The sequence below is a fragment of the Ovis aries genome, chromosome 6 (assembly GCF_016772045.2).
Source record: "Ovis aries strain OAR_USU_Benz2616 breed Rambouillet chromosome 6, ARS-UI_Ramb_v3.0, whole genome shotgun sequence".
Taxonomy (NCBI): Eukaryota; Metazoa; Chordata; class Mammalia; order Artiodactyla; family Bovidae; genus Ovis; species Ovis aries.
The window spans coordinates 51,874,363-52,018,541 of NC_056059.1; positions in this window are offsets into that span (position 1 = coordinate 51,874,363).

Here is a 144,179-nt window from a genome sequence, read left to right on the forward strand (position 1 = left end):
GTACAAATGGACATTGTTCAGAAGATTTACGAAAATACTACTCTGACTACAACCTCCACAGCAACCAGTTGGGGAAACCAAATTACCACGTTGGTAGAAACAGGCCCAGAATAGTCAGAATGCAGTCAATATTTGTCAGCTTTCTTATTGCCTGACACCGCTTGCAACTCAGGACCCAATCAGAGAAAGACAAATCTATTTCTCAAACCTGTTGTAGAAGATTCCCCAGTTCTAATTAGTCCAAATCTAGCTTCCCCTTGCCAATGGTTTACAAGCAGAACCCACCTGAAGCCGTCCTTTTTGTTCCCTATAAAGCTTTCCACTCTCCTGACAGTATTTAAGTCTCATCCGAATGCAAATAACAGGGGTTGACTCCCTTGCTATAGCCTGGTTTGAATAGCCTGTTCTAGTCCTGGTGATCTCAATATATTCCCACAGAAGGAACTAAAAGTAAGACATCTAGGGACTTCGTGCAAACCTCATCCTTGTTCTGTAACACACTCCATTATGTTTTATATTCCTGTTGCTCCAAATTTTAGTAAAATGGCACCAAATTTGAGGGGAAATGATATCACACTCTTCAAACTTTTAGAAATATAATCCTCACCATTACTAAAAATTCTTCATACGAGAAAAAATAAGGAAAAAAAATGACCAGATAAAAGTCAGGTGGCTACTCTACCTTAGACTTTACATCAGACTTTGAGATTCTCCATTATATATGAGTATAATCCATGATCATATGCTTCATCACCTTTCCAGAAATGCTTTTGTAATCCACAAGAAAGGGAACTTTTGTAATATGAAGGAAACCAATAATACACCTTTGAAAATAATTTCAATTTGACATTGTTACTACAATGGAACTGCTATTACTCATAGAACAGAGGTTGGCAATCTTTTTGTGCAAAGGGACAGCTAGTGGATTTTTTAGACTATGTATGCCATATGGTCTATGTGGCAACTACTAAATTGTTGAAAGCTGTCTCTCTAAGTATTACCAACACAATCTGTTGATAAGGCAAAGCTGAGTTTATTGCTTACCACAGTGAGAGAGAACACCACCTCCGCAAAGCTTTGGCAGCATTTCAGATGGTCTGAATTTGTTGATAAATGGAAATTTGAGTATGGATAGGTCTTTCACTGTGAGACCTTGATTACAACAGAACTGGGCAAGGATAAAGGTCGCTGATTAGGGAAAACAAGCAGGGTGAGGAAGTTAAAGAACTCAAAGACTCTCAGGGTGCACACTTTGCTGATGCTTTCTCTTGAAAAGTAGATGGATTTTTTTAGATTCCACAATGGCCAACTCATTTGCCTGGGCAGAAGTATTTTGGAAAAAGCAAAATTATGCTAATGAAAAAAGTGGATGAGAAAACTCACGTCAATGTAGAAATAAAGTTTCATTTACATTCACCTGTGTAGGCTAGGTGTGGGGTAGACAGTTTTGATTCTCAGACTTTGGTGTTGTAGCACAAAAACAGTCACAAGCAATAAATACACCAGCAAATGAGAGGAGATGCATGCTAATAAAACATTATACATAAATACTTGAATGAATTTCATATAATTTTCAAGTCACAAAATATTATTCTTCCTTTGATCATTTTAAAACATTTAAAAAACATAAAGACTTATTAGCTTGCAGACTGTACAGCAGGAAACAAGGATGCAAGGCTTCAGTTTGCCAAAATCTAATTTAGCGGGCCAAAGGGAGTAGCATATATATGCAGTAGAACATTAAGAAGTAATTATTTGTTAAGTTTAATCTTACTTTTGGAAACTATAACATAAAATTCTTCTGATTTGAGAGGAGAATTTGCTCATCTTTTGATTAGTGGGGAGGAGGGAGTCGTATTTTTCCAGAGATTACTTTTGCTTTGTTTACTCATTTCCAGTCACCATAAACGTGAGACCACTTAAAGATTATTGCTCATTTGGGTGTTTCTTAGACCACTCATGGAGTGTAAATTTGCATCTGTGAGAAGAGGCTTCTGATGATAAATTTCTAAAAGGGTTATTTGTTTTACAAACTGGAATAACTCCTGAGACCAGGTGCCTCTCCCACATTTATGTCAAGAGTTAGAGAAAAAAATGTTAACTCTATGGCCTGCAGTTTAATTTTCTCTTCCACCCCACAGCTGTGTTCTATACAAACAAGGGACCTGCACACCATCAAATAGTTAACAAAACTTTGTAGCACATATGTCTCCAGCCCATAAACTCCATGCCGCTTCCAAGGCTGGCAAACAGCTTGCATCTCCTTGGCTAAGCCTGAAGCCTACATAGTATGTTCTGACTTGAGAGGATGGGACTTGAGAAGAGGCTCATGGAAAGCCCTGAATGCGACCTTATAGCTGGTGGGCAGGGAATTCCAGGCTCCTGATACCCAGAATCTGATCTTTTGACCATATGATCAGTTTACAGGGTTGTCTCATTTTGCTGTCAGGCAGCTTTCGTGTAGCCTGCCTACACACCAAGGGTATAAACTTTGAGGGTACTGTTTCTTTGTAGTAGCACAATTCTCCTCCTTAATGGAACCTATGCATTTCTCCTCTCTTCAACATCTACATTTAACCTCAGGTATCAAGATTTCTGATATTGGCAAATGTACTTGGATTGTGAATACTCAGTTAACACTAGTTTCAAACACTTCTAAATTTTTGCATTCTGGGAATTTCCTCACACTTTTTCTTTTTTTAGTTTAGCTATACATACATTTAGTACAACATTGGTCACAATGTATTCAGAATATATTTCAGACAAATTTTAAAATTTATTTTTTTTTTCAAAATAGCAAGTCCATTTGAAATCTTAAAGTGAAATTCCCAGTTTCCTGATCAAACCACTTTTTTATTTTATTTTTAAATTTATGACAAGATATTCTTGTCATAAAATGTATAGAATCTTTCCTTTGTTGCATGCTTACTTTACTTTTCTCTTTCCCATCTGACTTTCAGCCCTGGAGATATATTTTGGAGGCAAGTAATAACAGCTTCTAACTCAACATTTTCATCTTTATTTGGCAGGAGATTATTTTTAATGTTGATTATGTTTCTAAATAATTAAATACAATGTTATTTTCAAAACTTCCATGTCTGGTTTTAGTTTAATAATATTTATCTTCGGTGTCTTTACCCTAGTTATGTCTTCCTACTAGAATAAATTAGATTATAGTATATTTTTATGAGTAAAATTGGCTTTATTATTTACAAATATTCATGTTTCATTTTACTTCTCTCATAAAGATTAAAATTCTAAGTTTGTCTGGTTAATGTAGCAAAGGTAATTATGCCAAGAATATATTGCTTAGAAGAAAAGAGCTTTTTGATAACTCTTGGTTAACAGATTTTTGTGTCTCTATTTCACAGCAAGTAATTCTTTTTATTTTAGGGTTTGTAGTGGCTATGTGAAAACCCGTGAATAACAGTGGCATAAAGAATTAATTCCTATGTGTATTGAAAAATAGACATACTTTATAAACAGCTGGAAATATACAGCTATATATAGACACAGGAACTGTTTGCAGGGACCTATATTCTTAAAGTGGACACATATTTTAAGAATTGAACAAAAGACAAAGAAATTTTAAATCCAAATGAAAATATAGAGAATTTTTATCTTGAAAATTAGTTTGAAATTGTGGATATGAAATTTAAAATAAAGTGAACCATGGTATTTTAGAAGTGAATATTTATATTATTGAATCATTGGTTACACTGACATCTAAATAAAAGACTTGGTAGCAAGAAAAAGGGAGACCTTTTAGTTTTAAAAAGACTTGTGCTCTCATTTATTTTATGACCTTACATTACTTAAAAAATAAATTAGTACTTAAAAATTAAGATACTGCAAGAAAATCCTAAGCAGGATACCTTATTATGGAACTGCCTTTCTATGACTCACAGTTAGGTGAATTCCCATAAATAACTGTGGTTTGTCATTTAATTTATTTGAATCTCTGTTTGTGGAATCTATTTTGATGTTGCTCTAATAATATAGTAATTGAGTGATATTTGTTCAATCAATAGGGATATACTTATAAACTCTTCTTATTTTTAGAACCATCAATGATGCAGTTTTGTTCTACTTCTGCCTCATCATCTCTGGCTCAGTTTAGGATCTAATCATACAAAAATTTGCACATTCTGTTTGGTTTCTTGCATATGTACTGTTGCTCTTATCGTCTTATTTGCCCATATTACAAGCCCTGTATCCTTCTGATTCCCCATTTTCACATCATTTTCTCTGCTGTCAATGAGACATTTTAATTGTACCACTTAATATATTAAAATCAGCTACCACTTCAGGGAGAGATGACATTTATTTCAATGATTTTTGGTTGTGGATGGAGGGACAGTGGTCGCATGAGTTTTGGTGATTGTGATAATGGAAATGTGCCTTCCTCTTCCTGATCTCCCAAGCTTCCAAATATGTCAGCTAATCACTGGACTCAGAGTACAGGAGTAAGGCAGGAAAAAAAAATAGAGAAAAACAGCAAGAATTCAGATGTAACTTTCTAAAATAGCATGAAAGGGCTGTGATTTATTGGAGCTATTTTCCCTATTCAAGAGGTTATTTGACAACTAAAACTTGCAATCATTATTTGCCACTGTAATGTAATTTTAGTATATGATAATGAATTATAGCCTTTAATAGAATAAATTACGTATAATACATTCATGTGCTGTGCTTAATCACTCAGTCATGTCCAACTCCGTGATCCCTCGGTTTTTAGCCCACTAGGCTCCTCTATCTATGGGGATTCTCCAGCCAAGAGTACTGGAATGGATCGCCATGCCCTCCTACAGGGGATCTTCCAATCCCAGGGATCACACCCAGATCTCCTGCACTGGGGCCAGAATCTTTACCTTCTGAGCCACTAGGGAATCTAAGAGAATACTGGAGTGGGTAGCCCTTCTCCAGAGGATCTTCTCCAGATCCCTTCTCCAGAGGCTCTTCCCAACCCGGGAATTGAATGGGGGTCTCCTGCATTGCAGGTGGATTCTTAACTAACTGAGCTGCCAAGGAAGCCCATAATACATTCATACTTACCCAGGAGAGGATGTATCAAGATGATTCCAAGTTATAATTGTTATTTCATTATTCAGTAGCCTAGGAATTTAAAAATAGCCATTTTAAATGTATTTCAAGCCATTTTAAAAGCAACACCATAAGGAAGAAAGAGGCAGAGAAAAGTATCAGCACTAACAATTTTCTGAAACTTCTGTCTCAAATAATAGTTATTCTGTCACCTACTTCTGATCTCATTTCCAAAATTCTTTTTGATCACTGAGAAGAATGGAGTAATGGGAAAAGAACCTAGTGTACAAAGCAGGAAAACACTGGAATATGATGCAGTCTCTAAAAGTACAAAGTGTACTCATTACCTTGCTTTTGTTGGCTTTAGCCTTTTTTATTTTGCTAGTTTAGTGGTACCAGGTAAATGCATTATAATTTTGAAATAATTCTTTTTAAAGTTTCTGTTTAGTGGATGATGATTGGTGAGGATTCAGATTATGAGCACAAGTATAATCAGATTTTCTGGTAAATACTTTTTTAATCAAATTAATAAATAGTTTGTATTAATTCTATCAAATTTGTATATGTGGATATATATATTGAACCTTATATATATATGTGCATAAATCTAAATATATACACATTAAAAAGTTTAATGATTCAATTATTAATATGATTACTAACATGAAATATTAAATATTTATCAATACATGAATATCACTATGTCTAATATTAATAGATGTTCAAACTGGTTTTAGAAAAGGCAGAGGAACCAGAGATCAAATTGCCAACATCCACTGGATCATGGAAAAAGCAAGAGAGTTCCAGAAAAACATCTATTTCTGCTTTACTGACTATGCCAAAGCCTTTGACTCTGTGGATCACAATCAGCTGTGGAAAATTCTGAAAGAGATGGGAATACCAGACCGCCTGACCTGCCTCTTGAGAAATCTGTATGCAGGTCAGGAAGCAACAGTTAGAACTGGACATGGAACAAGAGACTGGTTCCAAATAGGAAAAGGAGTACATCAAGGCTATATATTGTCACCCTGCTTATTTAGCTTATATGCAGAGTACATCATGAGAAACGCTGGAAACACAAGCTGGAATCAAGATTGCCGGGAGAAATATCAATAACCTCAGATATGCAGATGACACCACCCTTATGGCAGAAAGTGAAGAGGAGCTAAAAAGCCTCTTGATGAAAGTGAAAGAGGAGAGAGAAAAAGTTGGCTTAAAGCTCAACATTCAGAAAACGAAGATCATGGCATCCGGTCCCATCACTTCATGGGAAATAGATGGGGAAACAGTGGAAACAGTGTCAGATTTTATTTCGGGGGGGGGGCTCCAAAATCACTGCAGATGGTGACTGCAGCCATGAAATTAAGAGATGCTTACTCCTTGGAAGAAAAGTTATGACCAACCTAGAGAATATATTCAAAAGCAGAGACATTACTTTGCCGACTAAGGTCCGTCTAGTCAAGTCTATGGTTTTTCCCGTGGTCATGTATGGATGTGAGAGTTGGACTGTGAAGAAGGCTGAGTGCCGAAGAACTGATGCTTTTGAACTGTGGTGTTGGAGAAGACTCTTGAGAGTCCCTTGGACTGCAAGGAGATCCAACCAGTCCATTCTAAAGGGGATCAACTCTGGGATTTCTTTGGAAGGAATGATGCTAAAGCTGAAGCTCCAGTACTTTGGCCACCTCATGCGAAGAGGTGACTCATTGGAAAAGACTCTGATGCTGGGAGGCATTGGGGGCAGGAGGAGAAGGGGATGATCGAGGATGAGATGTCTGGATGGCATTACTGACTCAATGGACGTGAGTCTGAACGAACTCTGGGAGATGGTGATGGACAGGGAGGCCTGGCGTGCTGCGATTCATGGGGTCGCAAAGAGTGGGACACGAATGAGCGACTGAACTGAACTGAATAATAATAGAGATGAAGCAATGACATAGAAAAATATTTTATGGAATAATTTTAGCAATCTAGCTTTTTGCAATAATCATTGTAACTATACGGATTTCATCATAAAGTTAATAACAAGAATTTAGGAATTATTTCATACTAGATTAGTAATTTCAGACGTTCTTTCAATTTAAATTTTTACGGCAGAAAATGGAAACTTATAATTTCAAATGCAATGGTATTTTAAATGAAACTTCAAATTTAATAAATGTCTTTACATAAAATAAAACAACTACAAGAATACACTACACTCAGGCACATAAGTATTTTTTAACAGAATTACTGTTCAACAAACATTTTCATGATACAAGTTAATTAACTATATATATCCATTATCTTAATATATTTCAGCACATTTTACCTGTACCAACTTTTTAAACATAGATTATTTTTCAAAAACTTCTGTAGAGGAAAATGAACTAGAGAAGCATAAAGAAATTAATGTGACAAAAGCTTTCTTTGAATAAAAAAAAATCATATTTGAGGTAAACATACAAATAATAATAAGCCTCTACACATTAAAAGGGAACTTATAACATTGCTAGTATTAGAAGGCAAAAATTTAATAATAACTAGAAAAGTTGAAATGATATTCATTTTATGATCTCGTTTACATATACAAGAGAAGTAAATATTTGGGTCTTCCACTGGAAAATATTTTTTAGCTTAATTCTGTTTTTTTTTCTTGGATCTTGAAAATACAGTTTAAACTTTGCAGTAGGTTATGTTTCCTTGGTATATTAACTTGCTTATTTATGTTTCACATTTCTTTCCGAATACTTTTGGCACAATTTTTTACTCTAAGTTACCTTATTCCTATGGGGAAGTTTATGCTCATGGAATCTTGCTTCAGGAAAAAAAAAAATAAATAAAAGATTACCATTTTATTTTTTTAATGCTCTGCTGCTGCTGCTAAGTCGCTTCAGTCATGTTCGACTCTGTGCGACCCCGTAGATGGCAGCCCACCAGGCTCCCCCTGTCCCTGAGATTCTCCAGGCGAGAACACTACAGTGGGTTGCCATTTCCTTCTCCAATGTATGAAAAGTGAAAAGCGAAAGTGAAGTCTCTCAGTCGTGTCTGACTCTTTGCCACTCCATGGACTGTAACCCGCCAGGCTCCCCTATACATGGGATTCTCTAGGCAAGAATACTGGACTGAGTTGTCATTTCTACCTCCAGGAGATCTTCTGGACACAGGGATCAAATCTCCACAACTCCTGCATTGACAAGTGGATCGTTTACCACTAGCACCGTATGCTAGTGGTATATGGCAGCTCAGTATAGACTAAAATAGTTTACAGAAGATTATACTGGGTGATAAACCAGAGTCAATACTTCTTCATTAAATCACTTTATCTATCTATATCTATCTATGTATCTTTTTATACTTATCATTTATTATTTCAACAGATAATTCCATATATGCATGGAATGTATTGATACTATAAAATTTTAACTGATATGAGTGGTAGAAGTGTATCTAATAGGAATTTTAGGGATAACAAGATGGCATCGTTGTTGTTACTTGAGAAATTATTTACATAAATGAAATGCTCTGTGATTTTTGCCAATTGTATTATACTCATTTGTGTTTCCCTGGTGGTTCAGGTGCAAAGAATCCACCTGCAATGCAGGAGACACGGATTTGATCCCTGAGTTGGGAGGAACCCTTTGAGAAGGAAATGGCAAACCACTCCAGTATTCTTGCCTGGAAAATCCCATGAACAGAGGAGCCTGGCAGACTACAGTTCACAGGGTCACAGGAGACGAGAGTTGGACACAGTTAACAACTAATCCATCACCTCCACCACCATACACCCATATGTTTCTCAACTCAGTTAAGATAAAGAACAATTTCATTAGACGTCAAAAATGATAATTCAAGAGACTTGCCAAAAAATTATACTCACTTTCCCAGCTCCCTCAAAAGAGCCACCACTGCTTTAATTTCTTTAAGCATGGGATTTTCTCTATTATTATTATTATTCTAGAACTTCAAATGAGTGAAATCAAACAGTGTGTACTCCTGTGGTGTTCTGAAACTAGTTCAGTGTGTGTGGAGGTGTGTCCACATGCCAGTGATAAATAATTTGGGGGATATCAACAGAACGTCCTACAATTTAATTCAATTTGGACACAATCTACTCAAAAATGGGACCAGATTCCACAGATCGAGAACTAAGTCCTACAAGGCTGTCCAGCCTAACCATTTCCAGCTCTAGCTACAAGCCTGTGTTGTAATCTGTGCTTCTGAGTCAACAACTGGATATAGATCAGAGGTTCCCGTGACTCCCTCCTCGGGTTTGATGAATTTGCTGGGTGGATCATTGAACTCAGGAAATGCATCACTAGATCACTGGTTTATTATGAAAATATATAACTCAGGAACAGCCAGATGGAAGAGATGCAAAGGTCAAGGTATGGGGAAAGGATTCTCTCCAGTCAAATCACATGCCCTGTATCTCCATTTGTTCATCAACCTGGAAGCACTCTGAGCTCCTTCTTTTGTGTTTATTTATTTATTTTTTATGGAGCTTTTATTCATAGGCATGGATGATTAAATCATTGCCCACTGAGATTGAACTCAATCTGTAGCTCCTCCCTCCTCCTTAGCAGGTCAGTGGGTCGAACTGGAAGCTCAAACCCTTGACCCAGAGGGTTGGCTCTCACTGAAACCTGCCCTCATCCTTAGGTGCTTTCTAAATGCTATGTCATTAACATAAAAAAATAAGCTTTCATAGTTTTCATCACTCAAGAAATTCCAAGAATTCTAGAAGTTTTGTGCCAGAAGCAAGGAAAAGACCAAATACATATTTCTCATTATAAATCACAATATCACATATTATTTTTTGTCTAATTACTTTCACTCAGCAAGTTTTTGATACATGCTGTGTAGATAAATAAATTTTTACTGTTGAATTATCCACACTCTCTCTCTCTCTCTCTCTCTCTCTCTCTCTCTCTCTATATATATATATATATATATATATATATATATATATATATACACACACACACACACACACACATACATTTTTTTCTCCATTCTCATTTTGGTAGACATTTGTGTTGTCTCCAGTGCTAGCTATTATGAATAAAGTTGATATGCTCATCCTTGTGCAAGAATTTTTTTGTGTGAAAATATGTGTTTTCATTTCTTGTGGGTAAAATTCTGGAAGATAAATTGTTGTGTCATAAGGCAGGTGTATGTGCAACTTTACAGAAAAATTGTCAGAATGATTTTGAAAGAAATTGTACATTTGTTTATTTCCACTAGAATTGCATGAGAATTCCAGTTGTGCTTTACAGGAGCCAACATGTGGTATTGTTAATCTTTTCAATTTTAACAATTTTAGCAGGTATTTCATGTAGCTTTAACATGCACTTGCTGATGATATGGGATACTGAATACTTTTTCATGTACAATGACTATTTAACTCCTTTGTCCATTTTTAAATTAGGTTGTCTGAGTAGTATTGCCTTCTAAATATTGTTCATATATTGTGAATAGAAATACCTTGTATTTCTATTCACATAGGGGCTTCCCTGATGGCTCAGTGGTAAAGAATACATCTGCCAATGCAGGAGATGCAAGTTCAATCCTTGGGTCAAAAAGATCTCCTGGAGAAGGAAATGGCAATCTGCTCCACTAGTCTTGCTTTGAGAAGTCCTTAGATAGAGGAGACTGGCAGGCTACAGTCCATGGAGATTGCAAGGAATCAGACAGGACTTATTGACTAAAGCAGCAACACATAACAACAATACAAATATTACACATATTTTCCTACGTTTATGGCTTGCTCATTTATTCCTTTATTGGAGTCTTGAGGAACAGAAAGAAAGTCCATTTTGTAAACTTAACCTCTTTGCTTTGACTTGTTTGATTGAAATTAACTAATGTTAAAATATGGTTTATTACTACCAATTGACTTTCATTGATTTGTCTTATCATTACACTAAAGGAATACTATCTTCATTAATATAATTTTAATAACTCTTGGGTTTACAATTTTATCAAATTTGGGAAATTCAGACCTTATCAATAAATATTTTTCTGCTCTAATCTTCCTCCATGCTTGGTTAAGCACTTCACCTATAATTAAGTTAATGTTTGATACTATGTACATGGAACAACAGACTGGTTCCAAATAGGAAAAGGAGTATGTCAAGGCTGCATATTGTCACCCTGCTGATTTAACTTATATGCAGAGTACATCATGAGAAACACAGGGTTGGAAGAAGCACAAGCTGGAATCAGCACAAGCTGGAATCAAGATTGCAGGGAGAAATATCAATAACCTCAGATATGCAGATGACACCACTCTTATGACAGAAAGGGAAGAGGAACTAAAAAGCCTCTTGATGAAAGTGAAAGTGGAGAGTGAAAAACTTGGCTTAAAGCTCAACATTTAGAAAATTCGTTAGCATCTGGTCCCATCACTTCATGGCAAATAGATGGGGAAACAGTGAAAACAGTGTCAGACTTTATTTTTTGGGAGCTCCAAAATCACTGTAGACGGTGATTGCAGCCATGAAATTAAAAGACACTTACTCCTTGGAAGAAAAGTTATGACCAACCTAGATAGTGTATTGAAAAGCAGAGACATTACTTTGCCAACAAATGTCCATCTAGTCAAGGCTGTGGTTTTTACAGGGGTCATGTATGGATGTGAGAGTTGGACTGTGGAGAAAGCTGAGGGCCAAAGAATTGATGCTTTTGAACTGTGATGTTGGAGAAGACTCTTGAGAGTCCCTTGGACTGCAAGGAGATCCAACCAGTCCAATCTGAAGGAGATCAGTCCTGGGTGTTCTTTGGAAGGAATGTTGCTAAAACTGAAACTCCAGTAGTTTGGCTATGTCATGCAAAGGGTTGACTCATTGGAAAAGACTCTGATGCTGGGAAGGATTGGAGGCAGGAGGAGAAGGGGACGACAGAGGATGAGATGGCTGGATGGCATCACTGACTTGATGGATGTGAGTCTGAGTGAACTCCGGGAGATGGTGATGGACAGGGAGGCCTGGCGTGCTGCGATTCATGGGGTCGCAAAGAGTCAGACAAGACTGAGCAACTGAACAGAACTGAACTGAACATTACACTGTGTTTCTCTTCATATTTCTCTGCCTTTCATTCTCTATGTTCTTTGTTTTGGGTAGAGTCTACTTTGGAGAATCTGCATGGTATAATCTACTTAGATACATTCTATCTTTAAGCTCAGTATTTTATTTTTGCAAGAGAGACAACTACTGTTGTCTTTGTTTTTTTTTTTTTTTCATTTCCAATATTGTATTTCTGAGTACTAGGTATTTCATTTTGTTACTTCCACATCTTCCATTTCTATCACTGATTTTTTAATTTCTTTTAACTATTTGAATATATATGTTATAGCTGTTTTAAACAATAATTTCATTATCTCTGCAATTTCATTATTTGTTTTAACTGACTGATTTTTTTCCCAACTATGGGTCACATTTTTTCCTTTTTTGCCTATCTAGCCATTTTTCATTAGATAGTGAATATACTGTATTATTTATTGTCATAAATAATGAGGGATATTGTCATCATTTTAATGATATTGGGCTTTGTTCAAGGAAGTACTTAATGTATACCTTTGTCAAGTTAACTCTTTTGAGATTATTTTTAAGATTTTAAGATTTTTAAGATTTTAAGTAGACCAACTTTTTCTGCATTTCTATGATCACTACTGAATGCTTGGGTTAATCAATCATCAGACAATGCAGTATGTGCGAGCTCAGTCATCTCTGACTTTTTGTGACCCTGCAGACTGTAGCCTGCCAGGCTCCTCTATTCATTGGATTTCCTGAGCAAGAATCCTGGAGTGGGCTGCCATTTCTTTCTCTAGGGGATCTTCCTGACCCAGAGATTGTATTCACTTCTCTTGCATCTTCTGCATCAGTAGGCAGATTCTTTACTACCTGGGAAGCCCAAACATATGTTCATTATAGCATAAGATGAACATTCTGCTATAATAAATAAATAAATCCTTCACAGCCCTGTGAAACTATTAGTTATTCAGATCATAGTTTCCTGTTTTTCTTTAATGGCAGCTGTCCTTTACGTATCTGTGGCTTCTTATCTTGCATATGTACAGCTTAGTATTGAAACAAGATTCAGGAAAACCATTTAAAGAGCTCCATCTCTGCACAGCTTTGTTTTCTTTATTTCACTGCTATGAAATTTTTAACCACCTTAGTAGACTACCACCACAGTTCAGCAAATCTAGGTTTTCTTGGACTTTCCCTATCTACACAGCAGTCCCAAGACAGACTCTAGTCAGAAAAGTATGTTGTTTACTTGTTCAAAAGTCCATCCTTTTGAACAAGTAAACAAAGATTTATTTATTTTGTAAGTTGTATAGTTAAAAACATGGCTGGGCTAGTCTAGTACCAGTTATGTCATCAAGATTATGATTAGATAGCTCTGTACTATTTAACGTTATTTTTGAGCTTCAATTTTCTGTTGAAGACAGCATCCCAGAAAACTGTGAAATAATAATTTTATGTGAAATGCTCATATGTTTCTTTTAAATATATATATTATATAATTTTCTCACTTATGAGTAAAATTTCTTTAAGCCAGAGTATCATACAGTTTCTTTTACTCCAGACAAACAGATGAAACATAGTGGTGAACTACTCCCTTTTCTATAAAAATGCTCTCCATGCAAGTTCAACTTATAACACTGTCTTTATAAAGCATTCAAGCTCTGCAATTTCTAGAAATTCATTGTGAGTCCTATACCCCTGTTATGTTTTACAGCTTTATGATCATAATAGCTTTCTTTTAATCTATATCTTATCTATTTCTATGTTTTGAAGGCTTTTTAAAGCAGCAATTCTGAAATATTAATATCAAAGAATAAAAATATATGTATAAATAAAAAGACATGCCACACTTTCATCTAAGACAGACTACATAATTAAAACCCTTACAAAGGTAAAAGAAGAAAAAATTGTAGCTGCAACTTGTTTAAAAATCTAGTAATTGATTAAGTCTTTCAACCAGATGCATTTTCTACATGTTTGACCAGAAGGGGGGAGGCAAGAGATGCAAGTTATACAAAAGCCATATTTAAATAAATGTATTTCCTATATTATTATTTTCAATAATAGATATGAATACAAATATCATGATGTAAATGGAGCTGAAAGGAAAGTAGAAGCCAAAACACAATTTTCTTTTTTAATTTGAGGTTTAAGTACATAATATCCATTCTCTACAGAAGAAATACTCATAACTTTTTAAACAGAAAGTTATGCTTAAGTAAGAAGCTGTGGATTGTTTTTAAAAATCCAATAAATGTCACAACTGAAGTTTGAATAAATTTGATAGTTTAGAAGAAGCAAAGGAATATAAAGTTCAGTTTACTTGTTAAGGCTAATAATTTATTCACTTCATGTGGCCCATTGGTCACTGAAAACATCATTGGAATAAATTATACTTTTCTCCATTCTACTCACCTAACCAAAAAAATAAATAAATAAAAGTTCATAGGTTGAGGCCTACCTAACCTCCAATGTGACTGTATTTGTAGATTGTGCCTTTAAGGAGGTAATTGAAGTTAAGTGGGGTCATAAGGGTGGGGCTCTAATTCAACAGGTCCAGTCTCTTTATAAGAAAACGAAGAGAGACCAAGAGTCAGTGAGATCCTATTGAGGGAAAGCCAGGTGAGGACATGAGGAGAAGGTTGCCATCTGCAAACCGTGAAAGCAGTTTCACTAGCAACCAGCCCTGCCAGTTTCTTGATTTTGGACTTCCAGGCTCCAGAACTGTGAACAAATATTTTTTCTGTTATTTAAGCCACCTTGCCTGTGCTATTCTGTTTTGGCAGCCTGAAGAAGCTTGTATACCAACTAATATTGGTTCTTCGATTTGCACAGTTGGCCCCTTGGAGAAGTAGGCAGTAGCTTCCAATGGCTCCTTGACTCTTGACATTGTTCACTTTCCTCTGACTTCATATCTAGTTTCTAGTACATGCAGCTCTACATTAAAAATAACCACCTTTTATCTGCACAAAATATATTATAACTAAGCTTTATGTTTATCAGTTAAAAGTAATCATTTTTTTCCTAGTCTTGAAATCAGTGACAGTTTTCTTAAAGTAATCCTACTCTTTAACATTGCTTTATTCAATAAATGTTTGTAAACTAAATAGATAATATTTTTTTATCTGAAAGAATTTGAAAAGACCACAGTGTATAATACCTTTATTTCTTAATTATTTAAAAATTATTGTGTTTAAATTATCTGGGTAAAAATGCTTGACTTTTGAAGGAAATTAATCTGTCTGCTTAAATGCAAATGTCTCTACAGTGGTTACAGGTAATTTTTTTTTTTTTTGTCTTTTGCAACTATCAAACTTTGCTTTTTACAAGAACAGAGAAGCAATTAAAATCATTTACCAATGATTTTCCATATGCTTTTTTCATTCATTGACAATAGCAAATTTAATAAGGTATGTTTCAGTACTATATTGCTGTCTAGAGACATCGAACCCCAAGTTTCATAACTGCTAGCAGGATTTGTTCTTAATATTACTTCCTCAACATAAGGTCATATAGTTGTTTGACTTTTGTGCCCAACTGCCTTATTCTCCAGAGCATTGAAATGAAAATGAGTCTTTCTCTTTTTAGTTCACTGGCCTCTGAATCAAAGTCACTGAATTAATCCTGCTATTTCTGGAATTCATAGCCAAGGAAGTTCTTAGAAAACATTTTCTGTAACTGAAGACAGACTGATAACTGTACATTTTTCTTCCTAAATACCCAATAAAAGCTTCTCCCAAGTGTGCAGTTTTTCCATAGGGACCATATATCAACTATGTTTTCTTAAAAACTTGGCATATCATTCACTCTTCAGTGTACCTGGACATATTATCACCACTGATCCTTTAAGAAAGTAGTAGAAGTAACTTGCACATAGACTACTAATATTCTTCTCAGTTAAAGGACCTTAAAATGGTATAGAGAAAATTAGTATGACATTTGAGTTCTAGTATTTGAAATGGTTGCATATTTTAAATTTATATACTTAGATTGCAATTGAACTAGGAAGGCATAAATCAAACTGTAACAAGATAAAATTAGGTATTTTAATTAACACTTTTAAAAAGCACATGTTTTAAAATCACAAAAGTTGAAGGTCAAATGTAATTAAATATTTACAATAAGGATACTTATTAAAAATTAAGTTGCAAATTAACCTTGCCTTCTAGTATGATTCAATCTTCTCTAATTCCTAATGTATTATAAGGAGAATATATTAAGAAAAATATGGATCTGAAATTACTGAATTAATGAATTTGGATACTAATTTGAAGGGGTAGTAACCTCTACATTCAACACTTTAGTGGATGAGGGCTATGTGAAAGCTCCCCAGTGCAACTGAATATCACCTCTTCTTTCACTTTGTTCCGTTGTTGCTCATCTGTTAAGAACGGCTGACTTGACAGTTACAGTTCCTGTTTATTCCTCATAACTGAGCTAGGAAACCTCCTTTTCCAAATAGTATTCTCAGACTCTGTGACTTCCTTTCCCTTATTTTTATATTTTTGCTGCAGTTCTACTCAAGCACTCAATATTTGTCTCTTCGCAACAAGCTTTATGTACAACAAACTTTAAAAATGCATATATATATATATATGTGTGTGTGTGTGTGTGTGTGTGTGTGTGTGTTTGATTGATACTAAAACTCATTAGATCATTATCTGGCATCTCTATACCAAGTCAGTATGAGTATTATTTTTCTAAGATTGGCAATGACCTACATTGTACAAATTTCAAATAATGCACTTTCATAATAAACTTTCTAGAACTCTTGGGAGCATATGACATAGTTAATGATCCTCAAAACATCTTGAGACACTTTTATCCTGGAGTTTCTGGGGCACTGAATATTCCAGACATTCCCTCTGGCAGGCTGAGTTTTCCTTTGTTGAATCCACTCAAGGACAGTTTTCTCTTCTTTTCTTTCTCTTATTCTCTCCTTTGGTGATCTCATCTATTTCTATTGCTTTACATATAATTTAAATATTGACTCACAAATGTATCTCATGTGCAATTGAATTTCTCCTATAGTCTACAGACACACTGATCTAACAGCCCTCTTCTCAATTCTAATCTTAATACCTTCCACTTGATTCTCTATAGAGTAATACCCTAATTGTTAAAAGTATTCATCACATATTATAATACCAGTCCTTTAAAACCTTCAGGAACTTCTCACTAAAATCCAAATAAAGCCCAATTTTAAAGATGACTTTTCTGACTCTCTTCTTGTTTTCTCTCTAAATTCATTACTTATAAGCCCCCTTCTCTCCTTCACCAGGTCCACCCAGACCACTTTTATCTCAGTTTATTGAAGATAACCAGTTCTTTCCCATGCCAAATTTTTCTTATATGCTGTCCCTAACTTTTCTATTACTCTTATTGTATAAAAGTCAATTTTTAAGATAAGTTGTTCTTTATCTCTCTAAAGTAGTTTTTTTCCTGTTCACAATCTGTCCATAGCCTTTATTTGATATATCACAACTTTTAATTGTATAAATTATATTTACATGTCCAGGTATTAATTCCTGATTTCTCCAATAGACCGCAACTGAAAGTTTAAGAAAGCAAGCACTGTGTCTAAATCTTTGTTCTCAAATGCTGTCTCAGTGCCTGAGATATAATGAGTAGACAATCAGTGTTAATACAGTGAGTGAAACCACTAAAAAGACTTGAAAATAAAAGGTTAAAACAAAATTATTTTGCTGGGCAACTATATGGAACTATACCAACTGATATTTTTAATCAATATCTTCACAGTTAGAGACCTTGGATAAGGATTAGATATTTAAGGGAAAGCTAAATACTATCATAATTCAATTATTGATTTATTCTCAGATATTTATAGAGCATCTACTCTGATGTATTGGATGGTATTACTACAAACAGAACAAAGGTCCTGCCCTCAATTTAATATAAAATGCACTAAAGTTAGCATTTATTTAAGTAGTACATTATAAAGTTGATACTGAAGATGTTTTTATAAGCCCACTGAGAATCACATACATTTGTATGATTAAAATAGATAAAAGAATTCCATAAAGGATATTTAAAAGAAACAGTAACTGTATTGCTGATGAAATAGAGAAAGACTTTTTACATGAAAAAATTAGATCTAGAAAGGCCAAGAAACGTGAAAAATCAAGGACAATGTGGAAGTGAGAAATAGATTCAAGGGCCTAGGTCTGATAGACAGAGTGCCTGATGAACTATGGAATGAGGTTTGTGACATTGTACAGGAGACAGGGATCAAGACCATCCCCAAGGAAAAGAAATGCAAAAAAGTAAAATGACTGTCTGGGGAGGCCTTACAAATAGCTGTGAAAAGAACAGAGGTGAAAAGCAAAGGAGAAAAGGAAAGATATAAGCATCTGAATGCAGAGTTCCAAAGAATAGCAAGAAGAGATAAGGAAGCCTTCTTCAGCAATCAGTGCAAAGAAATAGAGGAAAACAACAGAATGCGAAAGACAAGAGATCTCTTCAAGAAAATTAGAGAAACTAAGGGAACATTTCATGCAAAGATTGGCTCGATAAAGGACAGAAATGATATGGACCTAACAGAAGCAGAAGATACTAAGAAGAGGTGGCAAGAATACACGGAAGAACTGTACAAAAAAAGATCTTCATGACTCAGATAACCATAATGATGTGATCACTAATCTAGAGCCAGACATCTTGGAAAGTGAAGTCAAGGGGGCCTTAGAAAGCATCATTATGAACAAAGCTAGTGGAGGTGATGGAATTCCAGTGGAGCTGTTTCAAATCCTGAAAGATGATGCTGTGAAAGTGCTGCACTCAATATGCCAGTAAATTTGGAAAACTCAGCAGTGGCCACAGGACTGGAAAAGGTCAGATTTCATTCCAATCCCAAAGAAAGGAAATGCAAAAGAATGCTCAAACTACTGCACAATTGCACTCATCTCACATGCTGGTAAAGTAATGCTCAAAATTCTCCAAGCCAGGCTTCAGCAATACGTGAACCATAAACTCCCTGATGTTCGAGCTGGTTTTAGAAAAGGCAGAGGAACCAGAGATCAAATTGCCAGTATCCGCTGGATCATGGAAAAAGCAAGAGAGTTCCAGAAAAACATCTATTTCTACTTTATTGACTATGTCAAAGCTTTTGCCTGTGTGGATCACAATAAACTGTGGAAAATTCTGAAAGAGATGGGAATACCAGACCACCTAACCTGCCTCTTGAGAAATCTGTATGCAGATCAGGAAACAACAGTAGGAACTGGACATGGAACAACAGACTGGTTCCAAATAGGAAAAGGAGTACGTCAAGGCTGTACATTGCCACCCTGCTTATTTAACTTCTATGTAGAGTACATCATGACAAACGCTGGACTGAAAGAAACACAAGCTTGAATCAAGATTGCTGGGAGAAATATCAATAACCTCAGATATGCAGATGACACCAACTTTATGGCAGAAAGTGAAGAGGAGCTAAAAAGCCTCTTGACGAAATTGAAAGAGGAGAGAGAAAAAGTTGGCTTAAAGCTCAACATTCAGAAAACGAAGATCATGGCATCTGGTCCCATCACTTCATGGGAAATAGATGGGGAAACAGTGAAAACAGTGTCAGAGTTTATTTTGGGGGGCTTCAAAATCACTGCAGATGGTGACTGAAGCCATGAAATTGAAAGACGCTTACTCCTTGGAGGAAAAGTTATGACCAACCTGGATAGTATATTCAAAAGCAGAGACATTACTTTGCCGACTAAGGTCCGTTTAGTCAAGGCTATGGTTTTTCCTGTGGTCATGTATGGATGTGAGAGTTGGACTGTGAAGTAGGCTGAGCGCTGAAGAATTGATGCTTTTGAACTGTGGTGTTGGCGAAGACTCTTGAGAGTCCCTTGGACTGCAAGGAGATCCAACCAGTCCATTCTGAAGGAGATCAGCCCTGGGATTTCTTTGGAAGGAATGATGCTAAAGCTGAAGCTCCTGTACTTTGGCCACCTCATGTGAAGGGTTGTCTCATTGGAAAAGATTCTGATGCTGGGAGGGATTAGGGGCAGGAGGAGAAGGGGACGACCGAGGATGAGATGGCTGGATGGCATCACTGACTCGATGGATGTGAGTCTGAGTGAACTCTGGGAGTTGGTGATGGACAGGGAGGCCTGGCATGCTGCGATTCATGGAGTCGCAAAGAGTCAGACACGACTGAATGACTGAACTGAACTGATGCAAATATTGAGTTATTTTGTTTGACTTAGGTTTTTGTATGCATGTGTATGAGTAGAGCATGTGTGTTTGTGTGTGCGTATGTGTGTGTTGAACTGGTGGTTGATAGTGACATGAAATGTATCCTGGGGATCCTGAATGGTTTATGAGCCATAGTATAATCCTTGGACTTTGCTTCATGGACAACAGCAAGGGGTATAGTCATTATAAATCTGCTCAGCCGCAGGATACAGCATGCTTGGGGCTGGTGCATGGGGATGACTCAGAGAGATGTTATGGGGAGGGAGGTTGGAGGGGGGGTTCATGTTTGGGAACGCATGTAAGAATTAAACATTTTAAAATTTAAAAAATAAATAAATAAATAAATAAATTGGAGTTAAAAAAAAATCTGCTCAGCTTAATGTTGTGTAATCATTAAAAGCAAATAAATAAGCAAAAACTAATACTACACATAGGCTTTCATATATAAAATAACCTCCAGATAGTGTGCTAATTAAGAAAAACTTACCTGAGATTCTCCCCCAAAGAAGAGACTGAATGAAAGCCTAGTTTATTAGGAGAGCTAATTCCTGTAGTAAAAATGAGAGGCCAAACTTAAAAATAAATAAAAAGCTGAGAGGACGAAAAAAGGAAATGAGACGCCAAAGAACCAAAACACCATATGCAAGAAATTATTGAGCCGGCCACCTGCGGATGCCCACGGCTCAATTTCTCACAAAGGTCTGATAATCATTATACATCTCCAAACTGTTGTTCAGGGTTCAGTGATGGGAAGCATTTATCCACTAGCTTCTTTCCTTCATGCATCGAGGGTTAATACTGCAGCACTTTTGGCTGCAGGTGTTCAAACACTGAAGGATTTCTGTAGATGTTCCACATAGCAGCATCTGAGCAACTGCCCAGGACAGCAGACTGGAGGGACTGGGTGCAAGCCTTACAAAGAGACAGTCAAGTCTCAGCTACATGCAACAGCTCCAAGCTGTTAGAACTGGTTGCTAGAGCAATGGGTCAGTAAGAGGTCTCCTGTACTCCCATATACTGAGAGTCACCTTAAAAGATAATTTTAAAGATCATCTCTTTATTGCCATGCTAGCTGGAGGTCTGGTCCAAATTACACAGATAATACAATTCATGACCAAATGGTTCACTTTTCCATCAATTGCTGATGCACCCTCACAAACACACACATTTTGTCTTGTAAGCAAACCCTGTCACAGCAATTTGAGTACAGATTGCAACTGGCTGGCAAGGTGAATAAGATTCATGCTGTCTTTCCCCAGCTCAGGACTAACCTTGGCCGCACTGAAGGGTTTTGGCTGAAAAATCCTTGGGTCCCTGAAGCATGTTTCCGGCTTCGACTTTATCAGAACAGAGGGTGCTTCTGTTAGGACCTGAACACTTCTGTTTCTTTCGTCTCTCCTCTAATGCATTTTCATTTTAATCTTTTCTGCTCGAATCATCAACTTGTCTGCCAGTCTGTTTAAGAAAATGTTTGTCAAAATCTCTAGAGTTATCACAATTTATTTCTTTGTTTCTGCTCAGAAGAAAAACAATTATTTGGAATATGAAAACACAGAGGATTCATGTGGAAGGGTCATTCCTGTGAGGGCTGATGAGGCTAACCTTCCTTGAATGCTCTTGACTTTTTATAACAAGGATTGAAGCCATTCTCTTTTAAAATTTTTTTTTTTAATTGAAATAACCTGTTCAGTTGAATGCCAATTTAGATACCTGTAACTTTTTTGATTTTCAAGCTTCTAGCAAACACCATTTGTTCTTTGAAATATTCTTTCTTCATTGCATGTTAGAGAGAGAGAGAGAAACACTCCAACACAGATTTAGTAAAAGTAAAGTAAGTTTACTTACATTGTTTACGGATTGAAAATAAAATTGAGCAGTAAGTGGTCTAATTATATATTTTTATTTTCAGTACCAACAACAATATCTAGATATGCAATGTTGCCACAACTACAGAAAATATAATAACAGTAGTAAAAAAAATAATAACTGTCATTTGCCTGCTGTCTGGAAAGCTTACCAAATCAGAGGACAGTTGCTGGAATTTAGCTTACTTTAAGAGTACTTTACTTGTTAAAGAAATTCATAAAATTGGTTACATCCAACGCACTGAATGCTACACTGCTTATGTTATTTAGGAAATTGTGCAAAAAAATAGCAAGCACATTTCACACTTGACTACCATTTAACTACTGTCAAGCCATCAGTTGTGTGTTATTTATATCTTCTAATGCAATAGACTGAATGCAGTGCAATCCCAGTTATTTCTGGAGCTCATACCATATTTGGTAAAACACTATTTTCTTTTCTCCCTCCCTTTTTCTCTTCCTCAGAAAGGATCAAAAGCACAACAGGTATATTCAAAGAAGAGCTTTTTGAATGTCTCACCTTAAAACCTTGTTACTCCCACAGTGGATAACCTCCGATTTCACTTCACTGCCATGGTAGCAAAGATTGAGTCTTTTTACATTCTTCAAAGGAATTCTAACAGCCCTCCTTTTAGCTTTGATTCTTTGTGTTCCTACTTGGTTTTACAGTAAAGGAAGAACAGAAATCCTCTCATATTCTGCAGAAAGCCCATACTAGAGACTGTAAGAAAATTTAATAAGTTTAATGCTATATTTTGATGAGTAAAAGGGATTGCATTATTTCTTTCAAGTAGAAAACATTTTATACAAAAATATAAAAATCTCATATCTTCTTGAGAATTCATCTATAAAATTTTTAAAATTAAATATTGAGTATATTAAGTGCCATAAAATTTTTCTAAACTGCAGGTCTATGCAACCATCACCACAGGTTACACAAGCATATGATATCCAGGCAAATGACTGACTTTGCCTACTCTAAGCCATCAAGTCTATTTTTTGATGCTTCCATTTGCTAGCTCAATTTCCTTGAGAATGCTACTTAAATTCCCTGAATCTGTTCATTTGCAAAATGTAGATGTGGGAGTATATGTCTGATACTATCTTCACAGTTTAGTTTCCTAGTAGGTGAATGAATGGATTTATTGTAAAATGCTTGCTACTAAGCAAGCAGTTAATAATTGGACGCTACTGCTAATATTTCCACTCATCATTTCATTTACTTATTCACTATTTTAATATGATATAATCTTCAACTCAAAAAATGTTACCTTTTTGCTGATCTCATATTTTTAAATATAGATATATAATTGTTTAATATTTATAATTTGAGTGAAAAATCATGCACATTTTCTCAGTGGTTATTTGATGGCAGTGTTTTAATACTCTGTTTAAACAGTTTCCTGCTAGTGCATATGATATCTCCTACTATTATCTCCTGCTTTCTAGCATGTCATTCCCTTTATACACTTAGTTCTTCAATGCCTTCTAGTACTTTTTATTCCTGCTCACTGCTTGAGTTCATCACACTTAAGTTAACCATATAGTCACTTGCACAAGAAGTCATCTTATTTCTTCTGTTTATTTCTGACAACCACTTTAAGTGTAAGTGTCATTTTTATGCCAGAAGAGATTTGTATTCTAGAATTCAAGTTTGAACATTCAAACAAAAATTATAATATTGACCAGTTTTTATGTAATTGTAATAGGTGCTTCTGCAGGATGTCACTCAGTTTTGTAAGAATCACCTGAGTCTCAGAGTTTCACCATATCTTAAAATATTCAAAATATTTAAGCTTGCCAGATATTTTATTTATTAAAAAAATTAAAAAGTGAATCCTGTTAACATAGCAGGAATATTTTGAGTAAGATTGTTGTTGTAATATATTTTGGGATTGGATAAATAATTGTTTTCTCCACTAACAAAAAAGAGCTGGAGGCAGAAGAAAACATAGCTTTATAAAATTTCAGGGCTAAAAACTTCTATGGAAACTTATTTAAACTGGACTAGAGATTGGAGGCTAGCTTTTATGCAGAGATAGCACAGGTGTGTAAACCTGAGCGTTTATATGGACTCTGTCATTAATGCTGTTTCAACAACTTTAACATGGAAAAGTATCATCTACTTATTTGTTGATTGTCAAATTTCATGTACAAAATATGCATACAAGCAATAAATAGGTTTTTGCTGTTTGACATTTGAACGTTTTAAGCTGCAAATTTATAGAGTAGCACAACATTTTAGTCACTTAATTAATTAGTTTTATGTGGTAAACTACTTAATTTTCTTTCTTTTAGCTGCATTGCTATGGTTATTGCTATAAGTTATTTATTTTTTAAGCTTAACATTTCATAGATTGGTATCTTTCTTTTTCATAATTTGAATGTTTTATTTTTGTGCTAAAAGTCAAGCAAAAACAACGTTTAAGCTAAAATTCATTGCCCTTATGGATGCATCAGATTGACTTTTAGCCCTCAATCAATTTGAATGTTAGTTCAAACTGATGAATGAGCTTATGAAATCCTTAGAAAGACTCTTAAAATCTTGATATTCCATGTTTGAAAAATTTATGGTATTTCCCACAAGGAATAATTAAAACACTTCAATATTTTGCCTTATAATTTTAGGACTGTAAGTTTGAACTAAACAATTTCTCTTCTAGAAGAGTTATTCTTTGACTGCAGAAAAAGAGGTGCTAAAATAAGCTTACAATAGGAAGTGGAATGGAATAAGAATTTTTATTGATATTCTAACAAAAAATACACTGAGAATTAAGAGAAAAGAGGCGGGTTATTTTGCCAAAAGAAAATGATGTTAAGTTGAAAACAAAGATGGGAAACACTGAAAGGGTAACAATAAGAAAACAGTGAATAAGATTCCCAGTATAGTGGGAATGAAAAGTATCCAGTTGTGTTAAGAGTTTCCTAAGTCATACAGATATTCTTGGGCTTTCATTGTAGCTCAGTTGGTAAAGAATCTGCCTGCAATGTAGGAGACCCAGGTTCAATCCCTGGGTAGGCAAGATTCCCTGGAGAAGGATATGGCAACCCACTCCAGTATTCTTGCCTGGAAAATCCCATGGGCAGAGGAGCCTTGTGGGCTGTAATCCATGAGGTCGCAAGGAGTTGGACTCAACTTAGTGACTAAATCACCATTAAACCACTACAACTATTCTTACCTGTTGAAGCTGGATTGTAATAAAAACTTGTTCAGACTTTTCTTGCAGACCTGAGATTACACCAAAAAAAAAAATCAATATTTGTGTAGAAGAGCAATATTGTTGGTATTATGTTTATACATTAGATGGAACAGGTAATAAAAAATAACATGAGGAGAAACAGAAAGAAAAAGGGAACAATGAAGGTACTGTTTAATAAGTAATAATTATTTTTCAAAATAATTTAAAGTATGGAAGAAAGATGGATGCTACTAGCATTCTGAGAACAAGTTTAACTAGTAACAATCAGATTGTATCATACAGAAAGTAGTTTGCTAATTAACTTTTTTCTTTCTTTTGATTTCCTTTAAAGGTAATTCACATTTGATGTTGTGGAAGACACTTAATCCATACATATCAGTCACATCAGTGTGCCCAACTAAGATGACAACCCTTAGAAACCCGTATTTCATCTTTAGGATTCATATTTCAGTGTCTTATGTTTGTGCCCATCTGTTTCCATGGCATCCTGCCTACTCAAAGGTTGGTAGGACCTTTGGCAACAGAGGCAACAGCCCTAGGTGTCAGATAATACTAAGTTTAAGGCAGGAAATTCTGCATCTTGCAGAATTTTCCTTATGACATCTGTGAAATTGGAAGTGCAGGGAAGTCTTGTGACAGACTTGCATCTTGGCTTTACATGTCCCTGTAAATTTTGTGACACCTGTTCATGCTGGTGTGCCAAAAGATTAAAAAAAAAAAAACTGGAAAAAAAGGTAATTCTTCTTAATTTATGGTTCTGGCCTCATATCCAAATATACTCATCAGTGCTAGAATCTTCTGGTGAATCAAACAGTTCACATAAATTACATACTTTCTGTTATATATATATATATCTCATATGTGTGTGTGCATGTATATGGACAGATCTCAAAAACTTTCTATTTATCTTGCATCTTATATGAATTACATACACTAACCCATGGCAAAAAATGTAAGACAAAAAAAAATCTGAGATGCCAAAGGATTCTCAATTTCCAGAGGATATTCTCATAGAAAATTGATGAGAATGAATAAATAAGAATGAATTTCCCATAAGGAAATATTATAAAGGCCATGTAGATAATGGTTTACTTCTTTTTTTCAAGACTATCATATGCCTCTTCTTCAATCTGAATATTTTTCTATCAGCAAAAAATAAGACAGAGACTAAAAATGAAATAAGCCAATTTCTTTATCATCATCATCATCATTATTATTATATCTTATTTTGGGCAATATGGTCATAGCACTCCCTTGGAAAATATTTGCTCTTGCCTTTGTCTTTATGTTTACATTTATATATATATATATATATATATATATATATATATATATATAAACGTTTACATTACTTTAGGGGCTTCCCTCGGAGAAGGCAATGGCACCCCACCCCAGTACTCTTGCCTGGAAAATCCCATGGATGGAGGAGCCTAGTAGGCTGCAGTCCATGGGTCACTGAGGTTCGGACACGACTGAGCGACTTCACTTTCACTTTTCACTTTCATGCACTGGAGAAGGAAATGGTAACTATTCCAGTGTTCTTGCCTGGAGAATCCCAGGGATGCAGGAGCCTGGTGGGCTACCTTCTATGGGGTCGCACAGAGTCGGACACGACTGAAGTGACTTAGCAGCAGCAACAGCAGCATCAGGGGCTTCCCTGGTGATTCAGTGGTAAACAATGGAGACACAGGTGACTCTTGTTCAATCCTTAGGTCAGGAAGATCCCCTGGAGAAGAAAATAGTGATCCACCCCAGTATTCTTGTCTGTGAAATCCCATAGACAGAGGAGACTGGTGGGCTACAGTCCATGGAATCACAAAGAGTCAGGCACCACTGAGCACACACCCAAAAATTATATGGCTTTACCAAAGTTGTTACTGTTGAATGGTTCACTAAATATTTAAGAAAATAAATCAATAAATGGGCAGATGTTAGTTGTTTTTTTTTTTCCTCTTTGCAATTAAAGCAAGTTTTCTTAGAAATTTCTGACTCATTTTCTCATTAAATTTTATGTATTTTCTTGAAGTTTAGCCGTATTGTTTTATATTTTAATCCATAGGTGACAATTAAATGCAAAATGATGAATTGCATAACTTTTGATAGATATATAACATTTTTCTTTTTAAAATACAGTAGATAGATGATAAACTCAATTTAACATTTATTTTTCACCTTAATTTTAATTTGCTTGTCTAAAGATGGAAAAGAAGTTATAGGCAATAATAGTTAAATATTATTAAATTTATAAAATATATTAAAAGTCCCTTGTCACCTTGTCACTGTTCAACTTTTTAATTTAAATTACTTTATATTTTCAAAATATGTCTTGTTTAACTAAATACAAGTTTAACTTATAGTCTGTATTGAAATACTTTCAAGTCGTGCTTGAGGGTATTGCTTCAGGATATTAAACAACTGATCCGATTTGTACCAAATTTATACTTTCTTATAGATTATTCACCTCAAAAATACTTTTGTTTTGCATTACGTGTTTCATTCACAAGCATTTTTGTTATTTTATCTAGTTAATTTCATCACTGGTCTCCTTTTCTTTCATTACATATCATCATCTTAACTGGTAACCATACAAAATAGTTGAGGTTAGTGTACTTTGAGTGAAGTGTTTTGGCATAAATCAGTCTTGCTTCAACGGAAACACAAATTTTTTCATGAAATAGAAAACACTTTGTTTTATAACCAAATGCCTGCTCAATGATACCTTCCATTGAACACTTTTTAACTGTAATTTATTTTATTTGAACCATTTCCTCACAGACAAGCCTACAGACCAAAGTGCTTAAACCCCCTAATATTCATGTCATAATTCCTCAATCTGCACTTCAAACTTACTTTGCAGTATCTCTCTTCTTAAGAAAATGATAACCACAGTCTTGGTACGATGTTGACAGATACTAATTCACATCAAATTTGTAATTATCTATCTGAACTTATTTAAAACTGTCTGCTTTCGGTAAGGGATTTCTAATTTGGAGCACAGTTTGCTCTCAGTGATGAAAATGAGAACTTGTATTATCTTTGCTTGATGTCAGACTCAAGACCCATCATGGAAAATTATGGTGTCCTAATAGGGACTTGAAATTTCATGTTTTCCAATGTTGGTGCAGGAGAGTAAGCATCTTGACTGTCTAAGCAAAATCTATTTAGATTATGCACGAACATACCCTCCATTTTAGATGTTGGAGACTGAGTTTCAGACTGCCCATTTTGAAGTGGCGTGCTAGTTAAGTGCCTCCAAGAACCACACAATTATCAGAGGGCATAGTTAGCTTTATTACTTTAATACTTTTTTAACATTATTTTTGTATTAACCATTTCCACACAGTATTCAGTGAGCTTTCTAATCAGTGAGATTTCTAATTTTTTAACACATTTATGAGTTCTATTATCTATACATCTTGTTTTTCAAATAACATTTATCATTTTTGTCCTAGGGAGCCAAGCAGATACTGGAAAGAAAGAGAGACCATAAGATATTAGTTCTAAGGCATATCTTCTGTTTTAATGAAAATAAAATGTATACGACTTCAGTACACGTGTTTTAGCCATCATACTTCAGAAATATAGAACATAGGCAATCCTGTGCTCAGCTGTATTTTAGTCTAACAAACATATATAGTCTTCAGAAAAAAATTCATTTGTTTTTCATAGATTGTTAGGTAAAATAGAGAAAGGAATTAAAGATAAATCATATATAACATCTAATATGAAACGTTTGAGTACCCTTTAAAACTTAACGAAATTTAAATATATTGGCATTTTGTATTTGCTGAAAACATCCAAATGTTATCTGAGAGGTTTTTAAACTTCACAGAAAAAAGGAAACCTATACATCAAGAAACTCTTAATTGTTACATCATTTGTGTTAGTTTAAACTGCTATGTCTATGAAAAGGATAAAGTACTACAAAAAGGAAAAAAATGGGGGTAAATAGAAAAGGGGTTTTGCTAATTTCAAACTATTTTTAAAAAATATTTTAGTGTTATTCTTATAATTGAAATTCTAAACTGTAATTTAAAATATGTTACATATCAAATTAAGTAGAATTAACATCGTATTTAAACTGTATAATTTAATTTGTTTCTACATATTTTGCATTGATTTGAATATATTCTATTAAGTGATTTCCAAACCAAAATATGAAATAGTCTTTATATGTCCCTTTTCATAATGATAAGTATATGTAATTACTGATGCATAATAAGTATTCGAAAGGTGTTCTGAGGAACAGAGAGTTAAGTAAACACTAGTGAAATAAACAGAATATTCTAAATTTTCTAAAAGAATTTTACCATATCTACTCATAAAAAAAATAGTATTCTGGAAATCTTAATAGTGTCAATTAAAAGAATAAACCTACACAACATTATCTTTCCAAATATAGTGAGGAAATGCTAGATTAAGCCTTGGGGAACAAAATATATTACAGACATGAAAATGTTTCATTTCTGATGCTGTTTTCAAATGACAGCATAATATGTTATGGATCATTTGATTTTTTGTATGAAAATGCTATTCAGCACCCAAAAAGGCATATGCTGCTAACGGCATGTGTTGCAGTCCTTTTTATGACAGCTGGCAAGAAGAAAATGCCAGTCAAAACACAAAATGTCAAGCAGAAATTTTCCCAATAAAAGTAGTAGTCTGTAAAAAGCATTCTTAAATGAACTTCATTAAATAGCTTTCATTAATTCCAAACATCATTAATCAAAAGCATTCTTAAATAATTTGAAAATTATAAAAAACTAACAACAATTTCCTTTTTCTTTTTTACAGGACTAGGTTTTCTCCTCATCAGTTCTCAGAAGTTGACATATAAAAGCCCTATTTTAAATATGTTAAATGGTAAGAATTCAATCCTTTGAGAACTTTTTGGCAAACACAGATGAACATTTACAGCTATACATCTTGTTTGTTTTTTCTGTGTTCTCAAAAAAAGGTGGTTTTAAGCTTACTTTTCCAGCCGTATAGATATTTTTGAAGTAAGTATGTATTTACTTTTTTATTTTTGCTAAATTGTTTGACTTTATTAAGACAAGTTTCTATTTTACTTCACACAGTGGGCTCCCTTAATTTATGAAGATTCATGGTTGCTTTGCAGTTTTATAATTTATTAGAGCTAAAACTACAGAGAATTCCACCCAGAAGATTATTGCCACTTTTTACTTCTACTTCAGCACCAGTTTTTTTTTTTTTTTTTTTTTTCCTGCAACTCATTTAATTAAAACAAGCAGGGGAGTTGAAAAGGAAAACACTAAAATGAGCCAAGAAATAATAATACAATATTTAGCTAAACAAGAAAGCACATTTCCTAGCATCATTATCTTCTCCAGTGAGGGAAAAATATGTCTTTATAGATTTTGAGCCTCTTTTGAAAATGGAGCTAAATATAGCTTGTGGGATAAGATGACCTCATCCTGGTGGCCTTGAATTCTTTACAGAGCTTATGTGTTTGAATTGGTTAAAAATAGATTTATTTTCTCCATGTCTCTCTACTTAAATACATGTGTATGCTCTAATTTATATAGACAAATATTTTTTCATAAATTTTAAAATTTATATATTATTTATATATTTTATATATAGACATTTATATATTTTAAAATTATATCATATAGTATGTAATCATTATAATATGTTTACATTGTAAATACCATTTATATATTATTTTATATATAAATATATTTTCTTTATATATATTTAAATGATTTGGAGCAAATATCAGAGACAGCAAAGGCTAAGACAGGCAGCATCAACTGGGTTTTCTTAAAATGTACTTATGATTAAGTATGCAGTATATAAAACAGAAAATAACATTTAGATATAAATAGACCGCTGTGAAAAATGAAAAAGCAACCAAAATGACATTGAATAAAAACGTGACAGCTTTGGGTGTTAATATTTGGCCATGCTGGTGTTACTTTGTTGAAACATGGCGACTTTCACAGCATTTTAGTTTTCTCTAACAATGTGGTTCTTGATGAAGCTATGTGTCCTCTTGAGGCCTAGCTTCTGAACTGGCATGCAATTTCTTCTGACACTGTATCAACCAAGGCAACTTACAAAAGTCAGTCTAGATTCAAGAGATGGGGAAATAGACTTAGCTTTTTAAGTAAGGAAAGCATGCTGTCAGAATGCAAAGAAGATCCAAGGAGTGAAGAATTACAACCATATTTGCAATATACCACAGAAGATTAATTTTCCCTGCTATTGGCTTTTATATAATACTGCAGGATATTCTCTAAAGCCAAAACTGAATGAAAAAGAGTCAGAATACTACATAAAACATTTCTTTTTCTTTTCTTTTTTTTTTTTTTTTTGGTAGAAAAAGAGACTTTTGAAATTAATTCTATCAGTTTTTCAAACATGAAAATTTTAAGAATGTGAAACAGTTCTAAAATAAACTTTTTTTTCCCTAGCTACATAGCAGTTGTGAATGTTTTCTACCTTAATTGAAGTGGTTTTTCATATAAAAGTAAATGTTATGAAATATAGATTAAAATATTATTATGAATCTATGACAAATTAAATAAATATGCACCTAATATTTATGTGAAACATCAATTCTAAATATTTATTATATGTTAGTGGAGTACAATAAAATGCACAACAAATTGAGCATTATTTTTTTTATCTAAATTGCATCATAAATGCACATGACATTGCAATGATCAGTTCAGTTCAGTTACTCAGTCGTGTCTGACTCTGCCAAACCATGAATTGCAGCACGCCAGGCCTCCCTGTCCATCACCAACTCCCGGAGTTTCACTCCTACTCATGTCCATTGAGTAGGTGATGCCATCCAAACATCTTGTTCTCTGTCGTCCGTTTTTCCTCCTGCCCCCAGTCCCTCCCAGCATCTGAGTCTTTTCCATTGAGTCAACTCAGCATGACATAGCCAAAGTACTGAAGTTTCAGCTTTAGCATCATTCCTTCCAAGGAACACCCAGGACTGATCTTCAGAATGGAATGGTTGGATCTCCTTGCAGTCCAAGGGACTCTCAAGAGTCTTCTTCAACACCATAGTTCAAATGCATCAATTCTTCGGTGCTCAGCTTTCTTCACAGCCCAACTCTCACATCCATACATGACTACTGGAAAAACCATAGCCTTGACTAGACGGACCTTTGTTGGCAAAGTAATGTCTCTGCTTTTTAATATGCTGTCTAGGTTGGTCATAACTTTTCTTCCAAGGAATATGCATCTTTTAATTTCATGGCTGCAGTCACCATCTGCAGTGATTTTGGAGTTCCCCAAAATAAAGTCAGCCACTGTTTCCACTGTTTCCCCATCTATTTCCCATGAAGTGTGGGACCAGATGCCATGATCTTCGTTTTCTGAATGTTGAGCTTTAAGCCAACTTTTTCACTCTCCTCTTTCACTTTCAATAGGCTTTTTAGTTCCTCTTCACTTTCTGCCTTAAGGGTGGTGTCATCTGCATATCTGAGGTTACTGATATTTCTCCGGGCAATCTTGATTCCAGCTTGTGCTTCTTCCAGCCCAGCGTTTCTCATGATATACTCTGCAGATAAGCTAAATAAGCAGGGTGACAATATACAGCTTTGATGTACTCCTTTTCCTATTTGGAACCAGTCTGTTGTTCCATGTGCAGTTCTAACTGTTGCTTCTTGACCTGCATATAGGTTTCTCAAAAGTGTTACACAAATAACCACTTTCTTTTCATAAAAATTATGAGTATATAAATATCCCTGATGGTGAAGAAGAAAACATGTTTTAATAAAGGTATATGACCCTGAATTTTCATAAGACTCCTAAAGTTTGCAAAGTTGGAAATATTATGAATCACAATGAATATATTGTGCATTGCTATAAATAGATAACTTACATGTTTATGTATTTCCAGCATTTTATTATGAAAAATATAAATTCTACAGAAAATGAGAGGATAGAGTAATTTCTATGTACAATACTGTCACTTGAGATTCATTCATTGTTATCATTTGCCACATAGCTTTACCTCTTCCACCCTTCTTTTCTCCCTGCAATCCTTTATTTCCCTCTCTTTCCCCTCTATCTGATCACTTTTTTTTAATCCAAACATTTGAAAATCTTTGGTACCCAACTCCTAAGAATAAGGGCAATCTGTTACATAATGACAGTAGCATTATACACATGTACATATTCAGTCACTCAATTATGTCCCACTCTTTGTGACCTCATCTCATGGACTGCAGCCCACCAGGCTTCTCTGTCCATGGAATTATCCAGGCAAAATGCTGGAAGGATTGCCAGTTCCTCCTCCAGGGGATCTTCCTGACCCAGGGATCGACCCAGTGTCTCCAGCATTGTCAGGCAGATTCTTTATCACTGAGCTACCTGGCAAGTCCAAGCACATAAAGAAATTAATAAATGTTGACGTCATATATTAATATTAATAATACTGACCTTATAATATTATCTAACAGTTCATTTCCCAGTTGTCCCCAAAGTATCCTTATCTATTTTTTCTCACAATTCAGGGTTCTATCAAGGATCACACATTGCATTTGATCATCATTTATCTTCAGTCTTCTTTTTCTAGAAGAGTTGCATATTATTTCTTTTACAATATTGACACTAAACATTGAGGCCAGTTGGGTTATGGAGTTTCCAACAATCCAGCTGTGCTTGACTGTTGTGGTTGAACAGATTTATATTAAAATCTGATGGAAATATTACAAAGAAGATCTTAACATTTGATTCAGCATGCTCATTATCACATCAAAATTGTAGGTGGTTATTTTTTCTTATATTGATTGACAGTTTAGGTTATCACTTCTCTCTAAGAGAATCCTTTATTTCCTTTTGTTAATATTGTATATTATACACTCTAAGGTGGCACTTCAGGCGGTATGAATATCATTCTTCCAAACTTTTGCATATATTGATTTTATATGCTTAAATCTTTCAATACATTAAGGAATGTAAAATAATTATTTTTGTCTTTTTTTTTTTCATTAAAAAAGCATTTCTTCCTAGTTTGTGAACTTCTTGGTATTTTTGTTTCAATATGATTATGGTCATTATTATTCCTTTGGATGCTCAATTTGCACAGAATGCAGCCATGGTGACTTTTACATGTTGCACTTTACACGTTTACACAGACAGGCTATATCCTTCTGACATATCCTCAGTCTTGTTGTAGCACTTCCTTGTTTTCTGGTTTAGCAAAATATTTTTGGTTATATTTTTTACTATCCTCCTCTCCTGGCATATACATTAGCCATTTCTTCATCAGTCCATTTTAGGGGACTAGGGATAGTTAAATATCACGAGTCCTCTGCTTTTCACAGCTACATGTGCAAGCATACACACACACAATTGCACCTATATTGATTTTCAAGAAGACCCTATGGTGTCAAAGTACCCAGTAATCTGCTTGAGAAATTCTTCCATTGTACATCTTTTTGATAAGCTTTTTATATCCCTATTATCTGTGGAGGTGGCAAAAAAGAAGAGAGGTATTGTCACATCATACATTGTGTTAAATCTGATTAGAAAATTTGACAATTTTTCCACAAAATAATATGATATTAAGAGACATTTCAGTTCACTCAAGGTAAAAATATGCTTCTAACTTCACACTTGATCTAAAGCACATTTCTAATAATATCTTTTGAAGCATATTTTCTTTCATTGATTTTCCATGGATCTAATTTATAAATATTCAACAATTTTATTCTATTTTTTCACTTTTAAAAATGTTTCCATTTGAAATGATCTTACACTTAGAGAAAAGAGAAAACTAAAGAGTCTGTCCCTGAAAGTTTTGAAGTTGCTGATAATGTTACAATACCTCAAATAATTAAATGCATTTCCTATGAGAAAGAATGTTATTTTACACAACAACAAAACACTCTTCTTTGTCAAGAATTTAACACTGATACATTACTTCCATTGAAATTCAATTTTAGTCAGTTGTCCTAATAATGTACTTTATAAGGTATGTACACTGTCTCGAATGTGTTTCATTTAGTTGGAATCCCTATTTATTTTAATCTAGAACTAGCATTCAGTCTCTTCTTGATTGACAATTTTGAATACTAAAGGCCAATTACGTTGATGAATGACACTCAACTTTGGTCTGCCCGGTATCCATTCATATTAGCAAAAATATGTCAGATAAAAGTTCTTCTTGCATTTGAACAACTGGCTTACAATTTTAATTTCTCATAGTACCAATACTTTTAACTTAGATTCCTTGATTTAGGTGGGGTCATACAGAAGTCTTATCTGTTACAAAGCTACTCTTTCATTTGCCTTACAATTAAAAAGTAATCTATATAAATGTACTTTGAGATTCCAGGTGTGAGCTCCTCCCACCGTATTCCACACAGATGCCCTTCAACCCTGCTTTATCTCTGGCTAGCCCATAGCCACCAACCTCTCATCACATCCTGATATATTTGAACCCTGCCTTTAGGTTTTTTGTTTGCTTGTTTATTTGTTCAAGTCTACCTCCGCATTAACTCTTAGATGTTTCTCTTACTTTTACCTATTCATAAGGTTAATGTTGATAATTTTGGGGGAATAGTCAAGTTCCTTCTATTCCTAAAATACAACATATAGTAGAGCATAAAGATTTATAAGAATTTGACCCAAACTGAGTAAATAGGAGGGAGGAGTAAGCAATTCAGTCATTTTTTAATGCATATGTTATTTGTGTCAGATGTGGTTGAATGTGTCAAAAGTTAAAAGACATAGATATTCTCTTTAAGATGTATAGAATCTAATGTAGGTCGATTCATAGAGGATGCTTTGAAGGAGAGAATTTAGCCCAAACTTAAGCCCAATGTAGGACTTAAAGCAGAAATAGTTGAGGTTTATCTGAATTTTTAATATTTTAGAATCAATTTCTGGTATTATGTATTCTGTTTAGATGTAGTAGCATCTTTATTTGCTTTCACGTAACACATACCATATCACTGAAGCTCAGTCCCTTCATCCCATCCTAAGATGTAAAGCTTTCTTAGGTTCTTGGTGCTAAGATGTCAGCAGTCTGGGCATTTAAAATGTGTTAAATGTATATTCAACAATATAAAACAATAAGGAGTACATTTACTTAACAAAATAGAAAACATTTTTTAAATGATTGTGAATCACCTTTCTTTATGTGTTCTTAACTGCCTGTGGTAAAAATCCTTATATTTGGGGAGAAACAGCTCACAATAGACTAAATGTTAACTATCTCTGCTCATACACATGCAGACAAGTTACAGAATATGTAACATTTTAATGAAGTAAATTTTTAACTTTGCTGAGCCAGAATTTCATCCCTATTAAAAACCTAGATTTTTGCCTACACAAAATATATTTTGTGAACAATTTTGCTAAATATTTGAGGCTGCTGCTTACTTGCTTGCTAAGTTGCATCAGTCATGTCTGACTCCTTGCAGCCTTATGGATTGTAGCCTACCAGGCTCTTCTGTCTGTGGGATTCTCCAGGCAAGAATCCTAGAATGTGTAGCCACCCCTTCCTTCAGGGGATCTTCCTGACCCAGGGATCGAACCCAAGTCTTTTATGTCTCCTGTATTTGCCGGCAGGTTCTTTACCATTAGCACCACCTGGGCAGTCCTTTTGAGGCTGTATTGTGTTTCAAATAACCAAAAATAGTCTGTAACTCTTAAATTCTCCATATTCACAGTCAGTTTTTCAGATAGCTGTGAGGAATTTATAGCCCAATCAGTCAGAACCATTTCCAAATTCCACAAACACATATTATTTTATCTAAAGTGATGTCAACTTGTCACAGGTGAGACTCAATGGCATTCATTTATTGACCATCAATTTATATATCCGTCACTTGCATTCTTTGTACTGAAACAATTTTTTTTCCAGAAGATGTACAAAAAATTAAAACTAACATTATCATTGCAAACTGTGAATGCTGCATTACTTAATATATAAAATATGGAAGATGTTCCTTGAAAATATCAAATGTGCCTACCTGCACGTCAGCATTTATAGTATGGTCATAGTATAAGATGAACTGTACATTTATAAATAAGAACATTGAAACACTTTAGAAAATTAGGATCAGAAAATTATCAATCCTCTTGAGATGAAGAAAAAGAAAACATAACCACCAGTTCTCCAGATGAGTGAGTAGTCCATCTGCTGAAGTTGACAGAAGACTTGTTAAGAATTTCTAGTTTCTAGATATGCAATAGTCTCCTTAAATATCCTCTGATTGCATAAGTAGAGAAGACTTCCAGAAGAAATGCTTTTTCTTCACTTTTTGAGCATGTTTTCAACTTCTAAAGATAGACCAGTCAGTTCTGAGAATAAATTAACATTTACTTTTCATGATAAGCAGATAATCCATTGGCCTATAGATATCTGTTTTTTAATTAGATATGGTCATTCTTTCCACAATTTTAACAGCATTTATTACTATATAGATGAAAATATACCTGCAGGCCATATCTTTTGCCTTTAGTTCTTCATAACAGTAATCACTGAAGCCATGAAATTAAAAGACACTTGCTTCTTGGAAGAAAAGCTATGACAAACCTAGACAGTATATTAAAAAACAGAGACATCACTTTGCTGAAAACGTTTGTCAAAGCTATGGTTTTTCCAGTAGTCATGTAAAGATGTGCAAGTTGAACCATAAAGAAGGCTGGGCGTGAAGAGTTAGTTTTTGACTGTGTTGCTGGATAAGACTCTTGAGAGTTCCTTGGACAGCAAGGAGGTCAAACCAGTCAATCCTAAAGGAAATCAACCCTGAATATCCATTGGAAGGATTGATACTTAAGGTGGAGCTCTAATACTTTGGCCATCTGATGCAAAGAGCCTAAGCTGGGAAAGATTGAGGGCAGGAGGAGAAGGGGATGACAGAGGGTGAGATGGCACCACTGACTCAATGTACATAAGTTTGAGCAAACTCTGGGAGATAGTGAAGGACAGGGAAGCCTGGCATGCTACAGCTCGTGGGGTACGAACAGTTGGACATAACTTTGTGACTGAACAAAAACAGTAATAATTTTGTTTAAATATTAAATATAAAAGTACAGAAATGGAGTTGAACATGATACTTGAAAATATTCAACTAAATTCTAAAAAGAGATAAATCAGATATTCATAATTATATAATACTTGATCTCCCAAAGAGAAGTTTTCCAGAATAATTAGGCTGAACTAACTTTCACTTTGAGTTTTATTAAACCTAAGGTGAAAACGCCTTTCTTCTAAATGCTGTATAAGCAATTTCCAACTAACTTGTTCAACTAACAAGTTCAACAAATCAAAAACAAATCACCTACTAGCTTGAGCAGTGATCTGCAAAGCTAAAGCAAATGCAGACGATTCCCAGTTACAAAATTCATTTTTAACCTCAGTTTATTGACACTGTTTAGGGAATTCGTTTTAGTATTTTATCACTCTTGAAATTTCTTAAAGGGTATATTATTCATATATAAAGGCCTTGAGCAAAAAATTGTACTCATAAATGTAGAGATCATAAGCATAAGACTTATTCAACCATAAAAAAAGTATAGCTACACAGAAGCTTTGCTCAAACAGGTCTTAATTGCCTAAAATGGGGCTAAGGAACTCACTCTGGAGTCATATTTCAATAGGAAGTATCATCTGACCTACAATTGTGTCTGAAAAATAACAATCAGACCAACAAAACAACAACATTATGTCAGATAGAGTTAAACAGGCAAGGAAGATTTTATTCAAGACTATTGCAACAGTGGTCTAGGCTATGGCAATTGGGTAGAGAGATTAAATTCAATGCTTCTCAAACAAAAAGCAGGGGAGGTTTTAAACACTGAGGTGACCTCTCAGAAAAGTACTGGAGAACATCACTGAGGAGTTTGGTCAATATGATTAGATCGTCTGTGTTTACTAATGGACTCTTGTGGAAGTTAGGCTTCTACCCTCCCACAGACACTGGGAGAATAGAGCACTATCTTTCTTAATGTTTACTTTTCAAAGAGATGGTTCCCTGATCCTTGAAAGAGATCTTCCTGAGTTGTAGAACTGGCCAGAGGCTTTTAAAAGAATTAATATCTCAAAAGTGCAGAAAAAAAAAAATTTACCTTAGCAAGTTTTTCACGGTAAATTTTCCAGGAAAAGGGGAGTCAAGGGTCTATAGTTACTAAGAAACCTGTCTGAAGTTCACTTAAACTAAATAAAGCAATAAGGTCATCTTGGTTAATTATGAATATTTTTCTTTACTGCTTCCATTTTGTTTATGAATCTGAACTTCTGAATATCAACCTTACTTCCAAAGAAGATCTAGTTGTATTCTGAGAAAAAGAAAAAAAAAAGAGAGAGAGAGAGAAAAAAAAGTGTGTAACCAGTTTTTAAATGTTCTTGAAACACCGTAGTTGCAAAATCCCCACTGAAGTATAAAATAAGCTTAGCTACCAATTAAAACATTACAAGTTGGTACTAAATCTAACCAACAATTTGAAACCTTCAGTAACACAAAAGTTGTCACTGTTTTTTAAAAGGTGGTAGACAAAGCCTCACTAAAAAAGAAATTTTTAAATCTAACTACCCTAAGAGCAAAAGAATTCAAAGATAGAAACAATGAAGAAATAAAGAGTGCTGAATTAAAATGTGTTGTTAGCATCTTCATTTATTCAATAAAACATTAAAAGAAAGAGGGAGAGAGATTTTAGATGTATTAAAAATTATGATTCCTTTAAGTGTATGATAATTATCCCTTAATTATGATGACAGAAAAATGTTAAAGTAAAATAATGTTAGTTTAGAAAATTCCTATTTTGTGACAAATATTAATTACACTGTCATATAATTCAACTTAAAGTTCTTCAGATGCTCCTGATATTTATTGAATTTCAGAAGTCTAAAATAATATTTTACAAGGAAATCATATGAAGTTTCTATACTTACCTAGATGTTTTCTGTGCCGCCAGGATGTTCCCATCAGTACAATTATTAAATATCACTTCCTAACAATGCCACAGAGAAGGCAATGGCACCCCACTCCAGTCCTCTTGCCTGGAAAATCTCATGGATGGAGGAGCATGGTAGGCTTCAGTCCATGGGGTCCCTGAGGGTCAGACACGACTGAGCGACTTCACTTTTCACTTTCATGCATTGGAGAAGGAAATGGCAACCCACTCCAGTGTTCTTGCCTGGAGAATCCCAGGGACAGCGGAGCCTGGTGGGTTGCCATCTAGGGGTCTCACAGAGTCGGATACGACTGAAGTGACTTAGCAGCAGTAGCAGCAGCAACAATGCCAATGCCCAAGCTGAAAGTTGAACTTCTTCCATGGCCTTATGATTTCAGTATCAAATGTGGAGTTTTATCATCCAAGGGGTTTTGGGACTATTCCAAACTCCCAAATATAATGGATTTATTAGGGTTTTGGCAATTTTCTACTTAAAAAAATATACGCTTGTAGTTAGTGGCCTCCTAACTCCATCTTCTTTTTCATGAAATACCTTCAATAATAATTATGATCAACCAGAAAAAGCCAATAATAATTATAATTAGGGTATTTCATGATGAGAGCTTGACATGAATCTTTATCCTTAATAAATTGGGGGAAAGTTACCCTTCTTCTGTTATAAGATACATAGATATATTTTCCTCTCTTCAATTTTTACCATTTACAGAGCATTCTTATCTTTAAATGTGAAAACTTTGCTGGTACATTTTATCTGTGCTGCTTCTATATGTTGAGGATTTATCACAGTGAAAGCAGCACCTTCTTCTTAGAAATGAGTATTTCTGAGTGGTTTACACATGTTGAATAGAGGCTACTGAGTGCATGTGATTCAAATAAAGCATTTCTCTAAATAAAAATAATCTCTATTCCAGCTTTCTTAAAAACAGTGGCCTCATTTTTTTCCCAATCACTGACAGTAAAATAGATCTAAGTCTTTTAAAAGTGTCAATTTTTTTGTTTGTTTTGTGTTTATTTTTTTTCCCGTAAAACATAGTCAACGTGGTTGGTGCACAATGAGAAAGAGGACAACACATGAAATGAGAATGAAGTAAGGCAAAAACTGATTATATTAGAATTTACAGATCAAAATAAAGAGTCTTACGTATGGCAGCCCACTCCGGTGTTCTTGCCTGGAGAATCCCAGGGACAGTGGAGCGTGGTGGGCTGCTGTCTATGGGGTCACACAGAGTCGGACACAACTGAAGCGACTTAGCAGCAGCAGCAGCAGCAATGAGGACCTTTATATTACTATAAAGCTTAGAATGATATTATCTGATTTAAACCCTCAAGAATTCTTTCTGTCTTCTATGCAGTGACTGATTCAAGTTAAAACAGAATGAGCGGAGCTTGTTAGGAGACCATTTGACTAAATCACAGAAGGATGGTGTCTTAAACTATAAGAATGTCAGTGAAAGCAGAAGGACTTTTAAGCAGTCTGGACAGGATTTCTGTAAAGTTAGGATGAGAAGAGGAGAACAAGGAAAAGAGAAAAATGAAGTATACTGGTTATTGACTGGAGTAATTTGTGCATACTGGCTTTACATAGGAAAATAGGAAACTGCAAAGGTGGAGTATGAAAGAGATAGGTTAATAATCAAAATGTTATATGGATATATGAGACTGGACCTGTTATTAGAGATTCTTGCGGTGTACGTAGGAAGCCGTGGAATTTAGAAGTGTTAAAGTCTGTAATTTGAGGGGATGTCTGAATAGGAAGAATTTTCATATCACTGATCAAAGGTAAAGCTTAATACACTGAGGAGTACCTCACAAGTTAGTGCAAGAGCTTGACCTTTTTCCTGAGTAATAAAAAAAAGCATTATCAAATTTCAAACATAGGAGTAATATGAACTGAACTGTTTTTGACCCATGTCAACAACTGAAAGAAGTTGGGACAAATATGAAAGTGGGGAAATTAGTCAAGAGAAAAGGTGGCAAACTTGATGCCTGACAGATGTAACACGTGTGCTTTTAAGAGAGAGAGAAGTCAAGAGGAGGACTCTAGTTGTGAGTCTGAGCCACCTGCAAGACTAAAGGTATTTTATGAGAGGGAGAGTATCGCAGGAAGCACTCAATTCCTCACATGGTAAGTTTGAGGAGATGACTAGATATTCAAATGAAATATCAATGAGACAGTAGGATATGAGCCTTAAACACAAAAGTAGTGCCCATGGTTTATCTTTCTAGTTTGCTCCTTGACATTTTCTTACATTTTGTGACAAACATCCTGAACTATTTTGTGCTTTCCTAAATGTACCAGACTCCAATTTTTGTGCTTTTGCATATACAATCCCTGTTATATAGAATTATTTCACTGCCTACCCATTTTTCAAGATTTTTTACAATGTCAACTACATAATGAAGAGTTACTTGGAATTTATAGGCAAAGTTAGATTCTCTCCAAATACTCTATATTGCTAATGATAAGTTTTGAATGGTTATAAAATATTTTGTTTGTATCAATTTCCTTGACTCAAAATCCTCCAGGGAAAATAAAATCTTATTTTACCCTCAGATTCACCAAACATGGAATCAGGTATACAGTAAGCATTGCGTAAATCTTAAGGAAGGAAGGAAATAAGAGAAGGGGGAGCTGTGGAGGAAAAGAAAGTAACTCTCTTTGAATGTTTCTAATTCGCCTGAACTAAATCAAAATTTAAAATAAATTTGTGATCTCATATTTACTAGACTTCCATCTGCAATGAAGATTGTTATATACTATGATTCTTTTATGACTAGATATTGAATGCTAAGGGATGCTAAGTTGCTTGTAATTTCTTTTAAAATACATCAGTATGTTTTTGTGTGTGTATATCTGTGGTTATGTGTGTATATATACTGCCACAACCATCATTTGCTCTAATCAGAAATTTATACACTTTCTGGGAAGTCAGCTTGTCCTCAGAAAGACAGGTCACACTTCTGAGAGCAGTATTACACATGTTTCAACTATTTTTAGCATCAAAGCTTTGTTAATTTTTATAGTAGAGTTTAGAAATTGGTTTTTATTTCTGTTACATGAAGTTTATAAATTATTATAACAGATTTTAGAAACAGGTGTTCATGGTGTTCAGGACATGTGGATTAGGGCTTCCCTGGTGGTGCAGCGGTAAAGAATCTGCTTACAGTGCAGGAGGCATAAGAGACACAGGTTCGATTCCGGGGTTAGGAAGATCCTCTGGCGTAGGAAAAGGCAACCCACTCCAGTATTCTCGTCTGGATAATTCCATGGACAGAGGAGCCTGGTGGGCTACACTACATGCAGTTGCAAAGAGACAGATGGGACTGAGCACAGCACAGCACAGTACCATATGGATTAGTCATTTATTTATATTTATAGAGACATATTTATTTATTTATAGAGACACCCTTCAGTCTTGCATTTACAGCAAGCCTAAAGGTGCAATGCCTAGAGATGATGCAAAGGATTTATCCAAACATGAGTCTCAATCTAGCTATTGATTCACAGGATTCTAGTTTCCTCATTTTGTTAACTAAATCCTGCTACCAAAATATTATAGTGTCTGACAAAATAAACTTTTTCATTGAAAGTGTAGTGAGAGAACCTGAAAAACAAAAAGATTGAATTTCATCATCTTTATTAAACAAGCTATAATGATATTTTTCATAGTAAATATTTGTTTAATTAATATTTTATGCAAAGCAGAATTTATTTTGCAAAATTTTAGGAAAGGAATTGACTTTTACTCAGCTTTCCTTTGGTGACCACCATTATTAAGGGTTGTCAAAATTAAATTGGCTTGAGTCAGCCCAAATCACTGGGCATGTCTGAAAGTTTTTGAACAATAGCTCTGTGTAATATGGTGCAGAAAAAGCAGAAAGAGAGATGACAGAACTTGGAGACAAAGCACTAGATTGTTGCTGCCTCTGTTGATGAAGACAAGTGTGCTTGCCAAAGTTCCTTACAGATGTGCTGAGGCATTCCACAGCAGACAATCATAACTTCTGTAAGGTTAAGCAACATAGAAAACCCTTCAACATAATGAAAATGAATCTGTTCTATCTGATGAAGTTCTATACCCCCTTCTCTCTTTTAACAGACCATAAAGAAAAAGTGTTCAAATAAACACAAGCTTGAGCATAAAAAAGATGCTGCTGATGCTGCTGCTAAGTAGTGTCAGTCATGTTCGACTCTGTGCGACCCCATAGGTGGCAGCCCACCAGGCTCTCCCGTCCCTGGGATTCTCCAGGCAAGAACACTGGAGTGGGTTTCCATTTCCTTCTCCAATGCATGAAAGTGAAAAGTGAAAGTGAAGTCGCTCAGCCTACCAGGCTCCTGCGTCCATGGGATTTTCCAGGGAAGAGTACTGGAGTGGAGTGCCATTGTCTTTTCCGATAAAAAGATGAGTTATCCCTAATTTAAATCTTTCCCTTCTCTCAAATTGAAAGTAATTATTGCCTGTAATCAATAAATATTTATCTCAATTGTTTATTTGATGTGAACTTATCTCTGAAAGGCATTGAAAGTTCCTCAAATCAGGGGCTTAGGAGATGTGCTGCCAAAGTGAGCACAAGTTCAGGGGCTTAGGGAACTGAGAGAACACCTGACAGGGGGTGAAATTAGAGAATAAAATAATAAACTGAACTTTCCTCTCTCAGTGCGTACAGAAAAGGAATCTTTTGAGAAAACAAGAAATGCCATAGTCTTCTAAGAAAGTTCTGTCTCACATAGGATTTCCTCATTTGTCTATGCTGGTTTTGTGATGAAAGTTAGCCTGTTCCTTGATGTACTGGTGTCCTTAGGCTTACTGTAATTCACTGATCTTCAGGTCACAGGTCCCTTAGCATCGCTCTTTGTGCGATGGGTGTGGTCTACCATAAGAATTCTTCACTTCTTCCTACTTAGACACTATTGCTGCTGCTGCTGCTGCTAAGTTGCTTCAGTAGTGTCCAACTCTGTGCGACCCCATAGACAGCAGCCCACCAGGCTACCCTGTCCCTGGGATTCTCCAGGAAAGAATATTGGAGTGGATTGCCATTTCCTTCTATGAGTCTCTCCAAAAAGAAACCTCAAAATCTTCATTAATTATGACATAAGAGAATGACTAGTGAGATTGAATATTATGACCATCACCTAAAGCAGTTATTGATGTTCTGGTTTTCCCCACATAGATATTGATAAGTGATAGCTTCTTGTTATTAACACAGCATCACAGTCAGTTTTCACCACTTTTTGAATTATATTAATAAAACCACAAGATTAACATACAAGTGCCCATGACTTGATCACATGAATCAATGGGAATCACTATGTAGGAATATTCTCACTCATGAAAATGCAAATTCCATAGACGTAGAACAATATCTCCATTGTTATGGTAAACAGAATAAGGCACCCCTCTCTATACATTCTAATTCCTGGAATGTGGGAATATTTTACCTTAAATGGATAAACGGAATTTGCAGATTTGATTAAGGTTAATGGCATTGAGATGGGAGATTATCCAAAAGGGCTGATTCTAATCTCATGAGTCCTTAAAGGTGGAGAAACTTTGCACGCTGTATTCAGAGAAAGAGAGATGTGGCTATCAAGGAAAGGCCAGAAGTATATGCTGTTTCTGGACTTAAAGATGGAGTAAGGGGCCAAGAGCCAAGAAATGCTTCTTCAAGCTAGAAAAAAGCTAAATAAATGGATTTTTCCCTAAAGTCTCCTGTCTGAGCCACCAGGGAAGTAAAGTGTCCATAAAGAAATTCAGACTTACTGACACCTTAATTTTAATTTGGTGAGACCTCTCTTAGATTTCTGACATGCAGAACTGTCAGATAATAAATTTGCATTGTTTTCAGAGATCACTTGCAGTCATTTATCTGTTATAGCAGTAAAAAAAAAAAAGTTGCAATAGATTTGCTTAGCATAATGTGAAAAATCAGTATTTTTTATGAAATGAATGAGTGAATGAATCTATCATACAGTTATGTAAAGCACAATATAAATTCTAGTGTACTAAAAAGGCTTTATTGAAATTCTTTAATACGTTATATGTAATTGTGGTTATTTCTTATAGTTATCCAATATTTTAAGTATAATTTTATTTAATATATTTTCTATTCTTCAGTGAAAATTCTATCGTATTTTGGTTTGAATCAGAAATGAGTTCTTCCAAGCACAGAACAAGTCTTACATGGGTATTTGAAAACATTATGTTCTTATATTTCTATCAGGGCACAGTATTGAACACATCAAAAGGGATCACTAAGTGCTTCTTCAGAACTGATTAAAAATCATATTTAAATTCCATAGTCAGTCATTTCAGCCACTCCTTTCTCTATGAAATTAACTCCATGGCGTCTCTCAAACTTTACTGTATTCCTACCACCAAACTCCAGCTCTGTTTAACTGTTCATCTAAGCTCCTTGATGCATGTATACATCTGGTCTTGCTTTATACTCTTGTTCTTTTATCTCAAATGTGCTCTTACCATTGAGGAGTAAGTGTGCTCTTGTTTCTTACTGAATTCACTCCCCCCATTTCTTAGACATTTATTTCTTGATTTCTCTCCTTCCCCAACTATTTACCATCTCATTCCTTTTCTTCATCTCACTTAGTAGCTGTACTTCCTAGTTTAATGAGAAAAGTAAAATAAATAGAAAAGAATTTTTACCTACTTGCACTTGTGCTCGGCCTTGTCGTGCCTAGTCGTATCTGACTCTCTGCAAACCCCTGGGCTGTAGCCCATCAGGCTCCACTGTCCACAGAATTTTCCAGAGTTGGGGGGGAAACTGGAATGGGTTCCCATTTCCTACTCCAAGGGATCTTCCTGACCCAGGAATCAAACCTGTATATCCTGCATCTCCTACGTTGGCAAGTGAATTCTTTACCACTGCACCACTGGGAAGTCCTCTTGTTCCAACACTTGTATAAATGCTGTTCTGTTCTTATGGATGAAAATCTACCTAGGCCCAAACTTTTAATGTGAACTGTTAAAAGATAAACTAAGTCGTATTACAAATATTCCAAGTTTATTTAAATAAAAATTGATTCAGATCAGGCAGCAGCCCATCTAACAAATAGAAAGAAGCTCTGCAAAACTGTATAAAATGGAGAGTTTTTATAGGCAGATGGGAATGGAAGCAAGGAAGCTATATTAGGGAGAAGGTAGATTGGATATTGGAAGTTTACTGTCCTTTAAGGGATTCCAGGTATTATTCAGGCAGATGACCTAACTAGTGCTGATCAAGGGATTCCTGATTGACAGTGTTAGGTAGTTATAATAGGAAAAAGGAGTCCAGAATGGTGGTGGCTAAAAGATAAGGAAGGGAAAAGCCAGCAAAAATAGAACAAAGGAAGGTCCGAGGACTCGAGTGAAGACTTCAGGTAAAACAAACAGCACTCCTGGCTATCCCGACTTATATACGGTGGGCCCAGGGGAAGGAGAAAAAACATGTTAAAATAGGAGCCAAAATTGGCCCGGGGGCTCTCTTCTCTTCACTTCTTTTGGATTAGCATACCCTCACACCTTGAGAATGTATTTTCCTTTATTTCCTAAATAAAACTGAGCTGTAACACAGAGCTGAAACACTGGTCTGTCTGAGGGCTGTAATGCTGGTCCATCCATTGCCTCAAATTTTTGTTACAATGAGACAGAATCAAGGAAATTACACACTCCCCTGACAACAGGTTTAAGATTTTATTTCTGGGAGAGTCAAATGGTAAAGTCAAGTCTCTATTGGTGACCTGTGCCTATGCTAAGTTGCCTCAGTCATGTCTGCCTCTTGTGATCCAATGGACTGTAGACTGCCAGGCTCCTCTGTTCTTGGGATTATCCAGGCAAGAATGCTGGAGTGGGTTGCCATGACTTCCTCCAGGGGATCTTCCTGACCTAGAGATCAAGCCCACATCTTTTACTTCTCCTGCCTTGGCAGGTGGGTTCTTTATCACTGGAAACACCTGAAAAGCATTTGACAGTCACAACTGAGTGTTAATATTGGTGACCTGAGGTTTAGCAAAGCAACTCCACTTTGAAGGTGTGTTGTCGTATTTTTAACAGTACATTAAACCTCATCATCTCCCAGAGCCTCTAAACATTGCCCCAGAAATGTTCATCCTCTTTCCTCTGCATTACTAACTTTCCTTTCAGAAGAGTACATACGTTTACTTAGTGTGTGTGTGTGTTGGTTGCTCTGTTGTGTACAACTTTTGTGATCTCATGGACTATAGTCTGACAGGTTCCTCTATCCATCTATTTAAATGCTTGATAACATCTCACTTTTAATAATACCAAAATTGAGTTCCTGATCTTTGACCTCAATCCTGTACCCTCCTCTCAATAAATGGCAACATCATTCTTTCTGATGAGCAGTTTCGAAACCCTAAAATTGGTCTTTGCCTCCTTTTATCTCTCCCTTGATCTAAGCAATCAAAAACCTTGCTCTCATTTCATTTCCAACTATATACATAATTCAGCTCGATTCCTGTGACCATCAGTACTTATCTTAGTGCTTGCATTAACCTCCAGACTGTCTTCCTGTTTCTCTTCTCTTGCTTCCTGCTGCATGCCAACTGGACTCTATACACGAGATTGCAACTGCAATGATCTGTTTTACTTAGATTTATGCTAGAAATTTGCTTAGATTATGCTACAAATTCACTTAAAGTCTTGCATCCTTTTCAAATTTCATTTAGTAAAAATCAGAATATGACAGAATGTGGTCCACTGGAGAACGGAATGGCAAGCCATTTCAGTATTCTTGCCTTGAGAACCCCATGAACAGTATGAAAAGGCAAAATGATAGGATACCAAAAGAGGAACTCTCCAGGTCATTAGGTGCCCAATATGCTACTGGAGATCAGTGGAGAAATAACTCCAGAAAGAATGAAAGGATGGAGCCAGGGCAAAAACAATATCCAGCTGTGGATGTGACTGGTGATAGAAGTAAGGTCCGATGCTGTAAAGAGCAATATTGCATAGGAACCTGGAATGTCAGGTCCATGAATCAAGGCAAATTGGAAGTGGTCAAACAAGAGATGGCAAGGGTGAACGTTGACATTCTAGGAATCAGCGAACCAAAATGGACTGGAATGGGTGAATTTAACTCAGATGACCATTATATCTACTACTGCGGGCAGGAATCCCTCAGAAGAAGTGGAGTAGCCATCATGGTCAACAAAAGAGTCCAAAATGCAGTACTTGGACGCAATCTCAAAAATGACAGAATGATCTCTGTTCATCTCCAAGGCAAACCATTCAATATCACAGTTATCCAAGTCTATGCCCCAACCAGTAATGCTGAAGAAACTGAAGTTGAACAGTTTTATGAAGACCTACAAGACCTTTTAGAACTAACACCCTCAAAAGATGTTATTTTCATTATAGGGGACTGGAATGCAAAAGTAGGAAGTCAAGAAACACCTGGAGTAACAGGCAAATTTGGCCTTGGAATGTGGAATGAAGCAGGGCAAAGACTAATAGAATTTTTCCAAGAAAATGCACTGGTCATAGCAAACACCCTCTTCCAAAAACACAAGAGAAGACCCTACACATGGACAACACCAGATGGTCAACAGTGAAATCAAGCTTGTTATATCTTTGCAGCCAAAGATGGAGAAGCTGTATACAGTCAACAAAAACAAGACCAGGAGCAGACTGTGGCTCCAATCATGAACTCCTTATTACCAAATTCAGAATCAAATTGAAGAAAGTAAGGAAAACCGCTAGACCATTCAGGTATGGTTATATAATGGAAGTGAGAAATAGATTTAAGGGCCTAGATCTGATAGATAGAGTGCCTGATGAACTATGGAATGAGGTTCGTGACACTGTACAGGAGACAGGGATCAAGACCATCCCCATGGAAAAGAAATGCAAAAAAGCAAAATGACTGTCTGGGGAGGCCTTACAAATAGTTATGAAAAGAAGAGAGGTGAAAAGCAAAGGAGAAAAGGAAAGATATAAGCATCTGAATGCAGAGATCCAAAGAATAGCAAGAAGAGATAAGAAAGCCTTCTTCAGAGATCAGTGCAAAGAAATAGAGGAAAAGAACAGAATAGGAAGACTAGAGATCTCTTCAAGAAAATTAGAGATACCAAGGGAACATTTCATGCAAAGATGGGCTCAATAAAGGACAGAAATGGTATGGACCTAACAGAAGCAGAAGCTATTAAGAAGAGGTGGCAAGAATACACGGAAGAACTGTACAAAAAAGATCTTCACGACCCAGATAACCATGATGATGTGATCACTAATCTAGAGCCAGACATCTTGGAATGTGAAGTCAAGTGGGCCTTAGAAAGCATCACTAAGAACAAAGCTAGTGGAGGTGATGGAATTCCAGTTGAGCTATTTCAAATCCTGAAAGATGATGCTGTGAAAGTGCTGCACTCTATATGCCAGCAAGTTTGGAAAACTCAGCAGTGGCCACAGGACTGGAAAAGGTCCGTTTTCATTCCAATTCCAAAGAAAGGCAATGCCAAACAATGCCCAAACTACCACACAATTGCACTCATCTCACATGCTATTAAAGTAATGCTCAAAATTCTCCAAATCAGGCTTCAGCAATACGTGAACCATGAACTCCCTGATGTTCGAGCTGGTTTTAGAAAAGGCAGAGGAACCAGAGATCAAATTGCCAACATCTGCTGGATCATTGAAAAAGCAAGAGAGTTCCAGAAAAACATCTATTTCTGCTTTATTGACTATGCCAAAGCCTTTGACTGTGTGGATCACAATAAACTGTGGAAAATTCTGAAAGAGATGGGAATACCAGAGTCCCTGACCTGCCTCTTGGGAAATCTGTATGCAGGTCAGGAAGCAACAGTTAGAACTGGACATGGAATAACAGACTGGTTCCAAATAGGAAAATGAGTCTGTCAAGGCTGTATATTGTCACCCTGCTTATTTAACTTATATGCAGAGTACATCATGAGAAACACTGGACTGGAAGAAACATAAGCTGGAATCAAGATTGCCGGGAGAAATATCAATAACCTCAGATATGCAGATGACACCACCCTTATAGCAGAAAGTGAAGAGGATCTAAAAGCCTCTTGATGAAAGTGAAAGAGGAGAGTGAAAAAGTTGGCTTAAAGCTCAACATTCAGAAAAGGAAGACCATGGCATTTGGTCCCATCACTTCATGGGAAATAGATGGGGAAACAGTGGAAACATTGTCAGACTGTATTTTGGGGGGCTCCAAAATCGCTGCAGATGGTGACTGCAGCCATGATATTAAAAGACGCTTACTCCTTGGAAGAAAAGTTATGACCAACCTAGATAGTATATTCAAAAGCAGAGACATTACTTTGCCGTCTAAGGTCCATCTAGTCAAGGCTATGGTTTTTCCTGTGGTCATGTATGGATGTGAGAGTTGGACTGTGAAGAAGACTGAGCATTAAAGAATGGATGCTTTTGATCTGTGGTGTTGGAGAAGACTGTTGATAGTCCCTTGTACTGCAAGGAGATCCAACCATTCCATTCTGAAGGAGATCAACCCTGGGATTTCTTTGGAAGGAATGATGCTGAAGCTGAAACTCCAGTACTTTGGCCACCTCATGCGAAGTGGTGCCTAATTGGAAAAAACTCTGATGCTGGGAGGGATTGGGGGCAGGAGGAGAAGGGGACGACCGAGGATGAGATGGCTGGATGGCATCATGGACTTGATGGATGTTAGTCTGAGTGAACTCCAGGAGATGGTGATGGACAGGGAGGCCTGGCATGCTGCTATTCATGGGGTCACAAAGAGTTGGATACAACTGAGAGACTGAACTGAACTGAACTGAACTGAAAAATCAAAAACCTCCAAAGCTTAACAACATTTGTGCCCTCAATCCTCATTTGTTAACTTTCTAAAGACATCTCATTTTTTTCCCTCTTGTTCACTTTTCTTCTCTCGCAATCTGCTTAGCTGTTGCTTAAGAACATCCAGTACAGCAGGCACCTACTTCTGGGTCACTGCATTTGCAGTTACCTCTACATGCAGTATTCCTAGTCTGTCTCTCACTTCTTGTAGATCCCAAATGTTGTCATCTTGATCAGGGAATCTTATCCAAACCTTTCTTTCTTTCTTTTTCTTTTTTTGATAAGTTGCAGTCTCCCTGGACAAATTCTGCTCACTTTTTCTGCTTTAATATTTATTTTATTTTTTCTGCTTCTTAAGTATCTCTAAGCAATTAACTAAACATTTATTTGACTTTTCATCTATGCCCTCCTCTCCTCACTATTAGCTTTCAGGAGGCAGGGATTTTTGTTACTGTTGCTCTCTTTTGTTGATTTTTGATATTAAAAATTTTGGTTCTCAATAAATCTCAGAAGAAAAAAAATGAATAAATAACCCTAAATAAAAATGTCATGTTAACTTTCTTAAACATTTCCAATTATTTAGCTGAATAAATGGTCTTCCCTGATAGCTCAGTTAGTAAAGAATCTACATGCAATGCAGGAGACCCCTGTTGGATTTCTGGGTCAGGAAGATCTGATGGAGAAGGGATAGGCTACCCACTTCAACATTTTTGTGGCTCAGCTGGTAAAGGATCTGCCTGGCAAGTGGAGACCTGGATTTGATTCCTGGGTTGGGACATTCTCCTGGAGAAAGGAAAGGCTACCCACTCCGGTATTCTGGCCTGGATAATTCCATGGACTGGATTATTATTCTGGCCTGAATAATTCCATGGGGTCATAAAGAGTTGGACATGACTGAGCGACTTTCACTTCACTTCAGCTGAATAAGGCTATAGAACAAATAATATAGTCCCAATTCTCTAATGATGTCAAAAACATAAATAGATCTAATACTTCAAAGAGGAGGCTGAACGTCTCTTAGTCTTAGTAATTAAAATAGGGAATATTGTATCTCTCTTACATTCCCTTTATTTGAATACAATCCATGGAGGGGAAAATATTTTATTACCAAAAACGTATGGAAATTTAAAAGATACGACTTAATCTTCTTGATAACCCAATTAAACCATTAGGTTCGCTCTTTCTATTTGAAGCAAAAAAATAAAGCCTTACGAATTGAGACACAGAGAATAAATATGAATGTCACCATGTATGGAATATTTCTGTGAAAGATAGTAGGAAGAGCCCAGTATATTTAACATAAGAGATACGTACATTTCCAGTACTAGGTAGTAGCAGAGTGAGTTTGGAAGTCTGCTGTTCTCATGACAGCAGTGTACCTTTCGATTCCACCATGTCTACCACATGCAGAGGGGAGCTCAGAGGCAAAGATGAGATACTTCCTTTACTGTTAATCTGTGGAGAGTTTTCCTGACCCTCAGTGTTTTGTTTTAAATAAAATTCTCTTCTCCATTCAATTGTGTTCAGAAACAATCTAACGGCCAAGTGCCACTTGCAAAGTGACTATAGTTGCAAAATCAGACCTTTGTCCTGCAGAGTTTAAGCAGAGTTGGCAAAGGAAACTCAGAATCGCTTTTCACATGACCTTTGTCCCTAGCTTCTGTTCTCATCACACCTGCCTCTGCATCAGTTTCCTTCAAAATCTGTGAAAACTTCAGAACAGGTGCTGAATCCTTTTCTTTCTTGTTTTTCAGTATTTGGAAAAATGCCTGGAACAAAATAGGCATTGATTCATGCCTGCTGAATGGATGAATAAGTGTTCCCTGCACCTGAGTTACATGCATCACAATTTCAAGAGGGCAAACAGAGCTGAATATCCATATATTAATATCCCATAATTCCATATATTGCTTCAAAACTCCACAAGATTTTCAGTTTACATTCTTTTCATTCTACAAACTGCATTAACTTCTGTAACTAAAGCAAAAACTTAAAGATAAAAATGACCTTTTTAATTTAATAATGTAAACATCTTAATGTTCTCTATGAATAAACTATAATTATAATGAGTGGTACTTCATGCAAATATGATGCTTGAACCAAAGGGCATTCATTTTCCTCAATGTGATGAATATTTATTTAAATATTGTTTTGGAATATGGCTACAAATTCTACACATATTTGTATATCCAGATAACATTTATAAGTAGTAACAGAAAGAATTATACTTTGTGATAAATGTCTAGTTCCCAATAAAAGAAACTATTTTTGAGAAAGAATGAAATTAAACAAATTAAGTATCTATAAAGCATGCTGAGAGATTTGGCTCTGAGATACCTCCCATTTATTTTCTATTTTAATTATTTTAAAAATGAGCATTTTTGGCTATGCTGGGTCTTTATTGCTGCATGTGGGCTTTCTCTAGTTGAGCGAGTGGGGTTCCTGTTTGTTGTCATGCACAGGATTTTCATTGCCATGGCTTCTCTTTGTTGCAGACCCCAGGCTCTAGGGTGCACAGACTTCAGTAGGTGCAGCACACAGGCTCAGTAGTTTTGACCTTTGGGCTTGTTGCCCTATGGTATGTGGGATCTTCCCAGACCAGGGATCAAACCTGTATCCCCCTGCATTGGCAGGTAGATTCTCAACCACTGGATCATGAGGGAAGTTTCATCTCTCAACATGGAGTAATGTTGGAAAACATCAACTTTTTTGAGCCCATCTCAAAATAAGAAGCCTGTTTTAAATCCTCATAAAAACTTAATCTGCCTGCCAAAGCAGGTTCAGTCCCTCAGTCAGGAAGATGCCCTGGAGAAGGAAGTGGCAACCTGCTCCAGTATTCTAGGATGGGGAACCCCATGGAGAGAGGAGCCTGGTGGGCTACAGTCCATAGGATCACAGTCAGATATGACTTGGTGACTAAAAAACAACAAAAGTTACGTATCTGTGAACAAAAATTCGTAGATATGTAAAATAATTATGCCTATTTTTCTCACAAGAAAACAGATTCAAGGAGTTATTATTTTTTTCTCTTTAAAGTTGTGTCCTGCTCTAGTGTGATGAATACAAGATTGAAACCCTTGCTCACTCAACTGTAACCAAACTAAACCATTATAACATCGTGCCTGCTCAAACCTTAGGGAGTGCTTACCACAAAGCAATCAATTTCAGTCTGTCTTCCTTTGTCATTTGTCTCACTCTCTCTCCCTCTCTCTCTCTCACACATGCACATACACAAACATACACCAAACATATAATCTCATGAGATGGATATAACTGCCAAATAAATGATTAAATAAAAGATTAACTAGGCTAAATGATTGTTCAGCATCATTTTCATAGTAAGAGATAAGAAGTCATGATTCAAATTATCTTATTCATAATCCTGTATATTTAATCACAGTATGTTAAAATATCATGCAAGTTATTTTGATTTAAAAATTCCCTAAAAACATGCTTCTGATTACATTTTATGGCTCTGGGCTTTCTGGGAGTATTGTTTTCTTTTCAAACTTGTATTATTTGAGTGCTACATTAAATTATCTGAATGTTCAATTCCAATTTTGTCTTACAACCAGAAGAGATATTGTTTTAGGAACAAGGTGATTTGGTCATTGTAAATTGTGAGAGAAAATACATTTAGATATAGTTAATATGTATAAAAACCTTAGTTCTCATGAAAATATAGATCACCAGGTTATCAATTAGGTCATCAGAGTGAGATTAAAGGCAGTATATAATATTAGAATGTATGTTGTAAGGTTCTTAATAAATTGCATTTCAGAATTAGGGATTAGCAATGAATTAGTATAGAAAATTCTAAACTTAAAAATGATATACATTCATGTATTCATACCATATTCAAAATTTCAGCCCTGTCATTTACTAGATCTCTGAATTTTCAAGATGCATTTTTTTTCTCAAGGTTTTGTTTGTTCATTTGCTTGTTTCTATTTACCTATTTGTTTTTCATCTGTATAATGAAAGTCTAGGGTCAATGATGTCTGTTTCTTTTTCCCTACAATCCCGGGCATCACACTGTTGTACTGAAAACATTCTGCTAGGTCAATATTAGTGAAGCAGAAGGGATAAAAATATTCTGTTCATTCTCATGCACACTTTGGAAATCATAAGTAATGAATACTAAAATCACATTTCTTATTTATGTATTTCTTGATCTCATTTTGTGGATATTCCCCTTGCAGTAGCCTTGGGGCACATTTACAGGATTTAATAAGAAGAGAGACGATATCTGCAATCTTAATTGTATAGCAGAATGATAAACTCACAGATGTAAATCTTGTCTTGTAAATTTAATTTTCCCTAAGCTTGTTAGAAAAAATATAACAGAGAATATAACAGCTTTCATCTCAAGCCATTATATTACATGAACTTTTCAATTCCTATGTCAACTAGTACTAGTACACTTAAGGGCACTTTGCCTATTTTAGGAGAGATATGATATATATTTTAGTTTGATTTAAGATAATCCTGTGTGGTTTATATCCACCATAAAACTATTTGAGCTATCTGTATTAAATATATTTTAATGTTTAGCTTAGATAATGTCTCATGTCCATTACTATTCACATTCCTGAGGTCTTGATAGATAATTCAATTTCCTATTACTCTTGAGAGTCCCTTGGACTGCAAGGAGATCCAAGCAGTCCATCCTAAAAGAGATCAGTCCAAGGTGTTCATTGGAACGACTGATGCTGAAGCTGAAACTCCAATACTTTGGCCACCTCATGTGAAGAGTTGACTCATTGGAAAAGACCCTGATGCTGGGAGGGATTGAGGGCAGGAGGAGAAGGGGACAACAGAGGATGAGATGGCATCACAAACTCGATGCACATGAGTTTGAGTGAACTCCAGGAGTTGGTGATGGACAGGGAGCCTTGGCGTGCTGCAATTGATAGGGTCGCAAAGAGTCAGACATAACTGAGCAACTGAACTGAACTGAGAGACATCACCTTGTCCTTCTCCCATAACTAAGTTTACTGTAGGTAAACAAACAAACAAACAAACAAAAACCATAAAACCAACCAACCAAACAAAAAAAGACTTTAGACATTGTAATTGCTGCTTAATCTCAGTATGCAGAGTTATATTTTAATTTTATTTAAAGTTATTTTGTCCATATTTTTCACAAAATATTTCACTATTGCAATAATTTTCTGGCCACTTTCTTTACACAATAGAGTAGTATACCAACATAAGAGTAAAAACAAAGTTGTATTAACAACATCAATATTTCATGTACTTGTAGAATTCCAGGAAAGGCAAAAGAGATATGATAATAATATCGTTATAAGGACAGAATTATAAAGATTGATAAGCATTTAACATGATGAGAGCATGCTTTGCTGTATTTCAGTTCAGTTCAGTCACTCAGTCATGTCCGACTCGTTGTGACCCCACAGACAGCAGTATGCCAGGCCTCCGTGTCCATTGTCAACTCCTGAGGTTTACTCAAACTCACATCCATAGAGTCGGTGATGCCATCCAGTCATCTCATTCTCTGTCGTATCCTTCTCCTCCTGCCTTCAATCTTTCCCAGCACCAGGGTCTTTTCAAATTAGTCATTTCTTTCCATCAGGTGGCCAAAGTATTGGAGTTTCAGCTTCAGCATCAGTCCTTCCAATGAATATTCAGTACTGATTTCCTTTAGGATAGACTGGTTGGATCTCCTTGCAGTCCAAGGGACTCTCAAGAGTCTTCTCCAACACCACAGTTCAAATGCATCAATTCTTCGGTGCTCAGCTTTCTTCACAGTCCAACTCTCACATCCATACATGACTACTGGAAAAACCAAAGCTTTGACTAGACAAACCTTTGTTGGCAAAGTAGTCTCTGCTTTTTAATATGTTGGCTACGTTGGTCATAGCTTGTCAAACAAGGAACAAGTGTCTTTTAATTTCATGGCTGCTATCACCATCCACAGAGATTTTGGAGTCCAAGAAAATAAAATCTCTCACTGTTTCCAATATATTTTTTCCCCATATATTTGCCATGAAGTGATGGGACCAGACACCATGATCTTAGTTTCCTGAATGTTGAGTTTTAAGCCAACTTTTTCAGTCTTCTCTTTCACTTTCAGCAAGAGGCTCTTTAATTCTTCTTTGCTTTTTGCCATAAGAGTGGTGTCATCTGCATATCTGCGGTTATTGATATTTCTCCTGGCAATCTTGATTTTAACTTGTGCTTCATCCAGCCCAACATTTCTCATGATGTACTCTGCATATAAGTTAAGCAAGCAGAGTGACAATGTACAGCTTTGACGTACTCCTTTCCCTATTTGAAATCAGTCTGTATTTCCATGTCCAATTCTAACTGTTGCTTCCTGACCTGCATAGAGATTTCTAAAGAGCAGGTCAGGTGTTCTGGTATTCCCATCTCTTTCAGAATTTTCCACAGTTTGTTGTGGTCCACACAGTCAAAGATTTTGGCATTGTCAATAAATCAGAAATAGATGCTTTTCTGGAACTCTGGAATTCCATCACCTCTGCTAGCTTTGTTTGTAGTAATGCTTAATAAGGCCCACTTGACTTCACATTCCAGGTTGTCTGGCTCTAGGTTGGTATGATCAACCTAGAGCTAGACAAAGTATGTCATGATATACTTTCATGTAGCAAATCTATTATATTATTTTCATTAATTAAGCAACTAAAATCTGAAAAATGAAGTTTCTTTCTGCCCTTTTTGTTTTTTACGAATCAGTTTTTTTATTATTTGTACACTAATAATGAAGTGAAGTTGCTCAGTCGTGTCCGACTCTTTGCGACACCGTGGACTGTAGCCCACCAGGCTCCTCTGTCCATGGGATTCTCCAGGCAAGAATACTGGAGTGGGTTGCCATTTCCTTCTCCAGGGGAATCTTCCCAATCCAGGGATCGAACCTGGGTCTCCCACATTGCAGGCAGACGCTTTAACCTCTGAGCTACCGGGGATAGGGATAAATATTCATCTAAAACTTAACTCACTGTGCAGGCTACTTTATTTATTTACAACACCTATCCCAATATTAGCTGTTGCTAAATTTCACCTTAATAAAAGAGTAAAGACAAACGCTCATTTTCTTAGCAAGACTGAAACTAAAACTAAGACATAAATTCACAGGAGACCTTTAGTTTATTAAAAGCAGTTCTTTCAATTATCAATCCAAGAATCAATGTTAAAAGCTAGTTAGCCTATGAAGATGCTAACTGACACTGTTGTTTTTTTTTTTGTTGTTGTTGTTTTTTTTAAGCCACATATTCTTTCCTTTGTCTTCTGTGAGAGACAGAGTCCGTGTCCTTCCGCTTGAATCTGGGCTCTGCAACTTTGACTTCTTGACCAGTAAAAGAGACGCTCTGTTAGTTTCTAGGCCTAGATCTCAAGAGATTGGCCATGCTTATTTCCTGCTATTAGAGCACTTATTCTTGGATACCAGAGCCACCACTTAAACTTCCAATTGCCTTGTTGGAGAGGCCCTTTGAGAGCCCCGAGATCTAAGAGGAATAGACATCTAACTTATCCTGCCTTCCTTCTATCTCTGCAAAGAATTAAGCAAGTGTGAGCATCATAAAATCCACAGAACATCTCAGTCTTTGGCCGTGTAACACTGTTACCCCAATGCCATGTGGAACAGAAGAATCGCTTTGCTGAACTCTGCCTTAATCCCTGGCCTTCCAAAATCTGAGCTAAAATAAAGTAGTTGTTTTAAATCACTAAATAAAGGGCAGTTTGTTAAGCAGATAGAGTTGAGTAGAACTGACATCAGAACCATGTTCATTCCAGTATAAAACTGCTATCTATGAAAGAACAAAAGTGAAAATATGCTTTACTAATTGAAAAAAAGTTAATGGAAACTATTTCCCTTTACATAATTAGAAAAATATCAATAGAATATAAAATTCACAAAATTCCAAATTATAAAAGAGTGCTATTTCATGCTAAGAAAATATAAAATACATCTTAAAATGATATTACTAAACACATGGGAAACAAAAAATTGGAAATGAATACTTCCTATATTTTGTGGATCATGATTTAAAGCTGCAGATGTTCAATGGCAAGTTAAGTAATTTAAAAGCAACATAGTGGGAAGCTACTATACTATCCTAATAGATCTTAGCATAGCTCTTACATATTGCTATCTGTATTTATGTCATAAAACACAGTATATCATATTTTTAAAGTAATTGAATAATTCTCTCAGCTCTTATATTCATATTTTTCCTATTTTGCATCTATAGGATTGCATTACATCTCTTATACTATGTATAATATGAGGACAGCATACATAGATTGATATTAATAGGAAGATGAATAGATAGATAACAAATAGATGGATAGATAGAGATGACCAGAGAGAATAATGACAAATTTGGAAAGTGTAAAAATGGTAAACATATTGAAAAGGACAAGGAAACCTGGCATGCTGCAGTCCATGGGTTACAAAGAGTCAGACACGACTGAACAGCAGCAACTGAAATATTCTTCAAACTGGACATTCTAAACAAAATATTAAGTTCAGTTCAGTTCAGTCCCTCAGTCGTGACCAACTCTTTGCGATCCCATGAATCACAGCACGCCAGGCCTCCATGTCTATCACCAACTCACGGAGTTCACTCAAACTCATATGCATCGAGTTGGTGACGCCATCCAGCCATCTCATCTTCTGTTGTCCCCTTCTCACCCTGCCCCCAATCCCTCCCAGCATCAGAGCCTTTTCCAATGAGTCAACTCTTCACGTGAGGTGGCCAAAGTACTGGAGATTCAGCTTTAACATCAGTCCTTACAATAAACACCCAGGAATGATCTCCTTTAGAATGGACTGGTTGGATCTCCTTGCAGTCCAAGAGACTCTCAAGAGTCTTCTCCAACACCACAGTTCAAAAGCATCAATTCTTCAATGCTCAGCTTTCCTCACAGTCCAACTCTCACATCCGTATATGACTACTGGGAAAATCGTAGCCCTGACTAGACGGACCTTTGTTGGCAAAGTAATGTCTCTGCTTTTGAATATGCCATCAAGGGTGATCATAACTTTTCTTCCAAGGAGTAAGCGTCTTTTAATTTCATGGCTGCAGTCACCATCTGCAGTGATTTTGGAGCCCCCAAAAATAAAGTCTGACACTGTTTCCACTGTTTCCCCATCTATTTCTCATGAAGCGATGGGACCAGATGCCATGATCTTCGTTTTCTGAATGTTGAGCTTTAAGCCAACTTTTTCACTCTCCTCTTTCACTTTCATCAAGAGGTTTTTTAGTTCCTCTTCACTTTCTGCCATAAGGGTGGTGTCATCTGCATATCTGAGGTTATTGATATTTCTCCAGGCAATCTTGATTCCAGCTTGTGTTTCTTCCAGCCCAGCGTTTCTCATGATGTACTCTGCATATAAGTTAAATAAGCAGGGTAACAGTATACAGCCTTTTTCTATTTCAAATCAGTCTGTTGTTCCATGTCTAGTTCTAACTGTTGCTTCCTGACCTGCATATAGGTTTCCCAAGAGGCAGGTCAGGGACTCTGGTATTCCCATCTCTTTCAGAATTTTCCACAGTTTATTGTGATCCACACAGTCAAAGGCTTTGGCATAGTCAATAAAGCAGAAATAGATGTTTTTCTGGAACTCTCCTGCTTTTTCAACGATCCAGCAGATGTTGGCAATTTGATCTGATTCCTCTGCCTTTCCTAAAACCAGCTTGAACATCTATCTGGTTGTTTACAATTCACATATTGCTGAAGACTGCCTTGGAGAATTTTGAACATTCCTTTACTAGTGTGTGAGATGAGTGCAATTGTGCGGTAGTTTGAGCATTCTTTCGTATTGCCTTTCTTTGAGATTGGAATGTAACCTGACCTTTTTGCAGTCCTGCGGCCACTGCTGAGTTTTCCAAATTTACCAGCATATTGAGTGCAGCACTTTCACAGCATCATCTTTCAGGATTTAAAATAGCTCCACTGGAATTCCATCACCTCCACTAACTTTGTTCATAGTGATGCTTTCTAAGGCCCATTTGACTTCACATTCCAGGATATCTGGCTCTAGGTGAGTGATCACACCATCATGATTATCTTGCTGGTGGAGATCTTTTTTGTACAGTTCTTCTGTGTATTCTTGCCACTTCTTCTTAGTATCTTCTGCTTCTGTTAGGTCCATACCATTTCTGTCCTTTATCGAACCCATCTTTGCATGAAATGTTCCCTTGATATCTCTAATTTTCTTGAAGAGATCTCTAGTCTTTCCCATTCTGTTGTTTTCCTCTATTTCTTTGCATTGGTCACTGAGAAAGGGTTTCTTATCTTGCTATTCTTTGAAACTCTGCATTCAGATGTTTATATCTTTCCTTTTCTCCTTTGCTCGTTGCTTCTCTTCTTTTCACAACTATTTGTAAGTCTTCCTCAGACAGCCATTTTGCTTTTTTTGCATTTCTTTTCCATGGGGATGGTCTTGATCCCTGTCTCCTGTACAATGTCATGTACCTCCATCCATAGTTTATCAGGCACTCTATCTATCAGATCTAGTCCTTTAAATCTATTTCTCACTTCCACTGTATAATCATAAGGGATTTAATTTAGGTCATACCTGAATTATCTAGTGGTTTTCCCTACTTTCTTCAATTTAAGTCTGAATTTGGCAATACGGATTTCATGATCTGAGCCACAGTCATATTAGCCCTATGTAAATGCCTATGGAGTAGGAAATCACAACCCACTTCAGTATTTTTGCCTAGGAAATTCCATGGATAATGGAGACTGGTGGGCTCTAGTCCATGAGGTTGCAAAGAGATGGACACGACTGAGTGACTGAGCACACAGATCCTTATATGTTTAAATATTGAAATAGAAAGAAAACTTCTAGAGATGAATATATGAATATATAAGCATATACACATATATATAAATAAAATATATATATATATCTATTTTATATATAGATTTTTTTTCCCTTAATCCAAATATATACCATGATGATGTTTGTCATTCACTACCTGATGACCAGGATCAAACCATTTTATTTTGATGAGTTTCAGTTTTATCAACTGTATAATGAAGAAATGTATATAGTTAACTTCCTTTTTTCATGATCCTTAAAATTATGTCACTGGTATAGACTATCTTCTAACAGATAATTAACTAAACCAAAAGGAATTTTAACTCTTCTTGTCATAAAATTCTTGGTTGATGAGTAGTAGTTTTTCAAAACATTTCACTTAATCTCCATAAGAACACTCAATTCCCATTTTTGTGTCTCTCAAAAGAAAAACTGAACTATTTATTTTTTATGTCCTTTTAGCTATACAGGAAAAATAAATTCTGGAATGTTTTTGCTTTCTGCATAGCAGATATAAGTAGAGAAGTAAAAAACAAAAGCAAGGACTTCCCTGGTGGTCCAGTGGGTGAGACTCTGCACTCAGGGTCTCACAGGGGGCTCAGGTTCAATCCCTGATCCAGTAACTCGATCCTACATGCATACTGCAACTGAGTTCACATGCCACAACTAAGACCAGAACAATCACATTAAATAATAATAATAATTTTTTTAAAGCAAAAGCACACACATAAACTTGATAAATCTGGGGGAACTATCCCATTGGTTGTTTCACTAAATGTACAAATTTCTTTTATTGTAGCTGATTTTCTCCCCCTCCCAACCCCAGTGGGTTACTTAACTAGACTTGAAATTCCTTCCATGACTGGAAGTTGAGACACAGAACAACTCCAAGAACCTCAAGAAAATGATGTTACAATTTTCTTTGAGTTTTCTAGTCCAAACTTTTTTTCCTTGAGGTTCCTGGAGTTATTACTCGTGTTTCCACTAAACTTATATCCCCTTTTCTTTTCATGAAAGTCCATTTATATTCAAGATGATTTTATTGAATTTTGGTAACTAGTAACGAAGCATTGTGACTAACATAAGGATTAACAAACATCCTGTTCGTTTTGACAAATTTGTCTAGTTTCTATGTTTGCTCTATTATGAATTATTTACATAACATAAACTCTTAAAATCTTCAGTTTACAAAGGCATGATTCATGCGTTTGTTGATTGAAATCTTTTTGCAGATATTTTATATGGATTTATGATACAGAAGTAATAATTCACAGAATATACAGAAGAATAATATACAGAAGTTATAATTATATGTGATCGTATTCTGCACTACCAAAAATAAATAAATGTGTAATTTGCCTTTGTAGAGTTATGTACAATTCCTAGATAGCATATTCAAAAGCAGAGACATTACTTTGCCGACTAAGGTCTGCCTAGTCAAGGCTATGGTTTTTCCTGTGGTCATGTATGGATGTGAGAGTTGGACTGTGAAGAAGGCTGAGCTCCGAAGAATGGATGCTTTTGAACTGTGGTTTTGGAGAAGACTCTTGAGAGTCCCTTGGACTGCAAGGAGATCCAACCAGTCCATTCTGAAGGAGCTCAGCCTTGGGATTTCTTTGGAGGGAACGATGCTAAAGCTGAAACTCCAGTATTTTGGCCACCACATGCGAACAGTTGACTCATTGGAAAAGACTTTGATGCTGGGAGGAATTGTGGGCAGGAGGAGAAGGGGACGACCCAGGATGAGATAGCTGGATGGCATCACTGACTTAATGGACGTGAGTCTGAGTGAACCCCGGGAGTTTGGTGATGGACAGGGAGGCTTGGAGTGCTGCAATTCATGGGATCAAAAAGAGTCAGACACGACTGAACGACTGAACTGAACTGAACTGTACAATTTGTAATACAGTACAAAATCTAATGTATAATTTATCATAAAACATATAATTTTTATAACATGTTAAAGCACACTATGTTTAGATGTTGTTCACTCAATTTTTTAAAACCTCAAAGCATAATGCCAAATATGGTCAAATTTTATTAAGTTTTACCTAAAAATCCTCAATTAAAATAAACCTTCTTTTAGTTTTGTGTCATGGCTATAATGAAGATTCTAGATTTTGCATCATTACAAGTGAACATGTCATACTTGAATCTTGATGTAATCACTGTACATGGTTTTGCAGTTTCTCTGAGAGCAAACATTGTTTTCCCCTAAGTAATCAAAGTATGATTCCATTTTGGTTGCAAATATAAACAAAGTAAAATATTAAATTTATTTAGTATTCTGAAAAACTATATTTATATTAATATCATTTTTAAAATTTAAAAATTAATTCAATAAAATCACTGACAGGTGACTCAATTTATCAAATACATTTTTGTTGACTTACATTTTAGTACTGATACCAATTATACTTCACTGTGCTATTAATTATTTTACTTTCTGCTGGATGATAATATACTTGGGTCAAATGAATCAGAACAATATTATATCATTTGGCAAGTCATCAGGAACCTGATCTGTCCTTGTTCTTTGTCAAATTAGTTATTCTTAATAAAACATGATTTATGCACATATATATCACTTAGCAAAGTACCTGGTATAAACTATTTTTAATAAAGCATGATAATGTATTAAATATTAATTAAAAAATTTAGAACAACAAAAGAAAACTCAAAGAAGTCAATGTATGTTAAGGACAACAAACAACTTTCATTTAGCCTATGGTACAATACTTCTATCAGAGGCTGACTATAAAATCCTTATCTATTCATTTATTCATTTAAAATAAAATAATAATAGCTCTTCTTATACACTGCCATGATACACAGTACTGTGTCAAGTTCAGCACATAAAAATATGAATAAGGAATTCTAAAGAAGTCCTTGGTTTATCTGTTGATAGATATGCAAATTTTAAAGTACATTAGATTTTCATTTTCACAAGTAACTTGTCTCCCAAAGGAGCATTCAGTACAATTCAGTAGCTCAGTCATGTCCAACTCTTTGAAACCCCATGGACTGCAGCACGCTAGGCTTCTCTGTCTATCACCAATTCCCTGGACCAGCTCAAATTCATGTCCATGGAGTCAGTGATGCCATTCAGCCATCCCATCCTCTGTCGTCCCCTTCTCCTCCCGCCATCAATCTTTCCAGGCATCAGGGTCTTTCCAATGAGTCAGATGGCCAAAGTACTGGAGTTTTATCTTCAGCATCAGTCCTTCCAAGAAATATTCAGTACTGATTTCTTTAGGATAGATTGGATGTATCTCTTTGCTGTCCAAGGGACTCTCAAGAGTCTTCTCCAACACCACAGTTCAAAAACATCAATTCTTAGGTGCTCGGCTTTCTTTATTGTCCAGTTCTCACATCCATACATGACTACTGGAAAAGTCAAAGCTTTGACTAGATGGACATTTTTTGGAAAAGTAATGTCTCTGCTTTTTAATATGGTGTCTAGATTGGTCATAGCTTTTCTTCCAAGGAGCAAGTGTCTTTTAATTTCATGGCTGAAGTCACCATCTTCAGTGATTTTGGAGTCCAAGAAAATAAAGTCTCTCACTGTTTCCATTTTTTTTTCCCTTCAATTTGCCATGATGTGATGGAACCAGATGCCATGATCTTAATTTTCTGAAAGCTGAGATTTAAGCCAACTTTTCCACTCTCCTCTTTCACTTTCATCAAGAGGCTCTTTAGTTCTTTGCTTTCTGCCATAAGAGTGGTGTCATCTGTGTATCTGAGGTTGTTGATATTTCTCCTGGCAATCTTAATTATACCTGTGCTTCATCCACCCAGCATTTTGCATGATGCGCTCTGCATATAAGTTAAATAAGCAGGGTGACACTGTGCAGCCTTGACATACTCCTTTCCTGATTTGGAACCAGTCTGTTGTTCTATGTCCAGTTTTAACTGTTGCTTTTTGACCTGCATACAGATTTTTTCAGGAGTTATGTCAGGTGGTCTGGTATTCCCATCTCTTGAAGAATTTTCCACAGCTTGTTGTGATCCACAGAGTCAGTGTTTGGCCTAGTCAATAAAGCAGAAGTGATTTTTTTCTCAGGAACTCTCTTTCTTTTATGACAATCCAAAGGATGTTGGAAATTTCATCTTGGGTTCCTCTGTCTTCTCTAAATCCAACTTGAACATCTGGAAGATCACAGTTCACATACTGTTGAAGCCTGGCTTGGAGAATTTTGAGCATTACTTTGCTAGCGTGTGAGATTAGTGTAATTGTGCGGTAGTCATAACATTCTTTAGCATTGTCTTTTTTGGGGATTGGACTGAAAACTGGCATTTTCCAGTTCTATGGACACTGGTGAGTTTTCCAAGTTTGCTGGCATGAGTGCAGCACTTTCACAGTATTATCTTCTAAGGTTTGAAATAGCTCAACTGGAATTCCATCACTTCCACGAGCATTGTCTGTAGTGCTGTCTCTTAAAGCCCACTTGACTTCACATTTCAGGATGTCTGGCTCTAGGTGAGTGATCACACCATCATAGTTATCTGGATCATGAAGATCTTTTCTGTATAGTTCTGTTTAATCTTGCCACTTTCTGCTTCTGATAGGTCCATACCATTTCTGTCCTTTATGGAGCCCATCTTTGCATGAAATGTTCCCTTGATATCTCTAATTTTCTTGAAGAGATCTCTAGTCTTTCTCATTCCACTGTTTGTGTCTATTTCTTTGCATTGATCACTGAGGAAGTTTTTTTTTTTATCTCTCCTTGCTATTCTTTTGGAACTCTGCATTCAGATGCTTCTATCTTCCCTTTTCCCCTTTGCCTTTCACTTTTTTCTTTACTCAGCTCAGAGAAAGGCCTCCTCAGACTGGTATTTTGCCTTTTTGCATTTCTTTTTCTTGGGGCTAGTCTTGATCCCTGTCTCCTGTACAGTGTCATGAGCCGCTGTTCATAGTTTTTCAGGCACTCTGTCTATCAGATCTAAATCCTTGAATCTATTTGTAACTTCCACTGTATAATTATGAGGAATTTGATTTAGGTAATATCTGAATGATCCAGTGGTTTTCCCTACTTTAATTTAAGTCTGAATTTGGCAATAAGGGGTCATGATCTGAGCCACAGTTAGCTCCCAGTCTTGTTTTGGTGGACTGTATAGAGCTTCTCCATCTTTGGCTGCAAAGAATGTAATCAATCTGATTTTGGTATTGGCCACCGACCTAAGCCTCCTCCAGAGATTCCTGGACACTCACGGGCAAGTCTGGGGCAGTCTATTGTGGGGTCACTGATCCTTTCTCCTGGGTCCTGAGTCATACAAGTTTTTGTTTGTCCCCTACAAGAGTCTGTTCCCCCCGTCCTGTGAAAGTTCTTATGGTTCTGTGGTGGAGTGAATGGCTACCTCCTCCACGAGGGCTTATGCCATACCCAAGTCTGCTGCACCCAGAGCCACCGCGGCAGGCCACTGCTGACTTGCACCTCCACAGGAGACATTCAAACATAGTTCTGGATCAGTCTTTGTGGCGGACTATGGGTCCTGATGGTCCTCAAGGTTAGTTTGAGCCCTCCAAAGATCTTTGGCAAGTATGGAGTTTGGGTCTCAACATGATTTTGCCCCTCCTACCATCTTTCTGGGGCTCCTCCTTTGCCCTTGGATGTGAGGTATCGTTTTTGGTGGGATCCAACATTCTCCTGTCAATGGTTGTTCAGCAGCGAATTGTAATTTTGGAGTTCTTGCAGGAGCTCTGATTAAAATCTGGGATGACCAGCTGTATCTTCGCTGCAACATGGAGCAAGGTCATGCTTCAGCCACAGTCACCATCTGGACTGAGCTGACACCACCACCAGCACACCATCTATTCTCCACTGCCCCGCAGCAGTTCCCAGGAGCCATGCATGATGTTCCACCAAGAGAGGCCGGTTAGCTCTCTCTAAATGGAGCCTTAGGTTTTCTTCATTCTGTATTCACCTTGTGAAAGTAACCCTTAGCAAGTAATCTATTCTTGCTAAGATTAGATGACTAAAAAAAAATATTGGAAAAAGTCATGCTCAGAATTAGAGATTCTGTTGAAATGTCATGGGATTCATGAAAAAATATTTTGTGTATACCGTATGAAAACACAGTATTGAAGATAGGTGTTTAGATAGACACATAGACAGACAGGTAAATAATCTCTGTTCTTTTCTCAAGAGATTCTCTGGCCACCAGATACATCACTACATTACCTTTTATCTTTCCCTTTCCCTGTCCACAAATAGCATCTAAAGTTGCTCTTCCTTCCTAAATAATTCAGTGCTATCTTTCAGATTGCATATGCCTTGAAGCAAAACAAAAGTTGTCTAGTTACTTGCAAACCCAGTGTTCTAGGAATGCTTTCAATTGATTATGTATTGTTTCCTGAGTATCTCAAGGGTGGTATTACCTCCAAACATATTCTTTTATTCTGGGGGTGAAGATGAAGAGTAGTTGCAAATTTCAATGCTAAGGAAAACGAGATTTTTCTCTTTATGTATACTCAGTACATCACATTTTCTGAAGTAGTTTGAATTGGATACATTATACAATTGTATATAGGTTGTGAGGGGAGCACATCTAGCTGCTTGTGGGGTTGAGATAGTTTCCAACAAAGGATGTGACAATTGGATTGCAAGTCAGTGTTTTACCTCTTCTACTGGGTTATGTAAAGATTTTAAGGTATTTTCCATGTTTCATTCTTTTGTGTATCATATACTATCATAGCACTTGCAAAAAGAAACAATACAACATTTGTGGTAAAAGAAAGAAAATGACAGAAATAACTACTCTTCAGGGACTCTTTTCAGGTGTCTGTTTGAATTTGATAGTTTGCTATTTAATTAGGAAAGTTGTTTAATTTATAAGGAAACCCCAGTGGCTCAGATGGTAAAGAATCTTCTTGTAATGCAGGAGATCTGGGTACAATCCCAGGGTCAGGAAAATCCCCCTGGAGAAGGGAATGGCAACTCACCCCAGTATTCTTGCTTTGAGAATTCTTTGGACAAAGGAGCCTGGTGGTCTGCAGTCCATGCGGTAGCAAAGAGTTGGACGTGCCTGAGTGACTAATACTTTCACTTTCTTTAATTTGTAAGATGTACAGTTGAGAGCATCTTAGTGAAGAATTAGAAGATGACTCTTCATAGAGTCATCTGGCACTTCATCTGGTGCTTCTCCATGTCTAATGGAAAAGGTGTTGTATTAGTCATCGCTTGTTCTGTGTAATCAATTTTCATAGATTTTGCAGTTAAAAAAAATACATATATTATTGCTAATATTTTGTGGGTCAGAAGTCCAGGCACAGTCTAACTGAGTCCCCTGCTCAGAGTTTCACAAGTCTGCTATCAAGGTATCAGCCAGGTCACTTTCTTGCAGTTTCAGCTGGGGAAGAATCTATTTCAGAGCATATTCATGTTGCTGTCTGATTTCATTTTCCTATAGCTGTATAAATGAGGGCCCTGGCTTCTTTGGGGATGTAGGTTAGAAGCTCTCCTCATATCCTAGGGGACATCGAGTTATTTGTCACATGTTTTTCTCTGTCATCTGTAACATGATTATTTGTTTCTTCAAGACAGGCAGAAAAGTTTTTCTCTGGAGTATATTATCAAGATGGAGTCATAAACATAATATGTCATGTTTATAGCATAAACCATACCATAATATATAATATAATATAATATAATATAATATAATATAACATAATATAATGGGCTGGGGAAGAGGCTAGAGTAGAGAAAATTTTTTATGTTTAAATTTTCTTGTCTTTTTATAAAATATGAATTTTACTTCACAAGTTGTTTGAGTTCTTTATATATTTTGGATATTAACCACTTATCAGATATGTGATTCACAAATACTATTTCCCATTCAGTAAGTTGCCTTTTTATTTTGTTAATGGCTTCTTTGCTAGACAGAAGCATTTTAGTTTGATGTAATCCCACTTTGTTATTTTTTATTTTGTTGCTTTGTTTTTGGGAGAGATTAAAAAAAAATTGTCAAGACCAACGTCAAAGAGCTTATTGCCTATGTTTTCTTCTAGGAGCTTTATGGTTTCAATGTAAAACAACACTGAAATTCTGATAGGTATTTCATTGACTCTAGATTGTTTGGGGAGGTATGAACATTTTAAACTAACAATATAATTTAAAATATGTTTTTAAATATGACCCTTTAAAAAGATACTTGAATAGCAAGCAGCCTTGAAAGATAGACTCATATCTCTCTCAAGGACAGTGGACAGATTTATTTCCCAAACAAGATAATAAAGACAGTTCATCCCTCCATGGCAATGATTAGGCAGAATTGCTTTAACTTCTGCAAAGATTGTAATCTCTTGAAGGTAGTGCTCCTTAGCTGTGATATAGATTCACTCTATGCACAATATGATTTGGGCCACTCTACATTTTAGCCATGGGACTGCACTCATACATCAGGGTTCAAGAAGGCAATCCTTGTCCTTAGTGATTTTTTAAGACTCACAGAACTTAGAAGTTGCTATAATGATGATTATAGTTTATTGTAATTAAAGGAGGAGAAGGGGATGACAGAGGATGAGAGGGCTGGATGGCATCACCATCTCAACAGACAGGAGTTTTAGCAAACTCTGGGAGATAGCGAAGGACAGGGGAGCCTGGAGTGCTGCAGTCCATGAGGTTGCAAAGCGTTGGACATAACTTAGCGACTGAACAAAAACAAGAATTAAAGTTTGCAGACTAGAAACAACAAAAGGAAAACGCACAAAGGGCAAAGCCTAAAGGGAGCCAGGAGTAACCTTACAGACTCAAGGTCAAGAGGAAAACAGGCTTGCCCCTCCAAGAGAAGTTGCAGAGAACACCCAATTCTCCAGCAATTATGAATAAGAAAAGAGTGCATACAAAGTACAGCCAACCAGAGATGCTTACCTGAGCTTGAATGTGGAGAGTTTAAGCTAGGGGTTAGTCACTGGGTGTACAGTGCTTAGGTGACTACCTCAAGCTCCAGGCTCTTGGATAAAAAGCATGTGCTCATGTGAATCATATTGTCAAGCACGAACTATCTGGACAGACTAGTAGAGAATGGTGCTGTGGTCAAGAACTCTCCTGCCAGTGCAGGATACAAAAGAGACCTATCCTTGTTTGATCCCTGGGTTGGGAAGATCTCCTGGAGGAGAGCACGGCAACTCACTCCAAAATTCTTGCCTAGAGAATCCCATGGACAGAGAAGCCTGGAGGGTAACTGTCCATAGGGTCGCAAAGAGTCAAACACGACTCAAGTGATTCAGCATGGTACAGAATTTCTTGTTTTCAAGTGTACAAAAGTATTCATCAGATCATACCAACAGTTGAATTTTCCCTTAAGTCAGTCAAATATCCTGAAAGTAGTTCCCCCCCCCCCCCCCCATGGGAATGTACAGGATTTGAACAATCTACGACTGGTAAATTACTCCTTTCCTGCACAAGGGGCAAACGAAGCAAATACTAACATGAACCTCCCAGTGCCTGTTATGCCATGATTAAGAGAGTTCTTTGCCTCAGAGCCAGGAGTCTAACACTTACTATATTAACTGGAAATAAAAATATTTATATATGAGAATATATCAACACATGTTACTTTAATAGATATATCTTAATTAAATACCTTTTTGAATGAATACTTTTTCAGTTAACTTACATTTTTGAATGATGGTTCAATTCATGAAGGAAAACTACTTGAGTAAAAAGGTCAAATCTGTGCACCAGATGGATAGATTTGAGTCTTCCTGCTACACTGTAGCTGCTACAGTCTAATCTGTTATTTTCCAAGAAAGGAAAAAGTTAGGACCCTCTAAGGTTCTTGATGTTTAATTGCACAATCCTGAGTTCAGTGTAGCTTCTATTGCATAATGGATTGCCAGGAGAAATATCAATAACTTTAGATATGCAGATGACACCACCCTTATGGCAGAAAGTGAAGAGGAACTAAAGAGCCTGTTGATGAAAGTGAAAGAGAGTGAAAAAGTTGGCTTAAAGCTCAACATTCAGAAAACTAAGATCATGGCATCCAATCCCATCACTTCATGGCAGATAGATGGGGAAACAGTGGAAACAGTGGCTGACTTTATTTTTCTGGGTTCCAAAATTACTGCAGATGGTGATTGCAAAAATGAAATTAAGACCCTTACTCCTTGGAAGGAAAGTTATGACCAACCTAGATAGCATATTAGGAGAAGGCAATGGCACCCAACTCCATTACTCTTGCCTGGAAAATCCCATGGACAGAGGAGCCTGGAAGGCTGCAGTCCATGTGGTCGCTGAGGGTCGGACACGACTGAGCGACTTCACTTTCACGTTTCACTTTCACGCATTGGAGAAGCGAATGGCAACCCACTCCAGTGTTCTTGCCTGGAGAATCCCAGGGACGAGGGGGCCTGGTGGGCTGCTGTCAATGGGGTCGCACAGAGACAGACACTACTGAAGTGACTTAGCAGCAGCAGCAGCAGTAGACAGCATACTAAAAAACAGAGACATTACTTTGCCAACAAAGGTCTATCTAGTCAAACTATGGTTTTTCCAGTGGTCATGTATGGATGTGAGAGTTGGACTGTGAAGAAAGCTGAGCGCTGAAGAATTGATGCTTTTGAACTGTGGTGTTGGAGAAGACTCTTGAGAGTCCCTTGGATCCAACCAGTCCATCCTAAAGGAGATTAGTTCTGGGTGTCCAATGGAAGGAATAATGTTGAAGCTGAAACTCCAATACTTGGCCACCTGATGTGAACATCTAACTCATTGGAAAAGACCCTGATGCTGGGGAAGATTGAGGGCAGAAGTGGACAACAGAGGATGAAATGGTTGGATGGCATCATGGACTCGATGGACATGGGTTTGGGTGGACTCCAGGGGTTGGTGATGGACAGAGAGGCCTGGCATGCTGCAGTTCATGGGGTCACAAAGAGTCAGACACGACTAAGTGACTAAACTGAACTGAATTGTATCTAGCTATTCTGTAGCTATTTTTATAGATGTTTGTATTGTAAATAACCTACAAAAGTATAATGAGATCCTCCAGAGCACAATGCAAACACACTCATTGACCATTTGAAACATTCCAACCCCCTAAACTCAGCATCTTCTTCCTCTAAAAAACCGATGGAATGTGTGACTGTCTGCTGGTCCTCTTGTGTCACTCTGTAGAAATTAGAAATTGGTTGAGGTGAAAGTGAAAGTGAAGTTGCTCAGTCGTGTCCAACTCTTTGCGACCCCATGCGCTGTAGCCTACCAGGCTTCTCAGTCCATGGGATTTTCCAGGCAAGAGTACTAGAGTGGGTTGCCATTTCCTTCTCCAGGGGATCTTCCCGACCCTGGGATCGAACTGAGGTGTCCCACATTGTAGGCAGATGCTTTACCCTCTGAGCCACCAGGGAATTAGAAATTGGTTGAGGTACCAGTGGATAAAAATGTTCTGATGCTTGGACTGCTGCTTTTGCTTTTAAAAATAAATTTTCCTTAATCTCCAACCCAGGAATTCTGTATATTCTTCAGCATCCTTAAAACTGATTCAGGTTAACTTGTTAGATTCCATGTAGATAATATCTCATACACTTCACAGTATATAGGTGGGCTTCCAAACAAGTAGCCTATCTCAACACATGAAGAATCTCAGCAGTTAACAGTGGCATTCAAATTTCATAAAGCAGAATGACTTTTTACTTAAGCCTAACTGAATATATTTACATATTTAAAGGTGGAAAATATTAGTCTTAAGAGGTGGGGAGTGAAAGTTTATCAGAAGTAAAACATTTTAAAAAACCACTTTGGGCGATCAGTGAGCTACATCCAAACAGACATGAAGAGGAGATTAGAATAATTAAAACTGGTTTTTAGGCTATTTTATTTCATGGACTGGCTGACACAGTCTTTCCAATGGCTACCTAAAGCCTTCACAGCTATCTTCCCCTTACTTTGTTCCTGTAAAGAGCCTGCACATCTTGCAGACAGGTGTCATCCTGTCATATAATCAGAACAATGATATACACATGGACTTTTATAATAAAGGGATCCTTTATTGTAAATATATATATATATAATCTCATTAAAAAGTATTTTACTGTTAATACTTCCTTGATTTTTGTATATATAGAAAAAGAAATGAATCATATTATAATGATTTGAGGATTTACATATCTAGGGTGAGAGGGTAGGGAAACAAAGGCCTATTTTGCTGTTGCTACCTTTGAGCATCTCTTACAGAAGAAAATAAGATCCAAAGGAAACCATGCTACACACAAAAAAAAAATAAACTAAATAATGGAGACAGAAAGTTTTTCTATTTTTATTTTTCCATTTAGAAAATCTACCATAACCCATTTTTAGACAAATTCAAACTCAAGTCCACAGAAAGTACACACTAAATAAAACACCAAAACAATATTAAACAATTATTTGAGTAAACTTAGTAAGAAACTATGTTCTAAGATCTTTAAAATTTTCACTTCTCCAGAGATTATTACTAGCTTGCATTACTGGACCTCGATTTGTGAGTCCCAAACTGGGCTCTCCTGGTGTGCAAATATTAATTATTTAACCATATAACCAGCAGTCTTTTACTTGCCTTCTTACCTGTGTAAGTTTCTCTTGTGGAAAAAGTGTTGGTCAGATAATATACTATCTGGTCCATTTCACATTTTTATATATTATTTTGTAATAATTAACACATGTATTATTTTTCTAGCATTGCATAATAAAGTACCACAGATTAGGTGGCTTAAACAATGAAAATTTATTTTCTCACCATCCGAAGGCTAGAAGCTCAAGATGTCCACAGTTTTGGTTTCCTCTGCGGTCTCTTTTCTTGGCTTGCAGATGGCTACTTTCTTGCTGTTTCCTCACATGAAAATTTTCTGTGCATAAGTGCCCTGAAGTCTTTTCTCCTTATAAGAAAGCCAGTGATATTAGATTAGTTCCCATCCTAATAACCTCACTCTAACTTAATCACTTGGTTAAAGACTGTCTCTTAATACAGTCATACTCTGAGTTATGAGGAATTGGGGTTTCAAGATATGAACTTGAGGGGATAAATTTTGGGCTAAAAATTCATCTTTTACTCTAATTCAAACTCATATAGAGATAGTTGCTGTTTCATTTTCCTTAGGTCTTATCAACCCTGAATAAATGAAAAGGTGACATAATGCCCAAAAAGTTGAAGTCCAAAACACAAAGTATGATGAATTCATCAAGATGCTACTCATATTGTGAGTCTTTGGTGTTTAATCAGCAAGCCAGAATGTCCTTAAAAGCACCCAAATTGCTCTACTCCTTCTATTAAAGAAGGAGTAGATATACAGATTTTTAAAAAGCATATAAAAGTTCCAAGTTATGGTGTGCCTTTGAGCAAGAAGTCCTATTCCAATCACCCTATACAAACAAAGCAATTAACTCTCTACAATTCTGTTTCTCCTAGTTTCAAATTAGGTTCATTTACATTTTGTGTTCCACTAATGTGCATTTATTTCAGTCCTTTGCATAGTTCAGCAGCAATGGATAGAAGCAGTACAGTAATATATAAACTAGCTTATACAATCATTTTTTATTTTTGTAGGACATGGTGTGACCACTAAATGAGACATAGTTGGTAGTTAGACTTCATCAGGCAATATTTATTTCTTTTGTCTGCTTGAATACTCCATTTTATCTGACATAAATAAGCATTCTATACATAAAACCCCTTTCTCTGACAATCCTATAGGTCACATGAAATCTGAAGAGAAAAAAAAAATAAACATTCAATAAAAATTTACTGTAAAGGTAGCTCAATCCTGAAGGTATTAAAAAAAATACTGAATTTACAACTATAGATACCCAGTTTAAATTGTAGAAAACATCACAGAAGGAGGTTGCTTTTCTTAAGGTCTTAATACCAGGTAAAGGAATTTTAGATGAAAAAATGTAGAGCTATGGATTGAATTTTTGAAGTCTCTTAGTAGTTAGTCAAGATGTTAAAAAATGAGTTATGAACTTATGACTTTGTATATGGCTTCAGTTTTATTTCTAAGATTTAGGTATAAATTCAGCAACCTTGAGAATATGTTGACCCATTTGCATACAATTAAAGAAGCACACACATAAATACTATGAAAATATTGGATGTAAATCTGTTTGAAAAAGATCCCAAACAAAGTGAGTTAACCCTGAACTCCTTTTTATTACCTTCTAGTCACTTGGCATGAATACTGGATTACTACACCTACAACTGTGATTCCCTGGTGGCTCAGATGGTAAAGAACCCACCTGTATGCAGGACACCTGGGTTCAATCCCTGGGTTGGAAGCTCCCCTGAAGGAGGGCATGCAACCCACTCCAGTACTCTTTCCTGGAGAATCCCATGGACAGAGGAATCTAGTGGTCTACAGTCCATGGGGTCACAAAGAGTCATACAAGACTGAATGACTAAGTACACTCAGCCATATCTAGTGCAAGATGTTTCTGTTGTCTCATGAAGAAGCAGGAGATCCTTAAACATAAAAACATTACATACAGACCTTGAACTAAGAACCAAAAACAATAGTTTTACTCCTATTTCTGTCATTTACCTAGTCTGAGACCTTTATCAAATGAAAAAATTTATAGCAACAACAACAAAAGGGAGAAATAAATCAAAGAATCTGGATCTTAATTACCTCACTTGTGAAGTGAATAATATACTAAGATCTTATTCCAAACATCCCTTTCTAATTCAAAATCTGCAATCATAATAGAGATACAACAAGTACTCACTTATCATTTCCATATCCAATTATTATAATCCCTGTGTGACAGGAAGGGGACAGGGTACAGCCTTTAGAAGAATGATATAGCCTAAGGACAAGACATAAACTAATTAGAACCACATAGGTCTAATTTGAATCAATTCCTGTTATAACACATCAGCACACTAAATGACACAACTGGTGCCATGACAGTTCCAAGGCTGAGCATAAAGGTCAAAAAGTGGACAGTGGCCCAATTACTGGAAATTCCCATTCTTTTTTAAAAATAGCTAGAATATTCCTCACATTGATTAACCTATGAAATTCCTAGCCCTAATAGAAACTGACAACCCCTTGTGTCTCTCTTGTCTTCCAAGATGGCACATATTCTGCATATGGGGTTATTTACTCCCTGAAAAAAAACCTACTTTCACTTTACTATGGCTTACTCTTGAATACTTCCCTGCACAAAACCAAGAACCCACATTTGGCAGTTGTCCCAGGGACTTGGGAGTGACCTCTCATGCCCTGCTCTCTTTCCTGCAACATCTTCTTCAAATAAACACTAAAGAACTTTAGTTTGTCATATATATATGAAGTCCCAGTGTGCTGACAGGCTTCCACTCATATGGTTCCAGATTTTCAATGGAAGGGATATTTACAAAGTGTCAGCAGTACTAATGGAACCAGTGGTGGACGGTGAAGTGCTGGGGCCTGATAGTTGTAGAAAGGATTTGACAGTTTTCATACTGAAGCAAGAAGATCCCATGGCTCTTCCACTGAGAACTATAACAATGACAAACACTATTCCTATCAGAAAAGCCTTCCAGGGACTTGCCTGGTGGTCCAGTGGCTAAGACTCTGAGCTCCCTATGTAAGAGCTGGTTGGATCCCTGGTCAGGAAACTATATCCCACATGCCTCAACTAAAGGTCCAACATACCGCAAGGAATATTGAAGATCCTGTGTGCTACAACTAAGACCCAGCACAGCCAGAATAAAGAAATAAACAAAAATAACAAAAAACCTTCTGGAGGGGAGAAGACATAGAAAGAAATAAGCTGAATTATTTTCTTTTCCTACTCTCCAGGCTCGTCCCAGAGCATTTCATTGGTTGAACTTCAATTTGAAGTAAGTTGCAAACAGTGCCCTGGTGGTGCCATTTATAGGGATTAATCGCTCAGTGTGAAGTCAGAGTTTGAAATGTAAATAATACATCTGGGTGGGAGAAAATGAGTGAGGCAAATGAGGAACACTTGTGTGCTTGACACAATCACAGTCCTTGTAAATCCCACTCTGTCTATTTCACACCTACATCATGCATCTTAATTTGGCTGGTGGTAATCCTAAAAACCCAGAGAAGGGAATGGCACCCCACTCCAGTACTCTTGCCTGGAAAATCCCATGGATGGAGAAGCCTGGTAGGCTACAGTCCATGGGGTCGCTGAGTCAGACATGACTGAGCGACTTCACCTTCACTTTTCACTTTCATGTATTGGAGTAGGAAATGGCAACCCACTCCAGTGTTCTTGCCTGGAGAATCCCAGGGATGTGGGAGCTTAGTAGCCTGCCGTATATGGGGTCACACAGAGTCGGACACAACTGAAGCGACTTAGCAGCAGCAGCAGCGATCCTAAAAACCACAGTAAACAGAAGCATTTAAAGTATGACAACCAACTTCAAGTCAACATTTATTGCTGAAGTAAATCATACCGTATGTTTTTAATCCATCAATTCTTCTGTACTCCTAGGAGTCTTTCCATATTTTCATTCTTTTTGAATGGTCAGTACCTCATCTCTCATCCTCACTCTTATCTGATGACTTTGCTTCAAACTTCAGTGAAAAAGGTAATAGTAATCAGAACAGAATTTCTACAGACTTCTACCACATCATTCTATCTTCCAGTATTTTTATCCACATACTTCATCTTTCATCAGAACTTGAGTAAACCAACATATAGCCAGTTGGTTGTTCTTCATAGGGATCAGATCCCATCTGATTTTATATACTCAGAAACATTGCTCCTGAGTTTCTTCCCTCTTTCTTAAACATTGTCAACATTTACTTCCCAGAAAAGCATTGCCATCGAGTTACAAAATGTTGTATTTCTTCAATAATTATGTGACCTTTCAGTAACATTTGCTATACTCATTCATTCTTTGTGTAGAAAATAATTGGAACTTGTCCAAAAAGATGTCTGACTTTTGACCTTTGCTCCTGAGAAATAGATCTAAAGGATTTAAATTTCCTGAGAACAATGTCTTTGTTATTTTGATGGGCCTCTGGGACCACACCTGATAATTTATGCTAACAAGGTGATTACTGGTGGGCCCATGATATCAGCTCAATCTCCAGGGAATGGGAGTCTGGAGACTAAGATCAACCATGTGGAAAATAAAACAATCAATCATTCCTACTACAGTGATTCCCCAATAAAAAAGCCTTGGACACTGAAGATTAACATCCTTAATGAACTTCCTCAGTTGGAAATACAGATTGTCAGACATCTATGCTAGAAGAGTAATATGTCCTGAGGACCACAGACCACAGAAATTTCATATTTGGAACCCTTTTGGAAACTGTCCATTTGTTTCTTCTCTTAGCTAATTTTTATAAATGTGAGTGAAATTCAATGAGTTCTGTGAATCTTTCCAGTGAATTATCATATCTGAGGGTGCTTTTTGGAACCCCCTGAACTTACAGTTAGTGTCAGTCTTGAGGACAGTCTTTGATGACTGTTCCCTCAGGCCCTGGGTATATGTTTTTGACAATATGTTCTTTACTTTACATCCAGGACACTGTAATTTAATGATTTTCTTCCTACTTCCATTGCTAATCTTGTCACAGTCTCTTTTTCAGCTTTTTTCTCCTCTCCCTTTTACTTTGATATAGTAGTGCTCTAGGACTAAATTTTCCTCTTTCTTATATTTAATCTATAGTAACTTTATTCTGCCCTGATCTAGTTTCAAAACCTTTAATACTATCACTTTGCCAGGGTACCAAATATATGTCTGTTTTCTATCCTCTCTCCTCAACCTAGACTAATACATCCAATGCTTAGCTGACACATCCACCTAGACATCTGGTAGATATCTGAAACCTACCTTGTCCATATGAACACCAGATTTCTTCTTCCCTACCTATGCTTCAGCCCCTCAGTGAGATTGTGTGCCTCTGACTGGGACTTGAATCCACATACTAGGACTGGAACTCAGCCTAAACCCAGATTGGGACTTGAGTCCAAGGTCTTTCAATTAGAGTCAGTCTAACAAGATGTGTCTGGACTTACTGAGGCTCATGTTCTTTATGTCTCAGCGCAGAAGGGATTTAGCAAGAGGGAAAGTGCTAGGCAAGAAATAGATTTATATTAATATAGGAAGCTTGAAATGGACACAAGCAGGCAGACAAGGGTGCTTTGCCACAAGAAATAAGTAGGCTAAATTTTTATAATCAAAGGAAAGTTGGAAAGGGAGGAAAGATGGATTTTTTCCTCATTCTTTGAGTAGACATCAGGTTTACATCACAAGGTCCTCCTTCATATTGGGCAAGAGAGTATTTGACCCTGTGATGTCAAACTAGGACTGTTCTGGTCATTATGCAAATTAGCAGAAATGTAGTAATGAATACTAGAATATGTTGAATCATCTCAGGTTTCCATATAATGAGGGTCTCCTACTTTAGAATGTCACCTTTCCCTTACATTTCTGTCCTTTGTTCTAAGGATCATTATCTTGCTGAACTCAATCAGCAGAATGCAGATGTCATTCTTTTTCTTTCACATAATGACCTGGGTATATCTCATGTTTTTGTTTATGGCTTTGAAGTTAAGTAAGCCTGCTTTGTTCCATGATGTTCCAATATCTTTCTTGAGCTATCATTAATTTACAGTGGTCTCCTAAAGTTCCAGAGATTTTCCTCTCTATCTGTAATTCCCTACTGGAACTTCTACAACTACCTGTAGAGCTACCCTTTTCTATCCCTATCATCAAAATATTTACCTGTAATCTTCATCTAAGTGAATGGTAAGTCAACTTTTGAGTTACTCCAGGCAAATATATGGGGTATGGACTTATACTCAAATTTTCTCATTATTTCCTGTGAAAACTATCAGGGAAGACTTTAGCTTCAAATTATATTAAGGATTGAGGTGGTTTTATTTGTTAGTTTGTTTGTTTAACTACTTTCTATACTACAAATTCACCATTTATCTCCTTCGGTAAAGTTCAGTTCAGTTCAGTCGCTCAGTCGTGTCTGACTCTTTGCGACCCCATGAATCGCAGCATGCCAGGCCTCCCTGTCCATCACCAACTCCCGGAGTTCACTCAGACTCACGTCCATCAAGTCTGTGATGCCATCCAGCCATCTCATCCTCTGTCATCCCCTTCTCCTCCTGCCCACAATCCCTCCCAGCATCAAAGTCTTTTCCAATGAGTAAACTCTTCACTTGAGGTGGCCAAAGTATTGGAGTTTCAGCTTTAGTATCATTCCTTCCAAAGAAATCCCAGGGTTGACCTCCTTTAGAATGGACTGGTTAGATCTCCTTGCAGTCCAAGGGACTCTCAAGGGTCTTCTCCAACGCCACAGTCCAAAAGCATCAGTTGTTCAGCGCTCAGCTTTCTTCACAGTCCAACTCTCACATCCATACATGACCACTGGAAAAACCATAGCCTCGACTAAATGGACTTTTGTTGGCAAAGTAATGTCTCTGCTTTTCAATATGCTATTTAGGTTGGCCATAACTTGCCTTCCAAGGAGTAAGCATCTTTCATTTTCATGGCTGCAGTCACCATCTGCAGTGATTTTGGAGCCCAGAAAAATAAAGTCTGACACTGTTTCCACTGTTTCCCCATCTATTTCCCATGAAGTGACGGGACCAGATGCCATGATCTTCGTTTTCTGAATGTTGAGCTTTAAGCCAACTTTTTTGCTCTCCTCTTTCACTTTCATCATGAGGCTTTTTAGTTCCTCTTCACTTTCTGCCATAAGGGTGGTGTCAACTGCATATCTGAGGTTATTGATGTTTCTCCTGGCAATCTTGATTCCAGCTTGTGCTTTTTCCAGCCCAGTCTTTCTCATGATGTACTCTGCATATAAGTTAAATAAGCAGGGTGACAATATACAGCCTTGACACACTCCTTTTCCTATTTGGAACGAGTCTGTTGTTCCAGGTCCAGTTCTAACTGTTGCTTCCTGACCTGCATATAGATTTCTCAAGAGGCAAATTACTGTAAAAATATTCTATTTCCCCTGATACTTTCCTTGAATACATATAGTCTAAGCTCATGACTAGAGCCACATTCTCTTAAAGGACAAATCAGACCATGTCCCTCCTTTGCTCAAAACTCACCAATACCCTCCCATTTTATCTAGGGAAAAATTGAAGTCCTTTCAAAGACCAACAAGCTGCTGCAAGGTGTGCTTCAATATTTGCTCTCGGATCTCATAAGCAAGTAACACTTTCAGCCATGCTGTCCACCATGTTGTAGTACATATTGAACACAGTGGGTATACTTTTGCTTTAGCTGCTACACATTGCCAAGACATCCTTCACCCTGATGTTTAGAAGTTTTACTCATTGTTTGCTTTTAGTTTTTTCCTCAAATGTCAACTTTTTTTTGTAAATGTTTAAACTTTACAATCTATTTTAAAATTTGCCTTACCTCAATGCTACTAATATTCCCTTATCATTGGCCACATTTTCAGCTTTTTCTTTCATAAAGTACTTATCTTTGAAAATATTATAAAATTTATTTATATTTATAGTTTATTCTATGTACTGATGGCTCAGATGAAAAGAATCTGACTACATGTAGGTAAAGAATCTGACTACATGTAGGAGATCGAAAAGTGGTCATGTATGGATGTGAGAGTTGGACTACAAAGAAATCTGAGCACAGAAGAAATGATGCTTTTGAACTGTGGTGTTGGAAAAGACTCTTGAGAGTCCCTTGGACTGCAAGGAGATCCAACCAGTCCATCCTAAAGGAGATCAGTCCTGGGTGTTCACTGGAGGGACTGATACTGAAGCTGAAACTCCAATACTTTGGCCACCTGATGCGAAGAGCTGACTCATTGGAAAAGACCCTGATGCTGGGAAAGATTGAGGGCAGGAAGAGAAGGAGATGACAGAGGATGAGATGGTTGGATGGCATCATCGACTCAATGGACATGGATGTGGGTGGACTCCAGGAGTTGGTGATGGACAGAGAGGCCTGGCATGCTGCAGTTCATGGGGTCGCAGAGTTGGACACGACTGAGCGACTGAACTGAACTGAAATGAAGGAGACCCAGGTTCAATTCTTGGGTTGGGAAGACCTCTTGGAGAAGGGAATAGCAACTCACTCCAATATTCTTGCCTGGGAATTTCCATGGAAAAAGGGGCCTTTACAGTCCATGGTGTAGCTAAGTGTCAGATACGACTGAACAACTAATACACATATAGTTTATTCTGTGTATCTCCCATTAGAATTCTACCTCAAGAAGTCAGTAACCTTCTCTAGTTAGCTTTTGCTCAATTCCATGTATAAATATGGCTTTCCAAGGTGGCACTAGAGGTAAAGAACCCAACTGTGAATGCAGAAGACTTAAGAGATGCAGGTTTGATCCCTGGCATGGGAAGATACCCTGGAGGATGTAATGGCAACCTTCTCCAGTGTTCTTCCCTGAGATAATCCCACTGGACAGAAGAGCCTGGCAAGCAACAGTCCATAGGGTCGCAAAAAGTTGGACACCACTGAAGAAACTTAGCATGTATAAATATAACTAAAGTCAATGTTCTACTTTTTCATGGCCACAGGCATGGAAATTCAAGACTATTACTCACTGGCCTCTATCTTAGAATATCTGCTTGCCCCAACTCAATGCAAGGTTTAGTGTGAAGGTTAATGTATCATAACTATTCAATTTCTGACCTCAGGTTTTTGGCTTTTTTCTTTCCTTTCTCTTTCTTTCTTCTTCTTTTTTAACATCCCGTTGAAGTTCCAAATTATGAGAATAAATCTGTACTCCAAAATGGAAGAATACCTTTTTTAGAAAGTCTAAATTTGTTTCCATTTATTTCTGCTCACAGATATATTTTAGCCTAATTTTATCACTCTCTCTTGAGAATTTACTTTTAAAAAGCAAGAAGAAAATAGAAAATTCCAACATGCTGAATTTTTCCTAACATTTGCCTAACTTTGTATGCTAGTAGATATGGCACAATTCACAGGTGTTTACCAATATTTATGCTATCTTTCCTTCCCAGTTTATATAGAATGATTGCATATCCCATCTGTAGATATTAAACATAGTCATGTGATTCTCCATTTTAATGAAAACTAAGTGGATTTTATTTAAGTCACCTAATGGTATGAGAGCCATTGAATAATATTCTTGTCTCCTCTCCTACACTGAGTTAAGATGACATTACCCCCAATTTATGCAGTATGAAATGTGAATAAAGCTGCTTAGAACCACATGTGAAATTTGCTACAGTGATAAATGTTTATTCTGTTGAGCCACTAAGATTTTGACTTTTTTATTTATTTATTTATTTTTTTTGTAGCATAATTTAGCTTAACCTTATTTAAACAGTTGGGAACAATTTAATGATATATTTTTGCCAAGACTTAAAAAACTTTCCCAGCTCTCCAGACTACAGTAGCTATGTCTTCACTCACATAATTTTAGACAAAAGACAATGAAAATATTTTAGATTCTTTCTTAAGTAGCACAGAGTATTTACTTCAGATGCTGTCCTACCTAAGAATACGGTCTGTCACATGTAACAGAAACTTCAAAAAATAGTTTTAAAAGATTGCAAAGTATGATGCTTTCATAGAAGATATGCTTACAAGATAATTGAAATCTTGTATCAGGGCTTCCTGATACCCTGAATAGAAGTTTTAACAACATTGTGTGCCTCCACACTCCTCCTTAACAGGATTCTTCTTAAAAGCCCAAGTTTAGAGTATCATTATATATTGGTTTTCCCAGTGCCTTTATATTTACAACTTTTGTTTTGTATTAATTAATAAAAATGCCTCCTTTTATTGCTAATATTCCAGGTTGAACAATAAATTGTATGACTGCTTGCCCATTTGTTGTTCAGTCACTCAGTCATGTCTGACTCTTGGCAATTGCATGGCCTGTGACATGCCAAGATTCCCTGTCCTTTACCATCTCCTGGAATTTTTTCAAACTCATGTCCAGTGAGTTGATGATGCCATCCAACCATCTCACCCTCTGTTGCTCCCTTTGCTCCTGCCCTCAATCTTTACCAGCATCATGGTCTTTTCCAATGAACCAGCTCTTTCCATCAGCTGGCCAAAGAATTGGAGCTTCACCTTTAACATCATTCTTTCCAATAAATATTAAGGATTGGTTTCCTTTAGGATTGACCGGTTTGATCTCCTTGCAGTCCAAGGAACTCTCAAGAGTCTTCTCCAGCACCACTCTTCAAAAGCATCAGTTCTTCAGCACTCAGGCTTCTTTATTGTCCAATTCTCACATCTGTACATGGCTGCTGGAAAAACCATAAATTTGACTATATGGATGGATCTTTGTTGGCAAGGTAATGGCTCTGCTTTTTAATATGCTGTCTAGGTTTGTCATAGCCTTTCTTCCAATAAGCAAGCATCTTTTAATTTCATGGCTGCAGTCACCAGTAATTTTGGAGTCCAAGAAGATAAAGTCTCTCACTGTTTCCATTGTTTCCCCACCTATATGCCATGAAGTGACGGGACTGAATGCCATAATATTAGCTTTTTGAATGCTGTTTTAAGCCAGCTTTTTCATTCTCTTTTTCAACTTTATCAAGAAGCTCTTTAGTTCCTTCACTTTTTGCAATTAAGGTCATGTTATCTGCATATCTGAGGTTATTGATATTGATCCCAGCAATCTTGACTCTAGCTTGAGCTTCATCCAGCCCATAATAGCAGATAAAAATGTTGCCACTTTGAATTCCACCCAAAGGGAATAAGAAAAACAGAAGGAAGAAAAAAAAAAATGCCCCAACTCCCTTAAAGCTATTTTCTGAAAGTTAAACAGTAGACCTTGGATGATATCCTATTGCCAAAATCTGTCACATTAGCCTAGCAAGATTCAAAATGAGCTAGGAAACATACTGTTTTATTCCTATTGAATACATGCTTAGGTCTAAATCATTAGGGTTCTATTGATAGATAATAATGAGAGAAGAGAGGGAATTCCTTGGTTGTCCAGTGCTTAGAATTATTACTTTCATTGCAGTAGCTTGGGGGTCAATCCTTTTTTGGGGAACTAAAATCCCACAAGTTGTGAAGCCAAAAATAAATAAATAAGAATGGGAGAAGAGAAATTGACAGTAACCAATATGCTTCTCAACTTCAGAAATCAATAGACCAAATTTGTTGACCAGTTTTAAAATCTGATTTATAGATGTATTACTTATGTCTCAAACTCACTGGAATATGGTTGTTGTCTTTAAGCATGTAATACAGAAGATGCCTTTGCTTAGACTTAGTGTTCCTTCAGGGCAGGGAACACATTCTTTACTCCTGTATGTTTGTACATGTCTTAGAACAAGTTTGGGTAGATTTGTTGATTAAGATAAAAATATGAATGTAGGCATTGTACCAAGACATTAACCATAAAATTTAAATTCAGTGCAACAAATATTTTTGAGAATCGAATCTAACTGCAAAATATCTTTGTAAAACTGGGAAATATAACAGAAAAACTGTTATGCCTTGTTTATGCTTTCTATTTCCCCCTTTTTATAAAAGCTTTTAATATGTGGAAATGTAAATGTATGGGAAAGGCCAAAATCTGTACAGTGTAAAAATGCTATTATAATGAGTTGTAGCCAACATTTTCCCTCCCAATATATACATCTGGTGCTACTGATAAAGAACCCTCTTGGCAAATTGAAGATAGATCATAGACCTAAATGTAAAACCTAAATCCATAAAGCTCCTAGAAGAAAGCACAGGAAAAAATATCCCTCACTGTGGAGTAGGTAAAGCTTTCTTGAGTGGGGCACAAAAAGCATAAACCATTAAAGAAAAACTGTGCAGAAATGTACAATGGTACAAACACTTCTGAGAACTGTTTGGAATTTCACAGAAAACCCTGGTGGCTCAGTGGTAAAGCATCCTCATGCAATGCAGGAGATTCAAGAGACAAAGTTTTGATCCCTGGGTTAGAAAAATCTCCTTGAGGAGGGCATGGCAACGCACTCCGATATTCCTGCCTGGAGAATCCAATGGAAAGAGGACCCTGGCAGGCTACATTGCATAGGGTTGCAAAGAGTCAGACCCAATTGTAGTGACTTAGTATTGTTAGGTTGTTCAAATAGGAAAAAGGAGTCCAGAATGGTGGTGGCTAAAAGACAAGGAAGGGAAGGGAAAAGCCCACTAATTTTTTTTTTTTTAAAGGAAGGTCCAAGGACACGAGTGAGGACCTCAGGTAAAACAAAAAGCACTTCTGGCTGGCCCAATTTACGTAGAGCAGGCCCAGTGGGAGGAAAAAACATAAAAAGAGGAGCCAAAGGGCTGGGGCTCTCTCTCTCATGCACACGAGCCCACACTCTCTCTTTCTTTCTCTCTCTCTCTTCTCTTTGCGTCTTTTGGGTCATCATGCCTTCGTGACTCAAGGATGTATTTTCCTTTATTTTCTAGATAAAACTGAACTGTAATACAGAGCTGTGACACGGTCTGTCTGAGGGATTTAACGTTCATTGCTTCAAACTTTTGTTGTGATGAGACAGAACCGAGGAAATGACACACTCCCCCAACAGTATACACACACATATTGCACAATTTAGTTAAGATTTTAATGAGAAATGCACAATAAATGCCTACTTCTCAAAAAATACCTACGGGTATTTGTATTTCTAGGATGGTCTTTACTTTTGTTTGATCTAAACTCAATAATTTGTATTAGCAAAAGAAATATCTTGTTTTGTAAGAGAACCTTTTAATTCAGCAATCTCCCAGATCCATCCTGTATTTGCAACTTAATCCCCTAAAATTACTATAATTTGTGAAAGCAAGAGAGAAATGTGCTGTCAGAAATTCTTACCTCAAACTATGATTAAGAAAAAAATAAACCTTATGATGCATACTTTCAAACAATTTGAGCTAAGGAAAGAGGTACTGTAGTTCTAGAGTAGGAGGCAGATATTATGACAAGTAATTTGAAGTGCTCAAGCACAGCCGTGTTGGATTGATATAGACCACTTGTTACCATTTCTAAATCTATTCTGTGTGACCTTGTCCACAGAGTGACTTTAACTGTATCACCTCTCTAAAATTTAGCTTTCCTTCTTGATTGAGAAAGGATCATCATTGGTAATGAAAAGATAAAAGAGTTAATGTACATAAGAATTCAGCATGAAGTCTTTGGTAAATGCCTGCTATTATTATTATTGTATCAACAACGGAGACAATGATCATTATAATTAATGCAAATTATATTAGGAAGCATGGATAAGCTCTTGAACATTTATATGCAAACTCACTGAAATAGCTTTGTCCTACCAAGCAGTCATATGAGAGCACTCACTTATGCAAGCAATAGCAATTAACCAAGCACTCCAATTCTATTATACAGTCTCGAATCCTTCATCAGAAATACTGGAGGAGGATACGCTATCTTGGTTTCTGAAAAAAGACATCCATTCCATGCTTACATCAGTGAATTGACTGGGTGTGAATGCTTCGTTTCCTTTAGAAGAGATCAAATTAGCAATTAACTAATTCACTGGTAGAAACATCCCGAGCATAGTGAAAGCTTTATAAGGTTTTACTTGGTGAAAAATTACTGATTGCCACAATAATAGATGAACTTAAATAAAGAGATTGCTCTGGATCAGGAAAAACTGAGTATAAATACATATTTTTAAAAAGGAATTAGGATAGACTTGTTGTTTTGTAAGTTTTAAGATAGCATTTGAAAGCACATTGGCTTCTAATTGTAAACTATAATTAAACACATGTGGAAAGGAAATTGTCGTTGTAGCTTATTAGTGCTGAAAGAAATAGTAACTGTTATTGTCATGTGATAAGAAAATTACATTGTAAGTTTCAATATCAGTCCAAACAACTCACAAGTTTAAAAAGAAAAAAAAAAATAGACAAAGAGAGCAAGAGAAGAGAAAAGAAGAAAATAGGAAAATAAAGTTTCTAAAGTTGACAAGAACTAAAAATGAGTGAATTGCTCTTTGATGAAAATTGAAGACAAAACTGCCCACAGCTGATTGTTGATACTGAAATTATAATGTGGACAAAGTGTAATTTTGGTTATGAAGCCAAATCAGACCTCTGTACCCTGATACCAAATCAATTTTTGGAGACAGAGTTTTGAGTGAAGTAGAAAAGAATGGCTTTATAAGGCTTTGTCAGGCAAACAGGGACACTGGGCTAAAGTAGGCTTGTTGCAGGAAGGCGGACCCCTTCCAGGGAATGAAACCGGGCTCCTGTGTAACACTCAGAAATGAATTGTCTGAGGAGACACATTTGTGACAAAGCAAGAGATTTTATTGGGAAAGGGCACCCGGGGAGAGAGCAGTAGGGTAAGGGAACCCAGGAGAACAGCTCTGCCACGTGGCTTGCATAGTCTTGGGTTTTATAGTGATGGGACTAGTTTCCAGGTTGTCTTTAGCCAATCATTCTGACTCAGAGTCCTTCCTGGTGGTTCATGCCTTGTTCAGCCAAGATGGATGCCAGAGAGAAGGATTCTGGAAGATGGTCAGACATGTGGTGTTTCCTTTTGACCTTTCCTGAATTCTTCTGGTTGGTGGTGGTTTATTAGTTCCATGTTCCTTACCAGGACCTCCTGTCATAAAACAACTCATGCAAATGGTTACTATGGTGCCTGGCCAGGGTGGGTTGTTTCAGTCAGTGTGCTTCCCCTAACAAGCTGAGTTCAGTTCCGTTCCCTCAGTTATGTCCAACTCTTTGTGACCCCATGGACTGCAGCATGCTAAGCTTCCCTGTCCATCACCAACTCCTAGAGCTTGCTCAAACGCATGTCCATCGACTTAGTGATGCCATCCAACTATCTCATCCACTGTCATCCCCTTATCTTGCCTTCAATCTTTCCCAGCATCAGGGTCTTTTCAAATGAGTCAGTTTTTCACACCAGGTGGCCAAAGTATTGGAGTTTCAGCTTCAACATCAGTGCTTCTAATGAATATTCAGGAATGATTTCCTTTAGAATGGGCTGGTTGGATCTCCTTGCGGTCCAAGGGACCCTCAAGAGTCTTCTCCAATACCACAGTTCAAAAGCATCAATTCTTCAGCACTCAGCTTTCTTTATGGTCCAGCTCTCACATTTATACGTGACTACTGGAAAAACCATAGCTTTGACTAGATGGATCATTATTGGCAAAGTAATCTCTCTGCTTTTTAATATGCTATCTAGGTTTGTCATAGCTTTTCTTTCAAGGAGCAAAGAAAAAAAAAATCACTGAAAGGAAAGTCCAAGAAGATCAACTCTCTCACTGTTTTTATTGTTTCCCTATCTATCTGCCATGAAGTGATGGGACCAGATGCCATGATCTTAGTTTTCTGAATGTTGAGCTTTAAGCCAACTTTTTCATTCTCTTCTTTCATCAAGAGGTTCTTTAGTTCTTCTGAGCTTTCTGTCATAAGTGTGGTGTTATTTGCATATCTGAGGTTATTGTTATTTCTCCTGGCAATCTTGATTGCAGCTTGTGCTTTACCCAATCCAGCATTTTGCACAACATAATCTGCATATAAGTTAAATAAGCAGGGTGACAATATACAACCTTGATGCACTCTTTTTCCAAATTGGAACCAGTCCATTGTTCCATGTCTCATTCTAACTGTTGCTTCTGGACCTGCATACAGATTTCTCAGGAAGCAGGTAAGGTAGTCTGGTATTCCCATCTCTTTTAGAATTGCCCTCAAAACTGTGTATCCCATCTTGGAGGGGGTAGTGAGAAGTTTTATAGTAACGATTCAAAGAGAGCATGATCAGCTCATAGATATTCTTCTGATTGGTTGGTAGTGAGGTAAGTGGGAGTCAGCATCATCCACCTTATTCCAACTAGCCTGGGGTCTAGATCCTTGTGGGCAGAATATGTTCATTTCTTCCACCTGGTAGGGGTTTCAGTATCTGCAAAACAGTGGTAATATATTTCTATATGTATCTCTGCTATATGGGAAAAGGAAAGATACCTTTTCCCAAGGCTATATTATTGTTTTACTGGACTGTCCCTCACTTGTCTCTCTATCCTCTCCCTTTCCTAATTGGTAACTGTTTGAACCTCCTCCTTGGAATGGAGGGAAGGTCATAAATGAAGCCTATTCCTACAATTTAGAAATTGGGGACACAGAAATGTAGGGTCTTTCACTCTATCAGTTAAATTCAGAACACATCATTTGATATGTATTTATAAAATAATTCTTTGAATTTAAAATACTCCAAAAAAGTAAAGAAAATACTCAAGCTGCTTTTTGTAATAATTTATTTAACTTTTATTTATCATCAGCATCCCATATTTACTATCCCATCATGAACTAAATTTTGTATCATTCCAAAATTCAAACACAGAAATTCTACCTTTAATATGTTGGTATTAGGAAATTGGTCTTTGGCAGGTTATTAGGGACAGATGAGGTCATGTGGGTGGAGTTTTCAAGAACAGAACCCAATTAGTGCCCTTATAAGAGTCACAGGAGAGTTTGCTTCTGAAATAGAAGGGAAAGGGACAGAGCACAACTTTTGAAAGAATGACATAGCCAAAGGATATAACATAAACTAATTAAAATCAAATGGGTCCAAGATGGCAGACAAGTCAACTTTGACTAGACCTTGATCCTCAGTCAGTAAGCTAAATGACACTACCAGAGATGCCATGACATTTCCAAGGCACCATCAAAAGACCAAAAAAGTGGGAAATGGTCCAACTCCTAGAAATCTCCAGCCCTCCCCCAAAATAGTTGTGTTAGGTATTTAGAATAGGAAGCAGGAGTGCAAAATGGTGGTGGCTAAAAAAACAAGGAAGGCAAAGGAAAATAGAACAAATGAAGGTCAAAGGAAGGTCTGAGGACCAGGATGCGGACCTCAGGTAGAACAAACAGCACTCCTGGCTAGCCCAATTTACATAGGGCAGGCACAGGGGGAGGAAAAAACATATAAAAAGAGGAGCCAAAGAGCTGGAGGTCTCTCTCTCCTGCATACTGGCATGTTCCCCGACTCTCTTCTCTTTGCATCTTTGGGTTGGCATGCCATCAGCCTTGAGGATGGATTTTCTTGCTATTTTCTAAATAAAATAGAGCTGTAACATGGAGCCATAACACTGATCTGTCTAAGACCTATAACACAGTCTGTCCAAGACCTGAGAGCTGTGACACCCCGAGGGCTTTAACGTCCTTCGCTCCGAATCTTTGTTGCAGTGAGACAGAACTGAGGAGAATACACTGGCCTGACAGGTGAAATAATCCTCCCTCTCATTAGCCCATAAAATTACCCAGCCCTTTTATGGGCTAACCGTGCCACAGTTTGAGGCAGCCAGACCTGATCTCTGTGATGGCTCATACTCTGCTGTGGAGCGTGCTTCTCTCTAAATAAATCCATTTCTTACCTATCACTTCATCTCTCAGTGAATTATTTTTGAGATAAAACATCAAGAATCTGAGCCTCATTAAGCTCTGAAAGCAGGTACTGTGGGTTTTGGCTGGATTCAAGTCTCAGCCATGTGGGTTAGAGTCCCAGAAAAGGGTTTTTGGCCAGGTTTCAGTCCTGGCCATGTAGGTTCCAGTGCCAGTCTAAGGTAAGCAGACTTACCTCCTGTCTCTGCTCTCTACCATGGGAGAATCCAAGATGTTGCCAGCCTGAAACTAGGAATCCAAGATGTTGTCAGCCTGAAACTAGGAAACTAGGAAGCAGACTTACTTCCTGTCTCTGCTCTCTACCACGGGAGAATCCAAGATGTTGCCAGCCTGAAACTAGGAAACTAGGAAGCAGACTTACTTCCTGTCTCTGCTCTCTACCACGGGAGAATCCAAGATGTTGCCAGCCTGAAACTAGGAAACTAGGAAGCAGACTCACTTCCTGTCTCTGCTCTCTACCACGGGAGAATCCAAGATGTTGCCAGCCTGAAACTAGGAAACTAGGAAGCAGACTCACTTCCTGTCTCTGCTCTCTACCACGGGAGAATCCAAGATGTTGCCAGCCTGAAACTAGGAAACTAGGAAGCAGACTCACTTCCTGTCTCTGCTCTCTACCACGGGAGAATCCAAGACGTTGCCAGCCTGAAACTAGGAAACTAGGAAGCAGACTCACTTCCTGTCTCCGCTCTCTACCACGGGAGAATCCAAGATGTTGCCAGCCTGAAACTAGGAAACTAGGAAGCAGACTCACTTCCTGTCTCCGCTCTCTACCACGGGAGAATCCAAGACGTTGCCAGCCTGAAACTAGGAAACTAGGAAGCAGACTCACTTCCTGTCTCCGCTCTCTACCACGGGAGAATCCAAGATGTTGCCAGCCGGAAACTAGGAAACTAGGAAGCAGACTTACTTCCTGTCTCTGCTCTCTACCACGGGAGAATCCAAGATGTTGCCAGCCTGAAACTAGGAATCCAAGATGTTGCCTGCCTGAAACTAGGAAACTAGGAAGCAGACTTACTTCCTGTCTCTGCTCTCTACCACGGGAGAATCCAAGATGTTGCCAGCCGGAAACTAGGAAACTAGGAAGCAGACTCACTTCCTGTCTCTGCTCTCTACCACGGGAGAATCCAAGATGTTGCCAGCCTGAAACTAGATTTCTCACCAGAATCTGACCATGCTGGCACTCTGATGTCAGACTCCAACCTCCAGAACTGTGAGAAATAAATAGTTTTTTTTTTCTTTCTTTTTTTCTCCAGGGTATCTTCAAAACCCAGGGATCAAACCCACATCTCCTGCTTGGCAGGCAGATTGTTTTACCACTGAGACACTTGGGAAGCCCCTATAAGCCATCCAGCCTTCATAGTTTGTAACAGCAGCTTGAACTAAGAAGATATTCTTTTAACAAGTTTACTTCGTTTGTCATAATCCCCACTGAGTGAAGTCAGTCCAGTCAATTAAATTTCTAACCACATTTCTTGCCCAAAAGAAATTCCCTCATTCTCCCACATACTTGGAATAGTTTTTTTTGTTTACTTTTGTGTTGTAAGTCTTCCAATTTCTTTTCTTCTTAGTGTTTTTATTGTGGGGTTAATTACACTATTCTAATGAAGCCTCTCTGATTTTTTTTAAGCCTTCTAAGTCTGCTACTTGATATAAAGCTATAAAGCCAAACAACTTCCTGCTGGCCTCTGGGTATCCATTTCTATAGGCTGAATAATGTTCTCAGTGGGATAAAAAAGGTAAGCATTTAAGTAGGTCAGGGATTTCCTTACAAATAGCATTGCCACTCTATTGCTCCATTATAGAAAATAACAAGAGCGTGTTTTTATCTGATTGTGAAGCCTTTGGCATCTTCTGTACACTTTCAAGGCTGTAGGCCACAGTGGAATAGGTTGAATTAATCTCTTTAGGTTTAAGCTTATTTATCAAAAAGGAAGAAGGCTGTATGCTAAAGTCTTAGGTCAAGCCCTCTGCTTTCACAACTCCCTTCCACCTTCCTACAACTGAGATGTGACTTAATAACGTCTTTACACATTGAATAATACTTCACAGCTGCCTTATGATGGCAGAGCACAGTAAGACATTGTGTAAATGTTGAGAGAGATAATATCATTATTCCAGGTATGAATCCAGGAGTAAAAAAGCAGAAAGATTTAACCATCTTTTGGGAATTTAATGAAAAATAAGGTATACATTTTGTTCACTATTTTTAAAATATATGTGCAGATATATTATATATATTGATATGTGTGTATATTACATATAGAGAGAGAAAATTCAAAATTCTTAGAGTAGACATAAGATACAGTATGATCAAAATATTTCTTGAAAAAATATTAAATGTTAAATTATATGTTATCTCTTAAGTCCTTTAATGAATTTTAATCTAGTCTCTTGTAATGTTGATTTAATTACTAAGTCATGTCTAATTTTTGCGATCCCATGGGCTACAGACTGCCAGGCTCCTCTGTCCATGGGATTTCCCAGGCAAGAATACTGGAGTGGGTTGTCATTTCCTTCTCCAGAGGATCTTCCTAACCCTGGGATGGAACTCTGATCTCTTGCATTGCAGGTGGTCTCCTGCATTGCAGGCAGATTCTTAACCAACTGAACCACCAGAGAAGTGCCATCTATTCTTTTAGGTAGTTCAGTTCAGATTCTCCAAGTGTAGGAAGTGGGAATTAATGGCATACCTGTCAGATGCCAGGCTGTAAATGCTAATCAACCAGGCCTGGTTGCCAGTGCTAAGCCAAGTTTATGAGATTTCTTCCTATCAAACTGATACCTTTTAAGACTCTCTCAGTCAGGGCATCCTTCTTTCTTGTTCCTAAGGCCAAATCCAAGTTATCTATCTCCCTATTCCTCTCATTTACTTCCTTTTCCCCATCTGTGTCTTTCTGCAAACATTAAACATGCTGGGCATAGTTTCTACATATAAAAATGATGAATAAAATATTACTCTTACCTAGAAAACCTGTGGCTAATAAGGTACATATTCAATGTGAACAACATCTTATTGATTTTTAAGTACTAAGTGCTTTTGGACACTATAAAAGTGAATAACCAAATCTAAAATGGTATGTGAACATTAGAAATTACTTATAAAGAGAGCCAGTTATAGAAATCATTTGGAATTAACTATAAAGCTTGCTAAAATGCAAATTTCTGGGCCTAATCTCAAAGATTTTGTAAGAGTAGAGGGAACTCAGTAATCTGCATGTTTTACAGGTCATCTATAAAAAATAATAATAACTAACTCATGATTGAACATTATTAATAATAAATGGCAGTCTAAATAATCTATTGACCACAATTTGAAAGACACTGATCTAAGTTCTGTCATATTTTTGACAGAAAAATATGCTACCTATTCGATAGAAGAACTACTCTGTAGAAATACAGGGAAGAACAAGTAGAAAAGTATCTCATCAGCAGAATATTGTCACAATAATATTAATTAAGCACCACCCCTAATCTGTGATTCATAGTAAGAGCGATTTATTCTCCGAGATCTATGTTGGTTTCAACTGGCCTGCTCTACTTTGGGCTGCAGTGATTAGGGTGCTATAAGTCTATATTTTGGGGCTAGACTTAAGAGCCAACAGCTACCTAATGAAAGCTAAAGTTTAAGTGTTAGTCACTCAGTCATATCTGACTGTGACCCTATGGACTGTAGTCCGCCAAGCTCCTCTGTCCATGAAATTCTCTAGGCAAGAATACTGGAGAAGATAGCCATTTTCTCCTCTAGGGCTCCTGTAGGGGAAATTAGATTTGGATGTCTCAAGTCCAAGGGAGCCCTCCAGGGCATGTTCATTATCAGAGTGTTCCTCTCCTTTATAAAGTGCTTCTGCTTGCCAGGTTGTTTAATTGTGAACCATTCAGTGGCCATTGCCCTTCTGATCTTAACATACATATCTAATATGCACCCCAAAGATCTTTCCTTCAGGATAGAGAAAATATTTCCCAGTTTTATAAGCTTTATAACACCAAAACGCAACAGAAGCAGACTAATTCCAACAAAAATGGCACAGATTCCAGCACTGATGCATGCAGATAAACTGATTCCCCGACAGGGTAAATAAATTTACCCTATAAAACAAACAAACTAATTCCAACTAGGCTACCTACCCCCACAGAAACTAGCTCCCAAATGAACCAGTTCCAACTGGACCAGTTCCCAAATGAGGTAAATAAATTTACCCTATGAATGAGCTAGGGTGGACTTCCCCCAAAACAAAGAGTTCCCAATGAAGCGGTTCAGGGTAGAGTCCTAAACAACACCTCCTCTCTGCAAATGGGTACCCAACCAGATTGGCTTGTCCCATAAAGGAAAAGCCCAAGTTGAGGGGAAGAAATGTCCCCAATGTGCACACTGGAGCAACTTATCCCCCAAAATCGAGCTTGTCAGCTCTGGACACAAAGGACACACAAAACAAGTGAACTTGCTGAACCAAGTTATTGCTACCAGTTATCGAACTGGGTAAAATTGCCCTACAAATGAAACTGAGTTCATCAACTCTTGAAGTTTGCTGTTCCCTTGTCTCAACTGCCAAGCTCTGGGAGCAGTAGTTGGCAATTCAGGGAATCTTGAAGGAAAGAACTTCAGGACAACACAGTCCTGGCAGCTGCTAGGTTCTTGCCCCAATATTCCCTGATAGGGGCCAGTTTGCCACAAGCAGCAAGTCTTCTAGGTGGCTAAGCCAAATTGTTACTGAATACAAAGTTCCTCTGCTCACCACACAACAGGCCAATGAATCTGAGAGACAAGATGTTGAGGTAAGGAAGAAACTTTAATCAGGGAGCCAGCAGACCAAGAAGATTTCAGGTTAGCACCTCAAAATAATCATGTTAGGCTCTTCTACTAATTGTCTGAGGCTCAAGGGACAAACATAATTACAGTTTTACCAGGTGAGCTACCATCACATTGGCTGCTGCTGCTACTGCTAAGTCACTTCAATCGTGTCTGACTCTGTGCGACCCCATAGATGGCAGTCCAGCAGGCTGCCCCCATCCCTGGGATTCTCCAAGCAAGAGTACTGGAGTGGGTTGCCATTTCCTTCTCCAATGCATGAAAGTGAAAAGTGAAAGTGAAGTCGCTCAGTTGTGTCTGACCCTCAGTGACCCCATGGACCGCAGCCTTCCAGGCTCCTCCGTCCAGGGGTTTTCCAAGCAAGAGTACTGGAGTGGGGTGCCATTGCCTTATTCATCACATTGGCTAGGCAAGTCAAATAGACAAGGTAAACATTAGTAGGGTGATGTATGTGTCATATTCAGTCAAGAGTCAGAATCCACATTAATTATTAAAAGATAATTTAATAAAGACTTAATAGAATAGGATAGAATAAAGTCACTCAGTTGTGTCTGACTCATTGCAACCCCATGGAATATACAGTCCATGGAATTCTCTAGGCCAGAATACTGGAGCAGGTAGCCTTTCTTATTCCAGGGAATCTTCCCAACCAAGGAATTGAACACAGGTCTCCCACATTGCAGGCAGATTCTTTACCAGCTGAGCCACAAGGAAAGAATGCTGGAGTGAGTAGCCTATCCCTTCTTCAGTGGATATTCCCAACCCAGGAATAAAACTGGGGTCTCCTGCATTGCAAGTGTATTCTTTACCAGCTGAGCTATCAGGGATAATGGATAAAGATTCTAACCTGATAACAGAAAACTTTCCCACTTTGGCCTAAGAGAACAAAGAGAAGAGTTTCAAATAATTAAAATCTATAAATATAGATAAGGAGCCCTGTTTTAGACTGAATTGTGTTCTCACCAAATGCATTGGATGAAGCCTAAGCCTCAATGTGACTACATATGGAGATATGGCCTTCAAGTATGTAATCATGGTAAGATGAATTTGTAAGGATGGGGTTGTAATTCTGTAAGCCTGGTGTCCTTATAAGAGGTCAAGGAGACACCAGAAATACATGTATGAACAGGAAAGATAATGTGAGGACACAGAGAGAAGGTCTGCAAGACAAGGAAAGAAGTCTAAAGAGAAACCCACCAGTTTTAGTCCCTTGATATTGAACTTCTAGTGTCCAGAACTGTGAGCAAATTACAACTGTGTTAAAGTCACCCAGTTAATGATATGTTGTTATAGTCTGGTAGACTAATAGACTCCCTGTGGAGCTGAAATTTAGACTTCTGAGGAGGAGGTCTTGCCCATATAAATTCTGAGAAGCCATTGCTTGGGCATGTGATACACTATTTCTGAGGGTGGGTAAAAAATAACAAAAAATTATATTTTATAGAGTCATGTAGCATTAAATTACTCTGAAATATTGATTTTTGAACTTGTACTAGCAAGAGTTCCTTTGAAAATATGGATTTATTTTAAAATTACATTAATTATTTTATTAAGAAATAGATACGGCATTTTTGCTTTGCCCAAAGAAACTAAATTAACATAAAAAAATAAATAAGAGAATAAAGAATGAAGAAAAATAATAATATTAGCAAATATTTTTATGTAGAAATATTTAATACTTCAAATATTGTTAAAACTACAACAATAATTGGATATAACCCTCTTAATAAGTCAAATTGCAATAAAATAAGGATGCAAATTAAGTGGAATGGGATGCTAAATGCATTAAAATTATAAGCAACAAAATTTACTGGTGATGAATACATTTAGGCTAATGTAATAATAGGACCCAGTGGGATGATTAAAGGACTTTCCAGGTGGTGCCAGTGGTGAAGAACCTGCCTGCCAATGCAAGAGACATAAGAGACACGGGTTTGATCTCAGGGTCAGAAAGATCCCCTGGAAGAAGGCACAACAACCCACTCCCGTACTCTTGCCTGGAGAATCCCAGGGATAGGGGAGCCTGGTGGTTTACAGTCCATAGGGTCACACAGAGCAGGATCACTTAAAGAAAGTCACTAGGACACACACTTGTTCTCTGGTAGTGGAATCCTGCCATCATACTGATAAAATAAACAATAGTTTATTTAGCATCTAGGAACTATACAAAAGAAGTTAAAATACATTGTCCAAATATAATGTGAGCAATTGTAAATTTCTGAACACTTGTAAAAATATGGTTTTAAAATTGTCATCACTTTAAAAATTGTACAAACCATTAGCTACAGTACATTTTTAGGAATTTTAGGAAAACTTTATCCCCACTTACATAGCAAATGATTCCAAGAGTTGTAAATCAATCGGAGTGAATTGTAAAGTGTTTAAATATTTTATACAAAATCATTTTTTTAAAATCAGCAATCTTGTTTATGCAACTCTTCTGCCAACAACATTTACTGTGAAGTTAATTTTTTGTCTCCCAGCCACCAACACTTCGCTGGTTCCTCTCCTGACTTTGCCTAAACTCCTTTTCTGTTATTTCTCTCTTACCTCATTTTCACATGGAGAAACACAGACATTTTTGACTTTGTTTTCCCTATAAAGACTTTGGATACTCTTTTTTGTCTCTTTGGTAATTGCCTACACCTAGATTACAAAGTAAATTATCACCAGGTATTTTACAAAAGGCACAATCTTCTTGCTTAAAAAAAAATGATGTTGCTAAACAGTGCTGTGATAGAACCAGATAGCACTGATTTCATGTATGTTTTCCCAACTGGTCAGTGAAGTCACTTTGAGAGCTTTAAATCAGTACTTGAGGAAAGGGGAAAAGAGGAGCATTTCAATCATGAAAATGAGCGAATTGACTTTTTATTTCCCCTGATACACCAGCATTGCCCTGGAAATATTTGATGTTATTAAGTGATATGGACGTGTCGGTAGTATTACTTAGCATTAAAAGGCTTACGATAGTCTAAGTATGTTATCATTTTTATCTTTAGTCAATTAGTACCCAGAACAATCATCTGGAGTAGGAAGTAGAATTATCCTTCTTATGATCCTCCGGTCAGTGATGTTAGATCTCATTCAAGATAATTGTTCTACAGATTATTCATCAGAGTTAAAAGTATTTGAAAACAAATAGATAAAGGTATCTATATAACTGAATCACTTTGCTATACACCTGAAACTAACACAACATTGTAAATCAACTACAGTCCAATATAAAATAAAAACTTAAAAAAAGATAATCTTATTAAATGCTGAGGGAGCAATATGAAATTTTGCCTCACCCAAAATAAGAACATGAGCTTAGGACATTGGAGCGGACATGTCTGGGAGTCATAAGTGCAGCTGTAGGATTCCTAAAATTCCTGATGAATTCATTTTTAATTATTTTATTTTCAGAAAAAGAAAAAAATGTCTATTTGAGAGTTAGGGATGCCCTTCACAAAGAATCCAGAACAGTCATAAACCTGTGAAACATATGTTAAGGCATTTGTCCCAAGTCTTAAATTACTGGGCAGTGTCAAGAGTAGAATCCAGGTTTCTTGATTTCAAGTTCATTATCTTTCAATGGCCCTAGTGTATTTAAATAAACCATGTGAGCCAATATTAATTTAGTTGTTAATATACTCAGTTTGTGCTTCCTTGGTCGCTCAGATGGTAAAAAATCTGCCTGCAATGCAAGAGACCTGGGTTCAATCCCTGGGTTGGGAAGATCCCCTGGAGAAGAGAAAAGCTACCCACTCCAGTATTCTGGCCTAGAGAAGTCCATGGATAGAGAAGTCTGGTGGGCCTGGAGTCCATGGTGTCACAAAGAGTCAGATTTGACTGAGTGACTTTCACTTATTCTCAGTTTACCTACACTTTTGATATGGTCTTGTCTGAGAGTTTGTGAGTATGGCCACAGAGACAATGAAAGTTACTATTAATCCCATTGAAAAAAATCCATGAACTTGTTCTTTTGCTTTTTTCTCTTCTGTCACTGAATACATGACTCAAACTTCAGCTTAAAAAAGTATTATAGATGTGCTGATTAAAAGAAATTCATTGGAAGGAAGAAGATGCAGTAAACTCTGATGCTAATGAGAGAAAATATTTTTTTAAAACAGATATACCAGAAAGATAAATAAATCAATGCCTAGTTGTAACATGGTCTAAAAGAATGAAGTATTTTGATCTCATTATGTAACTAAGGATTTAATGCATTTGTCACACTGGTAATAGAGTGAAGTTTAAAAATTAAAAGTGTAGGTTAAAAGTGACCTAGTAAAGATATCTTTGGAATATTACCTTAAAACCATGAAAAATTATTCAAAAAATAGCGATTAATAGGAAAAAAATATTTCTTATGACTAAGTATAAAATAAACCCAAACCCCAGATTGTGAACTAAATATTACAAGATATAGGGCTCATGTACAATGAAGGATACAGAGACCCCATAGTCATTTTTTTAGATTTTGTATAACACACATGTACTTCTATAAAAGCAAATTATGTAGTCTTGAAAAAATCATAAAATAAACTAGTAATGGAGGAAAATGAATTTAATGGCATGGAAGATGAGGAAGAATGCCTTACTATTCTAAATTCTTCACTTTGAATATGCAACAGAGTTTACATATATATGTGTATATGTGTTTATTATATATATAAACATAATACTTTTTGCTACATCATTTACAATAGAGAGGACAGAGTACATATCTCCATCTCTAAAGCAGTTTGAATTTGGCTATGAGGCTTGCTTTAAACTGAGATGCTCGAAAGGTGACAGTAGCAGACACTTTAGATATGGTTTGGTTTTGTCTTTGTTCTTATCATAGTTGCTTCCTGTCCTTCTCGACAGAGGCCCTTTTATTCAACTCAGGCTTGGGCACACCTGCACCAAACCTCCTTATCCCACATCCGACTTTGGACATCCTTCTCACTCAGCCAGGTCCCAACCCCCCCCCCCCCCATGCAACCCTTTTATCAGACTGCCTACCTTCCCCCATACTGTGCTTCCTAACTTACTCATGGTAAAACATCCCTCATCAGCCAACTAGTCTGCCACTTTGTAGACTGTTCCCATTTATTCTCTAACGCCATCATCAGGGCCACCATAGAATCCCATCTTACACTTGGGTGGAAAACAAGATGGCTGGGTCTGGACCCCTACATGATGACTTTTGTATTTCAGTTTTCTAGAAGAAAAGGAAAATGGATAAAAGACGAAATGGAAAGAAAAGGCTGAAGGGCAGGGAGAGGAATAGACACGGTAATGGTAAAGTTTGGAGCAAGATTTTGACATGATCTCTCATTTTCAAAGATGACATTAGCCATGCAGTGGAGAGAATGGCCTTCGCAAGGGAAATGCTGCCCTCTAAAAGAAGCAGGATGGTGCCTTAGATAGAACGAATGAGAGAAAAGCAAGTAGAGCCTGGCTTCTAGATACAGTTTGAAGGTTGAGCCAACAGGACTAGCTGATGGATTTTGAAAGCAAGAGAGCAGTTAAAGACGACAAAATGCATTTTTACCACCTTAAAAACATGGGAGTTTAGAATTGTTATTTACTGACATAGCAGTTAGTAAGGTAAATTAGTTTTGGGGAAAATATCAAGAGATTGGTTTTGAACTTATTAAGTCATTCAAGTGTGCTAAACACTCAAGAGAAGCCACTGATTGTACAAAGGAATATGTAAGGTTGAAGTTTAGGAGGTATATCAGACCTTATGTGTATGTTTTAATCACTCAGTTGTGTCTGACTCCTTATGATCCCATGGACTGTAGCCCACCAAGATCCTCTGCTTATGGAATTTTCTAGGCAAGAATACTGGAGTGGGTTACCATGCATTTCTTCAAATGATCTTCCCAACCCAGGAACTGAACCATGGTCTCCCTCATCGCAGGGAGATTGTTTACCTTCTGAGCCACCACTGAAGCCTTATCAGAGATTAGGTTATACATTAAACATAGAATGGTATATACTTAACCTTGTTTGAACACATGAAGGTATTCATGTAATTAAAGAAAATTACTAAGCAAGATATGGAAAACTTTGAATAAATAGAACTGCCTTATGACCCAGCAATCCCACTGCTGGGCATACACACCAAGGAAACTAGAATTGAAAGAGACACATGTAACCCAATGTTCATCACAGTACTGTTTATAATAGCCATGCCATGGAAGCAACCTAGATGTCCATCAGCAGATGAATGGAAAAGAAAGCTGTGGTATGTATACACAATGGAGTATTACTCAGACAATAAGAGCAATATATTTGAATCAGTTCTAATGAGGTAGATGAAACTGGAGCTTATTATACAGGGTGAAGTTAGCCAGAAAGAAAAACACCAATACAATATACTAACACATTTATATGGAACTTAGAATGATGGTAATGATAACCCTGTATGCGAGACAGAAAAAGAGACACAGATGTATAGAACAGTCTTTTGGACTCTGTGGGAGAGGGAGAGGATGGGATGATTTGGGAGAATGGCATTGAAACATGTATAATATCATATATGAAATGAATCGCCAGTCCAGGTTCGATGCATGATACAGAATGCTTGGGGCTGGTGCACTGGGACGACCTAGAGGGATGGTATGGGGAGGGAGGAGGGAGGGGGGTTCAGGATGGGGAACCTATGTATACCTGTGGCAGATTCATGTTGATGCATGGCAAAACCAATACAATATTGCAAAGTAATTAACCTCCAATTAAAATAAATAAATTTATATTAAAAAAAGAAAAATTGAGAAAAATATAACCTTTTCTAGGAAAATGTTTCAAGCTGGACTTTCTAGGTAAATTTTATAATGAATCAATAAAGAAATAATTCTTATGCTATTGAAAATATTCCAGAGCACAGAAACATCAAGAGAGAGTCTAATTAATTTTGGACTTATATAAATCCTCAAATTTATAAAAGTAGCAGAAATAGTAGAAGAGGAAAAAGTGTAACCAGTGACAAATTTTATTTTCTTGGACTCAAACTCACTATGATGGTGATTGCAGCTATGAAATTAAAAGAAACTTGCTTCTTGGAAGGAAAGCTATGACAAACCTAGACAGCATATTATAAAACAGATACATCAATTTGCTGACAAATGTCTGTATAGTCAAAGCTATGGTTTTTCTAGTAGTCATGTATGGATGTGAAAGCTGGGCCATAAAGAAGGCTGAAATGTGAAGAACTGATCCTTTTTAAACCAAACCTGAAAGAGACACGTGCACCCCAATGTTCATCACAGTACTGTTTACATTAGCCAGGACATAGAAGCAACCTAGATGTCCATCAGCAGATGAATGGATAAGAAAGCTGTGGTACATATACACAGTGGACTATTACTCAGCCATTAAAAAGAATACATTTCAATCAGTTCTAATGAGATGGATGAAACTGAAGCCTATTATATAGAGTGAAGTAAGTCAGAAAGAAAAACAGCAATACAGTATATTAATGCATATATATGGAATTTAGAAAAATGGTAATGATGACTCTACATGCGAGACAGCAAAACAGACACAGATGTACGAGAAGACTAGGGTGGGATGATTTGAGAGAATAGCACTGAAGCATGTATACTATCAGTTCAGTTCAGTTCAGTTCAGTTGCTCAGTCGTGTCAGACTTTGCGACCCCATGAATCGCAGCACGCCAGGCCTCCCTGTCCATCACCAACACCCGGAGTTCACTCAGACTCACATCCATCAAGTCAGTGATGCCATCCATTCATCTCATCCTCTGTTGTCCCCTTCTCCTCCTGTCCCCAACCCCTCCCAGCATCAGAGTCTTTTCCAATGAGTCAACTCTTCGCATGAGGTGGCCAAAGTACTGGAGTTTCAGCTTTAGCATCATTCCTTCCAATCATATGTGAAATAGATCACCAGTTCAGGTTCAATGCATGAAACAGGATAATCAGGGCTGATGCACTGGGATCACCTGAGAGATGGGATTTGGAAAGAGATGGGAGGAGGTGTTCAGGATGGGGAACACATGTACACCCATGGCTAATTCATGTCAATATATGGCAAGAAACCACTACAATATTGTAAAGTAATTAGCCTCCAATTAAAATAGATTAATTAATTTAAAAAAAGAATTGATCCTTTTTAATTGTGCAGCTGGTAGAGATTCTTGAGAGTCCCTTGGACTCCAAGAAGATCAAACCAGTCAATCTTAAAGGAAATTAACTGTGGATATTCATTACAAGGACTGATACTGAATCTCCAATACTTTGGCCACCTGATGTGAGAATAAACTCATTGGAAAAGACCCTGACATTGGGAAAGATTGAAGACAGTAGGAGAAGGGGGCAGCAGAGGATGAGATGGTTAGATATCATCACTGATTCAATAAACATGAATTTGAGTAAACTCTGGGAGACTAGTAGAGGACAGAGGAGTCTGGCGTGCTATAGTCCATGGGTTTGCAAAGAGTCGACACAACTTAGTTATGGAGCAACAACAACAGCACAATTAAAACACAAAAAGTAGCATTATAAAATCACTAATAAATATAACACAAAAGTCTTACTAAAAGTTTGGCAATTTTAATCCAAAATATGTGTGTGTATATACATATATATATTAACAGTTATGTTAGGAATGCATGTGTATCATAAAGAAAATAAATAAAAAATAATAAAATAAAAAGGAAGAAATTAAAAAATAAAAAAATCAATGAACTCCATAAATGATAAAAAGTTTTTGATGTTTAATTAGGAATCAATGCTGACTTTCACTTAATGAAACAAGAACAGATGGATTCTTATTTAGTACATGGATATACATAGATATATTATATGGATATAGATGTATAAATATTCAAAAGTCAGCTGCATTCTAAATGGAGAATCACTAAGCTCTTCCTATTGAAGTCTAGGACAGCACAAGGATATATCTGCTGATCTTTATTACTTTACTTTGAAAGTACTAGCAGGGCATTTTGATGTGAAAAGTAAATATGGTAATAAATATTGTACAGAAAATGTAAAATTAGCATTTTTTATATGTTAAGATTGAATAACTGAAAAGTTGAAGATAATCAATGAGAAAGTTTTTTAAATATGCAAATTCAGTGAACATTTGAGTAAAAATCTTATTATATAAAATCAATAGTTTTAATAGCTTTAAACCATATAAACCCTGGAAAAGTTTTTTAAAAAAACAATTTTATTACAGAAAACATATAGCACTTAGGAATAAATTTATGAAAATATGTATTGGATATAAATGGAGATAAATTTAACACTTTACTAAAAGACAGGAAAAAAATTCAGGAGTCATAAGGAGCAAGATTATTAAATTTGTATAAAATATGTTCTTCTTAGAAAAGTGGATTAGGTGTTCCAAAAAGTGAATTTTAATTGGCAATGTATTTTGAGGTCATATGACAAAGTGCTAATTTGGCCACACAAAGCGTTTCTATGTTTAATAAAAATAGAAAAATTAGGAAAAAATAAGTATGACAGTTTTTAAAATACAATATGCAATAGACCACTAAGCATAAAAAACAATGTACAGCATTACTTAAGGAAATGAAAGATAATAAAACAATAAACTGCTCCTTTTACTTAGCTTGGCAAAGTTTAATACTACAATATTTTGAAGAGCATTTGACTGCTGGAATTATAAAATCCATATAATTTTTATACAGTGTTTTGTCAGTATTTTTGAAAAGTAAAAGTACTAAAGCAAAAAATCTCTTCAATCAGTTTTGCAGATACTCTCATATAAATTCACAATGATATATGCTATTTAGATATATTTAACTACAACATTGTAATAGCAAAAACAGCAAGATGTAACATTTCTATCACAACATTGTTTAACTAAACTATGGTAGACTAATAAACTGTATAAAATGTTCTAGTTAAAAAGAGTTATATGCATATATGGTATGAATTGTAATATAGTTTGTAGCATTGTGGCAATGAAGACTTTGTGGGTTTGAACATATATTTGTTCAAATAATGGTCGTGTATGATGCTTTCACTGGAAAAAGCTGAGTGAAACATACACTAAAACTCTACGTAGTACATTTGTATCCTGTAAGTGTACAATAATGTGGAATTAAAAATTTTTTAAATTCTGCATGGTCTGATATGGAAAAAGAACAATATGTTAGAATGCAAATATAATCTCTATTCTATATATGCATGCATTCTAAGTCGCTTCAGTCATGTCTGATTCTGTGACCCTATGGACTATAGCCTGCCAGGATCGTATGTCTATAGGATTCTCCAGGCATATACTGGAGTGGATTTCTCTTCCTTTCTCCAAGGAATCTTCCCTGACCCAGGGATTGAGTCCCCATCTGCTATGTTTCCTGCACTGGAAGGTGGATTCTTTACCACTAGTGCCACCTGGGAAGCCCATATTCTCTATATAAATATGCCATATATCATAAGCATAAATACACATGCATATACTGTATTTACTTTCTGGTCAAGAGCAGCAGTAAATCCTCTTTGGATGATACCTACATTTCAAATTTTCTTTGCAATTCTGGCATTTATGAAAATTTACCAAGAATTGCAAGGGAAAATAAATGCATGTTTGAAAACCAGGATACCAAGAGAAGACAATAGAGACACACTCACTGCAATTTTCTAACATATTTAATATGTACATGAGGAGAATACAAAATAAATGAAACTATATGTGGATAATCATATTATGATAATTGAAAGTGCCTTAGCAGATTAAGAACTTAATAAATTGGTTTAATGACAGATTAATCATAACTGAATAGATGATAAGTAAACTGGATGACAGATCAGAAAAATATATGAAGACCAAAGCATGCTGAACAAATAATGAAACATTTAAAAATTAACATGTGACATATGGCACATAGTGAAGAAATAAAACTTCTGAGAAATATAAGCACTATGTATTTTCAGCAATAAAGAGATAGTAGCAGAGAAAGAGAGAGAGTTGGAAGCAATATTTTAAGCCATGTATTAAAGAATGATTAAGCCATGTAGATGGGCTTGATAAAGGACAGAAATGGTATGGACCTAACAGAAGCAGAAGATATTAAGAAGAGGTGGCAAGAATACACGGAAGAACTATACAAAAAAGATCTTCAAGACCCAGATGATCATGATGGTGTGATCACTAATCTAGAGCCAGACATCTTGGAAAGTGAAGTCAAGTGGGCCTTAGAAAGCATCACTATGAACAAAGCTAGTGGAGGTGATGGAATTCCAGTTGAGCTGTTTCAAATCCTGAAAGATGATGCTGTGAAAGTGCTACACTCAATATGCCAGCAAATTTGGAAAACTCAGCAGTGGCCACAGGACTGGAAAAGGTCAGTTTTCATTCCAATCCCAAAGAAAGGCAATGCCAAAGAATGCTCAAATTACCGCACAATTGCACTCATCTCACATGCTAGTAAAGTAATGCTCAAAATTCTCCAAGCCAGGCTTCAGCAATACATGAACCGTGAACTCCCTGATGTTCAAGCTGGTTTTAGAAAAGGCAGAGAAACCAGAGATCAAATTGCCCATCCGCTGGATCATGGAAAAAGCAAGAGAGTTCCAGAAAAACATATATTTCTGCTTTATTGACTATGCCAAAGCCATTGACTGTGTGGATCACAATAAACTATGGAAAATTTTGAAAGAGATGGGAATACCAGACCACCTAACCTGTCTCTTGAGAAATCTGTTTGCAAGCCAGGAAGCAACAGTTTGAACTGGACATGGAACAACAGACTAGTTCCAAATAGGAAAAGGAGTACATCAGGGCTGTGTATTGTCACCCTGCTTATTTAACTTCTATGCAGAGTACATCATGAGAAACGCTGGACTGGAAGAAGCACAAGCTGGAATCAAGATTGCGGAGAGAAACATCAGATGATACCACCCTTATGGCAGAAAGTGAAGAGGAACTAAAAAGCTACATGATGTATGTGAGAGAGGAGAGCGAAAAAGTTGGCTTAAAGCTCAACATTCAGAAAACGAAGATCATGGCATTTGGTCCCATCACTTCATGGGAAATAGATGGGGAAACAGTGGAAACAGTGTCAGACTTTATTTTTTTGGGCTCCAAAATCACTGCAGATGGTGACTGCAGCCATGACATTAAAAGACGCTTACTTCTTGGAAGGAAAGTTATGACCAACCTAGATAGTATATTCAAAAGCAGAGACATTACTTTGCAGACTAAAGTCCGTCTAGTCAAGGCTATGGTTTTTCCTGTGGTCATGTATGGATGTGAGAGTTGGACTGTGAAGAAAGCTGAGCACCGAAGAATTGATATTTTTGAACTGTGGTGTTGGAGAAGACTCTTGAGAGTCCCTTGGACTGCAAGGAGATCCAACCAGTCCATTCTGAAGGAGATCAACCCTGGGATTTCTTTGGAAGGAATGATGCTAAAGCTGAAGCTCCAGTACTTTGGCCACCTCATGCGAAGAGGTGACTCATTGGAAAAGACTCTGATACTGGGAGTGATTGGGGGCAGGAAGAGAAGGGGACAACCGAAGTTGAGATGGCTGGATGGCATCAAGGACTCGATGGACGTGAGTCTGAGTGAACTCCAGGAGATGGTGATGGACAGGGAGGCCTGGCGTGCTGCAATTCATGGGGTCGCAAAGAGTCGGACACGACTGAGCAACTGAACTAAGCCATGTATTAAAAGAATTCTAAAAACCTAAGCAATGAAAATACACAAAAAAGTACACTCAGGGAAAAAATGGTAAAAATTGCTGAAAATTAAAAAACAAAAAGAAAACAACAATAGCAACAAAAGACAAGAAAATGACACACTAGATTCAACAAATCAGGCGTCAAACTGACAACTCAATGAAACAGAATTAATGAAAAAGTTCGATTAAATTAACTTTTTTTGCAGTTCTAAAAAATACCTGCTGAACTAGATTTCTATAGCCAGAAAAAAGTATATACAAATTGAAAGTAAAATAGTTATTTCTGTAAACATTGAAAGAAATTATCATTAAACACTTAAAATAATAATAAAATGAATTCTTCAAGAATAATGATTATAATGATCTTGAGTAGAAGTATGGAAATGCAGGAAGGAATAAAGTGCAATATGGAGTGTCAAATAATAAATAAATCTAAGTAAATATTGATGTGACAATATAACTTACAGAGTTTAAACATATCTGCAGTCTAAAGACAGGAGAACAATAGCATGGAAGGTAAAAAGTTAAAAGTTTTACATTCTTCAAATCATCTTGAAAGTTGTAAAAAGAATAATTACAAGTATGCCTGAATTAATCAAGACTCTTATAATTAATCAAGCCTCTATTAGGGTAGGTGCAAGTAGAATAGTACACTTTATAATTATATATCAAGGAAATTCCCTGGCAGTCCACGGACTAAGACTCAGTGCTTTCATTGCCATGTGTCAGGGAGCCAGGTTTTAACACCTGGTCAGGGAACTATGATTACACAAGCCATGCAGTTTGGACCACACACACACACACAAAAGGCATATGGATGTAAAGAATTAGTAGAGTACAACTAATAGAGTAAAAATTGATGAAGTGAAAAAAATGTAATTAAATCTAAGGTGAGTCAATTCAGAAGAGAGCAAGAAATGATAGAGGAGATTTAAACAGAATTGAAATTTTTAAATTATATAATATAAACTAAACCAGATTCTTTGATTGAACAATAGAATATTCAGATTGGAAGGTAGGGGAGATAATGTACAGCCAAGGAGAGATACGTTTAAATTAAAAATATAGAAAGGATGACCTGTAAATATTGGAAGAATTATGTCATATAAATACTAATCATATAAATACTAATCAAAAGAAGGCTGTTGTAGTTGCATATGTATCAAAGGAGATTTGAAAAGTAAAATGTCACCAGAAAAAAGGAATGATTAGTTCAGAATAATCTTTTAAAAATTACCAGTCTATCAAGAGGATATAATACTTTTTTTTTGTCTGTATGAATCTAATATCTATTCACACTAAATTTCTAGAAAATTGGAGATAAAATAGAGCTTCAGTAATATTAAAAGCTGTATTTATAAAATCTATAGGCGCCTTCACACATAATAGCTCACTACTGGAAATTTTTTTTCAGAATTTTAAATGAATCAGGGATGTATACTTTTTAAAACATTTGGTTCAATGTTTTAATGAAAAGTGAAAATGAAAGTCGCTCAGTCTTGTCCGGCTCTTTTTGACTCCATGTCCATGGAATTCTCCAGGCCAGAATACTGGAGTGGCTATCCTTTCCCTTCTCCAGGGGATTTTCCCAAACTAGGGATCAAACCCAGGTCTCCTGCACTGCAGACTGATTCTTTATCAGCTGAGTCACGAGGGAAGCCCAGACAGTTTTACTTATTTCCTACTTAACACTGAAAAAATGGTCAATTACAGGCAGATTATAGAAATAAATATGAAAGGTAAAGCAATAAATCTTCCAAAAGAGTGCATTGGAGAATAACTTCATGAACTTGGGAACAGAGACGATTTCCTAGGTCACATACGGCACTAACCATAAATTAAGATATTGATTACTTGGTTTACAACAGAATTAGAAGTTTCTGTCTATCAGAAGACATAATTATTAAGATAATGAAAAGATAAACCACCCAGTAGAATATATTTGCATAATATGAGAAAAGTACCATAAATATTTTTTAAAAAAGACAGCAACTCAATAAACAATATGTACAAAAGACAAGCACATCACAAAAGGGTGCAATGGCCTGAGTATGTAATATAAGATATCCAGTAAAGATAAGAGATGTTTTCCTATATGTGCAAAGATATTTTGGGTCAAAAATATGATTATTTTGCTTTGACTACATTTTTTTCTTGGTGATATTCCATAGAATGATGACATGCATTTGATGGCAGTTAAGATTATTTGTCAGGATGTACATAGCTTCCTTTAACAGGCAGTAATGTTGATTTAACATTGTGGCAGTAATGTTGATTTTTTTTATTTTTTATTTTTTAGCTCTAAAAATGGTACCAAGAGCATTTCACTCACATTTTTGGGTGGTCTCAATCAGCATTCAAAAAACAAAGATTATGGCATCTGTTCCCACCACTTCATGGCAAATCGATGGGGGAGCAATGGAAACAGTGAGAGACTTCATTTTCTTGGGCTCCAAAGTCACTGCAGATGGTGACTACAGCTATGAAATTAAAAGACGCTTGTCCCTTGGAAGAAAAGCAATGACAGACATAGCATTTTAGAAAGCAGAGACATTACTTTGCCAACAAAGATCTGTATAGTCAAAGCTATGGTTTTTCCTGTAATCATGTGAGTTGAACCATAAAGAAGTCTGAGTGTTAAAGAACTGATGCTTTTGAGATGGGGAAGACTTTTTAGAGTCCATTGGACTGCAAGGGGATCAAATCAGTCAATCCTAAAGGAAATCTATCCTGAATATTCACTGGAAGGACTGAAGTTAAAGCTCCAATACTTTCACCACCTGATATGAAGAACTGACTCATTGAAAAAGACCCCAATGATGGGAAAGATCGAAGGCAGGATGAGAAAGGAATGACGGGATGAAATGGTTGGATGGCATCACCTACCCAGTTGACATGAGTGAGCAAGCTCTGGGAGATGGTGAAGGACAGGGACGCCTGGTGTATTGTAGCCCATGGGGTCTCAAAGAGTCAGACATAACTGAGAGACTGAACAAGAACAGAAACCTTTGCACTTTTTGCTAATGATGATTAAGTTTCCTCTCATCTAAAAAGGGGACATATAGGAAGATATGCATTACTTCCTATATGCAGTAAAGTATCTGTCAGCAAAGCAGGAGTTGTAGGAGATACAGGTTCTATCCCTGTGTTGAGAAGATACCCTGGAGGAGGGCATGACAACCGCCTACAATATTCTTTCCTGGAGAATCCTTTTGATAGAGAAGCTTGGCAGGCTCAGTCCATAGGGTCACAAAGAGTCAGACATGAATGAAGTGATTTATATTGATTTATATATGTTGATTTATATATAAATCACAGTTGATTTATATTATGTTAGTTTCAGGTGTGCAGCAAAGTGATTTCAATACACGCACACACTCACACACACTTGTATTATATATGTGTATGTACTTTTCAGATTCTTTTCCATGATAGGTTATAACAAGATATTGAATATAGTACCTGTGCTATACAATAAATTCTTGTTGTTTATATATTCTTTATTCTTGAAAGTACTGACACAACTACCTCTCCTTAAAAATGAGGATATTTGGATTGCCAATGCATTATTTTCCCTTTAAAATAACCTCAATATTGATCAACTATAGCAGCAGTGAAACTGTTAGTCCCTCTGCCAGAATTCCTGCATTACTATGTCTGTGATAGAAGTATAGACATTTGGCTGCACCAAGTCATCTGTGAATTTTCCTTAGTGAGACTTCGCAGTAGCACAAGATGGTAACCAGGATAACTGACACTAGTATATTTTTAATAGCTTTTGTTGAAGTTAAGTACATATCTATTTTAAATTTTTGCATTTTTTAATGTTTGTATATCCATCAGCTGGGGCTAGCCTATCCCATAGTATAATTGAATTTTATTTTAATTGTATTAAAATTAAATTTAATTTAGTATTGCATTTTCATGTGTCAATTTTAAACTATTTTTTAAAGAAGAACTACAGCAGAATTAATTTTAAATAAAGGCATTTTATATTTTTATCTTTTATACTTAAATATTAACAGTAGACAAGAAATATTCAATGAGCTATGAGTAGTATCCAGTATATTAAAGGTGCTTATACATATTTCAAAAATAACTGAATTACATCCAGCTGATTCTCATAAAGGGAAAATCAATTAGTAAAATAACTATTGAGTTACTATTGGACTTCTCTAATGCTGGATAATTTTGCTAGTTACACAAAGAATGTCCTTGAATTTTAGAAGTCTGAATTTATTACCAGGGAACTCAGCTAAGCAAACACATTTTTATCTGTTGACATTTAATCAAGCCAGTAGTTTTTATTTATACAAAGCATTACATACATTGGGAATGTTTTTCTCTTTAGATGAAATTAACCACAGTGTGTTTTTCAGGCATAATATGATTAGGCAGGAATACAGACATTTCAGCTATGTAAAATGAAGGGGAAAGATGAAAGAGGGAAAGTGTCCTAGTATTAATAGGATATTTAATATGTGGCCTTGACTGAGTTAGGTATGTATGCAGTTTTTAAAACAATATTTAAACATAAGACTGGAGACTATAAAATTCCTAGGATGAAACAGAGGGAAAAGCTCCTCGACATTGGTCCTGGCAACAGTTATCCATTTTTCTTTTTTCTTTTCTTTTTTTTGCACATGACACTTAAGGACAAGCAAAATACACACACACACACACACACACACACACACACACACACACACAAACAAGAGGGACCATACCAAACTAAGATGCTTCTATACAGCAAAAGAGACAATCAACAAATGAAAAGGCAACCTATGGAATAAGAGAAAATATTTGCAAACCATATGTCTGATAAGGGATTAATAATATGCAAAGAACTCAAATAACTCAATAGTAAAAAAAAGGTACAGGAGCTAACTAGATATTTCTCCAAAGAAGACATACAAATGGCTAACAGTTAAATGAAAAGATGCTCAGTGACACTGATAATCAGGAAAATGTAAATCAAAATCACAAAGAGGTATCACCTCACATTGGTTAGAATGGATATTCATCAAGAAGATAAGAGGTAACAAATGTTAGTGAAAATGTGTGACGTCATGGAAGCGTTAGTTAATGCCATGGCAGGAATTATATTTTAATATTTAAATGTATCTCATTAACAGGGTCCTAAATTAACATAATGTTATATGCCAATTATATCTCAATAAGAAAATATTGGAATGACTTCACAAAATATTTGTCAGTTTTTAGGAAATTAACAGGAAAGAGTTAAAAAATCCAAAAGCTTTTTTAACTGCTGAAAGTTACACAGTTAATATGTAGGACAGTGGATTTTCACTTTTTTTCTTCATTCATCCTCTAAACTATCTTCTGTAAATCTGTGTATTGACAAATAGTTCATAGATATGCATTACCCTAATTATGGGATATCTTTCTGAATTATTTTCTACTTAAAGGCATAACAATGAAATTGAAAACCATTAATTTTTATTCATTACTTTAAAAATATTTTCCATTGATTGCCATTTTTACTTTGAATGGATTCATTATTTTTTTTTATATTTTTCTATTTTATTTTATTTTTTTTTTTTTAGTTTTTTATTTTTTAAATTTTAAAATCTTTAATTCTTACATGCATTCCCAAACATGAACCCCCCTCCCACCTCCCTCCCCATAACATCTTTCTGGGTCATCCCCATGCACCAGCCCCAAGCATGCTGCATCCTGCGTCAGACATAGACTGGCGATTCAATTCACATGATAGTATACATGTTAGAATGTCATTCTCCCAAATCATCCCACCCTCTCCCTCTCCCTCTGAGTCCAAAAGTCCGTTATACACATCTGTGTCTCTTTCCCTGTCTTGCATACAGGGTCGTCATTGCCATCTTCCTAAATTCCATATATATGTGTTAGTATACTGTATTGGTGTTTTTCTTTCTGGCTTACTTCACTCTGTATAATCGGCTCCAGTTTCATCCATCTCATCAGAACTGATTCAAATGAATTCTTTTTAACGGCTGAGTAATACTCCATTGTGTATATGTACCACAGCTTTCTTATCCATTCATCTGCTGATGGACATCTAGGTTGTTTCCATGGATTCATTAAAAAAATTTCGGTTAAATCAGTGTCAACAAATACTGAGTTTGTTCACAAATTTTTAGTAATAATTTCTAAATAAATGCTGTTAATTTCTGAAAAGATCCAGTTTTTATACAAAAGGATTCTTTTTAGTTACTTATTTACTTTTTATTGAAATACAGTTGATTTACAATTTTGTGCCAATCTCTGCTGTACAGCAAAGCGGCTCAGTTTAACACACATATATATTCTTTTAAAATATTCTTTTCCATTATGATTTATCCCAGAATACTGGATATATTTCCTTGTGCTATGTAGTAGGACCCTGTTTATCCATTTCAAATGTTATAGTTTGTACCTACCCACCCCAAATTCCCAGTCTATCCCTCTGCTTCTCTTCTGCCTTGGCAAACACAATTCTGATCCCTATGAGTCTTTTTCTGTTTTGTATGTAGGTTCATTTGTGCCATATATTAGACTCCACATGTAAGTGAAAACCATATGGTTTGTATTTTTCTGACTTAACTTCACTTAGTATGATAATCTGTAGTTGAATATATGTTGCTGCAGATGATCTTATTTTGTTCTTTTTTATGAGGGGGTAATATTCCATTGTATACATGCACCACATTTTCTTTGTGCTTACCAGGTGGTGGTAGTGGTAAAGAACTTGGCTGCCAGTGCAGGAGAAACAAGAGACATGGGTTTGATCCCTGGGTGGGGAAGATGCCCTGGAGGAGGGCATGGCACCCCACTCTAGTGTTCTTGCCTGGAGAATCCTATGGATGGAGGAGCTTGGTGGGCTATGTCCATAGAGTCACAAAGTGTCAGACAAGACTGAAATGATTTAGCATACACGAACAACATCTTTATCCATTCATCTGTCAATGAACATTTAGGTTGTTTCCATGTTTTGGATATTGTGAATACTGCTGCTATGAACATAGGGGTGCATGTATCTTTTCAAATTATGGTTTTCTCCATATATATGTCCAGGAGTGGGATTGCTGGATCATATGGTAATTCTGCTTTAGTTTTCTGAAAAAACTCCTTACTGTTTTCCATAGTAGCTGCTCCAAACTACATTCCCACCCATGGTATAGGATTCCCTTTTCTCCACACCCTCTCCAGCATTTATTTGTAGACTTTTAAATGATGGTCATTCTGACTGGTGTGAGGTGGAAACTCTGCAAATTTGATTTGCATTTCACTAATAATTAGTGATGTTGAACATCTTTTCATGGGTCTACTGGCCATCAGTATGTCTTCAATGGGATTCTTTCAAAGAGATATTTTATAAGGCTAAGAAAACATTCCTTTTTTTGTGTGTTTTTTATATAGCATGGTATGTAAGTGAATAGGTAAGCTTTCACAAAGTTGACACTATTAATATACCTACTGTGCACAGAATATCTTACAAAGTAGTTTGTGTCTCCAAAATCAAGGCAGTTAACTCTGTCCACAGCACAGCTTATGAGAGAAGATATATCAACAGATGCATTCATGATGATATAAAGTGGAAATATTTGTATTGAAAATGAAGCATATGAAGCATGATCATATTTCAGAATAGAGAAATATAACATCATAAAAGAAATGATGATTAGCTGATAAGAGCATGCATAGAGTTTCATTGTAAAAGCTTGAATCAAAGAGGATGAGAAATCGTATAAGCTGAAGGATCAACATTCAGGTTCTGTATAAATATTTGTAATGAATTCATCAAGGCTATATACTGAAGATAGAAATTGGGAAATAAGATAGAAAACATATCAAAGTGGACTGTTATACATAACTATCTCTCTCAATTATTTTAGCTGAATATAGAAAGCATAATTATAATATGATTTAACAGAAAAAAACATTTAAATCTCTTGTTACAACTTTCTAAAATTTAGTTTTCTTTCAATCTCTGAAGAAACATTTATGGAAACATTTTTAAACAAAGCAAGGCAATATTTTTCAGTGAGATCTTTTAGAGTATTTAATAATGAACATGAGACTTATCAAATGACCTCTATAATCAGTCAACTGACAAATAACTTACTTGTATAAACATGAGGTTATGACTTTACGAGCCTCATTTTAACTTGAAGGTGGGCATTGTCCATGCTCTGAATCTTTTTCACAGAGCACTTGAAAGTGAATATTATCACACAAATGAGAAGTCCAAATTTGTCAAGAGCATAGATAGAGTAGTTTCTGGAAAGTATCAGTTCAGTTCAGGCACTCAGTCTTGTCCGACTCTTTGCAACCCCATGAATCACAGCACGCCAGGCCTCCCTGTCCATCACCATCTCCCAGAGTTCACCCAGACTCACGTCCATCGAGTCCGTGATGCCATCCAGCCATCTCATCCTCGGTCGTCCCCTTCTCCTCCTGCCCTCAATCCCTCCAGCATCAGAGTCTTTTCCAATGAGTCAACTCTTCGCATGAGGTGGACAAAGTACTGGAGTTTCAGCTTTAGCATCATTCCTTCCAAAGAACACCCAGAGTTGATCTCCTTTAGAATGGACTGGTTGGATCTCCTTGCAGTCCAAGGGACTCTCAAGAGTCTTCTCCAACACCACAGTTTAAAAGCATCAGTTCTTCGGCACTCAGCCTTCTTCACAGTCCAATTCTCACATCCATACGTGACCACTGGAAAAACCATAGCCTTGACTAGATGGACCTTTGTTGGCAAAGTAATGTCTCTGCTTTTCAATATGCTATCTAGGTTGGTCATAACTTTTCTTCCAAGGAATAAGCGTCTTTTAATTTCTTGGCTGCAATCACCATCTGCAGTGATTTTGGAGCCCAATAAGATAAAGACTGACACTGTTTCCAATGTTTCCCCATCTCTTTCCCATGAAGTGATAGAACCGAATACCATGATCTTCGTTTTCTGAATGTTGAGCTTTAAGCCAACTTTTTCACTCTCCTCTTTCACTTTCATCAAGATGCTCTTTAGTTCTTCACTTTCTAGCAAAAGGGTGGTGTCATCTGTATATCTGAGGTTATTCATATTTCTCCTGGCAATCTTGATTCCAGCTTGTGCTTCTTCCAGCCCAGCATTTCTCATGATGTACTCTGCATGTAAGTTAAATAAGCAGGGTGACAATATACAGCCTTGATGTACTCCTTTTCCTATTTGGAACCAGTCCCTTGTTCCATGTCCAGTTCTAACTGTTGCTTCCTGACCTGCATACAGACTTCTCAAGAGGCAGGTCGGGTGGTCTTGTATTCCCATCTCTTTCAAAATTTTCCAGTTTATTGTGATCCACACAGTCAAAGGCTTTGTCATAGTTGGTGCAAAGCATGAATTGCAATCAGCTTTACATTGTGCTTATTTCAAATCTACATAGCTACTTAATTTGCACATTGTTCTATTAAAGTTATCATTTGAAAAAATAGGCTTAATTTGCATGTATTGAATAAAGTCTTCCCAAAGAATTTATTCAAGTGTTTTTATTTTCAATGATATAGCTAAGAAAAATATATTTATTAAGCATCATCGATTCAGGCTTAGTTAATCTGGCTTTCATTAAATAGCCAGAATAATATTAAATTTATTTTTAAAACAAGATACTATTTTTAATTTGATAAGGTTGATTTATTTATAAAAACTGGCTGATTTAAGAACAAATGTAAGGTGATATGGCATCAAGTTCCCATCATTAGAACTTAACTGGCTGAAAAAAGAAAAACCTTCCAAGATGTGTAAGAAAATTGATGAAGGAGGAATATTGAACTATTTTTAAAAGAAATAGAATGATGATATCCTTTTAGTGAATTTTAGTTCAAAAGATAATTTTAATAGAACACAGTGTGAATTAACTAGCTATGTAGATTTGAAAGAAGCATAGTTTCTGCCTTCCCTGGTGGCTCAGACAGTAAAGCACCTGTCTGCAGTGCAGGAGACCCGAGTTTGATCCCTGGTTTGGGACGATCCCCAGGAGAAGGAAATGGCAGCCCACTCCAGTATTCTTGCCTAGAAAATCCCATGGACAGTGGAGGCTGGTAGGCTACCGTCCATTGGGTCACAAAGAGTCAGACACGACTGAGAGACTTTACTTTCAAAGTTAATTGCAACTCATGCATTGCATATTACTAGATAGGTACAAGTTAAACTAGTACAAGTTTTTTTTTTAAAAAATCATGTATTAAATACATTAACTTTGTGCCAGTACCATAATGTCTTGATGACTGTGGCTTTGTAGTAGAGCATGAAGTCACGCAGGTTGATTCCTCCAGTTCCATTCTTCTTTCTCAAGATTGCTTTGGCTATTTGAGGTTTTTTGTATTTCCATACAAATTGTGAAATTATTTGTTCTAGCTCTGTGAAAAATACTGCTGATAGCTTGATAGGGATTGCATTGAATCTGTAGATTGCTTTGGGTCGTATACTCCTTTTCACTATATTGATACTTCTGATCCATGAACATGGTATATTTCTCCATCTATTAGCATCCTCTTTGATTTCTTTCATCAGTGTTTTATAGTTTTCTATATATAGATCTTTAGTTTCTTTAGGTAGATACATTCCCAAATATTTTATTCTTTTCATTGCAATGGTGAATGGAATTGTTTCCTTAATATAAATCAATGGAAGAAAATAGAAAGCCCAGAGATCAATCCACACACCTATGGACACCTTATCTTCAACGAAGGAGGCAAGAATATACAATGTATTAAAGACAATCTCTTTAACAAGTGGTGCTTGGAAAACTGGTCAACCACTTGTAAAAGAATGAAACTAGAACATTTTCTAACACCATTCACAAAAATAAACTCAAAATGGATTCAAGATCTAAATGTAAGACCAGAAACTATAAAACTCAACATAGGCAAAACACTCTCTGACATAAATCACAGCAGGATCCTCTATGATCCACCTCCTAGAATACTGGAAATAAAAACAAAAATAAACAAATGGGATCTAATTAAAATTAAAAGCTTCTGCACAACAAAGGAAACTATAAGCAAGGTTGAAAAGATAGCCTTCAGAATGGGAGAAAATAATAGCAAATGAAGCAACTGACAAACAACTAATCTCAAAATTATACAAGCAACATATGTAGCTCGATTCCAGGAAAATAAATGACCCAATCAAAAAAGGGGCCAAAGAACTAAAGAGACCTTTCTCCAAAGAAGACATACGGATGGCTAACAAACACATGAAAAGATGCTCAACATCACCCATTATCAGAGAAATGCAAATCAAGACCACAATGAGGTACCATTTCACACCAGTCAGAATGGCTGTGATCCAAAAGTCCACCAGCAATAAATGCTGGAGAGGGTGTGGAGAAAAGGGAACCCTCTTACACTGTTGGTGGGAATGCAAACTAGTACAGCCACTATGGAGAACAGTGTGGAGATTTTTTTAAAAAACTGGAAGTAGAACTGCCTTATGACTCAGCAATCCCACTGCTGGGCATACACACCGAGGAAACCAGAGTTGAAAGAGACACGTGTACCCCAATGTTCATCACAGCACCTTTTATAATAGCCAGGACATGGAAGCAACCTAGATGTCCATCAGCAGATGAATGGATAAGAAAGCTGTGGTACATATACACAATGGAGTATTACTCAGCCATTAAAAAGAATACATTTGAATCAGTTCTAATGAGGTGAATGAAACTGGACCCTATTATACAGAGTGAAGTAAGCCAGAAAGAAAAACACCAATACAGTATCAGTTCAGTTCAGTTCAGTCACTCAGTCGTGTCTGACTCTTTGCAACCCCATGAATCACAGCACGCCAGGCCTCCCTGTCCATCACCATCTCCCAGAGTTCACTCAGACTCACGTCCATCGAGTCCGTGATGCCATCCAGCCATTTCATCCTCGGTCGTCCCCTTCCCTCCTGCCCCCAATCCCTCCAGCATCAGAATCTTTTCCAATGAGTCAACTCTTCGCATGAGGTGGCCAAAGTACTGGAACTTCAGCTTTAGCATCATTACTTCCAAAAAAATCCCAGGGCTGATCTCCTTCAGAATGGACTGGTTAGATCTCCTTGCAGTCCAAGGGACTCTCAAGAGTATTCTCCAACACCACAGTTCAAAAGCATCAATTCTTTGGCGCCCAGCCTTCTTCACAGTCCAACTCTCACATCCATACACGACCACAGGGAAAACCATAGCCTTGACTAGACGGACCTTAGTCGGCAAAGTAATGTCTCTGCTTTTGAATATACTATCTAGGTTGGTCATAACTTTTCTTCCAAGGAGTAAGCGTCTTTTAATTTCATGGCTGCAGTCACCATCTGCAGTGATTTTGGAGCCCAATACAGTATACTAACACATATATATGGAATTTAGAAAGATGGTAATGATAACCCTGTATGTGAGACAGCAAAAGAGTCACAGATGTAAAGAACAGACTTTGGAGTCTGTGGGAGAGGGAGAGGGTGGGATGATTTGTGAGAATGACATTGAAACATATATACTATCATGTAAGAAATGAATCACTAGTCTAGGTTTGATACAGAATACAGGATGCTTGGGGCTGGTTCACTGGGATGACCCAGAGAGATGGTATGGGGAGGGTGGTGGGAGGGGGGTTCAGGGTTGGGAACTCATGTACACCTGTGGTAGATTCATGTCAATGTATGGCAAAACCAATACAGTATTGTAATGTTAAAAAAAATACACTAACTTTTTTCTTGATAGCTACTTTTTAAAAGATTTTTTTTTATGTATTTGTTTATTGCTGTACTGGTTCTTCATTGCCACATGCAAGCTTTTTCTCTAGTTGTATTGAGCAGGGGCCACTCTAGTTGTGATGCATGGGCTGCTCATTGAAATGGCTTCTCTTGAGGAACACAAATTCCAGGAACACATAGGCTTCAGTGGTTGTGACACATGGGCTCAGTACTTGCAGTTCTCAGACTCTATAGTACTGACTCCAGTTGTGGTGCACAGACTTAGTCGCTCCTAGGCATGTCAGATCTTCCCGATCAGGGATTGAACTCATGTCTCCTGTAATAGCAGGCAGAGTCTTTACCACTGAACCACCAGGGAAGCCCTTGCTAGCTATTTTTATTCTTAACCTACAAATCATACCAGAATGTAAAGGCAACTTTAAGAAAGCAACAAGATCTAGAAAACATGTTAAATAAAGCTAAAGTTTATTTGCTTATTGACCATTGACTTTCAGAAATGCTGGAAATTACTTTCTATGTTTTACAAATTAAGTAACAACTCTATCTGGCATGACTCTATCTAATCTGCTCCCTCCTCATTCTGCTTCTGCGAGGAAGTATAGGAAGGTATTGAAGAGATTTCAAGGGTGTCCAGAGTCCTGACAATATTGTGAGGTTTATGTACCTTTTTTTCCTGTTACTGATAATGAATTTTTGCTTATGCCAGTTCTTTTACTGGTTTAATTTTTTTGTATTGTATTATATTCCATATTACCTCTAGGATATAATATGTTGCCTCTTATCTTAAGAATCCTTTTCCTCATCTTTCTCTCTCTCTCTTCTTTTTTTTTTTTAAGACACTGTTTATTTTTGAGGCCCTATCTCTAGTTTCACATTTCTGCAACATGTTTAAAACCACAGAGTCTTGTGGGGATCCCGAGAATGGAGGACTTTTTGTTTTCCCACTTCTTGTAGGCAAGGGTCCAGCCTTCATGACCTTCCCTGATTTCCAAAGAGAAGGTTTGAACATTGCTAATGAAGGGAGGAGCAGCCAAAAAATCATCTGAGGCAAGATTAAAAGGATCAGAGAATCTCAAGATTAGGAGTTTCAACCACCTGAGGGGCTGTCCAGCTAATGCCGGTGGTAAAGAACCCCTCTGCCAATGCAGAAGATCTAAGAGACAAAGGTTTAACCCCTGAGTCAGGAAGATCCTATGGAGGAGGACATGGCAACCCACTTCAGTACTTTTGCCTGGAGAATCTCATGGACAGAGAAGTCTGGTGGGCTACAGTCCATAGGGTTACACAGAGGTGAACACAACTGAAGCGACTTAACACACAAGCAACCACCTGAGACACTACACACACTCTAATCCTGTCAACAACCCACCCTTTTGAAACTTTGCAGAAGAAAGAATATCAGACTGTTAATGCCTTGATCCTTATCACATACCCCTGCCTGCCTATATGCTGCTAAGTCACTTCAGTCGTGTCCAACTCAATGCGACCCCATAGATGGCAGCCCACCAGTCTCCCCTGTCCCTGGGATTCTCCAGGCAAGAACACTGGAGTGGGTTGCCATTTCCTTCTCCAATGCAGGAAAGTGAAAAGTAAAAGTGAAGTCGCTCAGTCGTGTCCAACTCCCAGCGACCCCATGGGCTGCAGCCTACCAGGCTCCTTCGTCCATGGGATTTTCCAGGCAAGAGTACTGGAGTGGGGTGCCATTGCCTTCTCCAGCCTGACTATATAACCTCTCTCAATTTACCAGGAAGCCAGGCACAGTTCTTGAGGTGCTAGCCTATTGTGTTCCCTTTTTGCCTGGCAAAGAAATAAAGCCACTCTTTCTTTCTCCTCCATAACTCTGTCTCCATTTTTCTGTTCAGCAATAGTGCATGAAAGAGTTGATTTTAGCATCACTTTGAATATTACTTAATAAGTTTTTTGAAAGAAAGTCTAAATTTGTATTTCTTGCCTTCTTTATTACCATCCTTATATTCTTAAGTGTTTTTTTGAGTGTGTCTGTGTGTGTGTTTGTGTTTGCTCAATTGTTCAGTTGTGTCTGAACAACTTTGCGACCTCTAGCTTGCCAGGCTCCTCTGTCCATGGAATTTTCCAGGCAAGAATTTAGAAGTGGGTTGCCATTTCTTATTCCAGGGGATCTTCCAAACCCAGGGATCAAACCCACTCTCTTGCATCTCCTGCATTGGCAGGCATGTTCTTTGCTACTGCACCACCTAGGAAGCCCCTTAATTTTTCTACTAAGATGTAATTGACATATGACATCATATTAGTTTTAAGAGTATAACATAATGATTTGTGTATGTATCACAAAATGATTACCATAAAACATTTATTAACATCCATCACCACACATAATTACACCACACATTTTTTCTCTTGTGGTAGTAACTTGTGGAACCCTACTCACTTAGCAACTTTCAAATATGCCATAAGAGTATTGTGAGCTATAGTCACCTTGCTGTAAATTATAATCCCAGGATGTAATGATCATATAACTAAAAGTTTGTACCATTTGATCACCTTCAACTCCCCCAACCATCTCCCACATCTGACCACAAATCTGTCTCAAAATCCTAATAGTGCCTTCTCAAATAAAGAAAATCCCCTTGTCATTTCCTGCATTGTGAAGCTCTTTGGTTCTTTTACTTCTTCCTCTTGACTCTCTTCATCCTTTCTGTGGACGTCCAACTCCATCAGACTTTCATTAGTAAGCCCCTTGTGTTACACAGCAAGGAGTTCAAAGAAGTTGCCCTCTTGCAGATCTAGCTCCAGCTAGACTTTGTACACAAAAGCACAATCACTTGTAGAGGATGCACACATGTGATAATATATGCTAGACACTTGAACTACTTTACAAGATTGGACATGTGAACATATGTTTGTGTCTTGAAAGTTCATTACTTGAAGGTTTGTATGTAAGAGACTTACTCTAATGCCATTTGCAGCAACATGGAAGGACCTAGAGACTGTCATACTGAGTGAATAAGTCAGAAAAAGAAAGACAAATATTATGATATTGCATACATGTGGAATCTAAAAACAAGTAAGGACTTTTGGACACAGAGGGAGAGGGAGAGGGTGGGATGATTTGGGAGAATGACATTCTAACATGTATACTATCATGTGAATTGAATCGCCAGTCTATGTCTGACGCAGGATGCAGCATGCTTGGGGCTGGTGCATGGGGATGACCCAGAAAGATGTTATGGGGAGGGAGGTGGGAGGGGGGTTCATGTTTGGGAATGCATGTAAGAATTAAAGATTTTAAAATTTAAAAAATAAAAAACTAAAAAAATAAAAATAAAAAAAATAAAAACAAGTAAGGTACAAATGAATTTATCTACAAAACATAAATAAGTTACATGTGCAGAAAACAAATTTATGTTTAACCAGGAGTGAAGAGGGAGGAATAAATTGAGAGAGTGAAATTGACATATATACACTACTATAGATAAATAGGTAACTAATAAAGACCTACTACATAACACAGGAAATTTTATTTGATACTCTATAATGGCCTATATGGGGAAAGGCTCTATAAAAGAGAGTAGATGTATGCATGTTGTTGTTTTAATCACTAAGTCATGTCCAACTCTTTTGTGACCCCACAGACTATAGCCTGCCAGGATCCTCTATCTATGGGATTTCCCAGGCAAGAATACTGGAGTGGATTGTCATTTCCATCTCCAGGGGATCTTCTCAACCCAATGATCAAACCCATGTCTTCTGTGGTGGCAGGCAGATTCTCTACCACTGAGTCACCAGGGAAGCCCAAGTCGCTCAGTCGTGTCAGACTTTTTGTGATCCCATGGACTGTAGCCTGGCAGGCTTCTCTGTCCATGGAATTCTCCAGGCAAGAATACTGAAGTGGGCAGCCATTTCTTTTTTCCAGCAGGTCTTCCTGACCCAAGGATTGAACCCAGATCTCCTGCATTACAGGCAGATTCTTTACCACTGAGCCACCAGGGAAGCCCCAGATGTATGTATATGTATAACTAGTTCACTTTGCTGTACACCTATAACCAACGCAACATTGTAAGTCAACTATACTCCAATAATTTTTTAAATAGTCACCAATTTATGCATGCATAGTCAGGTTACTTACTTTTGTTTTTATTGTTATAATCACTTACAGAATAAACCTGGTTACTATACTGAACAATACATCTGTACTTGTATTCAAATTCAAAAAAAGGGTATCAGTTAATCAGTGCTCCAAAATGTATTATTTTTAGAGATCAAATGGATGTAATAAAAGGATTATAAAATACTAGCATGTCCTTATATAGTATACTACTCTTTTCCTTTTGATATTTTTGTTTTTTTCAGGGGCCTAATTGCATTACCACTATTATTTTGTCACTCTTTTCTCTGTTTTCCTTAAAAATAGAGTCATAACACAAACATAGTAATAGGTTTTATTTGCTTCACTGACTGTCACTAAGAGAGCTTTATTTAACTCATATGTTTCCATTTACATCAAAGCCTAGCCTTCACCACATCATTTTCTTACATATTTACAGTGAACATTTGTAAGTAAAGGTGATTTTATTTTCAGTGCATTTGAAATATACTCTGAAAATAATGTGATTATAAGCCCCAATTCTGTTTTATTGCACTAGTAAAAAACCAAGACTTTATTAAATGTATGATTTCCACTTGCATCCCAAGAGGAATGAATTGTTTGTTGTGAATTTATTATACATATATTCAGCTCACACCAATCTTTATAACTACAAAATTAAATCAGAAAAATTCTGTAAAATTAAATATTTAAATAAAAAATCCTAATTGTTTAATGTCAATGAACCTAGAAAAAAAAGATTTAGTGAATTTCTTGAGTGTATTACTTATCATAAGTCTAAGATCACAGCAATCCTGTTGTTGACAGAAACTTTTTGTTCATAATAAACAAAATAGGAAGCCATCCTTTTTGTCATTAATTAAAATGCCATCTAATATAATTCTTAGTGCTGAAAAAACTAGATGAGGGAAAAAAAGAAAAGTAATATGCCATCCAAACAGTTTGTATCTTGAAAGTCTTAGTCACTCAGTCAAGTCTGACTCTGTGATACCATGGACTGTAGCCTGCCAGTCTCCTCTGTTCATGAGGATTCTCTAGGCAAGAATACTAGAGTGGGTTGCCATTTCCTTCTCCAAGGGATCTTCCTGACCCAGGGATCCATGCATGGCAGGCAGACTCCTTACTGTCTGAGCCACCCAGGGAAGTCTGTATCTTAGGGAGCAACAATAATTATCTGATCAGCGGACTATTTTTTAAGTAACTACCTATTCATAAGTAATTCTATTGATAATCCAGAAGGACTATGATAATCTAGGTTAGTTAGTTCAGTCACTCAGTCATGTCCGACTGTTTGTGACCCCATGTATCACAGCACGTCAGGCCTCCCTGTCCATCACCATCTCCCAGAGTTCACTCAGACTCACGTCCATGGAGTCAGTGATGCCATCCAGCCATCTCATCCTCGATCATCCCCTTCTCCTCCTGCCCACAATCCCTCCAGCATCAGAGTATTTTCCAATGAGTCAACTCTTCTCATGAGGTGGCCAAAGTACTGGAGCTCCAGCTTTAGCATCATTCCTTCCAAAGAAATCCCAGGGTTGATCTCCTTCAGAATGGACTGGTTGGATCTGTTTGCAGTCCAAGAGACTCTCAAGAGTCTTCTCCAACACCACAGTTCAAAAGCATCAATTCTTCAGCGCTCAGCCTTCTTCACAGTCCAAGTCTCACATCCATACATGACCACAGGAAAAATCACAGCCTTGACTAGACGGACCTTAGTCAGCAAAGTAATGTCTCTGCTTTTGAATATACTGTCTAGGTTGGTCATAACTTTTCTTCCAAGGAGTAAGCGTCTTTTAATTTCATGGCTTCAGTCACCATCTGCAGTGATTTTGGAGGCCCCCAAAATAAAGTCTGACACTGTTTCCACTGTTTCCTCATGTATTTCCCATGAAGTAGTGTTTCATTTATTTCGTTCATTAAGTAAATATTTATTGAGTATTTAATGTGTGCTAGGTACTTTTCTGAATTCAATGATAGTGAACAAAACAAACAAAATAGTTGACCTTCCACTATTGTCCACTGCAAAATGAGGCTCTTATGAGGCACAAATAAGCAGAGATTGGTGTGTGTAAAGCAAGCAAATACCTTTACAACAAAGTAGCAGTGCCTGATTTGTGGGATTGGAGGGTGAGAATTGTTTGGAGACTTGTGTTTTAAATTAAATATTAAAGGATTAAAATTAAAAGTAACTATTATGAGAACATAGTGTACTATAAAACAATGACAGTACAATAGAATCAGTTGAAGACACTAGTAAGATTCTACTAGTGATAATGTTTTAAATTATATAATTCATGATAGTAATTGAAAGGGGAACAAAAGCTCATGCTTATTAGCCAGCAAGTATATACTAATGACTGAATTGAATCCAGTGATATATGGAGCTGTGGAATAAGGATCATTGTAACTTGATGGATGTGGATGTGAAGGTGTATGATGTGGAAGAAGAAACAATTTTATATGATTGGAGTTAAGTTGCATCATATAGAAAGTGGCTTGGAAAGATGTGATAAAGCCAAGTTATTAAAATATTCCACAGTGAAGTTTGTGGAAAACACAAGACAACTGGAATAAAAAGATTAAAAATCATAAAGCATCCTTCAATGTGGCTTTAAATTCCAGTTTTTACCTTTTTAAGAGACAAGTCCTTAGTTTGCTATTAAAATATTAGTGAATGGAAGTACATTTTCATATGTGAATTTAAAATAAAATCTTTTAGTATATTTTTATCACTGACTAGGATTTCTCACTTTGTGCTATTTTTTTTTCAGGAGCAGATAATAAAACTTTAATAGTGTATTGAATAGGACTGAACTTATCTTCCAGATAATACAAATTTGTTAATCAGAACATGTCATAAATAATTGGATAAATGTGCTGCCAACAGCTTAATGGCCTGTGGAAACAAATAGATTCTCACTAGATAATCTATATATCTTTTTTTTAACCCTATTTATTTTATCTTTTTTTTCATTTTAAAATCTTTATTTCTTACATGCATTCCCATACATGAACCCTCCTCCCACCTCCCTCCCCATAACATCTCTCTGGGTCATCCCCGTGCACCAGCCCCAAGCATGCTGTATCCTGCGTCAGACATAGATTGGCGATTTGATTCTTACATGATACTATACATGTTAGAATGCCATTCTCCCAAATCATTTCACCCTCTCCGTCTCCCTCTGAGTCCAAAAGTCCGTTATACACATCTGTGTCTTTTTTGCTGTCTTGCATACAGGGTCGTCTTTGTCATCTTTCTAAATTCCATATATATGTTTTAGTATACTGTATTGGTTTTCTTTCTGGCTTACTTCACTCTGTATAATCAGCTCCAGTTTCATCCATCTCATCAGAACTGATTCAAATGAATTCTTTTTAATGGCTGAGTAATACTCCATTGTGTATGTGCTATTTTTTAATCGACATTTTGTTAGGCACAAAATATTTATGAGGAATTTTCCTAACCACCTGAAAACCATATTAGTAATTATGTATTCTTAATTCTGGGGATAGTGTTATTACACGTGTTTAGTTTTGTTTTCTGCTGTCTCCATCAATTCTTAACAAAAATTTAGTTATTTGAATACAGAAAGTAGACATTTATCTGAATGAACATATTTTACAAGAAGTAAAACTTTGTTATAACTTTTATTAAATAAAAGCTATATGATAATAACTAAAAGTGAAAGTGGCTCAGTCTTGTCAACTCTTTGAGACTCCATGGACTGTAGAATTCTCCAGGCCAGAATTCTGACGTGGATAGCCCTTCCCTTCTCCAGGGGATCTTCCCAACCCAGGGATCAAACCCAAGTCTCCAACACTGCAGGCAGATTCTTTACCAGCTGAGCCACAAGGGAGGCCTAAGTATACTGGAGTGGGTAGCCTATCCTTTCTCTAGCTGCTGCTGCTGATAAGTCACTTCAGTTGTGTCTGACTCTGTGAGACCCAATAGATGACAGCCCACCAGGCTCCCCCATCCCTGGGATTCTCCAGGCAAGAACACTGGAGTGGATTGACATTTCCTTCTCCAATGCATGAAAGTGAAAAGCGAAAGTGAAGTCACTCAGTCGTGTTGGACTCTTTGCAACCCTATGGACCGCAGCCTACCAGGCTCCTCCATCCATGGGATTTTCCAGGCAAGAGTACTGGAGTGGGGTGCCATTGCCTTCTCCAATCCTTTCTTTAGCAGACCTTCCCAACTCATGAATGGAACCTGGGTCTCCTGCATTGCAAGCAGATTCTTGACCAACTGAACTATGATGACTAAAAGTATGCTTATATAATATTTGCTGAGTTATTTTTTATTTCTTCTTCATGATTATCATTACCTCAGCTCTATGTTTAGTTTGACTTTTGCATATTGAATAGAAGTTCAATATGCAAAGATACATATATCAACAGTAAATACGTATAAAAGAATGTAAAGCAATAGTACATGGTAACCACATCTATTGATTAAAGTGTATATTGAGGTAAGAGATAGCACAATAGTTACTGTAGGGTATATTTTAAAAGACTACAGTATAATTGAACTGCTCTAATAGTTACAGTATTATAATCATAGACATATTAAAAAGATTACACCACTTCAATATACATTCAAAAATAAGAAATTTAACTTTATATAATCTATATTTAAATGCCATTTTATTTACAATCATACCCATTTTCAAAATTACCCAGTAAGTTATAAACAACAATTCTAAAAATATGAAACTCTGTGATGGGTTGGGAAAATAACACATTATTTTTTTCCCTATGAATATATAATTTTATTCTTCCAGATGATCAACCAACAGCTGCTGTTGTATCAGCTGTCCTTTATTTTGATAAATGTTGATAAATGAAATACTTTTGATTGAAAAAATATGCCATTATTATGCATATACTGACAAATTGGGAAGGAAAAACTTTTAAAGTTCTCTTATCTTGGATCTCTATTGGTAGGTGAAAAAATTATACATTTTAGGCATTTTGACAATTGTAACAGTAAGAAAGTTACATCACTTCATTTTTTTTAATCACTCTCATTTTTAAAAGTTATTTTAAATTTAAATAAAATGACCATTTGTTAAGTTAGCACCGACGATGATGACGAAGATTTCCTTCTTAGAATGAGTGAATAATTTACCAATTACTGAGAACTCTGTCAAATATTTTTATTTGCACTCATCATAATGTTATTTGCTTTTAATCTTAAACTTCGTGCTCATTTGAGTACTCTCAAGTAATTCAATATCAACTGATCATTTGCAAAGACTAACATTCTCCATGTAGCTTATTGGTTTAGTTGCTAAATTGTGTCTGACTCTTGAGATCCCATGGACTGTAGCCTGGCAGGTTCCTCTGTCCACGGGATTCTCTAGGCAAAAATACTAGAGTGGGTTGCCATTTCCTTCTCCAGAGGATATTCGTGACCCAGAAATTGAACCTGAATGTCCTGCATTGCAGGCAGATTCTTTACCAACTGAGCCACGAGGAAAACCCTAAATATTCTCCATGGCATTCAGTTATTTTCGTTGTACTTACAATGAGCTGAATTGTTCCACAAAGGACTATTTGTTTTGTTGTCATATCCCACCTCATAATTTTTTTTTTTTTATTACTACAGTTTTAGAAGATACAAAATCTTGGTCAAGTCTGTATTTAGCCATTCAGTTGATGGGAATGTCCCTGGGTGAAGATATCATTTTGATAAATACTTCATGTATTCTAAAATTTCAAAGAGGAACTTCTTTTATGCATTCATCTCTGTAACCTACCTCCTTTTTCATTTGTTTGTACACTTTTCCATTGTAAGTTCTCTCAGTAAATAATCACATTTTAATTATAGAAGATTTTAATCTTTGTAAAATTTATTTGTGGTGTATATAAAAATATTTGATAATTATCATTAACTCTGGGCATTTTAAATCGAATATTTTACTTATGCCAACTTGACACTTCTATCTCTTGAGCTCTATTACAAAAATATATAAGGAAATTAAAATTTTTGCTCTAAATATAGGTTTACAAGAAATAAAATTTAATTGAACAAAATTGTAGTGACCAAATACTTGCAATTTGTTGAACATGATATGTATTTATATAATAGGTTATTTTCCTCAAAAAACCCCCAAAATTTTCCAATATATTTTGTAAGTGTGATCACACAGCAGATTTGCTATCTTTCAGAAATTCATCATTAGACCATAGGAAATATATATCCATCTTTTCATTAAAAACTCAAAACCTAGCATAACATTGTTATTAAAACACATTTTCTGGTGGAGAATAAACTTGAAAATTAAACAAATATCAATAATATTTCATTTTCTTTAGATTTCAGTACTGTTGTTTAAAAATAGAACGCCATGATAAAATACACATTTAGATAATAGCAACTTGCCAAAGGAACTGATCATATATGTATCAAAGTCTCTGAGCTTTCTGTTTTATTTCTCTTGTCTATAATTTATTTAGAACTTTCTATCACCTCTCTATTGATATCCAGTGGAAAAATAACATTGTGATTTAAAAAAATGTTACTATAGAAACATATTTAGAGAACAGTGTGGTTGACACATAACTGCTAAAGCAATAAAAACACAAACCATTCATATTTCTAAGAAGGTTCTATGTTTCTTAGCACACACACTCACTCACACACACACACACACACACACATATATATATATATATATATATATATATATATATATATATACAAACATTTAAACTACTGGCAAAAAATTGTGTTGTAGTATCATACTTTATCTGTTGTGAACATTATGTTTTAGGCTGGTCGTCATACTTTCATGCTTCTTTTAATGACTCAGATCTGATTACTGAGTGATCATTTTTCCTTTGCTTCACAAACAGATGTGTGTCCAGCAAGTATTAGAAATATGTAATAATATTTTTTTGGGGATTGGTGGAACAGAGTCATTTTTTCCCTGGATGTGAAAACAAAGGCTAGATTTGTGAGAAGCTACCATCTAAAGCTCAGACTTTAAACTAACCTGAAAGTAAGATTCATGTAATTGATACTCTGAAGTTAGCTATAGAAGAAAAAAAAAAAAAACAACTAAAAACTTGGCAAGCTAGTTTTTAAGTGAAGGTTAGTAACTATCAATGTATTTCCTAATAAAAATAATAATAAAGATTACTTTCTAAATAACCAAGAAATTTAAAAATATATTTATTTTAAATAAATATTATTCAGATCATACTTGGGATAATCACTCAAAGCAGTTAAAAACTCAGGGTTTAGAACACTGTTTGCTGGTGAAACACTTTAATGACAAATATTGAGCTTTCCTTTTTCTTTTGTTCTTCAGTCTATTACACAGCTATTAACAAACAGGTCTTAGATGAATATTTAAAAAGATGTGTTTGAATTATGAGTCATTTTCCCAGAAGATTCAAAGACTGGATTTTCATATTGGATACATTCTTGACCAATGAACAGTACTCTTACAGCGGGAATGATATAGAGGCCCACTCATATAAATGGCGGAACTCATATACATGGAGATGCAATTAACTTGCCTTCAGTTCAGGATTATTATCCCCAGTGGTTAGTCATCAGAACTGAACTTTCTCCGCTAGAAAATCTTAATTTTGGCTTAAAGCATTGCTTCTTTTGGAGATCTGATCCACTCATATTTTAGGACAGTTATATATCAAACTCCCTACTGGGTATCTCCAGTAAGTTTCTAATAAATATCTAACAAAACTCTTTTTCTCTTAACAGAGTCTTAAACTTCACCTATTATAAGGAATGAGGAGAATGTGTCCAAATCCTGCTACATTGCTTGGAAACCTAAGTTAGTAAAGCAATATCAAGTAGCAAGAATAAAAAAAAAAAAAAAAGAAAAGTTCTTTGAAGGATGAAGTGCTAAATAAAGACAAAGGACATGGACAGGTGTATTGAAGCTGGAACACGTTCATTTACATAGTTTTATTCCTTATCTGCTCCTTCTTCACCACATGAAATAATATTCTAAAGATATTGACTGAAATTTACATTTTGTAGCTCAAAACAATCTGTTGGGTAGAGTGACCTCTAAGACACAATCTGCAGAGGTGACTAGTACATGTGAAGTGTCTATTGTACCCCTGGTGTGTTATATCATTTAATGTTTCCTTTTATAATAGTAACATTTCCCCCCTATTCAAATTGGAAACCAAGATCCAGAGAAACAGAATTGGAATATAGTTATGAAAGAAGACTAGATATTCTGTCTGTCCAGTCTGATCAAACCTATGCTTCTCTTTTTTTAAAAAAATGTATATGAAATAAAAATCACTGCATTAGGTCAATCAGCAGATAACACCTGTGCTAATTCCTCATAACAGCTGTATGAAAACAGTGTTACATGTGGGCAAAGCAGTCCCAAGTTAAACCTAGCAGATGACCTTCCAGGTTAGGTCAGAGAGCATCTTATGCAGTTAGTTGCCTCAAAAGGAAAGAGAGAAACTTACCTTGTGAACTGAATATTTAAAAAAAAAAAACCTAGATATTTGACAGTTAATATAAATGGAGATACAGAATTATAAAAGCATATGATTATTCCATTAGCTCATATGAACAACAAAAGGAAAAACAACAAACAGATATAAACTACTTTAAAGATGCTGAAGTAACAGTATTCTCAAAATGCTTAATGGCACAGGAATATTTTGAAAGTTGTTTCTGGGAGAAAGTAGAATTAATATTTTATGTTATTTTAGCAGATACATTTAAATCCTTTAAGATTATTCCAAGTGGACAATATGGTTATTGGTTTAAACTGCTTAAAGCATTTGAGGACAAGTTTTCTCTCTAGAACTTTCCAATGTGTCTGTTTGAATCAGTGTCCCCTAGAAATTCTACTTTTAGATGCCTTAGCATGCTTCCCAACCCTAAATTTAAAGTTAAAACAGCTAAAATATTATATTTATATCTTCTCATTATTTCAAGCCCTGTCACATCACTTATGGCATATTACTTAATGATAAATAGTGTCATAAATGAAATTGCATACTATAAAATATCATAATAGAATAAATAAAACAGAGAATTCAGTGGGCTCATTTTATTTTCCTTGAGCCATTAACCAAGCATTGCTGTTATCTTCAGTGACAGAAACTGGTGATGAGAAAGGTTTGCATTTTCTGCTGCTGAGTTGAAAACACAGATTAGGAAACAGTCAGAATTTTTTATAATTTTAAGTTGTGTAGATAATCATTCTGCTATTTCCAGGTGTGATTAGAGCCATTTTGATATCTAGCAAGGCAAAAAATATATATAATTTGCTTTCGAGGTAAAAGGTAAATGAATCTCAGAAAGTTATTTAATCTTGCTCTTTTTTCTTTCACCAGGGATAAACCTAGAAACAGCAAAAAGAGATGAATCAAGATCTGAGGTGAAAGTCAAGTTACTCATTCAGTCATCATTCATTCACTCATTCATCAACTCAACAGATACAAATTAATTGAGTGTTTCCTAAGTGCTGAGTACTGGAGATGCAGGGTCATTATTCTAAAGCTTTGCCATCAAGAAACCTGCAAAAACTTTGAAATGGGCGGAAAAAAGAAGATGGTAAACAGAGTCCTGAATGATGAAAGATGGTTGTCCAGGAGGAGAGAAGCATAAAAGTATCGCAAACCAAAGAAAAATGTGTTCATAGTCTGGAGAAGAAAGACATATGGTGCATTTGAAATAATAGGTGGTGAGGAGGCTGAAGCAGCAGGGAAAAAGAAAGAGAAATTTATCTTGACATCATCATTCTGCTATTGAAAAGCTTTAAACTGGGGAGTGATAGATTAACATCTATATTTTAGGGATACTATTATCATTGTAAAAGGGGGAAATGCCTGGGTGATTGGAAGTGAGAAGACCGTTTATAACCTTCTATTGAAATGAAATTAAGCTACACATTATGGGTTGTGGATAGTGGATATGGAATGCATTACACAATAAAAATTGTTTTCAGATAGTACTCTTTGTTAAACAACGTGTATATCTTTCATTCCTCTTTCAGAGACTTTATCCCATGCCTTTGGCTGTAATGTCAGGTGAAAGAGAATTTAGCATTTTAGACTACTTGTGTGTGTGCTCAGTGGGACTTGAATATTGAGGGAACATGGTGACTGCTATTCATAAGGAAAGTCTGAGCAAAGAATGGACAGAGAAAAAATCCTATGGTGTTATTGGAGCCACCAGGCCCAGACCACCCTGAACTCTATCATATGAAATTCCCTGTTTCAAGGGTCAATAAAACTATTTTATCAATGTTGCCTTCCTTCCTCCTGTCTTATCTCTCTTTTTCTCTCCCCCTCTCTGTCTCTATCTCTCTCATTTGACTTAAGTTATTTTGAACTGGATCTATGTTACTTGCAACCAAAATGTCCTAAATACTAATTTATTAATCTGGCTAATATTTAATTTTTTCTCACATTATGTGAGACTTTCTGAGAATAGTATCCAGGAAATAAATATTGCTGAATAATAAAATGAATTTGCTCAGAATACAATAAAGTCTTAGTCACTTGCATGCATTTCTTTGCTCTGAATGTGACTTTGCATATCTCTATTTTGATCTGAAACTCAGAAGCCCAGCTTAGTCTTATTATTACCAAGTTCTTCAGGGGAGAGTCACTATAAACAACAATTTGATAATGATTAAATAATTCATATGTGCTTCAATATAATATTTATTACAAAACTTTATAAGCACAAGGCCCTATGCTTGTCATTGAAGATAAAAACTTTCAGACTTTGACCTAAATGCTTTTGCCTGTATTCCATTAAGAGGTTTTTGTGTTTGTTTTTAATGAAATTGTTAGAAAGTAGAGTGATACAGACTGATGTGTGGTGTGTACTCACTTGCTCAGTTGTTTGACTCTTTGTGATCCCACGGATCCCTGTAGCCTGACAGGTGCCTCTGTCCGTGGGCTTCTCCAGGCAAGAATACTGAAGTGAGTTGCCATGCCCTCCTCCAGGGAATCTTCCCAGCTCAGGGATCAAACCTGCGTCTTTTTCCCAAAAAGAGCACTTTCTTTCTTAAAGACCTGATAGGAAAGTCCTATGCAAATACTGGTTTAGTCACAAGTCTGAATCTATTGCGGTGACCAGGCATGATGTCTACTTAAAACCTGCTCATTAGAAGATAATGTGTTAGTCTCAACATGTTAACCTGGAAATGAGAAGTTCTCAAAGGCAAATTTGGCAGTGTCCATTCACTGGCAAGACTGATTGGTCTTCTTTCTTGTTGAAATGGACACATCTAATTATAACCAAAGTCTTAAATGTTCTTATAGTATAGCTCATGATAGATTGCACAGATTCTTCTCTTAGAAATCCCTGAATTTGGATCTTTTCTCTGTCACTAACTTCCAGAGTGAACTTGAGTAGTTTATTATTTCACTTCCTTTTCATGAGATTTAGAAATCTTCATCCCTTTACCTAATATGATTATTAATGTATTAATATACAATATCACCTATGGATTAGAATGCAAAGATTATCTTGCCCAAAATATTGCATGTTTTAAAGGTAACAGAATGGAAGAAGAGAAGCAGTATATTGTATTATTAAAAAAAAAACTATCATAATTAGACTAATTTAGAAAAACTATGTCTTTTTTCCTAAACCAAGTGATCTCTTCTGGTTTTTTAAGGTGTCATTCTCTAAAAAATCATGCCTTCTAATTTCCTAGGATTATTTCAACTTCTTTACCAGGAAAACTGCTAAAAGCCACCCTGTTCTAGTTGATGTTTTTAAAGCACATTAAGAATGTTTTTTTTGGTCTCAGGGCCTTTGCACTTACTATTTCAGTTGCTGGAAGTCTATGTATTGGACTTTCTTTGTCTTGGCCCCTCACTCCCTTTAGATGTTAACTCAAATATCATCAACTTAGAGTGTCTCTCCACACCTTTCCATCTAAAATTTTCACTGTTCTCTGCCTCTCTACACAGGCTATTCTATTTGAAATCATCACCTCATGGGAAATAGATGGGGAAACAGTGGAAACAGTGTCAGACTTTATTTTCTGGGGCTCCAAAATCACTGCAGATGGTGACTGCAGCCATGAAATTAAAAGACACTTACTCCTTGGAAGGAATGTTATGACCAACCTAGACAGCATATTCAAAAGCAGAGACATTACTTTACCGACTAAGGTCCATCTAATCAAGGCTATGGTTTTTCCAGTAGTCATATATGGATGTGAGAGTTGAACTGTGAAGAAGGCTGGGCGCCGAAGAATTGATGCTTTTGAACTGTGGTGTTGGAGAAGACTCTTGAGAGTCCCTTGGACTGAAAGGAGATCCAACCAGTCCATTCTGAAGGAGATCAGCCCTGGGATTTTTTGGAAGGAATGATGCTAAAGCTGAAACTCCAGTACTTTGGCCACCTCATGTGAAGAATTGACTCATTGGAAAAGACTCTGATGCTGGGAGGGATTTTGGGCAGGAGGAGAAGGGGATAACAGAGGATGAGATAGCTGGATGGCATCACTGACTTGATGGACATGCATCTGAGTGAACTCCGGGAGTTGGTGATGGACAGGGAGGCCCGGAGTGCTGCGATTCATGGGGTTGCAAAGAGTCAGACACGACTGAGTAATTGAACTAAACTGAACTGAAGAGTTAAGCATTATTTATTAATAATGTTGTATTAAATATTCATAAAGACTCCTAGAGACATTAAACAATTTGTGATATATGCACACAAAGAATGAGATACAGTGTTGCTATAAAAAACATGAAAGGTATCTATATGTTAAAATAGAATAATTTCCATGATATACTGCTACCTTATTTTAGAATGCTCCCATTTGTGTATTAACCTATAAATATAAACACACATGCATATGCATGCACATTTAAAAAGACATGTTATTCTGAAAGGATATATGGTTGCTTTGGAAAAAGGCGGACTTTCGTAATGACATATGAATTATTTTTCCAATAAAAGATCATTTAAAAAACAAGAGAGAAATTTGTCCACTAATTACAAGTTATTTATTGAATAAGTATTATGTACCATGTACTGTGAAAATTGAGATACCAGGGTTCAAAGTGTGGGTTGCAAGCTGATAATTCAGGTGAGTCCTAGATGAAATTATAATATTTTGGATGTAATATTATCTGGAGATATACTGTGGACTCACTATGCTTGTCTAAAAGAGATCATCCTAGAAGGAGGAGATTTAATACATAAGTGAAATATATGATGTAAGTGTTTGAAACTTACAGAGGTAGAGAACAGAGTGAATTTAAATAGAATTGCTAGGAAGGACTCTGAGTTGGGACAATTTGAATCAGGATGTGAACAAAGTGAGAGACTAACACATAAAGGGGGCAGATGGGTAGGGAACAGCAAATACAAAGATGCTCTGGCAGAAACAAGCCTACACATTGAGGAAGTGGTAAAGGAATGGCACAACTACTGACAGTTCTCCTGAGAAAAATGTTAAAACATTTTTAGGAAATCATATAGCACTTGTCTGGGCAAACAGCTTGCTCTGTTACTGAGCTGGTTAGATTACTTGCTTGCGTGTTCAGCTGCTTCAATCATTTCTGACTCTTTGCAAACCACAGACTGTAGCATGTGAGGCTCCTCTATCCTCTACTACCTCCTGGAGTTTACTCAAATTCATGTCCATTGAGTTAATGACACTATCTTACCATCTTATCCTCTGCTGCCCCTTTTCCTTTAGCCTTCAGTGTTTCAGGGTCTTTTCCAATGAGTCACTTCCTCATATCAGGTGGCCAAATTTGGAGCTTCAGCTTCAGCATCAATCCTTCCAATGCATATTCAGGGTTGATTTTCATTAGGATTGACTGGCTTGATTTCCTTGCTGTCCAAGGGATTCTAAAGAGTCTCCTCTAGCATCACAAATTTAAAGCATCAGTCCTTCAGTGCTCAGCCTTCTTTATGGTCCAATTCTCACATCCATACATGACTACTGGAAAAATCATAGCTTTGACTATAAAGACCTTTAATGGCAAAGTGATGTCTCTGCTTTTTAATATACTGTCTAGGTTTGTCATAGTTTTCATGGGGAATTTTTTTTTTTTTTTGAGATAGAGTTCCCTAGATCTTTGGAATAATTTCATCCTAATGATAATGTAAAAATTTTCATTAGATAGCTGATAAGATACACAATTGCAATTTTAATACTTTTTTTGAGTTGTACAAAAACTTTCTTTGATTTAATATTGAGTATCAACTGCAATAGTATTGATTATGAGGTTAATGTAGGTTTGCTAAATTGATACAGAATTTATATCATTTTGAACATGCTTAGCATATCAGAAAAGAATTAAACTTACATATTAGGCTCTAAAAGAGTCATTGTAAAAGAAAATGAGTTTAAAAAAGGGAAATTCTGTATGAATGTTAAATGCTTGATTTAATTTGTTGTTAAAATCTTTTCCACACTTAGATATAAATAAATGTATTCATATTCAAGAATCCTATGTGTTTGTCAATGTTAAATGGCAACCCACTCAAGTATTCTTGCCTGGCTAATTCCATGGACAGAGGAGTCTGGTGGGCTTCCATGGTGTTGCAACAAGTTGGACATGACTGAGTGATTAATGCACGCATGCACACACGCACACACACACACGCACACACACACTAGCCATGTGCTGTCAACAAAAATGTTATTGATAATCTTCAACATTTTTATCAAACCTTGCTAACTAATACAGAAACATGACAAGATTTTTAAACAAGATGTCTTTGTGAGACACAACAAAAAAAAACTTTTAAATTTTGTAAGTGAACAAACTATAAACTTATTAATATGTAAAATTTTCTCTCAAACTAAACAGTTTTATTAGGTACACTTATTAAATTAGAATGCTATTGAAAATTTTCAAGAATAAGAAAACACATTTGATTCTGCTTTGAGAATATGCAATGTTTTGAAATAAAATAGAAAGAGGGCAACTTTAAATGTGAATTCATCGAGAACCTCAAACTTTATTAATAAAGATGGTAAATTTCCCATAAGACTTTTTTAAAGTCTTGGAGGGGATCGCAGGATCATGAGTACTCTGTATTGGGAAATGACATGGGTGGGTGAGAAGTATCAACCCCAGAATATGAAAAGAAGCTGATTGCCACAGGGATTCTGAAAGGGCATAATGGAAGTTGAATAGTCATTCTGTACCCTGGAATAAAGGCATCTCTGAGGGACTATGTATCTCAAATCCAAAGGAAGCACCAACCACACAAAATGTACTGTCAGTTTAGATAGAGGTAAGCATGGCTAGCTTGGTAGGCTACAGTCCATAGGATTGCAAAGAGTCAGACATGACTGAAGCGACTTAGCATGCATACAAGCACAGAATTAAATTCTCTTAGGTGGAAATTTAGCTGAGTGTCCTCACAACAGATAAAGGTTAAAAAAATTGGTTCAATAGACCTTACACTTGTCAACAATATTTGATTTTTATACACTTTTGGGGATGGTAAAGAAGAGGATATTACATTGTGGAATATGAAGTACAGGCTTTAGTGAAGATTTCCCAAAGAAAATGGAAATGAGAAAAATGGCTGTAAAACTGACATTTTCATATCAATACATAATAAATCATAGGAGAACTATGCAAATTTTTCTTGCACATATTGAATGAATTTGTTGTATCCAAGAGTATTTCCTTAGAGGCTCTATTTCTCATCATAAATTAATCAGTTTCCTTTTAAATTTTCTTCCCAGTCTGATGAATTTTATCAATGTGAGTCTACCCTTGGCAAATAGACATCTCTCAGCCCTGAAATACAGATGGTCACATCTCAGGCTATGGTATAGTCACTCAGGTTTCTGGGGGTACAACCAGTAGGACTTTCTCAAAAGATATTTCCTCGGATACTGACTTTAGCTATCCAAGAGATTTTCACCAATTTGCATTTACAACATATTTAAGAACAAATTCCCTAGTTGATCCTTTAAAAATTAATAATAAGCAAATGGAATATTTAAAACACCAAGTTTTTGAAGTCATAGACATAAAGAAAAAATGAATTATCTTTTTTTACTTTTTTATATTAAATTGGTTTACACTTACACTGTTATTTGAAATAAGAGGATATCTTAATTCTTTCACTTTTGTTAAGTGTAAAGAGACTCCTTCATTTGGTAAATATTTGTACATATTTGGTGAGCTGAATCAACTCTACTATTGATGATTATTCCTAGTTTAATCATTCTCCAAATCTTCGGTGTTTGTGAAATTTTTAGATACTGGACTGAGTTGCACATTGAAGCACAAAAGACCTGAATATTACATTTATATTTAGTTAAATTAGATATGTTTGTATTAAAGAAAGATCTTAATCGTTGTCTTGCTGAACATCCAGGGAGTCAAATCAACACATCATATTTAATATAAACTCTTTCTACAACACTGAAGTAACAGCACCATCAACCAAACAAGACTGCAGTAAATACTCCCAGAAAATGTTAGATGCTTTAGAAATATAACTGAATTTTTTTTAAGGGGAGATCTTGTAGATTTAAAGATAAAGGGTCAGGATTCACTTAGAATAATGCATTTGATAAATTAGTAGATTTCAAAATATGTTAGATTCAAGTCTAATACACATATAATGTCAAATCTACTATGTACATTTACAACATAAACAAATCCAATACGAACAAATCTAAAGCTAAAAGTTCAGTTCAGGTCAGTTCAGTTGTCACTCAGTTGTGTCTGACTCTTTGTGACCCCATGAGTCACAGCACACCAGACCTCCCTGTCCATCACCAACTCCCAGAGTTCACCCAAACTCATGTCCATCAAGTCGGTGATGCCATCCAGCCATC